This window comes from Natator depressus, chromosome 9 (assembly GCF_965152275.1).
Source record: "Natator depressus isolate rNatDep1 chromosome 9, rNatDep2.hap1, whole genome shotgun sequence".
NCBI lineage: Eukaryota > Metazoa > Chordata > Testudines > Cheloniidae > Natator > Natator depressus.
Genome location: NC_134242.1, coordinates 84,625,202 through 84,769,380, shown reverse-complemented (window position 1 = coordinate 84,769,380; position 144,179 = coordinate 84,625,202). Strand labels below are relative to the sequence as shown.

The following is a 144,179-nucleotide window of genomic DNA, read 5'->3' as shown; positions in this document are numbered from 1 at the left end:
ATTATAATGCAAAGCCAGAAAAGATACTTTAAAGAAAATCAATGCTTTTAAGATAAAGCATCGAGGTAATTCAAACAGCCTGAGTCAACTGTCTATAGTAAATTAAGTTTACAATTTTAACAAACTGTCATGTAAAACTGGCGGTGTCTGACAAATTGAATTACCATAGTAATACATCACACACAAAAGTATTATTGATAGTGACAGGAAGATATTGAATTTAAATTATTCATTTTTATTGATTAAACAACACATCTTTACCATGAACTCGGAAAAACATCTGACAAACATTTTAGACTCAGATTTTAGCTCCTGGAATAACCAGTAGTCAACCCACCCATGCTGTGCTTGTGCATATTCTTATATGGTAGATCCAGTAACCATTATGCTTCATACATAGGATCCATTCAGCCCAACTTGATGGAGGAGTTCTGTGTTGCAGTTGATGTCTTTCACTGCAAAAAGGCCTTTTAAAGATTACTTAGAGCTTAGTATATTTTAGCAGTATCTACTGGTGAACGGATAGCTTTTGCAATCTTCTTAAAAAAAAGAAACCAACACAGCCTACACCCCCCATCTAAGGTTAACCCATCAACCATTGGCTAACAAAAGCAGTGGGACACTTTTGCATGTTTTGGTCCCCTTGATTCACTACCTGTTTGACAGGGGTTCTCAAACTTCATTGCACCGTGACCCCCTTCTGACAACAAAGTTACTACATGATCTCAGGAGGGGGCCTCAACCTGAGTGTTGCTGCCCCGGGTGGGGAGAGAAGGGGACCGCAGCCCAAGCCCCACCACCCTGGGTGGGGGTGGAACTCGGGCTTCAGGTTCAGCCCTGGGTCCCGGCAAGTCTAATGCTGGCCCTGGTGACCTCATTAAAATAAGGTTGCGACCCACTTTGGGGTCCTGACACTGAGTTTGAGAACCGCCGCTGTAGGCAGACTGCAGTTGAAGGATACATCTGCAAGTCCTGTAGGTGCCAAATGCAATAAAAGGAGTCATTGGTTTCTTCATGGACTCATTTCTTCATTCTTCCCACAGAGGGAAAGTCTCTTATGGGATTTGTAAGGAGTAGGTAAAGCCTCACATGTACGTAGCCGCCTCTCTTGGGAACTGGCTTGGGTTTTCTTACAATTTACTTATCCCCATTTCCTATTGTCAACATTTTCAAATGGGCCAATCCCTCAACAGCTCCCAAAAAATTCACCCCAGGCATATTGAACATTTCCATTTCATTAGGAAATTGTGCCATATGATGTATGTTCCAAAAAGAAGAACAAAAATCAGAAAACAGAAAGCCAGGCAAGTCTTAACAAGCACATATATTTTTTGACTTTCTGACACAGATATGTTCACTTCCTATGAAAAGAGTTTGGGGTTGGTTTTTGATTTTAGTTCCCTACAGGTTTCTTACTCATCTCCTATCTTTTGAAGAAGTCTTCACCATTACAGCATTGGACACCATGTGACAGGAGGGGAATATACTTCAGCAAAGAAGGGGAATTTTTGTTGCAAAACAAAACTCAACAAAAGCATCCAGATCAAATCAAGAGAGTCTGTTGCTAGCCCAAGGTACACTGATTCTTCTGCTGGGATTTGGGAATTGTGGGGTTTTTTCTTTCATTGAAACTGCATTTGTATAGCTGACTGCCTTTCTGTATAATATTCATCAGAGACTTTCAGTCATGGTCGTTGTTACATGCTCGCAGGACACCAAGCATTAATGTGCTGCAGGAGAAAGATACCAGGCTGTGGTTTAGAATATTTTTGTATTGGTAAGAATTTTCAACAACCGAGTATAGCTAGGTGATCAAAACAATGGTGGTAGAAAGGAAGAAATAAACCATGCAACATTTGTTGTATAGGCAGTCTTCTTCATATGTGATGCAAGACTGCAGTGTAGCTCTGGGACAAGATTGTTAATTTCTCATCTGTGTAACAGAGCTACCATTGCTTTGTATTTCAGATTCAAGCATGAAGACTGAAGCCATATTGTCACATAAGTGTACTGGGTGCTTGAAACGGTACAGAGTCCGTGTACGGAACATGTGTCTACTGAATATGTTTGTGCGTGTGTGATAAAATGTCCGATAGCTTTTGCAAATTATCATAAGTTGATTTTAAATGATTAATGTGAAACTTAGTTGCTTTAATAAAATGTTTTGAATAAGAACTGATGAACTTGTATAATATGCCTAGATAACTATGCAACGATGCCCATGGGATGCACCATGAAGCTCGAGGACCCCTATTGCCTACACACATAGCTACCAATCAAAATTATCCAACCCTTTCAAAAAGATCTAGCATAGTTTTGAATTCATCAACTCCAGTGCAGAAATAAATATGAATAAAAAATAATAATAATTTGCACTTTTAGGGAGACAGGGTCTCAAATCACTCTACAAATCCTAGTTCAACTTTACAATACTCAGGTGAGGTGGGTTCTGCTCTCCCCATTCTACAGATGGAGGAATCCAAGGCAGGAGCAGTTAATTAACTTGCCCTAGGTCCTGCAGCAATCCTGTGACAAAGCCAATAATAGAACCCAATTATGTACTTTTACCACTAAACTGTACTTCCTCCTGTGGTTAATTTCATCCAGAGTAAAGAAGAATTTTTTCCTTTACAGCACTGCCAAGTGGGAAAGAAAAGGTAATCCCACTGTTATGAGGTCAATGAAATAGTATTATTGCAGTGTTAATAAAGGGGTATCGTCCTTTTATTCCCTCCCAGCATTTGCAGAACAACAAGATGAAAGTAATATGTCTATATTACAGTAAGGATCTACAAAGGTAAAAATCAAACTTGTTTGGCTACTAGGCCGAAGTACATTTTTCCAGGGGGGAAAAAAAAAATCTCTTCACCTGCCTCCAGTTGACATTTATATTTCTTTTATATTAAGAAAAAGTGCCTTTGTTACAAGAAAGTTCAGACTGCTACCCAGATTATCTCTGTCTACTTGAAATAAAAAGGAATTTGTTTTATGTACTTGACCTTTGATAGGCTACTATACAATAAATCCTTTTCATTTCCTTCTCCCTCCTGCGAGTATCTCTTCAGGCTGGCCTAATATAGCACCAATCATCAGCTCTAAGTAACTTCAGCAAAAGCAGCCATGGACAATTAGTTTCTTTCCAGTATTGCGCTGGCCTTGTTTAAAAGCCCTCTGTGATGCACCAGAAAAATACTTAAAATAAGGAAAATTCAATGTTTGAATGATTCACAGCCACTCTAGCATGAAGCTGTATATTCAAAACATTTTCAAAACCCCTTAACACAACAGGGCTACTTTTGCACCATAAATCTAGCTTCATTGCCTGTTCTTTACAAGTTCTCATTCCGAGTGCATCCCAGCCACCCAGTGCAGGGATTCTGAAGCACAAATCAGCAGAAGGTTCTTGACCCCAGCCTCACACCCATAGGCCATCCCTTAATGCTCCTGGCTTTCCAAAGTAACTTACGAAGTTTATGCTATAAGTCCCTATCAGAGGATGTATAGGCCTCCAGGGATGTGATGGGAGAAAATTTTAATAACCTCAGGCAGGGTTTCCAGTTAACCCATGAAAACCTAGTGGCTAATTTCTCCTTTTTATTTTTCACAAAGATGAAATCCTGCTCCCACCGAAATCTATGGAAGTTTTGCCATTCACTTAAGTGTAGCAGGATTTCACCCCAGGTTTCTTGATACCTGTTTTGAACTCCCTAAATACCCCGAACTCCCAAATATGTCAACAGGGACTCAATGCATGGAGGGAGACCCAAATAGCCTTGAAGAGAACTATCACATGTTGGTCAGGTCATGGGATTTGTCCTTGGGCAACTGAGCAGAAGCGCCAGGTAACACAAGCTCCTCCCAGTTAGACAACAGACTGTGGCTGACAGCCATTAATATCAGTAGGATTGAGTAAGAGACCTGGAGTTTGGAGAAAAGCAAACCAATATTCAATTTTGTTTCTTGCTCCTCTCGCTGTTCTTTCAAAACTTTCTTTTTATTTCCATTGCACTGAATTTTCAACCTCTCTTGACTTTGCCTGGATTTCAACAGATGAGCTAGCAGAGACAAACTCCGTATCCCATTACTAATCCCCCTCTCATCAGCCACAATGTTAGCAAGAATTCCTTCGGCCAGCCCATGAACAGATCCTGAGCAAAATGTTTCTTGCAATCGTATAATAAAAGCCAGATAATCCTCCACCCACAGTAAGAGTTTACTTGCTTCTATGGCTGGCCAAAAATTACTGATTTTTTGATTTCTTAATGAAAACCTTCATCAGCATTTTGAATTTCAGTGGAAAAAAAATGAAGCAAAGTTATGACAATTTGAGAGATTTTTTCCTCCTATTTTGCAGCCAGCCCTACTTACTACTGTTTAGTTTCATTTTTGTTTTCTTTTTCTGCACATCTACACTGTAATCCATCCAAAAATTCAGTGTCCACAAATCCCTGCAAGATAGGTAAGTGTTATTCTGTTCAGACAACCAACTTTAAAGAGCTTTAAAGGTGCAATGCCAAAGTCGAGAAATGCCAAATTAAAGGTCACGTTCCATTGTAACTCTACCCCTTTAAGTGTCTGCATTAGGATACAGTCTTCAATTACATGATCACACACTGTTTTTTTTAAAGGATCCTGTTTTATTTCAAGTGCAAATTAGACAGTGTCCAGTGAATAAGGCAGTTTGAGATTTATTCTTATCATTGCTGTTCAATGTGCGCCTCTGCTTTATTCACTACACACTATCCAATTCCCATAATAAATGGGTCACACACTTCTACCTCATTCACAATCCAAACTACACAGTGAATGATGAAGGGGTCCTGCAGAAAAAAAATAGAATCTGATCATTTAATTAAAGAAATGCATGTGTGCAAAGGGACTGAGTTAAGATTGTGACATTTTTTTCTTTTTTTTAGTGCTTCATATTGCAACCCTGAAGTTTCTTTCACAGAGTTTTTGTATGGAATTTCCTACATTTAAAATAAATATTTTAAAAAAAAGATGCACTTCTATGGAAGTATTTTCTAGACAGCAATAGAATGCTCTCTCTTGTATTTTGGGTACTCAGTGAAGTCACTGGGAGCTGGGGACACTAAACACCAATCACGACTTTTTCCTTCACTGCCAAAAAAGGTGAATTTTTACCATGGTGATTTCTAACAGGCATTAGCTATCTCCCTGTAAAATCCTAGTGGAGACAAGGCACTGTAGATTTACTAGGAGGTAAACGAGGTGAAGTCATCCATGGGCTGGGGAATAAGGTTGACCTCAGCTAGCTACCTCACAGTAAAACTATAGTGTCTTGTCTCCACTTGGATTTTACAGCAGAAGATCTAACACATGTCATCCCACCGGGGAAAAAACAACACCACTCACTCTTTTTTCAGTGAAGATATAGCCCATGCTATTTTGATTGAGGAGCCTAAATATTGATTTAAGCATCTACCTTTATACACCCAGGTTTGAAAGCATCAACATTAATGATTACCAGAGCTCACATGGTGGGTCTGTGGCAAAGTTGGAAACAGAACACAGAAGACCTGTCTCCCAGTTCCAGACTTTAACAACCAGACAATGCAGAACTAGTCGCTTATGGTTAATATACTCTGTTTGTATTCAGACAATGCACCCACCATCTTTGTGACCTGAGCTGCAGATAAACTAGGGTGACATTTAAATTGCACTAATTAGCCTGAAGAGATATTTACTTTGCACTATGCAGCCTGCTGTATAAATTTTGCATTAAAAAAAATCCACTCTCTCTTTTCCAGAAGAGTACAAGTATTTTGGCAGAAGGAGATAACGTAATCCATAACCTCAAGCTAACTAGTTTAAAATAATAATATACTTTAAAAGACGACCACAATTTTCTATTCTTAGACCATACCTTTAAACAGTACAATAGAGCATTTGGGCTCCTGTTCCCTGCTGAGATTGGAACAGCACCACCTAGTCACATTATATTTGCATTTACAACTCTGGATGAAATCTTGCATGATAACAATGGAAAAGCCTTGTCATTTACAAAATGAGAAAGTGACTTCATCTGAGTACAAACAAAGCTTGATATTCTTTAATGTACCTGCCACCTATTGAGTATTGACACTTATTAGCTGGAAAATTGCAGTTGATTGTTTAAGATAAAAGGACAGAACTTCCAGAGAGCCATACTTTTCTTAAAAAAGAAAAAACAGAAACACGGTGTCTTAAAATGCTCCTGATTTCACACAGCACTAAGGATGAGGTGATGATATGCAATACTAATGGCAGCTCATTTTATTATAACAAATTCTTGTTGCTGGTGAAGATTTCTATACATTAGGGGGAGAGCTTTTTGCAAGTAATGTATTTCTGAGGCTGGAGTAGTCACTGTCATTTTTCTTAATTATTCCTGATGTTTTCCATATAATTTAGGACCTCCCTCTATCACTGTGCAACCAATTCTGAGTCTACTTTAAGGGGGGATAAAGGGGGGAATAACACACAGAGACCTGGGACTAATGCAGAGATAGCAAGGGCATCCCAACAGAGACATTGCTCTCCAGCCACCTCTTCTGGATAACTAAAAGAGTGGCGTTGATGGGCTTTGGAAAAATCTTGTTTCACTTTGGCAGAGAAAATGTCCAATCTAGCATGGGCTTTTACAGGTCAGAGGGGTCAGTAAAAGGGAGAAAAAATAAACTAAACCCCAAAGGATCTTCAGAAACAAAAGGAAAAGTACACCTGTGGTGGGGGGTGTTGGAAGTTCCAGCTGTACCCAAACTGAGAAGAAAATGCGTCTTCTCATTTGTCTTTCCTCCATGCATTCCACCACATCCTTTAGAACAGCTGTAATGTGCTATTTTTGTCCCATGCACAGAATTCTCTTAACATGATTTGTAGCATCAGACAACACCATCCATACTCTGCTTTAGAAAGTTAATGAAATCTGCCCAACAGAAAGGCTGAGGAATTGGTGTCTTTCAAGCGTGTCATATTTACTCTTAAGAGAGGTTTCCTTTTCAGAGTAATATGTGGGCAGGAATGTATTTCCCTCCTCTTCATGACATAGCCAGCTGGAAACTAAGGTCTATGGGCCACATTTACAAAGGCATGTACATACCTCAAGTTGAAGATATGTGTTTTTGTAAATCTGACTAGGCACCTAAGTGGGTTAGGCACCTAACTCCCATTGACTTTCAACAGGAGTTAGGCACCTAATATGCTTAAGCATTTCAGAAAATCCCACTAGTCACCTATCTGCCTCATAGGTGCCTAAATACTTTATAAATCTGTCCCCATGGGGCGGTCTAGCCTGGATACCAATATCTCTCACGACTGGTGATGAAAGAACACTTCATAAATAATCTTTTTCCAAAGACATGGTTACACTCCTGAGCTACAAGTGGCTTAGCAGTTTCCTCTAAGGGTACTGTGATATGTGGAAGCATAAATAGGGCTGGTCGAACCCTCCAGAAATATCATCCATTAATGGTCATTTGACTTATGAATGGCTGTTCATGCAAAAAGTCTAGCACACCTGAGCCATTCTTTTCAGGTGACAAATCTGAGGAACAGTCCCAGATTGAGGGGTCACTAGCGGAAGTTTTGGAGCAAACTGATAAATTCAACAGTAATAAGTCACCAGAAAATATTCACTCAAGAGTTCTGAAGGAACTCAAATGTGAAATTGCAGAACTGCTAACTGTCGTATGTAACCTATCACTTAAATCAGCTTCTGTACCAGATGACTAGAGGACAGCTAATGTGACACGAATTTTTGAAAAAGACTGCAGCAGTGATCCTAGCAATTACAGGCTGATAAGCCTAACTTCAGTACTAGGAAAATTCATGGAAACTATAGTAAAGAACAGAAGGATCAGACACCTAGATGAACACGATTTGTTGGGGAAGAGTCAACATGGATTTTGTAAAGGGAAATTGTGCCTCACCAATCTACTAGAATTCTTTGAGGGTGTCAAACAGACATGTGGACAAGAGTGATCCAGTGGATATAGTGTACTTGGAATTTCAGAAACCCTTTGACAAAGGTCCTCACCAAAGACTCTTATGCAAACTAAGTAGTCATAGGATAAGAAGGAAGGGCCTCTCATGGATCAGCAACTAGTTAAAAGACAGGAAACAAAGGGTAGGACTAAATGGTCAGTTTTCACAATGGAGAGAGGTAAATAGCAGCATCCCCAGGGGTCTGTACTGGGATCAGGGCTGTTCATAAATTCACGAATTTATGAGCTGGAAAAAGGGGTAAACAGTGAGGTGGCAAATTTGCAGACGACACAAAATTACTCAAGATAAGTTCAAAGCAGACTGAGAAAAGTTACAAAGGGATCTCACAAAGCTCGGTGACTGGGCAACAAAATGGCAAGTGAAAGTCAATGTTGATAAATGCAAAGTAAAGCATATTGGAAAATATAATCCCCAACTATATATACAAAATAATGGGGTCTAAATTATCTGTTACCACTCAAGATAGATCTTGGAATCATAACGGATAGTTCTCTGGAAACATCTGATCAGTGTGCAGCAGCAGTCAAAAAAGCTAACAATGTTAGGAACCACTCGGAAAGGGATAGACAATAAAACAGAAAATACTATAATGTCACTATATAAATCCACGGTACTCCCACACCTTGAATGCTGCATGTAGATCTGGTTGCCTCATCTCAAAAAAGAGATATTGTGAAAAAGGCGCAGAGAAGGGCAACAAAAATTATCAGGAGCATGGAATAGCTTCCGTATGAGGAGAGATTTTAAAAACTGGAACTGTTCAGCCTGGAAGAGAAAGGAGTTGGGGGCGGGGGGAGGATAGAGGTCTGTAAAATCATGAGTGGTGTGGAGAAAATGAATAAGAAAATGTTATTTACCTTTCACATAACACAAGAACCAGGGGTCACCCAATGAAATTAATAGGCAGCAGGTTTTAAAAAACCAGAAGAAAGTATTTCTTCATGCAACACATAAGCAACCCATGGGACTTGTTGCCAGGGGGTGTTGTGAAGGCCATAACTTTAACTGGATACAAAAAAGCAGTTGATAAGCTCATGGAGAATAGGCCCATCAATGGCTATGAGCCAAGACAGTCAGGGACACCACCCTATTCTCAGCGTTTCCCTAAGCCTCTGACTGCCAGATGCTGGAAGTGGATGAAAGGGCTGGATCACTTGATGATTGCCCTGTTCAGTTTATTCCCTTTGAAATGTCTGGCATTGGCCACTGTTGGAAGACAGAACACTGTCTAGATAGACCATTGGTCTGCCCCAGTATGGCCATTCTTATCTTCAGCTTAACTATGTTCACCTCTCCTTTTTTTGCTGTTTGCAAAGATTTGTACAAAGTGATTTTTGTTCACTCCTGTGTTTGGGAAATGATTGTTCTTCATGCAAATTTGAAGGAGAATAAGGCTGTGTTGCACACAAATAAAACTATTTGCTAGTTAACATTTGCTAGTCTCAGCAAATATTTATATTTTAGTAGATACTAGAGGCCCCATTGTGCTAGGTACTGTACGCACACACAACAACAAAAAATGACCCTTGCCCAAAGAGTTTATAGTCTAAGTATGTGACAATCTCAAAGCACTTTGCAAACATTAATTTTCACAGTACACCTGGCAGGTAGGTAGGTCCCCATTTTGCAGATGGGAAAACGGGAGTAGAGAGGCTCCAGAATGCAGGCTATGATTTGGTTTTATTTGTTTTTGATACTTCTACTTACTATTATTTGAATCTCTACATTTTGTTAAATAAACAGACTAGATTTTACTATAAACATACCTAAGTGCTGTGTGGTAAGTGGAGCAATGGTCTGGAGTAGAACTGTTAAGCTGGGGTGTACCATGCATCTGCAAATACTCTGAGTGCCCAGCAGACCAGGGGCTAGACACTTCAGGGAGATGCGCAGAGGACTCAAGGGTTGGGGTGCCAATTGCTAACCTGTAGAGTAACAGCACGGCCTGCAAGGCCTAGAGGGGAATTCTTGTGTTGCCCATGGCTAGAGAAGCTGGGGAGCTGACCACAGCAGGTACAGACAAGGCTTCTTCAGACTAAGGCCAGGGTGTAGCAAGGTATCTCACAACCCTGGATACCCCCAGGAAGTGTCACACACCGCTCAGTTTCCATTCAGGTCATCCTCTCTGCTCCCGTTTCCCCATTTGCAAAATGGAGACCTCCCTCCGTCCCTCCTAGGTCTACTGTGAAAATTAATGTTTTCAAAATGCTTTGAGATCTTTGAAGAACAGGCACTATAGATCTGCCCAGCCTCATCTCAAAAAATAAGTGCTAACAACAGCTGAGAGTTTAGCAGCATGGAATGGGTCCCCAGCTGCAAATAGAAACGCTGCTTCAATTCATTGGTATAACTGTCAGCGCTGAAACCAAGCAAACCAAAAAATGAGACACCTTTCAGACAAACTTAATAGGAATACAAATGGGCTGAAAAAGAATTACAGTCAGATCTACACTGAAACTTCTAGCTGCTCCACTCTATGCTTAGAGAAAATGACTTATCGTGATAACACAATAAGCATGAGATGAGCCAATAAGTCACTGCAGAAGTTACCATTTAGGAGATAATTTTAAAATATACAGCTCTGCAGTTGTCTGAAAGTACATAATGGATTTTTTTAATGCAGCTGACACCTAGTACTTCATGTAAGCGGAGTGAGATTTCACATTTATTTCGAACTCATTATCCTAAATCAATCATAACCTTTCATGCTGCTTAGTTATCCAAGGAGTAGGATCAGACTATGCATATAAAATCAAAGAGCCAGTCCAGCCTTCCAACAAACCAACCATTTTTTCTCCTTATTTTGATTAGAAGTTTGCACCTGGATTACATAAATCCTGCCTGAAATTTTTCTGAGAATCGGAGCAACATTCTCTTCCCCGGCAGAAGGCTGGATTGTGCCTTTCAGCGCAGCCTAAGCAGGGGTTGGCTCGCAAGCTGCTTCAAGCCAAGAGCAGCCCTGGAAGTCTGCATGACGCAGACACAGTCTTGCCAAACCCAAGCATTTAAAAATCACGAATCCAGCCCCATTAAATCATAAGAGTGGCTTAAAAAACAACAATATTACATTTGGGTTTCTTGTATTTGCCTCCTGGCATCAGAGCCATTAGGGGTCGTGCTTTCCAGCTTTTCTTTTCAACCATGAGGGCTAGAATCTTAATTTTTTTAAATGCCAGCTGAGATTCTCCTGTACTGCTCTGGGGTATTTGCTCTGTTCATGTACCAGTTGCTTTCGCTGCCGCCACAAGCTGTCACACTAAACAATACAGCAGTTTTGCTTGTTTGTTTGGGGTTTTTTTAAACATCGATCCAACAAATATCTATCTGGTCCTTTTCGCCATCTGCTGCAACTGTCAGTCATGGAAAGCACTCGGGGCACCTGGGGAGAGCAATGTTGAAATGCCTTTTAGCGTATGTCTTCACGACACAGCTAACCTGAGTTATCTACTAGATCTGTGAGGAGAAAGATTTCCTTGTCACGGAGAATTTCAATATTTCAAAATTTGGTTTTATTCCAATTTGGAATGAAAACCAACATTTTCAAAATTCTCCATGAAAGTGAATGGAGCCCCAGTTCTGGGGCAATCCACCTGGCTGGCTGCTCTACCCCCACGGGCCCCCATACCACAGGGCTCCCAAATCCAAGGCAGAGATACTTCGAGGAGCCGGTGGGTGAGCTGGCAGGAAACCAGTTGAGGAATTCGATGTTTGAAAACTGCCTGCCAGAGCTCCATCAGAACAGAGTCAAAATCGAACCATCTTCACAAAACATTTCAATTTTTCACAACTTGGCATATTCCAATGAAAAAATTCAATCAAAACATTTTTCTGACTGGCTCCATCTTCACTTGAGTTACACCTCTTGACTTAGGCTAACTCAAATTAGAGCAGCCATGCTACGAAATAGCTCTCAAGCTGCTGTGTTCACACTGGCACTGCATTCACTCGGTGTGGTGTTGAGACTTCTGGGGACACATCCCAGGATTCTTAGCATTGCATTTAGCTGGTTTGCCTTAGGAATTCCCTCACAGTGAATTGTGGGAGAACTTGTCTGTCCTTTCTGGCCAAACGGGGAGAACTGTGTGGAGCCACTGGAGGACTAAGAGCACTTAGGTCATGCTAGCTTGCATCCACTCTACAGAGTGGTTGTGTTAGCAGCTGGTGAGCTCTGCTCACTCAAGCTTTAGCCTGTACTCTCTCTCGCATAGCAGCCAACTCGAGTTAAAAGCACCACCACACTTCAGCTAGGAGTATTTATGTGTGGACAGGAGGCAGGTTAGGTGCAACACTCAAGTTATAACTTGAGTTAACTTTGCAGTGAAGACAAGTCTTACAGGGGAAAGACACGCTCTAGTGTCACAAGACCATGAAAACAAACTGCCTGCATTGCCTAGAGGCTCAGACAAATAGTGAGAAGGATCAGACACTTGTGTTTCCACATCCTGGCAGAGCATCAAATTGCTTTCCAAAAACCCAGAGAGAAACACTGAAGTGTTCAGAATGCAAATAGCTAATCCAAATCCATCAGAAGGTTAAACATGCAAAACATCTGCAGAAGCAATCATCCGTAAACCAGTTCAGACCCCTGCAGAGCTCATCTCTGTACTTGATGCATCTAGTTTACAGAAAACCATGAAGGCGTTGCACAGCTTTATTAATCTATGCACAGAAGGAGCTAGTGAAGCCCAAATTAACAGCACCTGCTCCAAAACCAGCGCTAGGCACATGCATTTCTAAACCCAGGGCACAGCCATGCTCTCATTTCAGAGCTCTGATATGCTCACACCCCCATTCTGAAGTACACTTAAACCCATGGATATCATAGCACATGGATACCATGGGGCTGTTCTCATCAGTTCAGAGTCTGAAGGACTATTCAGGCAAACTCAGTATGTATTAGTGAAACGTGTTTCCATGACAACAGGTGTACAGGTGTCAGGGTAAATCTGTTACTGAATTGAGAAGTGAGAGGGCGGCTGTGGCAAACTCTGAAAGAATGTGCATTACCTTCCTACCGGAGTTGCAATGCAGGTTGCTTGAAAAAGGGGCTGTCGGAAAGAGGCAGCAGCAGAAAGATAAACAGGCTAGCGTCTGATCGATGTAGATTCTGATTTCAGTTAAATAGCTGTAAAGTCATTCCCAGACATCAGCAGAGGTACTCCAGATTTAGACTGGGGTGACTGACATCAGATTTTGACCCCAAAAGCCAAGCCATCTTGGACAACACACTGGCTACTTAACTGGGGCACTCCAGAGCTAAAAGCATAAGCTAAAGAGCCTAGACTCCCTGGTTTAGGCAGTAACAGATTCATCTCCTCTGTGGGTTGGACATAGAAGGGACCTGTCACACACACTCACCAGGGGGTTACATAACACAAGCAACACAGACAAAGGGAGGTTGAGGATATAGGGAAGAGTTCTTGTTATCGTCCATCAACCCCTTTTCCTTCTTAGTGGGTGGAGGTGAGAGGGAGTCTCGTTCCCCCTCTGGAACATGAGCTATTTCAGATGGCTACCCCACCTAGTCAGGATTCAGAGCTGCAGGCAGCTAAATGAATCAGGTCTAGTAATGCATGGTATGCCAAAACATGGGCTTTTGTACCATGGTGGTACTCACATGACGTACATGAGATACCCCAAAGGCTACCTCTACAATATGAGCTAAGGGTGTGATTCTTCCGCCCATATTCACATATCGGCGCTAGCTCTCTTCAAGCTAGCTCCAGTATAAATAGCAGCGTAGCTGGGGTAGCACAACAGACTTTAGATACTACCATAGATACGTACATTTGCACTCACTTGACGAGAGCTAGTGCAAATAAGCCTACACAAAGAAGAATCACACCCCAGCTCATAGTGTAGATGTAGCAAAACAGGAATGGTACGTAACAATGTTCTGTAGACGTAGGAGAACCTGAGTTATGAACACCTTGGCAATGGAGGTGGTTCATAAATCTGACGAGTTTGTAACTGAACAAAACGTTATGGTTGTTCTGTCAAAACTTTACAACTGAACTGAACATTGACTTAATACAGCTTTGAAACTTTACTATGCAGAAGAAAAACGCTGTTTTCAACCATCTTCATTTAAATGAAACAAGCATCGAAACAGTTTCCTTACCTTGTCAAATCTTTTTTTAATCTTTCCCTTTTTTTTTTTTTTGAGGAGTTTACATTTCATAGAATCATAGAATATCAGGGTTGGAAGGGACCTCAGGAGGTCATCTAGTCGAACCCCTGCTCAAAGCAGGACCAATCCCCAATTTTTGCCCCAGATCCCTAAATGGCCCCCTCAAGGATTGAACTCACAACCCTGGGTTTAGCAGACCCATGCTCAAACCACTGAGCTATCCCTCCCCGCCCCCACCAATTTAACATACATTTAACATATACTGTACAGTACAATATTTTGGTTTAATTTATTTATTTATTTTTGCATCTGCTGGCTGATTGCGTACTTCCAGTTCCAAATGAGGTATGTGGTTGACCAGTCACTTCGTAACTCTCAGGTCCTACTGTAATTCTTTCTCTAGCTTTCTCTGTATTTGCCACATGAAACAGCAGTATTATTTATCCATAAATTCATCCCTGCCCCTATTTCTTGGTTTTTCTTACAGGGCCAAATCCTGCAGCTCTTATTCAATCAAAACTCAATGTGACAACAGTGCATTGTCCAAAGGTTGGTGGGATGAGATTAACCCTCTCCATGGGGCTACAGGAAGGTTCAAAGTTGCCTTCCCTGAGTGGAGATATTTGCAGGGTAGCAAACCTGGGTGAGATGCTGGGGAATAAAATTAATTCCCCAGCATTTTTTAAGAAGGATGTGCTGTGGAGAGTCACGGTCTGAGGTTGCAGCGAGAATCATAGTTAGAACTGATGAAAAATCATTTTTTTGGAAAATTGCTGAACAGTACATTCCATTTCTGTACAACTGAAATTTTCATGAGAGAATTTTGATTTTGATGACATTTTTCCATTTCCTGTTGCTAAAACCAAAAAAATCAAATATTTCGTTTCAGGTTGATTTGACCCAAATTGAAGCATTTCAGTATGTTAAACTGACCCTGAAGCATATTTTTTCAAGTCAGTTCAACCTTAAATGGCATCTCCCTATGCTGCCATATTGTCTCAAAGGAGCTGTAGCTTGAGTGCCTGATGCTTCCATTTTCTCCTGTGAGCTGGGCTCCCTGGCTGGACTACATCTTCCATGATGCAACATGATCTCCTCTCTAACTCCTCTTCTAGGTGCATCATGGGAGCTGTAGTCCAGCCAGGGAGATTGGCTAGCAGGGGAGAATGGGAGCATCAGGTACCAACTACAACTACATGTGCTGCTGCGGCACCTCAGGGAAATGCAGTTTTATTATATATTTTGGGTCAGTGCAACAAACCAAATACTTCCATTCAGGAATAGTGTAATGTTTTGTTTCACAGTTTCCAAATTAAAATTTTTTGAATGTTTAATTCTGTGGCATATTAAATATTATAATTTTTCATTCCAATTTGGGATGAAAACAAATGTTGAAATATAGGCATTTCCCAGAGGAAGAAATTCTGATTTGCATTTGGCTCTAGTTATGAGCTATAGGAAGAAGGGTTTGAAAAGTGAAGCGAAGAGTTTTCCTTTTCTTTTTCCTTTCTGGAAGTGGGCTGAAGTACACCCAACACTTTTAGACTCTTGATTCGGATCTGGCTGAAGTCAGCCATCTCTTATACTGCACCTTTGATTTGGCAGAAGAAAGCCCAGTGGTATGTGAGTTTGGCCCTTAAAGAAGACCTACACATTTATTCACAACAACAACACACCACAAAATGGGTTTTAGTTCCCGTGTGTGTGTGTGGACTACCCTGCTCTGACAGGCCTGTCCAACTCCCACTCATGTCAATGAGAATTTTAACTTGATGAAGACTGGAGAAGTTTGCCCACAACAACATGGAATATGGGCTCACTCCAGCTCCCACTTAAATCAGCGGAAATGTCTCAAATTGGATAGGTCTTTAAAATGTGTACCCAACAGTTCTCTCTAATCAGATTGAAAGTAACATAATAATGGTTGGTTTCAGAGTAACAGCCGTGTTAGTCTGTATTCGCAAAAAGAAAAGGAGTACTTGTGGCACCTTAGAGACTAACCAATTTATTTGAGTATAAGCTTTCGTGAGCTACAGCTCACTTCATCGGATGCATACAATGAGGTGAGCTGTAGCTCACGAAAGCTTATGCTCAAATAAATTGGTTAGTCTCTAAGGTGCCACAAGTACTCCTTTTCTTTTTGCATAATAATGGTTCAAATGCAAATGGGTGGCACAAACAACAGAACAATGTAATAAATATTAGAGAGAGAAATAACTAGAGCAAAATAAAGACAGATGAAAGGGGATCCAAGACAAGGCCCAGACTTTTAAATCATAGAGGTAAAAAATCCACCAGCTGTGCAGAACAAAAGCATATGCTTTAGTTTTGTATTCTGTTTGCTGAATGAACTCTGAAATTGCCACTTCCGCTAAATAATAATGCAGAAACTCTTATCTCCAAGCACAAAGGGAATAATAAAATAGTGAAATACCAAAGTTACAACACAACTAAGATAAAAGTTGATGATGGTGGGAGTTCCAACCCCTTTTCATTTGGCAGCATTTCAACAAGGTATAAGGATATCAAAAATAATGAACACATAACTAAAGCAATGTCAGAAGAAATCAGAGGAAAACCTTTATTTTGTTACCAACTATAATTTCCTGCCCCTTGCTAATTTCTGTAGATTTGTGCTCCATAATGGACAAGAGGAGCAGGGGAGGGAACACTTTCATTTCAATGTTCATTTTAATACAGTGTGGCTTCACTCTGACACACATCTCTCAGGACACGAGGCACTACACTGTGTCAGGAAGGTATTAAATTTCTAGTCTTGCCTTCTATACAAGAAAGAAGGGGGGGGTGAAAACACTACTCCGAGCCAATGGATGCATTAGTTATTGTTAGTGTTTTCAGGTTTGAGTAATAATGATGGAATGTAAGTGCAGGATGCAGTCAAACCAAACGCCATTGGAGAGCGGATTAAGAGCAAGGTGCAGCAATGACTTTGTCTGATCAGGAAGGTTGGTAATGGGTTTGCAAGAGGCTGGGCCTAATGAGGTTATCAGAAAACTGTGTACAGAGAGAAATTCCAGACCAGTCCCTTTCTGAATAGTCTCTTTCTATTCAATATATAAAGTAAATCTTTCTCCTGCACATAATGTCTGATTATGGTATTTTTTTACTCAAGCCAAGACCATACATATTCCTGTGGAAACTTAGATGGAGTAAGCAGCTGTAGCTGGACAGTGGTCCCACAGGAGTGTTTGCTGTAATAAATTACAGTACAGATTGCTCCCTGCTGGGGTCCAACATGTCACCTGGAGCTTCATCTCTTTAGGAACCAGCTTTGATCCTAAAAATCTGATGTGAGGTGCAATATGGCAATTAGTAGCAAGGCAGATAAAAAGGGCCTCCACAGACTTGCTGTCCCACCAAACTTCATTCATGAGTCTTTTCTGCTAGGATTGTTGTCCTGCAATGCAATCGGTCTTCCAAAAGTGAGCCTGCCTATTAGGCTGCTTAGCTTAGGAGAGATCATATGAATTTTCACCTGTTTCACTGTACTCTGCTCTCAACTGTTCTAATATTAGTTAGATAAGTAAATTCAGATTGCAGAGCCTTGCTTTGTTTCAATTAGCAATGCATTTGTTTCTTAACAAATTAGAGCATACATTTAGTTTGCTACATACTTTTCCTGGGCCCTCTGGCAAACAGCTGTTGAAGTTCTGTCTCACCATTTGATTAGAGTGAACCAGTGTGTGTGGGTGGTGAAAGAGAGAGAGAGAGAGAGAGTGCAGAGGGGGGTCAGGAATCATCTAGTCTCCAAAACCTCATGAATAACCCCAACAGCTAACAAAACAACTTCAGAGCGTCTGTCCCACCAAATCTCATCAAGAAGAATGAACAAAGAGTGCTGAGGAAAACACCTTTGGATCTTGTCATCATTATTATGTCAGATCCATTTCCTCAGTAGCTTTTCATGTCAAAAGTTTCAGAAGAAAATGGTGGTGTGACATTTGACAGACCCTAGAATATCTTTGATATTCTGATCAAACTCGACAGCTACGACTGTTTTCTCCAGAGTAAGTGATCTTTGGAGCTCAGATACACATCACTGTATGAATGTATGCGTGTGCATATATATATATATATATATGGAAAGCTACGTGCATCACTGTAAGACTGTTTTTAGCTTTTTATATGTGTACAAACACACGCACACATATTCCTACAATGATGCATATCTGAACTCCAAAAGATAATATATATACACACACATATCATCCTACTCCAAAACCACCCATTGACATTTATAGGCGTTCACCGATACAAGCAGCATCTGGGCACCACTTTTATCTCAAGAGCAAATGTAATATCATTCCACTGTCATAGCCAGTTGCAAGCCTGGTTGAAAAAGGAGGAGGGTTGCCATCAGGCTGTCAGCTGGCCATAAAACTTTGCCAAAGGAATCCACGGAATGAGTCCTTTATACAACCTATAAGAACTAGGGCGTTCCCTGGAAGCAAAGCGTAGCACCCTCATCTGAATGCTACTGCAAGGGCTACTGCATTATTCTGGACCGAAACCACCCAAGACGAGAGTCCAGAAAATAAGAATGGTATCTTGGAATACAGGGACGTGAATTGGAAAAAGTGCAGAGTTGGCTCAGACATTGCCTAAGAAAGGAAAGGACAGTTAGCAAGGAGTTTAAAACAAAAAAGTGTTGGAGAAGATCTCTTTAGAAGAGCGAAGGAAAAAATTCAACTCACTGGTGGAATCATACTGCAAGCAAAATTCAAGAATGTGCAAAAAGCCTGCTTGGTGATTGCCCACTGAAAACTGAACTGAAACTACCAATGCATTTTATACAGGATCCAAAGCAGCATCCAGATGGCAACAAGGACTATGTCATGGATTCACATCAGTAAACTACAGATGAAATGCTCCATATAATGACAATCCTCAGAACCAGGCGCCTTCCCTTCCCCTACCAATCCCGCATCACTCACCACCCATGCGTTGTCTTAAGACCAGGAAAGGAATCTTTCTGGGGTTTACTGTCCAATAGTCTTAGATGTGGCAAACTCATCTCATCATCTTGCTTACATTACAAAACAAATTACAGACCTTCAAGCAGAGTGTGTTAATCCCATAATTATCATTGCAATAACAGGTTGTTTAATGAGCTTGATAATTCTCTATTCAACAAGACTGCATTTGAAAAACATTTTATGCTGTTCAAATCAGACCTTCTCTGTAAGTGAGAATTACAACCGTGTGCATCAGTCCTAGTTCTCCAAACTGATGCTTTACATTTGCTGCACACCTACCCTCGGGCTATTTTTAAATGGGACAATAACCAGTAACTAGTCTGCTATATATTAATTCAGGTAAGACTGGCAGGGGGAGTCAGAGGCAAAATAAAACACCTGAGGCCTGAAAATTTTGCTTACTGAGTAGCTAAGTGGCTTAAAATCATCAGCTGAAAGGTTGACTAAAAGTCTGTGCCCAGTCAATTCCATTCTCTGCTCATGCTATTCTGCTTGCACAGAAATCACGATCAGTCTTCAGCTGGAACACACACCACCACAGCAGAAACCACACACATGTTCTTAGGGGCTTTCTAAATTCTAAAGATGACTCAACCAGAACCAGACAAAGGCATCAGCACAATAGGTCCATACATCGGACCCCAGCCCCTTCCGTGATGTGATTGTGTCAGAATCTCACCCTTGATTAGTAAAATGCGTTTAGGCCATATGGATGCAAAGAAACACTTGGTTCAAATTTTCAAGGTTAACGGGTGCGATGATGTCTGCCTGAGTCTTCGAGCAGCCTGAACAACAGCGCTGAGGTGTGACCTGCAGTATGCATCTGAGGGTAGATCTACAGCAGACATACCCTCAGTGGGGTAATAGCTTCAAGACCCAGCATTCCCCAGCAGAGTGTGTGACTGGAGGATGAGAGTGCAGCATGCCTGGTCCACTCACCCCAATGCTTACATCCCCGGTACTGCCACCCCTCTCTCCCTGGGAGGAGCGAGAACCCCCGCTTCTGACCCTGCAGCTTCTAAGGGGAGGGGGCTCCAGCTGCCATCACTGGAAGCACAAAGTGTCCCCTTGTTGCTGCCCTTGCCTCTCTCGGGTGGAAGTGGGGGTGGGACTGCAGGGGCAGAGCATGGGGTGCCCAGGGCTCCTGATTGCCTTCATCTGGCCCTACACTCACCACATTGCATTTCATAGATTCATAGGCCAGAAGGGACTCTTGTCTGACCTATGTGACACAGGCCACAGAACTTCCCTGTCCTCTGCATGGTACTGTGCTGCATTTCACTGCACTCTTCACGCCTGTAGTGCACCTGATGGGTGCCCAGCACTCCTTTACCACTGCTCCCCATTGTACAGCAACATGTGCAACAATTAAAAACCCCGGGATCAGGTCCTCATCTGGTGTAAATCAGCATAGCTCCACTGAAGTCAATGGACCTATGCCGATTTACACCAGCTGAAGATCTGGCCTGATGTCCAAATAAACACTGCTAAGCCACATAGGTAGGTAGCCTCCTAGTATACTTAAGAGGTTAAAACGTACATGCTAGCACAGAACAGGCAAAAGATATGGTTCCCACATGCTGTGAATAAATGTTCATCCCAATTACACCCAGAGACTATTTCTAGCGTACTTAAGATGCTACAGAAGTGACAAACAGTAACACCAAGGAAATAATCATTACTACTTCTGGAAGTGTTTTCAGTGTGATAAATAGGAACGTTATCGATAGCATTCCATTGTTCAGTCTGTTGTGTCCGACACCGGCTGGTCTGGACACTAGTGCGGACTGAGTAGCAGACTCCCCACTTTCAGTCTGTGCAGGCAAGATTCAAACCTTCATCAGCTCTCCGTCAAGTCAAGCAGCAACCTCCTTGTGGCTGAGCAGGATGGAGAAGAGCTAGGCTTGCCTCAGCTGAAAACTGCTCTTTGTAGCTCCTAAGAGGTATTGAGGAGCTGACGGGAAGAGAACATACAAGAATGAATGCATCCGATGAAGTGAGCTGTAGCTCACAAAAGCTTATGCTCAAATAAATTTGTTAGTCTCTAAGGTGCCACAAGTCCCCCTTTTCTTTTTGCGAATACAGACTAACACGGCTGCTACTCTGAAACCATACAAGAATAGAATGTGGAGAGGTTTCTTTTTTCATTATGTTGGGCCTGATTTTGCTCTCAGTTACACCAACCTAAATCAGGAGTCTGACCCATCTAAGTCCATGGAATTACACTGGGAAAAATCCTGTGTAAATGAGATCAAAATCAGGCCCATATACTCTGTAAGGAGATAGCCAAAACCTACCAACACAGTAAGACTGAACTCATTTCCTTCAGACCATCAGCAGCGTTTGTATTCTAGCCTCATACATACTGTTGTTCAATATGGGCCTGAGCCAAAGTCTGTTGGAGTCAATGGATAGATGTCAAGTGATTTCCAACTGGCTTTGGAACAGACTCCCCTGAGCCCTTCATAGTGAGATGTGTAGGTGTGCAGAGCAACTAATTTAGACAATTTACATACAGTAGCCACTTGAAAGTCATATGTAGTACCTCAAATATTGTTGTAGGTTAGGTTAAACCTTAGTGAAACTGGTAGATGTGACAGCCAACCTTCATTTACGAGAGCCATAAGAAACATTTAAGCTCCTTCGTAGCAGCTACTATCTACAACAGAGACAGAGGCAAGTAAACCTAGGAATTATGATTATGTGACCGAGGGCTTCACTGGGTATTATTTTGGGTAAAGGTTTGTGGAGGCAAGAAAAGCAGGCAGAAATACACAGAGAAAGAAGCTCCAGACACAGCCTGGACAAGCCCAGTGTGTGGCACTGGGAAAACCCAGAGGGAGGTTTTGGGTTGGGTGCTGGTTAAAAGAGGGTGCGGGCTGGGAGGAAAGATACTGTTTCCTACTGCTTGATCTCTCGTGTGCTGAGGAGAATCATCAGGACTTCATTCATTCTTTGTAAATAAACAGGATCAAAGATACCATCATCAGTTTCTCCTCCTAACTGGAACCATCTAAAAGAGCCTGAATTTTTGGCTACTCACTCAAGTCAAGAAGGGTAGCACTATATATTGATTTATAGCCACCTGCCTCACAGCAAAGAAAGGGCTGGTGTAGGGGCAAGGTTGCGGAAGATTGGCGAGGAGCTAAGTGGTAGACTGAGTATGTGACTGGATGTAAGCGGAGGATGCAGGCAGTTTCAATTAACTTTGTCCGACAGACCCTGCCAAAAGATATCGTAGCATAGCTCAGCATATTTTTAACTGTAAACAAATCAGTTTATGTAATAAGCATAAATTGTACATATAAGAATGTAGCCAGCTGTGACCCCACGTAACCCCGAGATAAGCGCGGAGAATATAGCGCCGCAGAGGACTCCCCTCCAGCGGAGTCCTGCCTGGTCAGCTGTCCTGAACGGCCAGAGTCCCCTGCAGCCCCTCCGCACGTCCTAGGGGCTCCCCACGCGGAATGGAGCGCAAGTTCTTCCTTCCTTCAATAAGCGTAGTTTACTATTCTTAGGCCTGAGTGTCCTCCTTTCACTGGTTTCAGAGTAGTAGCCGTGTTAGTCTGCATTTGCAAAAAGAAAAGGAGTACTTGTGGCACCTTAGAGACTAACCAATTTATCCCCCCCAGCCCTTGCAGGCATAGCTGGAGACACTGAGGGGACACATTGTCTTTTTAACAAGTTTACGAGAAGGATTGCCTGAACACAAGCTGCCATTTCTCAACGCCACAGACCGGGTGTCACATTATAAATAAAATCGTTATTTGTTTACCATCAGGCCTGCCTAATTAAAAGCTTCTTGATTTAAAGAAAAAAGAATAGCCTCAGCAATTCTAAAATGAAGACGTGGTGTTCTTGGCTGGAGCAGAGTGCCAGATGGATTGTTACCAGTGTCATATAATCATCAACAGAGAGAGGTTGAATATTTAGCCTACACCTACATGCAAGACAAAACTAACATACCTACTCATATGTGGTGCAAGACCAAAGTGAGACACTTCTGGCAAACCACTAATTACTATGTGATTAAACTGAACCCCCTATCCATCAATTGGGCTTCTTTTAACGGTAGTTATTGGTAATGAGGTGTCAGTACAAATTTTCAAAAGACAGATTGAAATCATAATCAGTATTTATTCTGCAGACCGTCCGGCAGGCCCTATAATCTAGTCCATAACTCTTTACAATAAATCACTTGGCTTCTCCATGTGCTGCACTGAACTTGATACCAGTAGCACAGATCAGAATACACAGCTGTGTTGACGAGAAAGAGAAACCAATAAATGAAAAATTACTAGTGGAAATTGAATCTGCTAGACGAATGCTCAGCAATAGATTAACATATGCTGCATTTGCAAAAAAAATAATAATACTTTAACCCAAGCCTATATTAAATACTGAAATTGCTGAGTTTTCCTCAGTGTTCTTCCTCTCCTGATGTATTGTAAGTGTGCATATTTCATTAACTGCATATATCCATGTCTCTCTAATACCTTTCAAATTCCTGGAGTCCTGTCATTTGGATTTATATTTGAAGAGGCACTTGAGGCCTAAAAAAGCAAAGAAAAAAACCTCAAAAAACAATACTAAAAGCAATGCACTTTCACTGCCTTTGTCAGTGGAAACTTTCCTTTCAGATAATCCAAAACATAATACACTGTTTATCACATATAACTGCAAACTTCCCATCCAATTTTAATCATTTTGTTACCTTTTAAACAAGCTCGGTCTCAATTTTTGAGGGCAGAAATAAGGAAAAACATTTGCATTTCCAAAGAAGATTCATTACTCAGGATAACGGAGAATAAATTGGAACTTCAGCAGAAAACACCATCCTGCTTTAAGCAGCTGCCCTTTTCAGAGATAAGATACAAGCCAATGAACCATCACAATATAGTTGTACTTAGTTTTTAAAAGGCAAAAACTAACCCTTAAACTCCTCTGCCATGTTAAATTCCTTCAAAATACAAAAATAAAATAAAGCAAAGTTGTATGTAAAAGAAAAAAAAAGCCACCCCACTTTAAATTACAGAGAAAGGTGCTAAATTGCACATTCAAGAGATTTACACATTTAAAAACAAAACAAACAAACAAAAAAACATAAGAGCTGGTCAAAAAGATTCAAATTTCAAAAAATTTTGACAAACAAAAAGAGAATGTTTCTGCGAAAAATATTCCCATTACCCAACCAGCTCTAAAAAACATTCATAGTCCACCCATTTAACAATAAATCCAAAGGAAGTTCCAAGCTTAGGTTGCATAAGCAATTCTAACACTAACTTTAAACTAATTCACACATACAGACCACTGAACAGAAAAATTCTTAATGGTCAGTAACCTGAGATAACGCAAATCTAGGGACAGAGTTAAGGTTACTATTTAAAGGCCCACTCAAACATTCACTGAAGTCAACATTAATCACTATTATGTATAATTTGCATTGGTAGCACCAAACCCAGGCTCCCATTGTGATAGGGACCATCTTTTTGTTCTTTTGTGTGGCACCTATCTCCAAGAGTTTACAATTTAAGCCCATGGTTCTCAACTGTGGTCCACCGCTTGTTCAGGGAAGGGCCAGTTTTTTACCTGCCGCATCCGCAGGTTCAGCCGATCGTGACTCCCACTGGCTGCGGTTCGCCACTCCAGGCCAATGGGAGCTGCAGAAAGCGGAGCGGGCCGAGGGATGTGCTGGCCGCCGCTTCCAGCAGCCCCCATTGGCCTGGAGCGGTGAACCGCGGCCAGTGGGAGCTGCGATCAGCCAAACCTGCGGACGCGGCAGGTAAACAAACCGGCCCGGCGCGCCAGGGGCTTTCCCTGAACAAGCGGTGGACCACAGTTGAGAACCACTGACCTAAGCATAAGATTATAGACACCAGGGCACAAGGGAACAGTGAGATGATATTTACTGGTCAGCATGAAAAGCTGTGGTCACAGCACATCAGGTGGCTAACCACTGTTGAGATTTTTGTAGGCATCAGAGCAGCAAAGAGTTTTAAGAGGAATTTGAAGGAGGATAATGAGGTGGCTTTGATGAAAAACGAGTCAACATCCTTTCACATTCCAATGCATTCATTGCACTGGTGCACCATACTGCAACTCATGCACTGGATCAACTGTCATTTTCAGATGTTCAGTTTTATGACTTTCGATTTTATGAATTCCTCTGTCCTCAAGTAAATAGGGGGTCTGCTATAATTGTTCTGTGGTATCAAGTTTGATAGCTTACAATATAACAAGACCAGCGTTTTGAAGGTGAGGGTATAGTTTAATGGATTTGGTGAAAGGGTTATGTTCAATCTGTATTCATACATAAGCATGGTCTCCAATGATATTTGTCTATGCATCTGACGAAGTGGGCATTCACCCACGAAAGCTTATGCTCCAATACGTCTGTTAGCCTACAAGGTGCCAGAGGACTCTTTGCCGCTTTTACAGATCCAGACTAACAAAGCTACCCCGCTGATACTTGTCTAATTAAGGTTGCATGGAATTATTTTGCTCAGTAGGAATGTGGAATTTCCCTGAAAAAATTACTTTGGCCTAAAATGAGCACCTAAGGGCCAGATCCTGCAAACACTTACACACAGCAGACTCAAATCAGTTAACTATCAATATTCATATCCTGTGATCCATAATGAAAGAGTATGGTATATTGGATTATTGCTCAGATCTCTCATTAATATCGTATTACGGGGGAAAGGCTCCAATAAAAGAAGTTTATGGAGGAGATGGTATGATGGAATAACATGATTTTGGCAATTAATTGATCTTTAAAAATATTCATGGTAAATAGGTCCAATGGCCTGTGATGGGATGCTAGCTGGGGTGGGATCTGAGTTACTACAGAGAATTCTTTCCTGGGTATCTGGCTGGTGAATCTTGCCCATATGCTCAGGGTTTAGCTGATTGCCATATTTGGGGTCGGGAAGGAATTTTCCTCCAGGGCAGATTGGACGAGGCCCTGGAGGTTTTTCGCCTTCCTCTGTAGCATGGGGCACGGGTCACTTGCTGGAGGATTCTCTGCACCTTGAAGTCTTTAAAGCACGATTTGAGGACTTCAATAGCTCAGACATAGGTGAGAGGTTTTTCGCAGGAGTGGGTGGGTGAGATTCTGTGGCCTGCCTTGTGCAGGAGGTCGGACTGGATGATCATAATGGTCCCTTCTGACCTCAGTATATATCTATGCTTAATTTACTTTTGAATAGCCTCGCTGAGCCAATGGGACTACTCACATACTTTCAGCTAAGCACACACTTAAACTCCTGTGCTCGATCAGGGCTGGAGTGCTCAGCATGTTGCAGGATCTAAACCTACGTCAGCTACCCAAGGCACCTATAAAGTCTGAGCCTTAACTACAAAATCAACCATAAACCACTTTCACTAAAATTCTTCAGTGCTGTTTTGGTGCATTATTTCTTGTAATAACATGGCCCAGCATAACTCAGTCCAACTTTATCAAAGTCAGACTACTTTGTTTGTCAGAGAATCATTAGCCATAGCTCATGCAGTGTTTGTCCTTGCAAAGTATCTGCTATAGCAAGGCGTGCAATGCATTTTTTAGAAGATCACTTTGTTAAAGTAATATCTGCTAACTACAACACATGCATTATACAGTGTAACAGCTATACAGATTTAATAAGACTATACTATTTAATGATCCATAGTGTTAAATGAAAACGACAGGTTTTCAAAATGCAAACCTTATGGCTCAAGGCACCTATTATTTACTCTCACATTTAGCAGCATCCTGCCAAGAAGTACCAACATTCTCATTAGATTGTTTTATATTTATTTCTCTGCATCTGCAACTTCACTGAAGTAAAATTGCCTGGTTCTCCTAAGACTTTCATTACCTCAAAGAGAGAAAGAAGGAGAAAGATCAGCCCAGGCTGCAAAGTCTGGATCCAATCCGAACTTCCCCTAAAGTTCAGGGGTGGTTGAAAGACAGACCAGGAGATGAAAAAGGGCTATAAAATTGCAGTGTAGACATTCAGGGTGGGGCTGAAGCCCAGGCTCTGGGACCCTCCCACTTTGCACGGGTCTCAGAGCCCAGTCTCCAGCCCAAGTCTAATGTCTACACTGCAATTTTATAGCCCCGCATCCTGAGTGCTGCGAGTCAAAGTCAGCTGACAGGGGCCAAAAGAAGTTCCCCATAGAGTTGCTAACTTTCTAATCGCACAAAAATGAACACCCTTGCCCTGTCCCCTGCTCTGAGGCCCTTCCTCTGCCCCACCCCTTCTCTGAGGCCCTGCCCCCCTCACTCCAGCCCCCCTCCCTCTATCGCTCGTTCTCCCCCACCCTCACTCACTTTCACTGGGTTGGGGAAGAGGTTTGGGGTGCGGGAGGGGGTGCGGGCTTCAGCTGAGGTTGCAGGCTCTGGGGTAGGGCCAGGGATGAGGGGTTTCAGGTACAGGAGGGGGCTCCAGGCTGGGGCCGAGGGGTTTGGAGTGCGGGAGGAGGCTCAAGGCTGGGGCAGGGGGTTGGGGTGAGGGCTCTGGGAGGGAATTAAGGTGCTGGAGGGGGTTCCAACCTGGGGCAGGGGGTTGGGGTGTGGAAGGGGGTTCAGGGTGTGGGCTCTCGCTGGTCAGCTATTACCTCAGGTGGCTCCCAAAAGTGGCCAGCATATCCGGCTCCTAGGCAGCGGAGCCAAGGGGCTCTGGGCGCTGCCTGTACCCACAGGCACCGCCCCCACAGTTCCCATTGATCATGGTTCCCCAGCCAATGGGAGCTGCAGAGCTGGTGCTCGGGGCCGTGGCAGCTCCTGTGGCTGCCCCTGCATCTAGGAGCTGGACATGCTGGCCGCTTCTGGGAGTTCTGCTGTGCCGCCAACCGGACTTTTAGTGGCAGTGCTGAGTAGAGCCACCAGCGTCCCTTTTCGACCAGGTGTTCCGATCGAAAACTGGATGCCTGACAACCCTAATTTCCCAATAGGCATTTAATCCAGTTGACTAGTTGCTTGACACAGCTGGAGCAGGGCAAATAAGCGAGAGCAGGGACCAGTATCTGGCCCATATAATTTTTGTCTCCAACATAAGATAGTTGCAAACATTTCTCTTGCTCCAACCGTCTGAACTTGGAAGTAGTGAGAGAGGATAGTAATTCCGACCGCAGCTGGATAAACCCTCCCTGTCACAGCTGTAACCAGACATACACGAAGGAATAACATTGATCAAAGTGGAATAATATTTAGACCAGAATGTCAGTTTCAGGCACAAATAGACGCAGTGTGGAAGCATCTGCTCCATCAGTTAGAATTTTCCAATAAACTATTATGAAGACTGACACCTTGGAAGTAATTAAGTATTAGATATTTGTAAGTAATTACCACAGCAGCAACATAAAACGTGCTCATTTTCAGAATGAGGAACTATCAGTAGCTCCTGTTGTTGTGTAAGGTTTAATGATTCATAACAGTTCTGACACCAATGATTATTTTGATTACTCCAGGTTTGCAACTTTCCAAACAAACTAATAGAGGCAAAAAAATTGTTTACAGTCTAGAGTAAATTCCATCATTTTAACTTTTCTCAAGTCACGTGGAACATCCTAGAGAGAGAGCGAAGTGGAGAAACACACTGATGATACAAGAGACTCAGATGAACAAGCATATTTCAGCAAAAGTCTATTCTAAATGCGCATTAAAGTGCAATTAGGCTCCGAACAAGTAGCTATGTAAAAATGTCACCTTTTTAAACAGACCTTTCCCTGTGTGTGTTAGGAGCCCTATCTGCTGACTTTACAGGGGAAAACAAGCTTTTATTCCAGTTAACCTCAGAGACTGATCTGAATTTGGTTCCACCCCTCTCACCACATAAACGTCCAAACTGTGATCCAAGATTAGATTACAGAATCTTTTTGATTAAGTAAAGGATGTGCAGCTTGACGTTCACATCCCAGGGGGAGTTTGCAAGGCAAGCAGCTAGAAGTGGCAGGTGTAATTCCGTTCTCACTTACACGGCTGTCAATCAGGAATAGCCCCATTCAAGCCTTCGGAATGCCAGTGCCGTAAAATGAATGTGAGGTGATAATCTGGCCCATACTCCTTTGCACAAAAACAGGAAATGTTATCTGGAAGTCACCAAGAGAGAAACAATTGGACCCAGCAGTGTCATTTTTACAGGTGTCCTTTTTATTTTGTTGTATAATTGTCCTGCTAAGCGACTATAGATAATTTATGAGGTGGTTGCAGGACATCACAAACACATGGATTCTTCGGATTATGATTATACTCTGACAAAGGGGTTTGCACAAAAAGCACGTCTGTGCCGGTGCCATTTGTGAGATGAATGGCCACACAGAATTGCAGCATTGCTGCACACTGTGACTATTCCAGAATTCAGAGCAGCAGCAGAGACCAAACTCAGATCTTCCGTCTCCAAAAAGCACAGGCTTCTGCCACAGGAGCTAAGGAGGACCTCCATCATGTCTAGCAGTATTAGCATTAAAGCAATTCTGATCCCATCTAGTCAAGGATACCGGTGTGCGCACTGGTATATTACTGCACCTGGGGGGAAAATCCCCTCCTGCACCAAACTAGTAGAAGGGAGAACATTAAGTTTAAAGAATCCTCTTGAATGACAGTGCAAAGGAATTAGTGGCTGTGCCCATGGGCATGAGCATGGCTTCATAACTAGAGCTGGGCAGGAAACATTTTACCCATTCAGCTCGAAATTTTAAGAGTTCAACAAATTTTTCCAGCCCTGAATTGGGAGGGCCAGGGGAGGAATGTCTAAATCTCAGAAATGTTCACAAACCAAAAAAGTCAGAAAACACTTCAGATTGGGTCACCTGAAAACTTTCCAGTTCAATAATTTCAAAATATGTTGATTTGGACTTTTTCATTTTAATTTTTACATGTTATTATTAATTAAATTAGAACATGAAAAGTCATTTTGAACGGACAAATGGAACTTTTTCATTTCACTTAAAATTGTCAAAACAGGACAATTTCGAAATTTTCTCCAAAAGGAGAAATGTGTTGAATCTGACCCTTTCCCGCAAACAGTTTTGGTTTCAACAAATGGGAGTTTTCCAAAGGAAAAATGTTTTGTCAAAAAATTCCTGACCAGCTCCACTCAGAATGGCACATTCCCGAGGATACACGGAGAATCTTAACCACATGTCAGTGGATCTCAGCGCATACTTTTCAATACCTGCCCCTTTAAGTAATTAAGTAATGTGCAATTTGATGCCTGTTTTGTGTTTTGCTGGCAGGTAATCATCATGAGATCTGAGCACGTCTTCCAAACTAGTATCATCATTCTTTTTCTCCCCCTTCCAAGTAATAGAGAGGAACATCCAGCCCCTATATAGCATCCTTCCATCCCCATTAGCAGACAATTACTATAGGCATCAAATGAGAGAATAATGATTTGTCATTTATTTTAACATACTTCCTGGTAGTAGTTGGGTTTTTTTTTTAAACTTACCATCTGTGCTTATGCCATGATAACAAGGCTGGTGTTCACAAAACACCGCTGCTTCTTTAAAGGCCCAGAACTGATTTAAAATCTAAGTTTATCTAAATTCATTCCCATAGCTGAGAATATCACCTCCAGCTACTGGTAAACATTCCTTGGGAGCTAGCCCTACAGCAGGTGCTAGTGAGTTGGACTGCAATCTCTAAACCTGGAAAAGACAATCTCTCCAAGATTGCTGGCTGCATGAATGCTTTCTGCAGAAGATTGTGTAAAATGCACCAGTAATACTGAGCTCCTTTTACAATTAAGACATAATGAGGCCCAAGGAGATTTTAGTATCAATGGATTAAAAGTAATGGCTGGATTCGAGACACACTCTCAGGGAGAGTGCTCGTGTTTGTTTTAACCTTCTTTTTAAAATCTCCTGACTCTAATAATGGTGCATTTTTCCTTAGCTACTTTTTTATTTGCATTTACTCATGAAATGTGTTAGCATCTGCAATACAAGGCAAAAAATGATTAGAAAATGGATGAAAGTTTGGGATTAGGGTGGGAGTGAATTCTCTCTCGATAAACATTTGAAACCTGCAGCTAAACTCATTCTTTGGAGGGAAATTCAAAGTTTTTATTAAAGATCTGTTTGGTGCTCTTTGTCAGCACATACTCTAGGCAGAAGTCTGAGATTACCATCATGCTGAAATAAGCAGTCTAGTCATTTAAAAGGGACCAGATGCCTCTCTTCAGAGAGAAACGCTAAGGACGTTTCCCAAATATATTTTCAGCAGAAACAAACCCAGATTACACTAGCAGGGGGTGGATTAATTTAGTCTTCTTCAAATGGAATCACCATTAAAGATAATGACTTTTAAAAATACAAACAAAACTCAATGACATTTTCTTGGTTAGCGATAGCTCTCTGTGCTCAGAAATAAGGAGGTTTTTTCTGATTCTGGAGTAGGCAGGGACTTGCATGCTAACTTTAAAAGTCATCATTCTTCAAGGACATGACAAACTAGGGCCTAATTTCCTACTTCTATCTCTGACTGATGAGGAGTTTCATTAATTAAACCCTTTGTGACCCCAAATGGAAAGGTTGAGTTATCACATGAGAGAGAGAAATAATAATAAGTGACCAAGTAGTGAATAAGAAACTCTGAATGAAATTTATTTTTTTTTATTAATTATGTGTTTGAAGTTTCATTCCATCCTAAAGTCAAACAGAAAACATGAATCTACCAAAATGTGGAAATAAGCTTGAATTATGTTTCAAACGGTTTTGTTCATATGCAGTGCAGTGTTCCCAAATTTCTTATTAAGCCACTGAGGCATTGTTCCATTTGTTAGATTATTTTAAATTACTCAGAATTATTACATTTCTGGTGGAGTTATTTGGACTTGAAAAGGCACCTTTATTTACCTCATTTATCATGTACAGGAGCATTCTGCTGAAGTGTGGAGGTAAACAACTTTAAATAGCTTGTCTTTGCAGCTTGGAATGCAGTCATCTTGTCTATCTTGACCACAAGTTTTGGGGGAAAAAGCAGATTTAAATGGTACCAATTACAGGTTTATCTGTATTTCAATCTGAATTAATAATTTACCATTAAGATCAGCAATAAAGAAATAGGGGGAAGATCATAAATATTCATTCATCTTCAGTGGCTTGCAGGTTTTTAGCAAAAACATTAATAGAGACCATAAAAACAGAAAACAAAAATATAAATGATCCAGTCATCAGGAATGAAAAAAGCTGCTTTCCAAGTACATCTGACAATACTGTACCCTCATTAGTCTGGTGTATTTACAGAAATTCTTACTGTGGAGAAAAATAATTTTTCTGGTGTTAAACAATAAATTTATGGCAGTGCCTTGCAGAACCAATAGTGTTTGCATGCTGCAGTATTTTTTTAAAAAGTCCTGGTCACATTCCCTCACTTTGCTACTCCAGTTTTAGGCTGGGGTAATTCCATTGATTTCAGTATGTAGCTTTTCCTTAAAATTCAGTCTGAATGAAATTTCACTTCCATGCAGGCGGCAAACACAAGGCCTATGTGTAATTCACTGTTCGGGCACTCAGACACTAGGGTGATGGGTGATTGGTGGTCATATAAAATCCTTAGGATACTACCACGCTAGTATTTGAGTGTCTAATACAGTGAGTGTTGCTGGTTCCCTTCTGTACAGAGCCAGGGCCTTTAGCTCAAGCTGTAGAAACTCATGCTTCTAACTCCCAAGGTCCTTGGTTTCAACTCTCATCACTAAAGCTGGGTAGGAGGAACCAGATTTTCCACTGTGCAGGAAATTGTGCGATTTAGAAAAAAAAAAAAATCTATTCCAAAACAGAACAAAAACATTTGACATTTCTCACAGAATTAAATTCTGAAAAAGTTTCATTTTGAATCAACTGAAACATTTCATTAAAATCGAGACGTTTCATTCCAATTTCTACTTTTTTTTAAACTTTCACGTGTTTTATACAAAACAATGAATTTCATTTAGAAAGTCATTTTGAAAGAAAGACATGGAATTGTTCCATTCTGAAAATATCAAACTGAGGTGTTACATTATTGCAATGCTGCACCTGGAGGCGTGTTCAAAATGAAACTGTCCAAATCAAGATGGGTTTTAAATATTTCAATTCCAACAAAAATGACATTTTTCATCAAAAAATTGTGTAATCAAGACATTTCCAACCAGCTCTAATGGTCACAACCTTCATCATGGCCTCTATGGTACAGCCCCACTGCAATTTTATAGCCCCACCACCAGAGCCTCGTGAGCCTGAGTCTGCTGACCTGGGCCAGTCCTGGGTCTTTTACTGCAGCCTACACATACCCTAAGTCCTCTCCTCTGTTATCCAAGCACTGCCTTGTGCCATTTCTCTGTACAGGACTGAATTTCACCCTCTTTGCTGCAATGTACAAGGTGCTGCTAGAAGACACAGCTTTTTAAAACAAAAAACAAATTTTCCGCCAAATAATCCGTTAAACTGCATTATTACTGTTTGTGAGAAAATGTGTGTTCATGTAAGAGAAGGGCTAACTGGGACTAACGCTGCTATGAGTTGGGCACAGGGCTGGCTCACCCCCTCCCCCCCACCCCCCGACCACCAACATTTCTGCAATACTCCTCAATCCCTCCTAGTCCAGGTCTAGCCCTCCACACACTCAACCAGCAGCGTTCCCTGCTCTCCCAGTCCTGTCCCTCAAAAGTTGCCAAGGCAGCAAGTCTTCAGTTCTGGACCTCTCCTTAGCAGAAACTAAATCAAGCAATAGGGCTGCTATCACTTCCTTTGAGGAGTCTAGTTGATCTCACCATTAATAGTTCTTTCCTGATATTCAGCCGCTTCCTCACTTCCTTAAGTTTTATCCCATTAGTCATCATTATAACCTCTTGCACCACTCTAGACAATTCCTCACCCAGTTGCCTTTCTGTATTCCTGTTGCTTTTTGATACCCCATTTCTACTCTCCAGGTTGCCCTCCCCCACCTTCACTTTTGTTTTTTTTTTCCCCGTACATGTTCTGGACCTGATCCTGGTCCTGTGAACAAGGGATTCAGTGCAGTATAGCTAGTTCTGGTTTTGGTCCCGAGAAGACACATGCTTCAGATTCTCATCTGAAAGATAAAAGAAAAGGAGTACTTGTGGCACCTTAGAGACTAACCAGTTTATTTGAGCATGAGCTTTCGTGAGCTACATCTCTCATGCTCAAATAAACTGGTTAGTCTCTAAGGTGCCACAAGTACTCCTTTTCTTTTTACGAATACAGACTAACACGGCTGTTACTCTGAAACCTGTCATCTGAAAGATGGCGTGTTTCTCTAAGGCAGTGTTTCTCAACCAGTGGTTCATGTACCCTGCGGGTATGAAGAGGTCTTCCAGGGGGTACAGCAACTCATCTAGACATTTGTCTAGTTTTACAACAGGCTACATAAAATGCACTAGCAAAGTAAGTACAAAATAAAATTTCATACAGAAAACTTGTTTATACTGCTCTATATACTATACACTGAAATGTAAATATAATATTTATATTCCAATTGATTTATTTTATAACTATATGGTAAAAATGAGAACATAAGCAATTTTTCAGTAATAGTGTGCTGTGACACTTCTGTATTTTTATGTCTGATTTTGTAAGCAAGTAGTTTCTAAGTGAGGTGAAACTTGGGGGTATGTAAGACAAATCAGATTCCTGAAAGGGGTACAGTGGTCCAGAAAGGTTGAGAGCCACTGATCTAAGGTACTTATATGGCCCCTGTTATTGTAATGTTAGAGCATGACATAATCTTGAATGGATTTATCCTCAGAACATCCCTGTGAGGTAGGGAAGTGCTATTATCACCATTTCACAGATGGAGAACTGAGGCATGGAGCAGGAAGTGACTTGCCTGAAGTCACTCAGGAAATCTGTGGCAAAGTGGAGAACTGAACCTAGATCTCCAGAATCCCAGCACAGTGCCCTTAACTGGACCATCCTTCATTGGCCAGATCCCTCCAGACTTTTGGAAAATGCAGATCTAAAGTTCAGCTTGTACTCATATCTAATAATGTCCCTTTGCTGGGACTGAAATAAGGCAACAATACTGGAATGATTTAACCTGTGAGGAGAAACTGCTTTCCTGCTTCTGCACAAACTGCATTCTGCCCTCTGCACTGTAACAGTCCATCAGAGTTGACTGTCAGCCTTTAGATTATCATAGAAGATTAGGGCTGGAAGAGACTTCAGGAGGTCATCTAGTCCATCCCCTGCTCAAAGCAGGACCAACACCAACTAAATCATCCCAGCCAGGGCTTTGTCAAGCCGGGCCTTAAAAACTGCCAAGGATGGAGATTCCACCACCTCCCTAGGTGTAACCCATTCCAGTGCTTCACCACCCTCCTAGTGAAATAGTGTTTCCCAATACCCAACCTAGACCTCCCCCACTGCAACTTGAGACCATTGCTCCTTGTTCCGTCATCTGCCACCACTGAGAACAGCCGAGCTCCATCCTCTTTGGAACCCCCCTTCAGGTAGTTGAAGGTTGCTATCAAATACCCCCTCACTCTTCTCTTCTGCAGATTAAACATGTAGCTCACTGTACTGGAGTTTCTACATTACACAGGACTATCGGAACTTAGCCTGCCTATTCAGTCAAATAATCATTACAACTTCCCTTCTGTACAACATGAGGCCAGCCAGCTCCATTCCAGTCCTCACCCTAATAGAAATACACTCATCACCAGACAGAAATTCCAGAGCAATCACAAACCTTCTAGCAGACCTTTGCTCCACACACCTACTGCAGCAAGCTCATCTTAGGGTACACAACCTACAGATCAACATACCATCGATCTAGAGTCTTTAAAGATTTCAGTCTTTGCTAATATCTTTAGACTGAACATAGATTCTTTACTTAAAGAGCAAGGATTATGAAAAAAGTATTTTTTGCTAAACAATCTCTAGCACCATATTATTTTGGAGATTATATTATATGTTATACAAGATATTCCATTCTGCATCAGGGAATGCTTATTAATTTAGAAAAACTAGTGACTTTGCTAAATATACTGCCAAACAACATATTCTAGCCCAGAACACTACCATATACCAATAAAAGCAATCTGTTGCCAGGATAAGAAGCATCTACACCAGGGGTCTCCAAACTACGGCCCACAGCTTCAATTTGTCTGGCCCCGCAACCAATATCGCATCGGGCGGCGGGACCCTGGAACAATGGAGTGTGGACTATTTCATTATCGATCAGGTAGTAAAGCATTGTATTTAATATGTAACGAAACTATCACAGTGCTAAAAGAATAAAACATTCGTAGACATTATGAAACCAAGCACTTGTCGAACTACTCTCAATTTACGGGAAAGCTACGTTCAGATAAATTAGAATCCATGAAACGTGGCTTATCGTCACAACAGTTTATATTTAAGAAGAAGAAAACCGAGAATGAAGCTGCAACAAGAGCCAGCTTCCGAGTGGCACACCTATTAGCAAAACGAGGAAAACCATTTACTGATAGCGAGCTAGTTAAAATATGTATGATTCAAGCAGCTGAAGAAATATGCCCAGGAAAAGTAGATTTATGTAAGACAATTAGTCTTTTGGCGAACACAGTTGCTCACAGAATCGAGGACATTGGCAGTAATATAATTTTCCAGCTGAATGAAAAGGCTAAGAAGTTTGAGTGGTTTTCCCTCGCACTTGATGAGTCAACTGATGTTTCCGATACTTCACAGCTGCTGCTGTTTATTCGCGGGGTCGGCAGTAATTTTGAAGTTCCGGAAGAACTAGCTTCTGTGCATAGTATGCATCGAACAACCACAGGTGAAGAGATTTTCAAAGAAGTTGAAAAGTCACTTTCTCAGTACAACCTGCAATGGAAACAACTGAAGTGCATTACAACCGATGGAGGTAGAAACATGTGCAGTTCAAAAAAAAAAAAAAAAAAAAGGGTTGGTTGGACAAATCTACAAAGCTTGTGAAAGTGCGGGCTGTCCCAAGCCTATGATTCTTCATTGCATTCTTCATCAGCAATCATCGTGCGGGAAATATTTGGATTTGTCGTGTGTTATGGAACCCGTAGTTTCAACAGTGAATTTCATTCGCTTGCATGTACTTAACCATCGTCAGTTCCAAGCATTTCTGGTGGAAATAGAATCAGATTTGCCCTACCACACTTCAGTTCAATGGCTTAGCTGTGGAAAGGTTTTGTCGCAATTTTTCGAGCTTAGAACTGAAATTGAAATGTTCTTAAATAAAAAAACTTGACCTCTACCTTTACTCACAAACAGTGAATGGCTTTGGAAATTGGCTTTTTTCGTAGACTTGACCAAGCACCTGAATGACTTCAATCAGACTACAAAGGGAAAATGGGCTTATCTGTGACATGTACACCCAGGTGAAAGCATTCAGGCAAAAACTAGTTATTTTTGAGTCCCAACTGATGAGGGACTGCTTTGCTCATTTTACATGTTGTGAAAAGTTCAACCAAGAAACTGAATCACGATTCCCAACTAGGTTTGCACAAGAAATCATTTCTGATCCGAAACTACAGTTCCAGGAGCGTTTCTCTGACCTTGATGCGAATGCAGGAGAAATACGGATCTTCCAAAACCCATTTGATTGCTATCTCCAAAAACTGCCACCTGAACTTCAAATGGAAGTGACTGACCTGCAGTCCAATGACTTGTTGAAGGACAATATAAGGAAGGAAATCTGGTAGAGTTCTATAAATGCCTGCAAAGTGATCAATATGCTCATGTAAAAAACTTTGTCCGTGGATTAATGTCAGTGTTTGGCACTACTTATGTGTGTGAAAAAACATTTTCAGTGATGAAATATGTGAAATCCAATTGCAGATCGACCATGTCTGATGAACATGTACAATCAATTCTGATGATAGGGAACACTAACTTTGAACCACAGCGAAATGCAATTTTGTCAGAAAAACATCAGTACCATATTCTCACTAATCCTAAAATAATTTCTTTTTTTAACGATTTTGCATATATTTAATTTTTTCACAGTCACTTCGGCCTGCAAAGCCCCTTAAAAAAAAATCTAATATGGCCCTCATCTCATAAAGTTTGGAGACCCCTCGGTCCACACTAAGAGGGTTTGCCAATATAGCTCTACCAGCAAACCCTGTACAGCACAGACAAGGCCTGAGTCTTCAGGAGAGACTTGAATGCAGAAAGAACAAGAAAGAGGGGCAGACTGCAGAGAGCTACAAAAGGATCTCTCAAAACTGGGTGACTGGGCAACAAAATGGCAGATGAAATTCAATGTTGATAAATGCAAAGTAATGCACATTGGAAAACATAATCCCAACTATACATATAAAATGATGGGGTCTAAATTAGCTGTTACCACTCAAGAAAGAGATCTTGGAGTCATTGTGGATAGTTCTCTGAAAACATCCACTCAATGTCTAGCAGCAGTCAAAAAAGCAAACAGAATATTGGGAATCATTAAGAAAGGGATAGATAATAAGACAGAAAATATATTGCCTCTATATAAATCCATGGTACGCCCACATCTTGAATACCGCGTGCAGGTGGGGTCACCCCTTCTCAAAAAAGATCTATTGGCTTTGGAAAAAGTTCAGAATAGGGCAACAAAAATGATTAGGGGTATGGAATGGCTGCCATATGAGGAGAGATTAATAAGACTGGAACTTTTCAGCTTGGAAAAGAGATGACTAAGGTGGGGGATATGATAGAGGTCTATAAAATCATGAGTGGTGTGGAGAAAGTAAATAAGAAAGTGTTATTTACTCCTTCTCATAACACAAGAACTAGGGGCCGCCAAATGAAATCAATAGGCAGCAGGTTTAAAACAAACAAAAGGAAGTATTTTTTCACACAACGCACAGTCAACCTGTGGAACTCCTTGCCAGAGGATGTTGTGAAGGCCAAGACTATAACAGAGTTTGAAAAAGATAAATTTTTTAGATAAATTCATGGAGGATAGGTCTATCAATGGCTATTAGCCAGGATGGGCAGCGATGGTGTCCCTTGCCTCTGTTTGCCAGAAGCTGGGAGTGAGCAACAGGAGATGGATCACTTAATGATTACCTGTTCTGTTCATTCCCTCTGGGGCACCTGACATTGGCCACTGTCAGAAGACAGGCTACCAGGCTAGATGGACATTTGGTCTGACCCAGTATGGCCGTTCTTATGAATTCATCACAGTTGCCCTCAGTTGCAGTTTTTACTCACACTCACTCACAGAGACATCCATCCTGCGCTAGCTGGTCTATCCCAGCAGTACTGCTTCCTTCTTCACACAGATTAGATGTAGCTCATATCAGTCATCCCAGCTACTAGGGGTGGACAGCAACCAATCATGCCTGCTTGTTAAAGCGGATCTGTACTAGTAGATGGTGGTGTTTATAGTAAGAGTTTGCAATTATTTCTGCAAGAAATAATAGCTGTCTCTGGAAAGAAACTCAGCGGATCTTTACTGAAAGAGCTTATTATAAAGGCAACTTGTGTGGATGAGTAGGGAGAAAGGAAAAGACACCAGCTACTCTGGACCACAGCTGAAAATCAAAAGATTTTCAATCAGAAAGTTGGGATAAATGAAAAATAACCTCCACTTCACCCGGGTAAAATTTTAATAACTCCCCCCAAAAGGTCAGTGTTTACATCACATATGTTCATTTCTTTAACAGGGACCACCATCAGCACTGCATTATAATGGCTATCAAGCACAGCAGACACTAAACTGAAGCTCAGACTTATTGCATTACAGTGGATTTTAAGTACCGCTGCTTTTCAAGGGCAGAGACGTAGGGTCAAGAACATAAAACCCACTCAACAGAAGTCTAATTCCTGAGCTGGAAAAGGCACAGATCTCTCTCCCCATCCCCAAAATAGATTCAGAAATTGAAATTAATCCCCTATTACAGCTCAGCTTCAGTCAAAGTGGAAACTCTGTCAGTTTTATTACCACCATATCAAGTGACTTCATGGTAAAAACAAAACATATATATTCCTCTAAAATCCATTTATCCAGCTAGGATTCAATAGTTATATGGAGTATGTTCATTTAATTGAAACTTGTTTCCAGCATATGATTCTAGGACTGTCTACTAATCTGGTATATTCACAGCACCACACTGAAGTGTGTGTCCTTTTATTAACACTGTCTACCTCCCACATTCACAGTCCCCGCTTCAGCTAATGTTCAGGCACTTTCCTTTACACTTTTACAAGCTCAGGAAATTACTTTTCTATTTGGGTTTGCTTCAATTTTAAACTTTATTTTTTTAGGAAATGATTCTCATCTGATGACATGTATACCTCTAGTTATGTGTCTCTGCTTCTGAATATGCTATTTAGGCCTTTTCTGTATTAGGAAAAAAATGTCATGCTAACCAATAGTTTGTAAAATCCTAGCATAGACCAGGCAAGTTGTGGTTGTATCCTGGGTTCACCTCAATCAGATACACTGTGGTCAAACTACAGCTTGCCCTGTCTACACAAGGATTTTATAATGTGTTAGCAATCACACTGTAAAAACACACCTTTCGCCCTAGTGCAGACACACTCTTGGATACATTGCACCAACAGTATTTTGTTGCACCTTCCATCTGAGGATCTCAAAACACTTCACCAATATCAATTAGCTGATTAAAGAAGACACTCAGAGACCTTCTGAGAGATGTTAGTAAACTCATCGAGAAGAGTAAACAAATATTCCATCAAATTCTTTGAGTTACACTGGTGTAAATCTGGACCAACTCATCTGATCTTTGAGACCTGTTCGGGTTTCTTTGTGATGGTGACACAGCTTTATCCCAGACCCCATTCTCTGGTGTGGGTTGGCTGGAGGTAAAAATAAAGGCGTCGGAGCCAGAAGATAACATGCTCCACCACTCCTCAGCTGATGGAAGAGAAGGGAAAATGGTCTAGTGGACAGGACACTGAACTGGGACTCAAAAGATGTGGATTCAAGTCCCCACTCAGGCACAGACTCCCTGTATGACTGTGAACAACTCATTAGATCTTCCCTCTGCCTCAGTTTTCTATCTGTAATATGGGTATAGTACTTCCCTATCTCAAAGGGTTTTGTGAGGCTAAATCCATTAGTGAGTGTGAGGTGCTCAGATAGTATTGTGACAAGGGACACTAAGTAAGTACCCCTAGAGATAGAACAATGCCTAGGGAACCAGCCAAACCAGCGCAAGTTACAGCAGCTTTGACTTGCACTGACCACCTTTGCCCCCCCCCCCCCCCATCCCTCACAATGCCAAGAATCCAGCTAGGGATTTTGCCCACTGAGTAACTGAAAGAGTTTAACATGACTTGCTCAAGATCATGTAGTGACTGAGTCAGGGGCAGAACTGAGAACAGAACGCAGCTGCTGTGACTTTCAAATCACCTGTTCTAACCACATCTACCTCCTCTATCCTTGTCATTTTTAACATCAAAATCTGCAAGGCAACATCCTTTCTTGTTTCAGATTTGTGACAGGAACATATTTATTGCATGCAAACAACATGCACTAATTAGAGATTCTAAAAATCACACAAGTTAAAAAAGATCCTAAGGTAAATAAAATGAGGTTTTTACTAAAACCAAATTGCAAATGGAGTCACTGATGCTTGTGCAAATCACTGAGCTGCTTTCCAGGTAACACTAGCCTCCAAAACATCTAGGGTACACATTTCACTTCTGAAAGCTAAGAAGCTTTTACTTTAGTGTGTCGTTTCCACAATATATTATTAGTGTAAAGGATCTGATGTTTCATGCGTGTGTCTTTGTCCACTTTCAATAGCAGTGCCAAGTGCATTTATTTGAAGGACATTATTTTAATGAAGTCATTTATGCCCTTAAAATTAATATGTCAGAGCAGTTAAAGTCTAGTGACTGTAACCAAACCAAATAATGTATAATGGAGAAATGTAATGAGATAGAAAAAAATACAGCCAGAAGTCAAGGTTAAATAGCTAACTTAAAAAAAAGAGAGAAAGCGCAAAGACAACTTCAGTTATATGTCCCCTTGACATAACATACAAGGAAACTACTATACTGTCATCATTATCCTATATACCACAGCCAGTTAGGATTTATAGCTGTCACTATACTGCACGCTGGAGGCATCCAGGAGTCACAATGATATAGGTGTAGATAAAACTTTGGCTGTTTAGTTCCAGAAGCGCAGTCCCCTAACGCTTGATCTGTAAGAGCATCCCCTTTAACAGTGACAATAGTAGGGCTTACATCACTGACTCTTGCCTAAGTCTGACATTCCATCCAGTAACTAGATAGGGAACTCATCTAAATTCAACATGGTGCAAAGCTCATGCTTAACAGTGAGTTGTGAAGGAGTACATTTTACATACAAAGGTTTCAGAGTAACAGCCGTGTTAGTCTGTATTCGCAAAAAGAAAAGGAGTACTTGTGGCACCTTAGAGACTAACCAATTTATTTGAGCATGAGCTTTCGTGAGCTACAGCTCACTTCATCGGATGCATTCGATGAAGTGAGCTGTAGCTCACGAAAGCTTATGCTCAAATAAATTGGTTAGTCTCTAAGGTGCCACAAGTACTCCTTTTCATTTTACATACAAAGTTTATCAAGGTAAAAAATGCATTAATACTGCAGAAGTGTTCACTCTTTAGCCAATTCTCTCAGCCAATTAGAGAAGGAACAGCCCTTAATACAGCGAGTGGAAGAAAAATGTTTCATTCATCACAAAAGGAAATTAATTTTTGTTATAAGTCAGTGAAGACTACTACGGCTTCATTTTCTTAAGCTAGGAGAGTTCTGCTTGAGCCAGTGTTTCCCAGCTTCTAATAATGGAGTGCTTCTTTCCCTCCCCCCTCAGAAAAAACTAAATCAGTCATGCCCCCTCCAGCCCTAAGTGGCACCAAAGTGAGTAACCAAAGTACATTGTGCAGATATTCATTGTGCTGTCCTCCCTTTTGCTTTGATAGCGGTGAAATAGTTAACCATGTTGACATTCAAATCAACAGCACCTGAGTTAATTCCTAGTAAAATGAATGAAGTATTTCATGCTTCAAAGCTAGTGTTTCAGGCACTCTGCAAACTCAGGTCATGCTCTGAAGGGCTTCTTTGCTACTGTAACAGCTAAAGACTAACAACAAAAAGAAAGCTGGGACCCTGGAGAACAACTGAAAACTATTCGTGCCCCCTATTCCTGCTCCAGCAAACCATGCAGTCAGACTCCTCCTTTAATGCGTATAATAATATAATATGTTACTGAGCCACTAGCTGTCTCTGTGTGCTATACAGAGCTCTAAGCTGGGCATGGACCCTGGTAAATAAAAGAGACAATGCTGGGACTAAAGCTTTGTAGAAACCTGTTCTGGTCTGTAGTTGTATTTGTTTGGCTTTTAATAAATGCCTGCCTGTTTAAGAAAGCTTGATTCCACCTATCATGCCATGACAGACTCCCACTATACTCTATGATGTTCTGTATATGTACATGATCTGTTATCTATGCAAAGCATGTTATAGGATTAGGACCTATTCATCTGTTTGTGCAACTTATTTCCCTCTGTTTCTTAGACGATTTCTTCACCATTAACACAGGACCATGTTCATTTCATAAGCACTTCAAATAAAGATACAGGTAGGGCTGTTTGCATTTGCTGAACTGAAGGCCTGACAGATTTTCACATGGTCTGTTCCTTGGAACGTAGAGTTCACTAGTGTGATCAACCTCATCTCCAATCCAATGTTACTGACACTCTCAGAGGTCTCTCTTCAAACTGGGGTAATGGCCTCCTGAGCATTCATGAAGCAAGGAAATGTAATTTAATTTGTGATTGCATAACCCAGTCACGGAAGCCAGCAAGTAGCCTGAGTTTTCATTTCTTTCATAGTAGACATTTAATTATATGATAATTACTTACAGCTTGCTGTTCAGCTTCTATTTTTATGAAATATAAATTGCACTTCACTCAAAAGTGCAAGATGAGCATTTAAAAGACTTCATTAAGTAAGTTTTAAGATTTTTCTTATGACTTTCTCTAAACTATAGAATAGAAAGTAGATGTACCTGTAAACAGAAACTTGTTTCACAGAACAACAAAGCAGAATTCCTAATGAAACACAGACACGTGAGCTTTACAAGAAAAAAAAATTAACTTTTAACATACACTTGCTTAACAAAGTATTGCTGTCCATACTGGTTTATGGAAAGGATAATAAGCAGGGAAGCCAATGATGCTAACTCACAATTTTATTACCAGGCTCAATATATTTGTGATTTTTCTTGAAGTCCCAGCTCCTGGAATCATGTGATTAAATTAGAATACACTTTCATTTTACAAAACCAAATCTCACTCACGGTTGCATAGAAAAGTTTGAAAATGTGAACTCAAAAGACTCAAAAACAAGAAGGCAAATAGGAAGAACTCAATGTGTTTAGGATTTTATTTTTTTGAAAAAAAACCTCTCCTTTTTTTTGTGCTTGCCTTGTGATTTTTGCACGTTTGGGGTTGGCAGTGGTGGTACGGATTCCCTGTCAGATCTCTCCAGCTATCTAGGATTAGGCCAGGTTATCAGTGTGTGGCTCTGCAACCTCCAAGGAGGGAGCTCCAAAGTGCTGCAGAAAGTCACCTTGCTGATTAGTGTAGGCGACACTCTTCCCTCTTGAGCTGGTACTAATCCAATACCCCGATAGGATGCTATGGGGGGCACTGTGTTGTCACAGGAGCTGGGACAGATTGACAATCAAGCCATAAATATATCCAGAACCCCCTTTTACTGAAGTGTTTCTGTACTTGCCATCCCAGGCAGAACTGAAAAGTCCAGAGATGTGCCAAATGAATTTATAATGTGGGAAATCTATCTACAATATTCTGAAGATCAAACAGGGAGGATTTTTTTTAAAATTATATTTATTGCAAACTACTGCTGCATTCACTAAACATGAAAATACAATAAGATAATAAAACTAATGCTCACAAGCTGCATGCAAAGTTCTTAGGGATTCTGTTCCTTGGGAAAAGAAGATACGCAAATTTGCAGTGTCTTCCTTTAATTGCATCAAGCTGCCATACAAAAGGCAATTAAGCCATCGTTCTAGAGTGCCCTGTTATTTCTGAAGGTTTATGACAAACAATTTGTAAGTACACTGACGTTTAAGCCACACTTGGAGAGAAAGGCAACAAACAACAATGGGAAGTGGGAGCACTAGCTCGTTTCAAGAGTCTGCAAAACGTATTAGTGAAAACCCTGCCCAGCAAGGGCCAGATTCTAGTCCACTATAGTAACAGGAGGTGAAATGACCTGGATTCATATCAGTGTGATCAGATCAGAATCTGTTCCATGGTGTCTGTTGAGGGGCACATCTACACGGCAAAGTGAGGGTGTGATCGGAGCGTGAGCAGGGTAGACCCATGCAAGCTTTTGTCTAGCTAGTGTGAGTAACCATAGCAGTGGCACAGAATTCAGCAGGGGGTAGTCGCCCAAGTTCATCCCCAGCAGGCTTGCACTGTGGCAGCTAGCCCACGCTGATGCCTGTGTCACTATGTCTTCACTGCTATTGTTACCCACACTAGCTAGATTACAGCTAGCATGGGGATGCCTACCAGCATGACCATCACACCTTCACTTGCACTGTAGATGTACCCTTAGTCCAAGCACCTTGCGATAAGGAGCAGTATTCATCCATCAGCTAATACTGTCTTTCCATCTTGAACTGTCTCCATCAGCTAAAACAGATTGCAGGGGCAAACTGAGTCTCTTATTTAGCTGAAGAGAATCACTTTCTCACATTAAATATCACTCATTAGCACCGGTTAATGGCATTAGGTCCAGGCACAGAAATTTGCATAGAAATTGTTATATGGCACAGCCACTCCCAATGATCATATTGATTTCCCAGTGCTTTTGCAGCAAATGCTGCTGCCTCTAAATTGATTCCTTTGGAGGTGGCTATCGATAACACAACTGTTCAACTGTGACACCAGAATATACACAGATTGAGATTCCATTGGCTCGGTTGGCTTGGGAGATCTATAAATACACACAGTCTTTCATGGTAGCAAAGTATGATAAGCAGTGCTGATATTTTAAGCTTAATATTTCATACGTTCTCAAAGTCAAAGTAGCTTTTCACTTTTCTATGTTCTACAGCCCAGTCTGAATAATTGCTTAAAATACGTCATCCAACTTTTTCATCTAGCCAGTGCACTTGAAGGTCAAATTAAAATGAAGGTCAAACACCACTAATTTATTGCAAGAATTGTGGCTCAGCCATTATCTGCCACCTCCCTTTGAATCTTCTGGCCTTATGTTACAATGGAGAAGAGAGACAGCATCTATGAAATGGCAGACCATTCATAAAACCGCCATAGATGCAGGGTTTGTGATGTGCACTCTGCAGACAAGTGTGCCCCATTCATAAAATTAATCTGCAGCTATTATAGAGATAGATTTTTTTTGTCCTTCATCCCACTGCCTGTACTGGCAGCAACAAGCAGACGTTTCTGGAGATCACACAACTGTAACTTCTGAGGCATGCCCATCATTTCAGTCCCTGAGATCTGTAGCTATCTTCAGACAGTAAGTGAATTCCATTTAGTTTTTCACCATGACAGATTGTGGAGATACATTTTTCAAGAAGTTCCTAGCCAGTGGAGTGGCTGACTTAAGCAAAACCACTCAGGTTAATATCTGGGTACAGCACAAGCACAATGCTTCCCATTTACCGCCATTTGAGGTCAACAATCAATCAAATCAGAAAAACAACAGCAGTGGGTGAGAGTACATGTGATGAAATGACATTCCTGCTGCTGGAATGGGCAGGAAAGTTCATCTTTATTTTATCAAGTGCACGAAGGGCATCTTGCACAGTGGCTGTGGAATAGAGCTGGAACTCCTGCCACCTCTAGAGGGTGAGGAGCCCCGGTGGGCTAGCCTATACGCCACCCTGGTCCCGAGGCCCGCCAGGGATATCAGCTGGCAGCTCCTTCATGGGGCCGTGAGCACGGGCATGTACTTGGCACGGTTTACCCCTGTCCCGGATACCTGCCCCTTCTGCGATGTGAGGGAGACTCTGGCGCATGTTTACTTAGAGTGTGCCAGGTTGCAGCCCCTATTCAGCTCCTCACGAATATTCTGTTAAGTTTTTGGCTGCACTTTTCCCCTCACCTCCTTCTCTATGCATTCCGTATCCGTGGCCCCACAAAGTCACGGAGCCTCCTGGTCAACCTCCTCCTGGCCCTGGCTAAAACGGCCATCTATAAAACCAGGGAGAGGAGGTTGGCAGATGGAAACTCCTGTGACTGTGGGGCCTGTTTCTGATCCTCTGTCCGTTCACGTATTTGGGCAGAGTTCCTCTGGGCAGCATCCACTGGCTCCCTTGATGCCTTTGAGGAGCAGTGGGCACTGTCCGGGGTTCTCTGCTCGGTGTCCCCTTTTTTTAGAAGGCTCCCTTCTTTTAACCCTTTGACCACACTCCTGTCCCTGTTATTTCATTAGTTGTCCCCCAGAATCATTTGGTTTCCAGGTCCTGTGGATCCTCCCCTTAGGCTGGGGGCGGGGGGGTCCTATAGCAGTGGGCGGGCTTCCGCCTGCCCACTTCCCAGAACCCAATAGGTACAGGCTGCAACACAGAGCCCTTAACACAGTTACATAACAGCAAAGGAGGAAATTAAGAGAAGGGAGAGCAATTATATTTTCAGTTGAGATTTGAAATTAATTGGGAGGAAGCAGAAGGCTGTTCTGGATGGCAGTGTTAGAGGAGCAGGCAGAAGAGTGAAGCAATTGAGGGCCTGATCCTGAAAATCCTTAGCCATGTGTATATATTCTATGGGGCCACATTCTGATACCTTTACTTATGTTGATCAGTACCTTGCTCCATCTGGGGTCCCGCTGAAATCAGCCTAATACAGGAACTACAGTTCCCAGTTAGCTACAAGCTTTTATTGTAAATGAGAAATTTCTGCAGTTTAGGTTTTGTTATAGAACAGTCAGCTCTTGAAACTTTGTCTCCTCATCGCCCCAAAACATTTAAACAATCCAGAAAGCAATAAACTGCAGTTACCTGGACAAATAATATCCACTAGAAATCCTAAAAGTGCCCTGATCCAGGCTCTGGGAAGCAGAAAGTGAGAATATCTGAAAGCCAATGGGACTGGTCAACATTCTTCAAATTGGCAACATACATTTTTGGTGATATCTTGCATTTTGACCACCAAAAAAAAAAAAGAAGGAAAAATGGTAAGACTATTTCTGTGATTATTTCTTCCTGCTTTTCACCCACATAGAGGGCTAGTTGAAATTTTGGGAATTCTGATCAAAATGGTCATCAAAATTCTAAATTTCAATCAAAAAATGGGGGGGAATTAAAATTTTCACAAAGTTCTCCACCCTCCCATTTTCCATCACCTCTGAAGGCCACCTGGAAGTCCCCACAGAAAGTGAGATAGCTAGATGGATAATCATGATGCCAGAAGAGTTTTTAAAACTTGACCATTGTGTTGTAGCAGGAAGGCATACAGATACAGATGACCACCGTGATCAGGACATTCTGTTATCTGAGTTCTAGACACCTGCGTGTTACTTCCTTGAGTATGACATTTGGTATAACTTTATCTTTGCTGCATATAATCATGAGCCATTACTTCTCATTATTAACCCCAGAAGACTCTTTTGTTGAATTGTTTTTCAAGCTAAGAATGTATCCATGACCTGCAACCTATTAATTACTAATCACTATTTTTCTACTCTGCCAATGATTTCTGTACCTTCTGAAATAATTTGTGTACTAACAGCTACACCATGCCATTCATAACAGTGATCGGACACTGAACCCATATGGAAGGGTAAACATAACAGGAGTAAGAATACTCACTGGCTGGGAAGACAGAGATGCTGGTAGCAGCAACCACTTGCAAAATGGCCACTTTAGGGCTGCAGCTGCTTTGGTCTTCCAAATGTAATCCCATTGGGGTTTAGAAAGCATGGCCCCCTTTAAATCTTTTTCCTGAGGGGGCAAGTGTGGATTGTTCCAAAAGGAGGAAGTGCTGTTGGGAGGGGGGGGAGCAGAGAGAGGATGGAGGGGTGTGGGGGTGTCTGGAGCTCCAGGCAGAAGGGTTGCAGGAAGCAGGCCCTCACAGAGTGAAGCAGCCAAGAACCTGCCAGAAGCCTGGGAGGGACAGAGCGGCCGATTGGGGACACCCCAGGATAGGAGACAGGAAGAGCACGGTGCCAGTGAGGAATCACCTGGGAAGGACAAACCGGAGCTGGACCCAGTAGCACTGCTGCTCAGAGCTGTATGGGCTTGGGGCCGTGAATACTGGGGCTGGTGACTTTGCACTGGGAATAAGGAGGGAGGCTGTTAGCTGGTTAAGCGGGGAGGTTGTCGCTCTGTTTGGCTTTGTAGAGAGTGGCAGAAGAGGGCACCGGAGAGGTTCGCTGGGGAAAATTTACTGCTGCCAAAGATGACCAGGAGCACCCAAGACTCATCACTGGACTAGAACTTTGTCCAGGACCCCTGAACTCTGTGTGCAGACACATTGCTCAGTGTCTGCCCTTTCAGAATGTGGTGCACTCGGCCTGTGGAGCCTTGTGTTTAATGCAACCTTGTTTTACCGCACCCCCATCTTTCCCCCCCCCTCTTGTTTTTCTCCTTTCATCCCTCTGTAAATAAATATTTCCCTTCCTTATATTCATTGTACTCATCCAGCAGGGGTGTATGGTCACAGTGCAGGGTTTGGAACAGGTGCCCCTGGGGTGGAAGGAACTTTCCTTGCTGTGTTCCTGAGCGCACCTTCTCTTAGCCAGAGCAGAGTCCATCTTGGCCACAAGGGCGCTAAAGTTACACAAACTTAAAGGCTCAGTACCAATAAAGGCATGCTGAAAAAATGTCCCCATAAGAGAGGAACCATGCAGTGGTACAATTAGTGCAGACCAAGCAGTCACTAAGGAAGGTCCTCATTGAGAGAAGGGAGGGCTGCATTGTATACGTACATGCCATACCATCCCACCATATCAGTAATACATACATTTTTAATTTCTCCTGGGAAATGCTCATTGTTATGGAATTTTTTAAAGAAAAGAAAGAGAAACTAGTGGGTCCTGTCTTCTTCTTTATCTGTGGTGAAGATAGAGAACAAAACTCTGTAAACAGAGGTTTTGGGTCAGTGGTCTCCTCAAACCACCTTTCCATAAAGTTGGACACCATGAGAAATAAGCCTTATTTTTCAAGGACCAAACATTAATGGTTAAAGCTGGCTATCTACAGTACTTATATGGCTCCCATCCCCCCAGTATCTGATTGCCTAAAAATCTTTAATGTTTTTATCCCCAAAACACCTCTGAGAGGTAGGGATGTCCCATCATCCCCATTTTACAGATAGGAACTGAGGCACAGAGGCTAAGTGACTTGCCCAAGGTCATGCAAGAAGTCTGTGGCAGAACAGGGAATGGAACCCAGACTACCCAACTCCCAGGCTAGCTCCCTAACCATTGGATAATACTTCCTTTCTAAAAATGGGGGAATTTTTCATCACCATTTCTGTGAAAAATTCATCCCTCTCCCCCCTCAAAATTTTGACCAAAAAAAGATGGTCAAATAGTCAGAATTTAGAAAAATTTCAACCAGCTCTCGGTTGAAGGGCCTGGCCCTGTAAACACTTTCACATGAGTAATTCTACTCAGTGACATCTCTAGGAATGTTTATATGGTTAAAAACTAAGGTCCTTAGTTGAAACTGATCCTTCAAACCCTTATGTATGTGCTTAACTTGAGGTACATGAGTAATCCCATTCAATCACTGGCACCATTCATAAGCTTAAAGTTAAGCATATATCCAAGTGAAACCTTGGCAAATGCAGCTACTTATTATTATAGCAGTGTCTAAGGGCCCATCTGTACAAAACATATAGTAAGAGACAGTCCCTGACCCAAGAAGTTTATTGTCCAATAGATAAAAGCTGAGAAGGGAAACTGCAGCATAGAGCAATAAAGCCCCTCACTTAAGTTCACACAGTAGCTCTCTGACAGCGGCGCGAATAGAACCAAGATCAGTGTGTTAGCCACTCAATTACAGTGCCTTTCACCCAATGGATTATCCCCACAGCTCTCACCTTCCACACTCATTCCTCCAGGATGGTCCCCTGGTTTAGAGAATACAAAGGCAGAGCACATATTTTGGTGATAACTGCAAGATTTTGCAGTCTTTTCTTTTTTTCTCTCTAGCATACTGCTTCTTGAAGACTAGTCCATGAATGACAGTGTTCTGTGGAGCCTGTCCTGGTGGTGTGAGAAATGAAACACTTTGAGAACCAAGTAGTGAGGATGTTCAAATAGAGTGAAAATCTTGCAACATGCATAAAAAGGCTGGAGAGCTGTTGCTTTAATGACACCTGATGCTGCAGTTCTATTGAATTCAGCTGGTGTTCTGTGTCCAGAACAACAGCCCAATCAGGACCGTAGAGGATATGCTGTAATTTAAATCTGTAATTAAAATAAAACTCCTAAACTGCAAACTTTTATACCTCTCAATCTGTGCTTCTACCTTTTTGTCAGGCTGAGGCATTTTTAAAGCCCAGTGCAAGACATAGCACTGCTCTCCTCCCAGGAAGTTAAGTGATAAGACCTCTGATAACATCTGTGATCAGACAGGTGTACTTTGTGCTCCACTGAAGAATGTCCCATTTTTCATAGTAGGATACTGCTTGGGAACCTCATTAGAAACCAAATTACAACCTGCATCAGATTTACACTAATGTATTGACATCTACAGCACTTGTTAAATGAACCGTAAATCCAATACTCTAAAGTCATTTTCAACTGAATCAAATCAGGTTCCAGTCAAAAGAATTGAAATTGTGATATACTTAATGCCTGGCACTTTTATGGTGGCTCTAGCTAGAACACTTCAGACAGAGAGAAAAATTTAAACCCAGGAACAGTGCAAACTAAATTGGACACGCTGCATGCATACTAAAGATGGTACCAGGAGTCTAAGGACAATAATTGACTCTAATTGACTAGTTGGTAAAGCAATCCAAGCATCCACAGTTCTCTATAGTAATCTGCTTTCAATATACTTTATTTCCTTCTCTCTTAGTTAATTTATACCTTCTTATTGTAAATAGCATTTGTTTTCATTTCCTAGAATCCATGCTTTTAGCCCTTTAACTCTCTATCCCCTCACAGAAGTAATAAATCATAGAATATCAAGGTTGGAAGGGACCTCAGGAGGTCATCTAGTCCAATCCCCTGCTCAAAGCAGCACCAATCCCCAATTAAATCATCCCAGCCAGGGCTTTGTCAAGCCTGACCTTAAAAACTTCAAATTGTGTAACAAATGCAGGTCTAGTTGTGTGACTAAAATGAGAGGGTGGGAGTCATCACTGTGTAGGGCTTGTTTGCATGGGGAGTTATTCCAGAATAGTTAGTCCTGATTAACTCCATGTGTGGATGCTCTTATTCCAAAATGAAAATGCCTTATTCCAAATTATCTTAATCCACTTGAATTAACCTAATTCAGAATAAGGCACTCTTATTCTGGAATAAGAGCATCCATACCTGGAGTTAATCAGGAATAATTAATCCACTTTAAATTCATACCCTACCTTATTATTCTGGATTAATTTTCATGTATAGACAAGCCCATAGAGTGCTCCTTGTTATTTGCTTAGGTACGGATAGGCATTAGAACATTTTCTGTGCCTCGAAAACATAATTGTGCTTGAATTTTGTTGTTTTTTCCCATTTAACTTCTTTTCAGCTTGGTCTACAAAACCCTGAGCATGCCTGTGAGTGAAGGCAGCATGCTGTGCTGCTTTCTCTTTCCCTCAGAGGGCAAATGATTTCCCAAGAAATCTATCATAAAAGTTGTGTCCCAGATTCTTGGCTGTGCCCAAGGAGTTGTATTAATTTTGATCGAATAAATGTGCCCCAAAAGTTAATGGTGTTAACATGACCCTGTCACTGTCCACCATTAATCAGCTTTAAACAAGGTTTGGGGTTTCAGAGAGACCTCAGCTTGCTTAGTACCAGGGCAAACACAGAATTAAAACCTTTTATTAAAGATCCGGAAAAGAAGGGCTGGGGGGGATTTGTTGAGGTGGGCTGGAGCGGTTGCTGCCATTGTTCCGCTCTCCGAAGGCCCTATGTATTTTTACTAAAAAATACAGGAAAATGGAAATTTAATTGGAAATCTACATGGCTCAGATCCTCAGAAGGCATAAATTGGCCAATTTTCACTGGCTTGAGTGGAGCTACACTGCTTTACAGCCACTGAGGATCTGGAGTCTTGATCATGATTTCAAAGATAATAGTTCTGGGTCTGGTAAATAAATTGAAAGATCTTTCTCAAGTGTCTAGCTTTCTAAATCCTGGGCAGATTATCCATGTTGACACTCCTCCTCCTGGCTTTGAGCTGTGCTGTCTGTCACCATGGCATTTGCTCTCCTAAAGAGGTGTTCATTGCAAAGGTGGATGTAAAAAGGAATAAAAGGCCATGTTAAATTTATGCAGCCTGCAAAGCAGTGATGCTGATCAGTCTGAAATCAATTGGTGAGCTTCTATTAGGTGTAGAAATATCTCAGCAAAGATGGGGGAACTATCCACTGCCATCTCTTTACAGGGGCCACATTGTCTGAAGTGCTGAGGTATGCTGTTGGGCTGTGCTCTCTCACTTTAGTGGTCATTTCCCACTTGTGTTTGCTACTTTTCACATTGTAATATTGCTCTCTGACTGTCCATTGTTCCATTCCCCAAAGGCCCTAACAGGAGGTCACTCAGACGGTAGGTTTCAATATATTTTTCAGCCTGCTGACAGTTACCTGAGCTAAGGATCTACCCCAGAATGTTCTTCAATGAGTGTAGAATATTCCACACACTATGGAGCACATGCCCGGTACAGGTGGGATCAGGTGCTCGACTAGACTGAAGATTAATGATAATTACATTCACCTTGTTTTTCAACTGCATTTTCCTGATACCCTCTGAACCCTTCCCCTTCGTCTTTCTCTGTCCCACTCACTTTCAGCACAGCCAGTGCCCTTGCTCTGGGCTGTTATCAGTTGTTCTCTCCCCTTCAAACCATCATGCCAAACTGTTTTAAGTCTTATTTCAGTTACGTCCGTTTTACACTTGGGTACCTACTTTGACTTCAGTGGAGTTATTCCTGATTACACTCCTGATGGAAGCAAGATCGGAATGAGGTACTAGAAGTTCACCACTGTGCTGCCTGCAGAGAGTAATTCTCTGCAGTGAGCCTATCCGATGGGGTATACGGTGGTTTTCAACCTGGGTCTGTGGATCCCTGCGGATACCCGAAGATTTCCAAAGGGGTCCTGCACCTCCATTTGAGGGGTCCACAAATGAAAAAAGGTTGAAAACCACTGGGGCAGTATATGGGAAGATGGTACTGCCTAAATTACAGTGGATACATTAAGGACTTCACTCACTAGTTTTAAACATTTTACCAGCATTAAATTCACTTGGAAAAAATGTTTAAGGGAAAGAAATTGGGCCTGATGCTCTGTTGCCTGGCATCTCGTGGTAGCCAATTACACCACAGCAAAGTGGTCATTCTACAGCCAAGTCAGCATGACAGCCACAATCTTGGCTGGCACACCACGGACTGAACTGGGGACCTTCTTAACTAAACCTATAAACTGCTACAGCTTGAGCTAAAGAGTCAGTAGCTAGGCTATAACAGACTCCTCTGTGGATTGGGGATAGAGGAGACCTGTCACACACATGTACCAGGGGGTTACAGTAATATATTACACCCACTTAGCATTCACTTTGCACAGCATAAAGGACCAAGAAGGTGAAAGGCCGTGGCATTCCAGGAAAGCTTGTTCCATAGCATAGAGGGAAAATAGCTAGAGATTCCGCTCAGCTGTGGAGAGAGAGATACAAAAGTTATAGAGTAGTTCTGAGCCAGATGCAAAAGAGTTAAGAACGGTTGGGGTGCAGCTATGCAAGCATTCAAAAGCCAGCAGCAGATCCAAAAACAATGCCAATCTTAAACTGTACAAGAAGGAAACACATAAAATATATAACAATGAAACAGGAAGGTTGTTTCAGTACAGAACTCTCCCAAAATAACAGCAGCGAACAGGCTAGTAGAAAAATGTTCTCATGGAACAGAATGTGAATAGAATCATGGTAACAGTATCTGTGCCCAGTTAAAGAACAAACCAAGCAAAAAGCCCAGGCAGTGCTAATGTATATAGCCATTTAATCGATGCATGAGGTCATGACCCCATCTCCAAATACTTTTGAGGGAATCTTCTGCCTTTTGAATTGAAGGCTGTGCTTCAATCTATCATTTCTCCTAACAGCCTTTGGTCTTCACCCAACCTAATTATGCCCAAATCCATTGTGAGGGTGGATTTGACATTGATTAAGAAAAGTTCAACAGTGTCCACCAATGATAAACAGGTTCCAGTGCATGCAGATAATTCCCTCCACTATCTCCTTCCTGCACATTGACATAGGTATTTATTTTATTATTTTAATGCACCCACCATCGTGGACTCTGGGCATGTGACAAAATAGCACAAAGATACAAGCCGCTCCCAGTTCCTATACTGCCCCCAAACACCATAAGATAACCCTCCTCCGCAATGATCCACTGTCAAACAAATATTTGATTTAAAAGATATTGGATCTCAAGATCAGTAAACTAGGGCTCTGTCCATGAGAGCAGGTTCTGCAGCCAAGAACACTCTACTGAATAGGATGACCAGATAGATCGTAATTCAATAAAGACAAGTGCAAATTACTAAACTTAGGAAGAAAAAAAATCAAATGCACATCTACAAAATGGGGAATCCCTGGCAAAGTGATAATAGTGCTGAAATTGGGAGTTATAAGGGATCACGAATTGATATGAGTCAACAATGTGATACAGTTGTGAAAAAGGCTAGTATTTCGGGGTGTAAAGCAATGCCCTTGATAACATACGGGAGGTATTTGTCCCTCTCCCCTCAGCACTGGTGAGGCCTCAGTTGGAGTTCTGTGTCCAATTCTGGGTGCCACACTTTACAAAAGCTGTGGACAAACTGGAGCGACTCTAAAATGATAAAGTATCAGCGGGATAGCTATGCTAGTCTGGATCTGTAAAAGCGGCAAAGAGTCCTGTGGCACCTTATTGACTAACAGACGTATTGGCGCATAAGCTTTCATGGGTGAATACCCACTGCATGCATCCGACGAAGCGGGCATTCACCCACAAAAGCTTATGCTCCAATATGTCTGTTAGTCTATCAGGTGCCACAGGACTCTTTGCTGTTTAAAATGATAAAAAGGTTTAAAAACTTGGCCTAAGAAGAAAGATTAAAAAAAACTTTGGATGTTTAGCCTTGAGAAAAGACCGAGGGGGAGCTAATCACAGCCATCAAATATGTTAAAGGCTGTTACAAAAAGGACAATGATCAATTGTTCTCCATGTCCACTGGAGGTAGAACAAGAAGTAATTGGCTTAATCTGCAGCAAGAGAGATTTAGGTTAGATATTAGGAAAAAACTTTCTAAGTGTAAGGATAGTTAAGCACAGGAATAGGCTTCCAAGGGAGGTTGTGGAATCCCCGTCACTGGAAAATGTTTAAGAACAGGTTGGACATACACCTGCCCGGGGCTGAGGAGATGACTTCTCAAGTTCTCTTCCAGCCCTATGATTCTATCATTTTTAGGACCTTACCACTGTAGAACCAGATGTGTATCTGATATAATAAATTGATGTGGCTCCATCGACTTTAAAGGAGCTTTGGCAATTTACACCAGCTGAGAATCTGACTCTTAATGCTGAATATCAGTCTTCTGCTGTTTTGCAGACACTACTCGAATCAGCCCATTGTCTCTGTTTTTCTGAACTCTTCCCGGACTGAATACTGAATTGTGAACCAGAGATGAGCAGACCTTATAACGGTAAGGATTACTGATGAGGTTTACTAGATTCGTGAGTTAATGTGTTTGTATAGTGTCTTGAGACTGTAAAGTTAGCCTGCCTGTTTACAAGGGGGCAGGTCTTTGAGGGAATTCCAGGTCCTATAGAGTCAGAGAGAATCCCTGCTTTCTATCTCTCAGACATTATATTTGTTATTTCTTTTTTTGTTTTCCTTCATTTAACTTAAAGTTACCTAGGCTGACAGTACATGTTTGGATCTTTGCATATGGAAAACGTAATTGTGTGAGTGCAAAGAATTATTCTTACTATCATTTGAAATGATGGGTGCAAAAAAAAAAAAACATTCTCAAACATTCCTTCTACATTTGAAGATTGTGTTTGCTTATGAGACAGAACATTAGTCTCAGTGGAAGATTAATTTGCTCTTTGTTGAAAGAAAGTACTCTTCAGGAAGAAAGTAAATGTTCTGGAGACAGAGCTCAAGGGAAGTGGTAATGAAATATTGTATAGTGCATTTCACCTCTAGGTCACTGGTTCAAATCCAGCTCAGGTTGGTAGTAACTGAAAACTGTTAACACCTAATGGCTGTTCAATGGTCTGTGGAATATGAGTTTCTGTTGCGTCTACATTGCAACAGGCAACCTTTTTGAGCCTCTTAGCTGTTAGGCCAAGGACTGAATAAGTAATGTGAGTGATGAATCTTCTCCATTTTAGAGAGATTCTTTTCAGGATAGCATTGAGGCACGTTGGCAGGTGGGGAAACTTCCCCTTCTGCTGGCAGTATTGTACCTGATCCGTGGTTAAACAGATGATTTCAGGCTTCAGAGTTTGTTAACTCAGCATTTCTCACCAGCATTAAATCCCTTTTAAAATGAATGTTCAAGTAGGCAGCTACCACCCAAGAACACCTGCCAGAAACAAAGCCTGATTCACTGCCAACCAGTCTTTTCCATCTCAAATTACTATAACACTTATATCTATAAATAACTGCGTCGTTTTAAAGAAATATGTATTGTAGACTGCAGACAAGTCTGGTCACTTTCCACATGAGCTAGAAAAGACAAATGCTACCTGAAAGGGTCAGCTACAGGTAGAAACCAGAAAACAAAAACAAACAAAAAAACCCTTATGTTTTTGCTTAGCATATTCCTGCAACTAACAATGATGCTGCATTAACATCTGATTCTGCATCCCATTTCACATATTGAGTCACATTTACTCACATAAGTAATCCCATTTACTTCAATATTTAGTATATTTATTGTCTGAGGTTTCCCAATTTGAGCTGGAAACCATTTTTGAGGACAGAATTCACAGTTGTCCTAGCGACCCTAGGGGAAAATAGTTGCTCTTTGCCTGGGTCCCAGCGAGGTTCAGCAACAGCCCAAAGCAGATAAAAACACCGGAGCCAAATTCTCAGGCACAGCTATATGAAACCAAGTGCAGCTAGGAGGGGGCAGAAAAGGAGAGAGATTGGTATCACTAAGATAACTAAAATCTATCTTTGTGGCTCCCTAATTCTTGGGCCACCAGATGCCAGTCTGGTCCTGAGAACTAAGTAAGAGCAGTTCAAGGCTACTCTAATTTTTCCCTGCTGTAAGGGGGCATTCAAGCAGCTAGGGTGCCTTATGCCCTAGACCCTAGCAACACCCCTTTTCACTATGTAGAGGGACTGGGAAAGGGGGGTGGAGAGCCAACTTTGCATCAGAACAGAAAGAAAAGGAGTACTTGTGGCACCTTAGAGACTAACCAATTTATTTGAGCATAAGCTTTCGTGAGCTACAGCTCACTTCATCAGATGCATACTATGGAAAATACAGCAGATATTTGAAGCGAATACTCACCAGCAGCCACATACCACACAACAGAACCACTAACCCAGGAACCTATCCTTGCAACAAAGCCCGTTGCCAACTGTGCCCACATATCTATTCAGGGGACACCATCACAGGGCCTAATAACATCAGCCACACTATCAGAGGCTCCCTCACCTGCACATCTACCAATGTGATATATGCCATCATGTGCCACCAATGCCCCTCTGCCATGTACATTGGTCAAACTGGACAGTCTCTACGTAAAAGAATAAATGGACACAAATCAGATGTCAAGAATTATAACATTCATAAACCAGTCGGAGAACACTTCAATCTCTCTGGTTACGCAATTACAGACATGAAAGTTGTGATATTACAACAGAAAAACTTCAAATCCAGACTCCAGCGAGAGACTGCTGAATTGGAATTCATTTGCAAATTGGATACAATTAACTTAGGCTTGAATAGAGACTGGGAGTGGCTAAGTCATTATGCAAGGTAACCTATTTCCCCTTGTTTTCCTACCCCCGGCCCCGACGTTCTTGTTAAACCCTGGATTTGTGTTGGAAATGGCCCACCTTGATTGTAAGGAGAGTGATCACTTTAGATAAGCTATTACCAACAGGAGAGTGGGTTTGTGGGGGGGGGGGGGAAGAGGGGAGGGGGAGAAAACCTGGATTTGTGCTGGAAACGGCCCACCTTGATTATCATACACATTGTAAGGAGAGTGATCACTTTACATAAGCTATTACCAGCAGGAGAGTGGGGTGGGAGGAGAGAAAACCTTTTGTAGTGGTAAACACCCATTTTTTCATGATTTGTGTGTATAAAAACAAACATCTGCTGTATTTTCCACAGTATGCATCTGATGAAGTGAGCTATAGCTCACGAAAGCTTATGCTCAAATGAATTGCTTAGTCTCTAAGGTGCCACAAGTACTCCTTTTCTTTTTGTGAATACAGACTAACACGGCTATTACTCTGAAACCTGTCATCAGAACAGAGTAAAGCAGCCATAGCTGAGGGGAAAGGTGGGGCTGGATCTAGCCCTATGTGTTTTGATGACTTGTAAACAAACTGTGTGTGGTGGATTCTGCCCCAGTGTTTTATAAAACAGACACACAGAAGTAACCAGTTGGGGAACTGATTCTGTTCTGCACTATGGTCCCATAGCAATTTGTGGGATTTTATTTGGGAGCATTAACCTATACACACAAAATATGTCCGTTCTTATTCTCTGTAAACTTGTCAGGTATGGGTGAAAATATGCCCAGTAAAACTACAGAGACTGATATACTGCAGCAGTAAACAGGTCATTAAATAGAAACAATAAACTCTACCCTGTAAAAATTACACCAGAGCAACACAGCCACTAGCATTTAGCAATTCGCATCCAGAGCAAACCAGTGCTTGCTGCCAAAACAATGTCTGAGCTAGAAGACACTGAGACGATGGGCAGGGGAATGGTTAAACTACAGTTAGAGAATACACCTGGGATGGGAGAGGGAAAAGTTATTATTTTTACTATATTATTAAGATGGAAGGCTGTGCTTAAAAGTACTCTTCCTGGTGCAAGTGGTCTAGTTGGAGTGGACACAGAGACAGTGCTGCCAGCTTAGATGGGGATGAATGTATATGGGCCAGATTCTACAGCAGCAGCATAAAGCAGCCCTGGGTGCAGCAGTAAGGATTCCCCTTACACCAGTGCAGAGTATTTACATTAGAGTTTGCACTATTGTAGTGTAGTTATACTGGTACAAATAACCAGAGCATAGTTAGGCCAATAGATCTACTCGTGTATCTCAGATCCACGTGCATAGGGACACCAAAGTATCAGAGTCTATCTGCCAGGTGGAAATGAGAGGGGTTTTTCATTTTAAGATTGAGCCTTTGCATCTCCTGGGAACAGAGCGGGCTTGGCCCCCTGCAGGAGGCAGTCAGCACCACACAGGATCTGGTCCTTGGTTTGTAGGACAATTTTGCTAACATCACAGCAAAACCAGATACTGCATCCAGATAAGTAAACCCCTGCACCAATGTGGATGCAGTTACAGGAATGGGGCATAAGTCTTTTTTTCTTCCCAAATTGCACAAAGTTCCTGTCTCACATGGGTATTTTAGGTTCAAAACCAGCCACAACTTATAGAAACTTCCACCACTGCCTAGGACAGCAGCCACATGCTTCTTTACCAGACTACAAAAGGTGATCTACTACCCTGATTGTGTTAGCCTATACGGAATAAAGTAACTTTTAATAAAGTGCACCGATGGCAAAGAAAAATTGATATGATCACAGAGCTGGTATAATAGGATTTAATTCTGCTTCAGATGTGCTAGTTTTAATAAAAAAGGATTGAGCAACTCTAAAATAAATTACACTGAAAGATCAGGCTTATTGCTTGTACAGTTATGTTAACTCTTCCACAGACATTTTTAGAGACTGTATTTATGAGACCTTATGATTTTTGGAAGAAAGGTATAAAATACATCTGCAATTTTTTCCATTATTTGCAACCTTGTTACATTTTCGAGTGTCAGTTCTCAGCACTTAAATACAGTGCTCTCTAACAGAAGTAATCTAAAATGATGAGTTGTTTATGGAGTGATTTGGTTAAGTAAATTAGTGAAACAATCTTTCCTTCCCTTTGAAAAGCTATAAAATCCAACAAAGGGCTTTTTTTCACATGGAATGAGGATTCATGTGTGTCTTTTTGTGACATTCACTAATTCTTCATTTGGATTCTAATTCACTAATAATTCTACTGACACGTCATCTATTCAACAGGAAAAACTGTTAATTGCCCCCCTTGGGATTAGTATCTCAGATCCCAATCCGGCAAATTGTTCAGTGCCAGGTCTGCCTGCAGATAAGATTATTATATTATTAATATTCCAGTACAGCCTAGAGGCCCCCAATTAGATACGGGTCCCATTGTACAAGGCACAGTACAAACACATAGTGAGACTTAGTCTCCGCCCCAAGGAACACTGTAAACGAACAGGCAAGGGAGTTGAAGAGAAAAGAGAGGAACAAACAGAGGAAGTAATTTATCAAGGTCATCCAGCAGCTCAGTTGCAGAGCTGGGAATATAACCCAGCTCCCTGATTGCCAGTGCAGCGGCCTGTACACTAGAACATGCTGCCATTGGGCCCCACATGGGCATGAGGGTGGTAAAAGCAGCTTGCAGAATCAGAGCATAAGTAAAAACCGAGGGCCAAATCCTGCCATGCCATCACTAGGTGCAGCGCCACGGATTTCATTCATATAGTTCCTCACCTTTGCCAGGGCTGTGAGATTTTCCGTAACTACCCCCACAGCCAGTTGCAACAAAACCCATTTCCTGTGCATCACCGAGGATACAGTGCCAATCTTGCACATCTGCAGCCCTATGTTCTTGGCTGCTTCCATGTGGTTTTATTCAACTCAGGTGCACATGGGCCCTGGCGCTAAGATGATGGATTAACATGTAAAGTTTTTATTTGAAGTCAAGCCTGACAATTGTATCATTTAGAGGTGGGCCCAAGACACAAAGGGCCTAATTCTCCACTTCAATTACACCAGTTTTACTACAGTGGCACTCCACTGAACTCAGGCATAAAGCTAACACAACAGAGCAGGAAATCAGGCTCACACTTGAGATCTTTAGCTGTATCTGCACTTTCAGGGGAGGTTGACTCCAAGGTTTTGGCTCAGGCCATCAGAAATGGGTCCAGCTGCAAAGTCTGGATTCACATGCTATATCATGCCATCAGATTTTAATCAAAATACACTACTGACTTCACTGAGAAGTTCTGCTTAAAATCTCATGGTATGACGATGCTCCAGGTTTGTATCCAATTCCAAATTTTCTCAAAATAGAGATGTGTTAGGAGCTGGGGTTTTACTTGGCTCCATCTCGGTTATAATTGTCTTAACCTCATATGCCACTAGATTTGATAATGTACCTGTAGCAGTTGACCATTGAAGATATTGGGCCCAGCTCTCTGGTATGTCAAGTCTGCTATGTGCTGCTCCAGAAGCGCAAGCTTACTTAGCCAGGTCTGATAAGGGGCTCCAGGATGTTAAACAGCTACCATAGTGGAACCTATGCCATCTCCTGTGCAGGGCACATGGCCAGGATATGGCTGGGGCATCCCGCACATCTCCAGTTGTCCCTATAATCTCTTGTGATCATTGGCAGCTGGAACAATTTACAGGAGCCTGGAGACTTCTCTAAGTTTCACTGGGAACTGGACCCGCCCATAAACAGCTCCTGGACTGGTACACGGAAAAGAGGTTAAACTCCACTTTTGCACACACCCCTCCTGAGTTGCACCAATCACTCCTTAGCTGAGGCACAGGATCCAGGCCTTAACTTATTCTGAGCCTCCTGGACTCTCCCCCTTAGCATTTATTATTATGTCTGCAACTTGCACATCTGCCTCTTCCACAGCATGAAGAGCGCTGAAGCCTCTTAAAATCCAGAAACGCAGCTCTGATTTTATTTCGATACAATCCACTGCAACATAAAACTATCTCCAGCTTTCATTATGAAGCAGGCAGAGGAATGAGCTTCCTTGCATGGTGCTGCAATACAGTGAGGGTGCAAGGAAAAGCTGCACATGAACCAGCCAACATAGAATCAAGATACGGAAGTGTATATTATACAGCTCCAAGGCAGTAGCATGATCATATGTACCAAGAGTAATGGGGCAGTCCTGGATTTTTCTGTTATGTCCTATCGTTCCAGGAACTTCATTTGAGACACCTGACATCACAGGTTTTCATTTTTGTCAATCATCATGTTTGCCTTTTATAACTTAATATTTTTTTTTGTTTGAAATGGATTGCTGCACTGATTCAAATGCACTGTTTACCAGGTGGAAACAGACAGTGGAACAAGAGTTCGGTATGAAAAGTGATTGCAACAAAGAAAAAAATTAAGCATGATTACAATAATGCCTAGGAACCAGCCAAGATTGGGGCCCTATGCTGGGAGGCACTGTGCAAACAGAGCAGCACACAGTCTCTGCCCCAAAGAGCTTACAATCCCAAAGCGGAATGGGTTCAGACACTATCAAAGCTGTTCTTTTGCACAAAGTGGAAGCTAACCCCAATACTAGTGCAGTGTTTCATGACAGTACTGCCAACAAGTTTAAGTTCCTGGAGGAGTTCTGTCACTGAGAAATGTGCCCATGTTGCCACAGAATCAGAACCTGGCAGCAACACCATCAACACCCTTGTCTTTTGTATGACTATTGTGTGACCCTAAGAGGTGTCACCACAAACTGTCCCAGTTTTTCTATGTTGAAAATATGGTCACCTTCACACTGAGCCATGTTTCGCAATTCCCATTGACCTGAATATTTTCATACTCCATTGGCTGGTTCACATACACTTTTCCCTTCGATACCATTGAATCTCTGACACACATCATGAGAGCTATCTATCTAGATCAGAGATTTAGTTACAAACAGACATAGCGAGCAGCCCTTTGTGTAGGACCTGCTATTTATAACCTGCCCAGACTGCTGCTGTGATTGATGTGGAATCCTCTGATCTTCCGCAAGAACACGGTCCCCATCTGACAAAACTGACTCTTGTGCTTTGTCTTTTATTTTGATAGGTTTCCTGCCAGCTGGGCTCTCTCTCTATTTGATCAAGGGCAATACATCTTCAATCAATTAGTCTCCTTATTTTGTTTTATTTTTAAGAGCACTGAGCCAGGCCAATGAAAGCGGTAAAAATACTGTAATTTCTCAACTTTTCCATTGGCATAATAAATCCACCTCCATGAGAGGCAGTAGCTATGTCAGTGGGAGAGGCCCTCCTGCCGACATAGCACTGTCCACACTGGCACTTAGGTTGGTGTAACTTACATCGCTTAAGGGGGTGGCTTTCTTCATGCTCCTGAGCAACGTACGTTATACTGAAGTAAGTGGTCATGCAGACCTGGCCTAAGTCGCCTTTACGCTGCTCTGGAACCTTCTCTTTGTTATGCCTCTTACACTGGTCTAAATGAGTGACCCTGCTAAGAGAGCTACTCTAGCATAAAACAGGCATAAGAACCAGATCCATTATCTTCATATTGCTGTCTTAGAGCTAGAAAGCCAGACTAACTGGTATGCTGTAGCTATGTTGTGCTGCTCCGGTGATGCGAAGCAGCCATAGACCTGGCTCCTCTGGCAGAGTGAGCTGGGCTTTACATCTGCTTTAGGTAACCACAGGGGTGCAAAGCAACTGGAACACATTGTTGAATGTGGCTCTGATTCCCCACTGCCCTGCATTTCCACCTGAGCACAGTGGATACCAAATGCTACCAAATCAGAATGCTATTACACACCTGTGCAAACAACAGGACCAAATCACTAGGTTTGAATCACTGGCATGGCCAGAGCATGGCCCAGGCTTGAGGCCACTTTACACTGGTGTAAATGCCTAGCTGCGGTGCAACGTGGAGCTAGTCACAACATTTTGCAGTGAAAAAAGGGGACTTTTTCACTAAAATGTTCCCATTTTTCACCCAGTTGTCGTGCAAGACAATGTAGAATCTGGTCCCGTGTCCATATTCAGCCTTCTAGGCCCCCTAGATTATTTTTCTAGGAGAGGTTCTAAACTTACAGGCATGCCAATGAGCAATCTAGGAAATCTTGCTTTCTAAGAAAATCTTATTACTGTACCAGAGGTAAAGCAGCTAACTTTGGCCTTGTGTTTATATTTCTACCTTTCAGGTTTATGAGCAAATAACTTGCCCTGAATAGGCTTTGTGATACGTTTTTATGCTATTAAAAAAAAACAGTCAGGAAAGACTAATTTTTTTCATTTTTTGCCTTGTGCAACCCAAATCAATAATTACACCTTATTGATCCAGGACATAAATTCAGAACACTAATTTACATTGAGTTCCTTAACCTAATAAAAAGGCAACAACTGTATTTGCTGAAATTGATTTCCCTTTTGTTTTCAAGAGAAAATCTGCAGACCCGTGGAATAATGCATCAATAAGTCTTAGTGCAAAAAAAAGCACTTAATTATCAGCAAATATCACAAAAACTAAAAAACCTCTGAATATGAAAATAAACTATAGTCTGACCAAGTTCAATGGGGTTTTTTAACACCAGAATTTCTTGTACCTCTACTAGATGTGCATTTCTGCAATGTGAATCATAGTAAGGTGAATTTAAGAGTCCAGTAAAATCGCTTTGTAAGGGAAACACAGGTAAAACTTTCATAATGACCAGGTTTCAGAGTAGCAGCCGTTAGTCTGTATCCGTAAAAAGAAAAGGAGTACTTGTGGCACCTTAGAGGTTAACAAATTTATTAGAGCATAAGCTTTCGTGAGCTACAGCTCACTTCATCGGATGCATACGATGAGGTGAGCTGTAGCTCACGAAAGCTTATGCTCTAATAAATGTGTTAGTCTCTAAGGTACCATAAGTACTCCTTTTCTTTTTACAGGTAAAACTATTTCAGTGATAGTTGTTTATATGGGCTGCAAAGGGTTGCTGAAATATTTTGTTTTGAAAGGGTAACCTTTTTATTTATTCACACTTTTGCAGGATTCAGAGGACATAATTACAAAAATAAGTCTTAAAAACCCAAAATTCTATAGGGGCCAACATGTTCCGGTGATGTTTGTATCAGCCTCTGCTGTTGTCAAGGTTCCTTCCCCACTCTGAACTCTAGGGTACAGCTGTGGGGACCTGCATGAAAAACCCCCTAAGCTTATTTTTACCAGCTTAGGTTAAAACTGCCCCAAGGTACAAACTATTTTACCTTTTGCCCCTGGACTTTATTGCTGCCACCACCAAGCGTCTAACAAATATATAACAGGGAAAGAGCCCGCTTGGAAACGTCTTTCCCCCCAAAATCCCCCCAAGCCCTACACCCCCTTTCCTGGGGAAGGCTTGATAAAAATCCTCACCAATTTGCATAGGTGAACACAGACCCAAACCCTTGGATCTTAAGAACAATGAAAAAGCAATCAGGATCTTAAAAGAAGAATTTTAATTGAAGAAAAAGTAAAAGAATGACCTCTGTAAAATCAGGATGATAAATACCTTACAGGGTAATCAGATTCAAAACATAGAGAATCCCTCTAGGCAAAACCTTAAGTTACAAAAAGACACAAAAACAGGAATATACATTCCATTCAGCACAACTTATTTCATCAGCCATTTAAAAACAGAACAGAATCTAATGCATATCTAACTAGATTGCTCACTGATTTTTTACAGGAGTTCTGACCTGCATTCCTGCTCTGGTCCCGGAAAAAGACACACAGAGACAGAGAAAACCCTTTGTTTTGCCCCCGCTCCAGCTTTGAAAATATCTTGTCTCCTCATTGGTCATTTTGGTCAGGTGCCAGCAAGGTTATCTTTAGCTTCTTAACCCTTTACAGGTGAAAGGGTTTTTCCTCCAGCCAGGAGGAATTTAAAGGTGGTTAGCCTTCCCTGTATATTTATGACAGCTGTACACACAGAATCTTACCGTCAAGTGTCAATTGAGCTGACATGAATATAGAGTGAGAGAAATCACTAGAGGCTGGCTGTGGAGAAGTTTGGAGCATTTTAGAGAGGCGCCACATCAGCTAATAACTTGAAATTGAAACTATGCACAGATCTTTGTAACAAATGAAATGCGATTCAGATTTTTGGTACAACTGCCTAGAAGAGTCGGATTCACTCCTTATGTCACATCAATCTATTTTAGGGTTTTGTATGAGCTCTGGTAAGTAGACACTGGAAGTTAGCATTCCTTAGTGAAAGCGACTTGCAGATTTTGAGGAGAAATCTGCATTGTGGTATATAGTTGCCTAGACAGAGGAATCTAGGCAAATACACAGATTATTTTAGCATTGTTGTGATGTGGGTGTTGAACATATTCCCTATGCCCAAATCCAGCAATGTCATGAAAACCAGCCACACCCTCAGGCCTGCACTGGTAAAAGAGAAACTATAGCAGTTTACCCAAAAAAGCAAAAATGTTTTTAATTGTCTAAACAAACCACCCTGATCTGGAAGTTTAAGGGCTAAATTCTGCCTTAAGATACGAATGGGCGCATCTCTCAGCGTCTTCAACAGTAGCTGCACTTATCTGAAGCGAAGTACGGAAAACTGAAGTACTTTAAATTTCAGTTGAATTTAGTGCTCTTTAAAAATACACAGAGCGAACTCCTCAATCCACAGCCCAACTAGAGCATAGACAGTCACACAGCAAGTTTCCCCACATGTGCCCCAGCCCCGGCCTGGGGGTGAGTAATTGTTTCACAGTTTCAATCTTTTGCCTTTCTGCTCAAAATGTCAACAAAGGTACCACTTGTGCTGGCTTCTGTGTAATGAACAGGACCTGCACTGAGACCAACCCATTATTTCAGATAGGCCTCCTGCTCCTTTTGTACTTAGTATTTAAAAACAAAAGAAAAGTTGGCATTTAGGGTCTGCTCTACAGCCTATTAAAGTAAATGGAGAAATTCCCATAGACTTTAATAGGCTAGATTGGGGTGCGCAAACTTTTGTGGCTTGAGGGCCACATCAGGATATGGAAATTGTATGGTGGGCCATGAATGCTCACGAAATTGGGGGTAGGGGTGCAGGTTCCGGCTGGGGGTACAGGCTCTGGGGTGGGGCCAGAAATGAGGAGTTCAGGGTGCGGTAGGGGGCTCCGGGTTGGCGTGCAGGGGGGCGGGGGGGAGGGCTCTGGGGTACAGGAGGGGGCTCCAGGCTGGGATCGAGGGGTTCAAAGGGTGGGAGAGGGATCAGGGATGGGGCACGCTGTTGGGGCACGGGGAGGGGGGGGGGGAAGGGGCTTAGGATACAAGAGGGGGCTCTGGGCTGAGATTGAGGCGTTCGGAGGGGGATCAGGGCTGTAGCAGGTGATCGGGGTGCAGGTTCTGGGTGGCACTTACTGCAAGCAGCTCCCGGAAGCATGTCCCCCCTCTGGCTCCGAGGCATGGCCAGGCGGCTCTGCAAGCTGCCCCATCCGCAGGCGCCACCCCTGCCACTCCCATTGGCCAGGAACCATGGCCAATGGGAGCTGCAGGGGCGGTGCCTGCAGACAGGGCAGCATGCAGAGCCGCCTGGCCACACCTCATGTACTACGGCTGCTTCCTGGGAGCTGCGCAGAGCAGATCAAGCCTCTAACCCAGCTCCCTGGCTGGAGCGCAGCAACCCCCCGACCTCGCTCCCCTGCAGGAGCTGAGGGACATATGTGGCCCACGGCCCGTAGTTTGCCCACCCGTGCACTAGATCATGCCCTAGGGACATAAATTTTCAAACCTGGGAGCATAAAGCCAATTTTAGCACTTGAAAAACTGGTCTGTTTTCACAGATGCATTTTGATAGCTTCCATGCAAGTGAAGAATAGTTAAGGGGGCTCTAAGTGTTCAACACCTCTGAAAATCTGGTCATCTGTTTATCAAAATATGGATTTAGGTGCCTAAACTTAAATACCCCACTTTGGCCTTGTGAAGGGTGCTAATCAGTAGCCCCAGTCACTAAGTATTCTCCTAATTTAACAAAAGAATATAGGGTAATACCAGCTAAATTGTCAAATTTTATACACAGTGCCTAGTGGAACTACCTATTGAAATACAGATAAATATATACAGAAAGCATATGGTTTACCAATACTATCATTTACTATGTTGACGATTTTACTATAAAATGAGAATGCTTTATAACCAGTCCCTCACTTTGACTGACACCTAATTAAAAATTTACTAGATTAAACTTCTTCAAGGACCCCAAATTATGTTAGAGTCAGTGCTTCAGCAAGAGAGACTAAATGTTATGATTATTTAAAACCACAGATTGATCATTTATTAAAGACATGGAAATACCTTTGGAAATTGCAAAAGCTGCATGAAATCTGATGGCCATCTGTATGTGTCATATTTTGCCTCATCTGGATATGTGAACTCGACAGCTGACAACTTTGGCTGTGAGGATTTAAGGCCTAAACTTTAGGCAAAACTCCCATTGCTGTAAAGACTGAAAGGCCAGCCCCTATATAAAAAAATAGTGTGATATTCTTAGGATTACTTTAATGAATTAAAATAGCCACTGATTCAAAATAAATAAGGGTATTTACAATTTATGTAGGGGAAACATTTCCAATAGCTGGAAGTAGCAAAAATAAAAATATATTTGTAAATCCAAAAAGGCACCATGTACTGTGTCATCTTCTAAAACCTGAGTCCTTCCTTTGATTCAATGAGCTTTGGGATCAGTCCTTGAATGAGTACGATTTGCTTTCTCCTGAAAAGGTATTACTGGAGGCTAAACATGGTGTATATAGTGGAACTTCGGATTTCATATAAACAAAAAATATAAGATACCATAAACATTTTAGAAGACAAACCTGAATTGGAACTACTCTGTACATAGAGATATATTTGTGTCAATATTGCAGCATACTCCTCCTATTAATTCTAATATGAAAGTCTGGACATTACACGTGTACTGAAAGAATATGGTGCACATCAGAACGTATAAACTGAGTTCAGCATAAGGGCTTGTCTACATAGTGCAGCAGTGCACACCACAAGGGCGTCAACTGTAGAGCACTCCTAAGTTCTGCGCTCTGACTGCCTCATGTAGACCCTGATGCACTCTAAAGGTCCTAGCTGCATGTTAACATAGCACTGGACTACATCCAACTTGCACTAGGTGCCTTTTAACATGTCAGCAGGGTCCAAAAGGGACAATTAGAGAGTAACACTTTACAGCGCTCTAAAATTTACACCCTTCTGGTGAGCATTACCACACCATGGAGACAAGCCTTCTGTCTTTCATCAGGAATGAGTCCCTTCTTTAGAGTTTGACTCTGCAAAACACTGGACACTCTGGCCCCAATCTGGCAAAACACTTATGTACATGCTTACCTTTAAGCATGAGTAAATTCATTAATGTCATTGTGACTATTCACATGCTTCAGTGTTTTCCTGGATGGGGACCAGAGTGCTCAGCTCCTAGCAGGAGCAAGCCCATAGTCTGTGGAAAACCAGGACCAATGTCTGTACCAATATGTATCTGTGATTTTGCGTTCTGCAGAATCCACTGCAGGCTGCAAAATTTCAGATGCCTTATCAGCATGTAAGGTCCATGGCTTTTCTATAGCTTTAGGATTATTTAGTGATCACTGAATTTACTTAAACCTTTCATTGCACTTGGACAAGCAGCAGATATCTGCAGAAAGAGCCTTTGTACAATAGACACTGTCCATCTTGACAAAGCACTGCGGGAAATGAAAAATTGCCACAGCATGTTGCCCAAAGGTTACTTCCATCATGGCACTGAAGGGGTTCTGATTAATTTGCTTATACTGTACCCACTCACTCCACATTTCAAAGAGAACTGGATTCTTATTTGTCCCTCTATGTAGCATTAACACCAAATCAGACAAGCAATGCTAATTCATCACAAGAGAAACTTCCTAGCTGATAGGTACATATACTAATGCAAATTGGGATAGCAGGAATTCACAATACTATAAAATAATTTCAGTACAGAAGGATTACTATATTTTCTCTTTGTTTTGTAGTAGTACAAAAGCTTGAATTTTCACATGATGTATTTATTGGTTGGGTGACATTTTTGTTGTTGAAATCCCTAACCTAAGACCAAAATCAAAACAAATTCAAGGATTCAGTATACTCAGTTTAAAACATTAGGTCTGTTCTTTTTCCTTCCAGATATAAGTGCTGGACCTTTCCCTGTGCTCCACTCTCCATGTCACATGCATAACCTGAGCTCTAGAATGTGCTAAACAATTGCAGCATTTATATTCCTTTTCCAAAGGAACACACACACACACACACACACACACTCTCTCCAGATGCCTGCTGAGTGGGAGACCTGAAGTCATTCCTGAAACTCCTCATATGGCACTGCATCATTTCTCTATTACACCACTTATTTAATTTTATCTTAGGGCTCAGAATTTTCTAATGCGCCTCGTTAGAGCTGGATGTAATACAAGCTATTCACATTCAGAATTTTTTTTCCTAAGAAAATACTAGTTAAAAGTAGGAAGATTCCTTTAATTCAGTCCATCTACATTAGAGTCCTTGCAGCACATCATTTAGATATTACTAGGTGCATACTGTGTACATCTCTACAACTACAACAAAAGAAGAAAAAAAAAGGATCCATTTTACTTTAATCCTGACCAGCAGCTGTTAGCAATTTTCTTCAGTTATCACTGTAGGACATGATGGATGGGGAGACTCAATTTGCTGAGGAACTAGTTTATAATATACAAGTGTTCTCAAGGACTGTGGTTCAACAGCACATTTAGTCTAACCAGGAACTACAAAATACAATAGATAACAAAGGTCCTTCCTTGGAGCAACTATCATTCTTCAGAGAAACTGTGCTGTCTGATCAGGAAGATCATCTCTAGAACAACTGCACGATCTTGTGCCATTCAGCTGGTACACCACATCAGTCCAAAAAAAAAAAAAAAAGAGCATATCTTCATGTGGCAAGTGATGTCAAGACCACCATAAAGGAGCAGGAAGAGTTTCAGATATTGGTATTATCTCAAGTGCCTGACAGTTTGCCAACCAATGATGCACCATGAAGTTGGCCATGCACAAATATATAAATGAAACAAAGCAGATCTGCAGTAAACTGAAGAAAGATATACTTTTCTCATTGCAAAACTAAAAAACACTAACGATTTCCCTGATTCTGCAACGTAGAAGCTATGGAATATGGGTTCAGATTTAGCCACTTAATTCACCAAAAATTTAATTGATTCTTCAGATCATTTCCCTCCCCTCCACAACTCCCCCCCCCACTTGTTTTTATAGCTTCAGGCAATAAAGTTGTGACATGGGAGCTGGAGAGCTAATGTAAATGAGGTGTCTTGCTCCCTAAGACTGTTGATAGTGATGCCTCAAGATTATTTGTATGCTGTTACATAACCATCTTCAAGCCAACCTTGTTCATCCCTGGCCTGGGGGAAAAAGTAGGATGTCAGTTGCTCTAGCACAGAGGTGGGCAAACTATGGCCCATTGGCCATATCCCCTCCCCGGCTGTCCCACCTCCCCCACAGCCAAGCAGGGAGCACAGCTGGCTCTGGCCAGGCGACACAGCTGCCTGTCCTGACGCTCTGAGCAGCATGGTAAGGGGGCGGGGAGCGGGGGCACTGGATAAGGGGTAGGGGTCCCGGGGGGCAGTCAGGGGACAGGGAGCGGTTGGATGGGACAGAGGTTCTGGGGGGCGGGAGCAGTCAGGGGATGGGGAGGTTGGATAGGCGTGGGAGTCCCAGGGGGCCTGTCAGGGGACAAGGGTGTGGATAGGGGTTGGGGCAGTCAGGGGACAGGGAGCAGGGTCCGGGGGGAGCGTGGTTAGGGGCAGTGAGGTCCCAGGAGGGGGCTGTCAGGGGACAAGAAGCAGGGGGGGTTGGATGGGTTGAGGGTTCTGAGGTGGGCAGTCAGGGGGCAGGAAGTGGGAGGGGGTTGATTGGGGGCAGGGGCCAGGCTGTTTGGGGAGGCACAGCCTTCCCTCTCTGGCCCTCCATGCAGTTTTGCAACCCCGATGTGGCCCTCGGGCCAAAAAGTTTGACCACCCCTGCTCTAGCATAAAAAGGTTATTTGAAAAGCTATTCTCATCTTAGAGCACTCCTCTTTTGGGGCCCATTTGGGTTACATTAGAAATATAGATTGACAACCATCGCAAAGCTGTCTTTGTTATTAACTTCTCATCATAATAGTGAGGTGATGATCTGGGCATTTTAACATCAATAAATAGATTTAAAAAATGCAAATCTTACAACATACAAGACTCAGTAATTGACTCATGTCCTGCTCCCAAACATGAATCAAACCAATAAACTTCCAAAAGCTTAACCAAAAATAACACATTTGATCCTGAATCATCTCAAACTCAGGTTGTGGTGGAGAGAGGTGCTGTGCCTTTGCTGACAAGGCCTTGTCATCAGCCTTGGAGAGATGAACTGACAGGAAGGGCAACCCAGTTGATGGTAACTCCCACAAAGGCATATGGGTGGAGAATCAATATCTTCACACAACTGTGTCCTGTATCACAGAACTTTACAAACCCTGAATTTGTCCCGTAACCAAAAACAGGCAGTGCAGAGCCCAGAGCAGAAGTCTTTCAGCTCCACCCACTCAAGAGAGAAGCTGCTGCATTCTACACTAGCGATTACTTAGCCCTGGTCTACACTAGGACTTTAGGTCGAATTTAGCAGCGTTAAATCGATGTAAACCTGCACCCGTCCACACGATGAAGCCCTTTTTTTCGACTTAAAGGGCTCTTAAAATCGATTTCCTTACTCCACCCCTGACAAATGGATTAGCGCTTAAATCGGCCTTGCCGGGTCGAATTTGGGGTACTGTGGACACAATTCGACAGTATTGGCCTCCGGGAGCTATCCCAGAGTGCTCTATTGTGACCGCTCTGGACAGCACTCTCAACTCAGATGCACTGGCCAGGTAGACAGGAAAAGAACTGCGAACTTTTGAATCTCATTTCCGGAGACTGCGGGAACTGTGGGATAGCTACCCACAGTGCAACACTCCAGAAGTCGACACTTGCCTCGGTACTGTGGAAGCACTCCGCCGAGTTAATGCACTTAATGCACTTAGAGATTTTCTGTGGGGGGACACACACTCGAATATATAAAACCGATTTCTAAAAAACCGACTTCTATAAATTCGACCTAATTTCGTAGCGTAGACATACCCTTAGTAGTCCTCTTCTAAAGTAGAGCTGAGTAAAGTACATTGCCTTAATCTAGACTTAGTTATAAGGGCAGGCCTCACTACAGCGTGGTCCATATTAGAAACCAAACAGTGACAGCCTTTGGGAAATTAAAGAAAGGCAGTAGGCCCAGATCCTCAAAGATCTTTGGGTGCCTAACTTCCATTGCTCTCTGCTAATCTAGGAATGGCAAAGGAATCCAATATGACCAGAGACTGTGAGCCATCTTGAAAAAGGCCAGGCATATACCCCACAGAAAGTGTGTTCAGGACTCTTGCCCATTCATCCAAATGGAAATGCTGAAAAGGAGCTTAACCACTATTGTTTCCTAGTGCCTGATGTGTTGAACTAGGGTAGAGGGTGCAAGCAACTGTTTTATCATAAACAGGGTTTTTCAGCTTGATTCTGCAGCTGGACAGTGAACCAGCCCACCAACATGCAGCTGAATTACTTCATTCCTGAACAAGTCTAATGTAGTAACCAGTACAGCTGAGTAGAAAAGAATTACTGCAATAGACTCTGATCCAGCAAAGCACATAAGCATGCTTGTAGTCCCACAGGAATCTGTGGGATTACTCACATGCTTAAAGTTATGCATGCTCTTAAGTACCTTGCTGAATCAGGGCCCGAGCACACAGAAAAATATTTTTCCACATATTTTTCTGCGATGTCTTCCCTCCTAAATATTTCAGACAATTTAAATGTAATGTTGACAGCAAGCATAGATGCTAGTTTTTATCATTTTTCCTGCTCTTGATCCTATCCTAATACTTTAGAAACAAGTATCTGGCTGACAAGTATCATCTGTTATTATGCTAATGTTCACAAACTACAGAGCAGCTAGAGCGGATACACAACGCAAAACAAAAAAAAAGGGTAAGAGTATATTTCTCCTCAAATCACTTTAATTCAATTTATTTTCCCACAGCCATATAAATTTAAAGTATGAAACAACAATACAGCTATAGAATCTAAGTTTTCTTTTAAAGCAGCAGCATATAAAACATATAAAAGCTAAAACCTCAGCACGAGCTTCAAAGAACAAGGACTGAGTGAATTTTGCTGAAGACATGTAATTCACAAAATACGATACACTAAAGCAGTGGTTTTCAACCTTTTTTCATTTGAGGACCCCTAAAAAATTTCGAATGGAGGTGTGGACCCCTTTGGAAATCTTAGACATAGTCTGCGTACCCCCCCGAGGTCCGTGGACCACAGGTTGAAAACCACTGTTCTATGGTAACGACAACCTTTAAAGGACCCCTTAGTCTGGAGACCCCAAGGGGCCGCAGCCCACAGATTGAAAACCACAGCACTAACGTACTGGAATGCATAAAATATAAAGCTACACATTATTTAAGTGAAGAAAGGCATTGTGTAATATACAAAATTTGCAAAAATTAAACCATGAGATTTTTCTGAGAGTACCATGAACACACAGAAGCTGGCAATTAACATTTGTAGATAGAAAGAAAAAGTGGCAGTTTTATATTTAGCATTCAGTTTCTCCACTTTACGACTTCACTTTCTTAGCATCCTTCTTCCCAGAACTCTCTGTTGCTGAATCTGCTTTTCTTTTCTGTGACTAAAGAAATAAAAACAAACAGCTTATTGTTTTTCAAATGTTGAAAAATATGAGCACATATGGTCAAATGTACTGTGAATATATTAAAATCTAGAATGACATGCCTATTCAGTCCGAAGATAGAGGCTCCAATTTACTATGCAACATATATTTCAACCATTCATATTCATAGTGCACAATAGAGGGCAAAAGAGAACCCCCCCGAAAAAGTTAAAGTTAAAATAAGCACAAAGGGCCACACTTTTTCATGATGAGCAGTACTCCACAAAGAGTTTTATTGGTTCAGTATTACACATCATGAATAAGGGTAGCAGGATTAGGCCCCTGGTTTGTGTATGTGGCTTTGCTTCTTCTATTTAATTCATCTGAAGAACTATTTAATTCATTAAATATCTCCCTCCAGTAATTAGTATTTTAGAGACTGGATAACAATGTGATATTAAAGTTTATGTAACACTATCCATTTACATCTTGTTGGGGTGTCTGGAGGGGGAATATTTTCCTCAAGGAATGCATCACACTCAGAAGACAGGTATCTCTATGCTACCTATATGGAAACCCTTTAAAGGGAATCAAAGACTTGAAGTTCTGATCTTCAGGAGTTATTACCCACACTTCCAGGGAGAGACAGATGAACACCTATGGTATCCACATAACCTCTTTCTCAGCAAACTAACCGTTTTGTTTTGGAGAAATCTGAGGTTACAGTTACCTTATTTTGCACTTCATTTCAACTAGACAAATCAATAAATGTTGAATCATGCCCCATTAAGAGGTAAGTAAATGCTGATAAATTTACCGCTGGAACTTTTGTTCCCTTTTTCTTCTTTTCAGCTCTCTCTTTTTCCTCAATTTCCATATTTTCTTTTTCTATCAATGATATGAGAGTATTGCAGCGTCTTTGGAATTCCTAAGAAGGGTAATAATCAAACATTAAATTCTGCAGCAGAGACTGCATCACTATATACACTGAAAGTCACTAAGGATTTCAAAACATCCTGAGACATTTTCAAAGGTGCTTGATTCCAACAATATGAACCAGATTATCCAAAGTGCTCAGGTCCCATCAAGAATTATGGGAGTTGCAGGGTCCTGAGCATTCTTGAATATCTGGCCACTTCATTTAAGTGCCTAAATGGGAGTAAGCAATTTTGATAACCTGGCCCTTTATTGTTTATTTAAAAGCATCTTGATACAGCAAAACGTGCCAGTCATGGCTGTGATTTGCACAGAATTTCTATAGATACCAAAGAAGTAATGTCTCCCTATGCGTCTCACATACATGAATTTGGCCGTTTCTTGCGATGTGTTCCCACATCAGCAGTATGATGCTCTGTAAGCATTAGCACAAGGGGTTATGAAATGAAAAAAATTTACTGACTTAAGCCAGTGGTAGAATATCTGAGCATGAGTACTAATTGATTATTAAAAAGTTTATGTAATGCCATAAATATATATGATACTGTGCCCCCTGCTCTAAAGGACTTACAGTTTAAAACAGAGGAGGTAAATAGGAGACAAGAAAAAGGACTTCATTTATAACAGCAAAGAGATTTCTGGTAAGAAGAGAAAGGAATGAAGGGTTCACGACAGAAATGGTTCCAAGGAGGGATATGAAGGAAGATTTGATGGGGCGCTTCCAAGATAGGAAGCGAGAGACTGTTCCAAACTGATGAAAAACATGACATGAGCTGAAAGATGCAGGAATGAGGAAATTATGTTTGTAGGTTTTTGGAAGTGAGGTGATATGGTAAGAGACAGGAAGCCAGCTAGTTAAGTGAAGTAAGGAAGGGGCTGTTGTGGCAAGAGATTACAGTCTAAATAGCCAAAGCATAGTATTACTATCCCCATTTTACAGATCAAAGTGTTTATTTCTTTTTGGCCCCTTGTCCTGCGCAGGCATCTGGTTCATGGGGGTTCCCCATACAAAAGATACTGGGGTTAAAAGGTCAAATTGCGATCTGTTAGTGAAACTTCCTTGAGGAAGTGAGGAGGACTCACACCAGAGATTTTCTGACATTCCAGGAAATGGAAAGCTAGGTTCTCCTGCAGAGCCAAGTTTTGGTTTCAGTGTGAAAATGGAGAGAAAAAGCAAAGATTCACTAAGCTAGGACCAATGTACAAAATTTAGCAAAAGGAGCAATTAAGCCAAATAGCTAAAGGATTTATCTGATTTAATCTCCTGTATGTCAAAGAACATTCTGATTGTTACTGCAAATTTTCTAAAGCTTTCTGTAGACAATGCACATAGCCTTCTCCAGTACTGAAGTGAGCTCCCAGATGGACAAGTTCCAGATAGATCTACAGCACTCATGTGAAGATTTATGAGAAGCTGCAACAGTAAACCCAGAGAGCACACACTGAGACTCAATCTGGGCTTTCATCAGAGATTTGGATTTTACTAGCCAATTATCTAAATATAACAGATCATGAACCCCTTGAATCCTTATGGATGGTAGCTGCTACTTTGGTTAGAATCTTTAAATTCGCAGAGCTGTGGCCAGACTGAAAGGATGGTCTGTGTGCAAAAATGGATTGGCTGTTGATCAGAACTATCAAACACAAAAAAAGATATGAGGCACGGTATATGGAGATGTGTCTAGAAGACCTATGGATGCTAAAAAAAGCTCCCTTTTTTATAGCTGCTACTCAGACTCAAACTATTCTAAATGGAATTGTTTGTTCTTCTAAAAGCAGTTTAGCCATTTGAGATGTAAGATTGCCCTGAAGCCTCTTGAATGCTTTGGCACTAAAAATAGACAAGAAATACCTGTCTACACTTTCTCGGAGGAGCTGGATGCTCTTGTTTATTGCATTTGTGGGGGACGGGGAAGAATCTGACAGATAAAGTGAAAACATTTCTTAAGCTTCACAGAGGAGAGAGAAATTCTATACTAAAGATAGCAATAATCTATTTGCCTGATGTCTCGATTTGATGACTCAAAAAAAAAAAAAAATAAAGGTGGGGTGAGGGAGGTCATTCTGTCCCCAATGAATAAGTGGGGTAAGGGCCAATCAGAGGTTTGCATGTGCTGGAATACAGGCCTCCCAAAGATCTTCCCAGCCCAATTAGTAATTATTGTAATACATAGACCCACAAAACTTAGATTTAAAAAATTATATATGATCTTCTGACACAGCCTAAAAGTCTTCCAGGTCGGGAGTCTTGCTTGACTTTGCTTTTAGTTTTAATATTTACTGTTGGGTTTTTTTCATCTCATCACCAGGAAGTCTGCCTCCCTGATTGGGAGCCTGATAACCCAACGTTCAGAACAGAGTTCCTGAAGGCAGCAACTCCGTGGAAAGGGAGAAGGAAGCCCGTCAAGTTTCTTAACATAAGAACAGGGCATTTCCCATGGTGAATAACAGTGTTTTTTGTCCTTCCAGTGTCTACAGGGGAACCGACTTCTGTGGTTAGGCCGAGTAGAAGGGGGCTGAGGCAAATAGCAACTGCAAAGGAAATTGCTTCACTGAAGATCTTGTTGAGGTAGCTTGCCAACTCCAGATGCAAAGCAACAAGGGATACTGTCAGATGGCAGAAGAGAGGCCAACAACATTTGAGCATATCTGTGGTAACACTGAGGGTTTTACCTTTTTCCTGTGGATACTGTCAGAAGTTTGTGGGAAGCTGCTGATTTATGAAAAAGGGAGGGGAAACCCCCATTTTAGCCTCAGCAGCAGAGTCCTGGCTCCCAGCACTTTCCAAGGCATTCTGTATCCAATAGATGGCCATTTCAGACAGAGCAATTTGTAACAACCCTCCTATTTTTCTGGTGGAGGAAGGTTCTCTGTACTTGGTGGTATCTTCTGAAGCAAAAAGATTCTCCTAAGAAGAGTGCTGCTGGTCAGCTTTCATTCCTCACAGAGGAGCAGTGACTGGATCCTGTGTGCACCAAAAGTAATTACTGCTTGTGACCAGAGAGTATTTTCTTCTTATTCATCTGTTTATCAATAATTTGGTGGAGTAGGGGAGAGCAATCTCATTACCTCCTGCAGAAACTAGTACTTTCTCCAAGTCCTCATATACAGCAATGCCAAATTACCTCCAGTGGCTTATACACTTGAAAAGAAGCAGAAGATTATTGTGCTAACTATTCTAAACATAGGAAAACAATCCAGCGCTCAAGGGACACAAGGGTGGGAGGATACTACTATCATACAATTCCCAACTACAGATAATGTCAATTTCCCTATGATCCATATAGCCTCCACTGATTCACACTCTTGGAGACTACAGAACTAAAAAGATGTCTTTATAAAAAGGACTTTTTGGCTTTATATCTGACTAAAGCCTGAATCTATAATATGAATGAAAAAATGCACCACCACCAATGACATTATGAAACCCAGTAAAAGATAATTTTAAAGTGGGAAATGATCACAAAACATTTTATCATTAAAATAATACAAAAATACTTTCTAAATAACTTAGACTGAATAAAATAGATAACATGGCAATACTCAATACCACATACAGATAAAAAGTATTAAGAAAAAGCAAAGGAGCTACAGGGCACTGTACATTAGTCCACTAACCGTTCAAATCTGAGGACCTGGATTCAAGTCTGTACTTAGATCAAGAGTGAAAGTTTATGAGTCATATCTCTGGATGTTCACATCACTAAACCACTAGATTTTACATGACTGGCACAGGAGTAGAATTGCAATGCTATGGTATATCTGTGGAGTGGGAATATTAGCTATGGGTAATTATGCACAGTCCTGCCCATTCTATGCCTGCCTCAAACCAGCATGATGAATCCCTCATTTTGAGGGCATTAAGTTCATTCACAATTTTTAAATAATACAAAGTAAGAAAAATGGGAAAAGAACTGGATCCTCATCTTAGAAATAATGTAAACAAAACAGATCTACCAATCTGGGAATCTTTCTGCCATGCAGTATCTATGTAGGTATTTTGAGTTATTTGTAAAAGTATGCCAGGATATTACATTGCTTTACTGCTCTCATATGGCAGAACTAACTGGACTACCTGCAGACCTGTTCACATGGCTTTTATTAAACAAACTCCATCATCAAGTAGGAAATACATGAAGATGAGCGTTTGGGAAGGGGCTTGGACCACTAGTACTTTTTGTTTCACAGCCTCTTTTGCAGTTTCTTCAGTCTACCTAGAAAAGGCAGCTAAATAATCTTTTAACATGTACAGACAATAGGAAACTTAAAAAGACTGACACCTTCAGTGCATGCCACTATGCTTCGACTGAGTACTATTTATTGAACTGATGTTTCTAGTAGATGGGTGACTACTAATATACCCCCCTTTCTATATCTATCAGTCGTCATAAAGCTTCAATACAACAAGCACAGAAAATATCAGTAAACTTGGGAGACTTATTCAGAGATTAAAGACTCCACATTACATTTCCTGTGCACTGAAAATCCTAGACACTAAGACTGCCTAAGTCTGAGTGACAGAAGGTCTGAATAACTTCTCTATGAAAGTCAGGGTCAGGTGAATGACAACAGGCAAAGGAATTGCCTACCACATTTGTGTGCCTGAACCTGACTTTAACAGACGGTACAACCTCAACGTCAGACACTGAATCAAGCTCCTGCTAAGAACTGCACTGAAGTGGGATACTTCAAAGCAATGTTCATAATCCCAAGGGGAAACCACTTCATTTGGACTACTACCCTCTTTGATACTACAGTGAAAAGAGTGACATTCTATGGAGCTGCCAACATTAAATTGTTACCATTTAATCACTTCTACTTTGTGGGTATCTTAAACACAAACATTTACTTAATATAAACTGTTCGTCTACAAGGGGGGAAATTAAATATCTGACTAGAAAGATATGTCAAAAAACCAGCAGAATTCATGCAATCAGAAGAAAAATCTTCTGACCACCTGTTCTTTGTTATGTGCTATCTTTGGGCTACCCAACAGGCCCTGTGGAGGCATCTCTGTGGGAAGGACAGAATGGAGGGTATAAGTTGCTGCCCTCTCAGCTACTGAAGGCAGGTGGCCAAGTTGGGGCACAGGAACACATGGGGATGGGGGCAGGAGGGTGGCTGAGTGGGGGCACAGACCCACATGAAGACAGGGTGGTGCAGGGACACATGGGGACAGGGGCAGATGTGCCTGACTGAATGGGAGATGCTAGGGGTCAGGCAGGATCTGCATGGGGGAGGCTCCCTAACAACCCCATCTCCTCCCCCCCCCGCCCCACACACTCAAAAAACCATACCAAAAAACCCGTTCCATACCTTTCCCACCCAACAACCCTCCAAGTTCACATCCAGTCTCCTTCCCAGCAATTACTTCCCTCTCCCTCAGCTCCTCCATTACCCGAGTCCCCCAAGCCTTTGCACTGCTTCTGAGGGGTGCGGGAAATAAGTTTCTGTACTGTAGTTTAAATGAATTATTACTTAAACTTCTGTATTAAGATGTAAGGAATCTGTCAAAACACATTTCCTGAATCTTTTTTGTTGTCTGTGTTGTTACAGACCTACTTGCTGACAGGGTATTTTGAAATAAAATTACCAAAATAATTGAAACTGGTGTGATTATATTGTGTTATTTTGACAAATAAAATATGCAGAATTTTAAAAGTTTTTGGCACAGAATTCCCCCAAAAGTAATACACTGACCTGTGAAAGCCACAGGTTCTGTATGTGTATGTAAAATGTACATAAGAGTTTTCCCCTTGTTAAGTTCTGTTCTCTTCATTTAAGTTTTTAAACTGCAGAGATTTCTCTTTTCACTCATTTTGTTACTGAATAAAATTCTATTATTTGGAAAATAATTCATCTTTATGAATTCACAACATATGCTACAGGATGCCTAGCAGTTTTGAAAGCACCCATTGACTCCTTAATATATAGCGTGACAACTCATAGGATCAGTGACATTGTAATAATCATAAGTGTGTAGCAAACACACAAAATTAATAGGTGCATTGACAGTGTTATATTCATACATAGCACCACACAAATTCCTAACAGGCCCCAAAATAACTGAGCCAGGTAGAGCACAGTCCATCAGAATACATTACTGTGGCTCACTGTTAAAGTGCTCTTTCAAAGCCTACCTGAAACAGATAGCTCTGTGTTAGTGCTTCTAATAGCCCTTGTGTCTGGCTTTTCAAACTCAGTAGACAGCCACTCCATCTCCATCCAGCAGCAGCTTTTCCCTCTTTGCTTCCGGGATATTTTAACAGGCAGCTACAACTATTGGGATTTTTTCCCCCCACTGAGATCTAATCTTGTGAATAAACACCACCAGCATCCCTTCAATCTACCAAAAAGCACATTTAACTGTGATTCTGCCTCTGGTGAGAGGGTAGCTGAATCTTTCCTTGGTGCTGTTTAGGTGTCTGGTGTACAGCTTCATGAGCCGGGGAGCAAGGGGTCCCCCAGGTTCACTTCAACATCACCAATATTAATTCATCAGTCATGAAAGAAAGTCTCTGCTTGTAGCTTACTGAACATTTCTCTGTTCTTAAAGATGAGAGTGTCCCTGACCAGCCAACACCGATATTGGTGAAGTGTCCCCAGTGTTCCAACGCCTGCATAACCATAGAAAAGTAGCCCTTTCTGTTGATGCACTACATGGCAAGGTCGTCTGATGCCAAAATAGGGATATGTATGCCATCTATTGCTCCACCACAATTCAGGATCCCCACTACTGCAAATCCATCCACTATGTCCTGCACATTGCTGAGTCACAGTCCTGCACAGCAGGAGACACACTTGCATGGCAATGGTCCCAGCAGTGGAATATCCAACTCCAAACTGATTTCCCACTGACCGGTGGCAATCTGGTGTTGCAAGTTTCCACTGTGCAATCGTCACTGGCTTCTCCATTGTCAGTCCAGCTCTCATCTTGGTGTCGCTGCACTGGACGGATGTGGTGAGCTCAGACAGATAGATCCAGAAATGTAGCCTTCCACATCTGAAAGTTCTGCAGACACTGCTCATCATCCCAAGCCTACATCACAATACGATTCCACCAGTCAGCGCTCCTTTCTCAGGCCCAGAAGCAGCACTCCATCTGCAGCTGCTCAGTGAATTCCACCAACCAACCTTGAACTGACTCTCACTGTGTCCCACAGTAATCTGTCCTCCAAGAAAGCCTCATGTTCCCCACTGATTCACTTCTTCTTATGCCTTTTCAAATACTGGAGGATCGTGCGTCCTGTGTTTGCAATGCTTATGACAATAGTGCCAAGCTGTGCAGGCTCCATGTTTCTGACAGCGAAGAAGGCCATTCGGAATTTTTTTTTAAAGGCATGAAAATTATGGGATATAGATGACATTATGGGATGGACACAGTTGCACTCGTGGAAGTTAACCCCTTGCTCCCAGTTACCCCCTGTGTGACTCATTTCTCCCCCACCATATGTTGCCAAAACTTCGCAAAAGACAGTGTGCTGGAGGATGGTGCGTTAAATACTGGGATACTTACTCACGGTGCACTGCACTGTGCATCAATATAGCACTCCTGGTGAGTATAGGCAGTGCCAACACTAGGAGTCAAGTATGCAGGTGCAAAAGAGTTATACTAACTGCAACAGCTTTACGCCGATGTAACTTGCATTGACCAAAGTTTGTAGTGTAGATGTGGCCTTAGAAATTGCCGATGGGAGAATCTGATTGGTCCATGCAAATAAGCTTCTGCCAGGATATTAGATGCTTCTACTAGAAACTAGAATATCCATCATGAATTTTGTCTTCAACCTCAAGCGCTCTAATATGGAATAATCCATATATTTTTCTTACAGGGAGTCAAGTCTTGAGGGAAAGGCTCTACTGCCCGTTGCTCATTTCTTTCAAGGTCGTTTGATACTTCTTGTCCAGGTTGGAAAGAGGAAAGAATTTTGTTCGTTCTTGTCATAGCTACAAAAACTAGGATTGCAACAGAGAAAGGAGGAGCACTGAACCATCACTGTTTGCACCACTGAAGATAGAGAATCTATCATGAGAGTAAAAGGGCATAGTCAAGCCAGAAAGTGTGTGGATAAGTCTGGACTATCGCCAATATTTACAGAAAACAGGCGCTCTGTCAGTCCAAAGGTCTTGGACTGGCAGAGAGCTCTTCCTCTGGAGAAATGCAGAAAAAGAGATTCAGAGAACAGGCACAAATTATGGCTTGGTGAGAATAACTATGATTCAGTAGGTCAGGGTATTGTCCATTCCTGAAGCACGAACACAAATAAAATAAAGAGGAAGATAATAATTACTAATCCTGTACACTTAAATAAGTCTTTGTGCAGTTAAGAAAAACTATTGTTTTACAGAAGCTCTCACTCTGTGATCTTAACCTGGGTAGGCCATCTGCTTTGGGAATAAAGAAATGCAGCAGAATTTATATTTGTTTTCTGAAGGAAATGAATAGGAAAGAGAAGATGGAGGAAAATTAGGCTATTTATATGGAATTCAAGAGACATCTAGTGGCTGGTAAGATACAGTGAAGTTTTTCTTGGACTGATATATAACAAGTCCTTTACAGAATTAAACTGCCTTGTCTACCCTATTTTACACAAGTTTGGCTATAAAATGCAAAATAAAAACAAACAACAACAACACTTCAACAAAAATCAGGATATTCATATGCAAACAGAAACTACATCACTAATGAAAGCCTAAGCATATCATCATGAGTCTGACAGAGTTTTGAGAGATTAAGAAAAATGAAAGTAATAAACATTAGAAATAATAATTACCTCTTAAAAGGTTTAGTTTAAAAATATTAGAAATTATGAATTGTCTGTAACTGGAAGGGGGCTTGCAGCCCAAACATTATCTCTGATTTTCATCTGTGTTCACAATGTATTGTTACTACTCCTTTATAGCCTGTAAGTATTATAATAGTAGAATAATCAGTTTAATAAATAAACTAATTTTAATAGACTAAGTTTGAAAAAGACTACTTAAACCAAAATATTCACTACATTTTGGGTCCCTCAATTTCTAACCCATTTCCACCCCCTTGTGTGGCTACTTACTCCTATCCCCTTGAGGAGGAGAACAACAACTATAATAATAAAACCTGTGAAGTTCTGGCCTCATGCTTTACCCTCATAAAATTTACCCACAAGAGATTAACAGGCACTTAGAAATAACTTAGCTGAATAAATTAGATACCATAGATGTGACCCTGTATGTTTATAGTTTTAAAATCCAACACTACCTGAAAAGGAAATTTAAGTTAGTAAAAATGGTATCTTCTACTAGTTAATAAGGGCAGATTTGGAAGGTAATCAAGGGGCAAGGGGGATGGTTGAGGGGATGGGGAATACATGGATAGGAAATGTGCTGGTAGTTGATATGTCAACCAGACCATCTTTGCTGTGTAATTATAAGCAGCTGTGGGAGTAGTCAGGAGGCATTTATGGCCTTTTTCCTACTGAAATGTGCTGTTCATTTTTGGGGGGCCATGTTCAAAGTCTTGGATGGGTATTTTATAAATAAATAAACCCTGATGGTGCTGCATGAACAAGGGAGGCTGGGTCTGCAATCACTAAAACAGGCAAAAAAAGAAATATCCAAGTTTGTGTATGGAATAGTACCTACCTCTTCTGGCCATCTTGTAGCATCTAGTCACTGACCTGCTTTGGACAACAGTGTATGATGGCCAGGCATGTGGGGGGGCGGGGAGAAAGAGGTTGTTCAATTCAAAGGGACACAGAAGAGCCTTTGTGGGGGGACAGACACCAGTGATCCCTTACTTCTCCCTCCCTCCAACCAACCAACTACACTAGTGCCAAGGACAATATGGCCTGTTACAAAGGAACTGTTGTGTCCAAACTTCCCAAGCTCTTTTTGCAAACAACTAAGATGAGATGAAAATTATGTTAAAAGTTGTGACCTCATCTTTGTAACAAACACTTTTTCACTAAAATAATTTTATGTATTTTCTTTATACTGGGTGCTGTCCTGCAATGTTTACTCAGGTAAACCTCTCACTGAAGTCATTGCCAGTTGTGCCCAAGTGAAGACTGCAGGACTGAGACTACAGATGCACAAAAAGATTATACTGTCCTACTCTGAGGTTGATAGATATTTTATTATTTGTACTCAGCAAGTCTTCCCCTAGCATTGCTACTAGTTAGTCAGTGGATAAATTCAATTAGAATGGCTATATTACCCAGACTGAAGAAAGAATGCAGCTGAAATGCAGGGTATTAATTTGACCGATATCTTAGTCAAATTGGTACTGTGTTTTATTTATGATCCAACTGTTCACAAACTAGTCTACTGTAATATGATCTAGGTAAAGTGTCATGACTTTTTAAAAATGACTACATTATACAGGAGAATTCTTCTTTAATTTTAAGTTTTACCTACTATAACATACACTAAGTCACCTGCCACAATAACTGTTTTTTTGTAGAAACACTCAGCTACTAGACTTCTCATTTTAGTCCTGAAATACAAATACAAGAGAAAGTATTATTAACAAAAAAATAAAATGTTATTTTATGTGTAAATCAAATCATCTTCATCTTTTGATAGCCTGTCAGCTAAATCTGAAAAGTGATTCAATTTAAGACCAGTTACAGACACACAGTTTGGATTATTTATTTTTAGTGTGGAGTGAGCAAACAACAGATTTGTAAGGGCAGTCTATCTTTGCATTAAGCTCTTTGGCTGACATGAGACTCAGACTTGCCAGGTTTTGTAATAATCTGTTTGTTTCAATTTCATTGTAAAGCACTGTTTAGCTGTGCTGAGAAAAAGGCCACCACATCTTATGCTAGGAACTGGTGATGAGAACATAGACCAAAATGACCATTCTCATACCTAATTGTTTCCTACACTCCAGTGTTCTGGTACAGATCCAAATTCCACATAATTCTGCTTAAAGAAACATAAAAAACATTATCTACAAAATCTAAGCTTCATGTAATTGATGCTTGTACATACCATAGCAGTTCTAGATTTGATAAACCAGTCAAATCTGAACTGGGGAGCATTGCGCACACACTGCCTTAGTTCTTCATAGACATTTTCTTTGTCAAAGCCCATCTTGTGTAACATGCATATCAAGAATCTATCTTCTTCTTCTGTGTAGTTTTTGCCTTTGTTTGTTCCATACTGAATACGCAGCTGATGAAAAGGGGCTTTATACCTTGCAATCTGAATGCAAAACAAAAATAAGACTTATTGGTGGATGTACAACACTAAATTAAGGCTTTACCACTTCATTGTTACAAGCAGTATGAGTTGTTTATGACAAACAATATTTTATATTTTCATTCTGCTTTTCAACCAAAAGCGTTTATAAACTTTAACCACTATTCAAACTATACACAGGGATCACTTCCTCTCCCACTGAAAACTAGCCAACTTTGATGTGGAAAATACCACCGCTACCCAAGTGTTTTCTTTCTAAAGGGAATTGAAAGACACTTCATCCAACGTTAACGCCAGGCAGAACTTAGTACTAGAAAATTAATGGTAAGACTAATTAAAAGAACAAAAATTGCAACAAAAATTGTTACTTTGGCATCCAGAGCTTTCTTGATACTGATCCTTCGTTGGATTCTTGCCTCTCCTCGTTCAATCTGAGCCATAATCCTCTCAATGTCCTGCAGTTCATTGCAACGTTCCCAAAAAACGGCTAAAGGAACAAAATATTCAATCTGTAAAATAATCTTGTCATTATGTCTTTGTTTGGATGAAGAATTCTGTAGCAAAACAGTGCAATATTAAACAATGCAGATTTTCTGTTCCGTGATATTTGAAGATTTACCAAACACTATTTCACTAGGCTATGTGAAAAACAAATTCAGACACATTCATGTTTATCAGTATCTTTAGAGGTGAGCTACAAATAACTCAAATTATACTGACTTCAGTTTATTTACTTTAATGAGGTCTGTATGGATAAAATCCTGCACAACTTTGTATATGTAAGGGAGTACATATTACATCAATAATAGTGGAGACAAGTCAAGGCTGGTAGTCTAGTGTCAGTGCAACAGTCCGCCATGTGAAGGAACCAATTTTTGGTCTTTCACTTGTCCTCTGTCTTAGGTCAGCAGGGTCATATGAACTCATTCTTGGAATCCTCTAAGTCAGTGCTTCTCAAGCTATCTGATGTGGGGGACTGGCAATTTTTTTTCCCAATGTACGCGCAGACCGACAGCCGATGGTCCGCGGACCACCACTTTGAGTAGCACTGAACTAAGTGACATTCGCCGACCCCAAAAAATTTAAATAAGCTCTGGAGAGACTTGAGTCCAGCCTTCTTTGACTACAGGAAGAACACTCAAATGTAAGAGGTTAGGAGAGGTTGCCTGGTGAAATCGAATGGAGGGAAGCGCAAGGAAATAAAGTCAAAAACTATTGTGTACTTCGCCACAAGCTGAGGGCCTGATTTCGTACATCAATTTATGTGATATTGACATTTTGAGGAAAAATTTCACAGAGCTGTTGACCTGCATTTTCCTCAAAGCGCTCAGTTTACTTATTTCTACTGCATATTCACTCACGTTCTGATGTTAATACCACAAATATTTATTGTTATTAATGGCTACTATATACAAGTCCAGAAAGCTACTCCAAGTTACGGCCCCAATCCTGCAAAGAATTGTGCATGTGCTTAACTTTACACAAAATAAAGCATGTTTCTTCACAGGATCAGGATGTAAAACCAGCAAAAATCCCAGAATAGAATAAAAAAGAAATCACATCCATCTGTATTAGTATTGGACTGGACTGAGATGTGAAACTGTGTGTGTTAAATTCATCCCTGGTGTAACCCAGTGACTTCAAAAGACTTACATGAGGGATGGATCTGGCCCTCAGATTATTTTGAGGTTTCATATTATGGGTGTTTTTGCTCTTTAAATATTTGCATGATAGTTTGGTTTTATTCGTGTGTATTGTATGGGTTGAATATTAAATAATCTGTTCTTTTTGGTTTGTTTCATCCAGTTCTGACATGTGCACCAACTTTGCTTACATCAGTGTTGAAAATGTCCTGTGGGCCAAATTCAACCTTGAAGTAAATGGGCACAATTTAATTTGCTTCAACAGAACAGCCTTTGTTTACAGCCTTTGTATTTGGCTGTCTATTATGTGCATATACCAACAGTAGGCAATGTCAGCTCTGTAATCACTACCAAGAAAGCGGGAGTCCCGCATTGAAAAATAAACAAGTCAGCCCCTTGTACAATGACACTGTCAAATTTAGATGAAGCAAGTCATGATCTAAAAATCAGCTAGTGCAGAATAAGAATACATAAAGGTGCTTTCACAGCATAATCCGCCCCAGGACTTCACGTTTTCTAAGAGGGAACACATTCTTTTAACCTTTCACATTCTTCCAAGCTCCAAACCTTGTAATTCCAAAAGTCATATGACAAAACAGAATTGTTATATAGATATGACTGAAAAGATATACTTGAATTTAACAAACCTGAATACTCTATGACTTCCTCTGGTGACTTTCCTTCTACCTCACGGGCAATATTATCTATATCATCACGTCCATATTTCTCATTAGCTTTAATAAACTGATTAAAGTCTCTTTTGTTCCAGTTTGTAAAACCCTGCAAGCAGAGAGATAAAGACGTCACTCTCAGGTACAGGTGGAAATATTTTGCTAGAACTTTTCTCTTAGAATGTACCATTTGCTCCAATTGTTAATGCTTCAGTACAGTGCCACATAATTACAGTGGTTAATGGTCTTTCAGGATTTCCATAAACTTCTATTATCCAGAGTTTATTACTCAGTCAAAGATCTCTAGTGAGTTTTTGTGCATAACCCCTCATGCATCAGTAAGAACAATTTTTTTCTTACCCGAAAATGGTATTTCTCCAAAGAAACAAGCTCAATCCACATCCTAATGGATTTTCATTTAGCTCACACTTCAACAGGCACGAGCAACAAATAAAATGATAGGAGTTTGGGGAGCACCAGTCCTGGTGCCCTTGAAAGTCACCTAACCAACCAAACCCCAAATGCAATAGCACTTATTTAGAATACTTACAAACTTTAAATAAGACACATCTGGATGGAAGCAGAACTGTACCAAGAAAAGATCTCTGTTCTGACACGATGCAATCAAATGACAGTGTTATTGACAGTTTCCAAACAGCAAGCCAGTTATGCATTCTAGAAATGGAACCAAAACTACAAAAACAGCTAAATGAGATACAGTGCACAAGATCATCAAAGATGATGCACTGGTTTTAGGACAGGGGCAACAAAAAGAACCAAGAATAAGCAAAAAAACCCACAAGTCTGAAGGGTGGTTTGTACTGCACTGCACTTGTTTAACCAGAGAAATACCATTCAGAAGAAAAAATAAAAATAAATAAATTGTGGATTCTCCAAGTGAACAGGCTCAGCCTACAACTTAATGGATCTGTATAAAAACAATCCTATGATCACAATACAGGATTCTTTTTTAATCAGTGAAGCTAGTACTGATGGCTACATCAGCAGAGGCATAAGTTTTTACCCTGCTGTACCTGATGAAGTTGTGAGTAGTAGACAAAAAACTGTAGCCTTGCAAATCTTTTCTAAAAAAGGTAAAAGATAAATAATAAAAGATATTACCTTTCCCACCTTGTCTCTCTAATATCCTGGGACCACACATCTACACACTGCAAACAACTAAAGCAGCATTGTTTCTCTGTCCATTAGACTGCAGCACCTTTGGTACAATATGTCCATTTCTCTACAGAGGAAAGGTTTCTAGATTATAAAACTACTACTCTTTCAGTCAAGCTCTCCTCCTCAATAATTTATTGTTAATATGCCAAATCATCAAGACCAGCATTCAGATATTAGGGAATTGGTCTCATCCAATGACAGTGTCAGGTACCTGCAGAAGCCTAACCTATCCACTGACATTTGGTCAAGATGAATGAGATTTTAGAACATGTCTTATTCTGGCCACGTGATAACATTTGCCTGTCCTGTGTGACTTTTTAAAAAATATCTTTGGTAAGAGTGGGTAGGGTAGAAACATACTGGAAACCCGCAGGACTGGGAATGCATCCGCTATATAAGTTGTGGTACCACTTGCAGATATTTAAGAGAATGGCAGTTGGATAGGAGAATCCATTGAGACCTGAGGACCCAAAAAACTTGGGGAAATATACCTCACAGTTTGTGGGATTGGGATCAAAGATCAGAGTGCAGTATTTTCAGAGATGGTATATATCATAGTATCTGTATAACAGCATGGTTCAAATATGTTAATAACTAATCTTGGTCTATTATATACTTTTTAAAAGAATGTTACACTTCCTACCTTAAATGTAATGAAAAAAAATATATTGTAAAATAAATAAAAATAATAAAAACAAAAACTGAAGAGAGTAACATAAGTTATTCTCTATGGGCCAAATCCAGCTTCTTTTACTCACACAAACAGTTCCACTGATTTCATCAACAGCACTGACGTGAATCAGGCAACCAGGATGGCCTTAATTTAATACATAAGGTATCACAGGCAAATTAAATTTGAGAATGGAATAACCATGGGAGACGACAGCTAGAGCCTCTAACTCAAACACAGCCCCTCCACACACATTTGACATTGTAAGTAGTAAATACATAACGGGGGAAACAGAAATTTGATCAACAGCTCTTCAATCTAGCAGACAAAGGTATAACAAGATTCAATGCCTAAACAAATGCAGACTAGAAATAAAGTGCAATTTTTTTATTTTTATTTTATTTTATATTTTATATATATTTTTTAATAGTGAGGGTAATTAACCATTGGAACAACTTCCAAGGGTTGTGGTGGATTCTCCATCACTGAACATTTTAAAATCAAGATTGGATGCTTTACTATAAAATATGCTCTAATTCAAGCTCAGCTACTGGGCTTTAAACAGTAATTAATTCATGGAAGTCCTATAGCTTGTGTTATGTACGAAGTCAACTAGATCACCAGAATGGTCCCTTCTGACCTTAATATAGGACTACATCAAGAAATCTTAGGGAAGAGAACCAAGGGCCATCTTTTCCAAAACACAGGCATCTCCCTGATTCTAAGAGAGGTCACATAAAAATCCCATGGTATTTAGTCCTGTGCAGAAATTAGAAAGTATCTAAAGACATTGTAGATTGTGCTGCAACTCAGATATTAACTCATGGCATCACTACTGCATACATACACCAAACAGATTAAAAGCTAGAAACCTGTGCATTGAATTCCTGAAGCACTTTCCTGGTATTTAATCAAGCAAAACTAAACACATTTTAATGACACCTTTGCTTCAGTAAGGGCCAAAGAGGCACTGAGTAAGGCAGATTTGGCCCCTGATAGGGACACAAAAGCTGATGTATGGTAAAGCTACAATATCAAAGGATTCTGATTTTATTTATACCATCAGAAACCCAAGTTGGAATTACAGATATACATTACACACACTTTGGAAGTGTATTACTTGTTTAAAAGAAATATAAAACGTGCTAAAAATGTCATTACATTGCTTAATTGGATGATCAGTTTGGACTCTTTCTCCTCACTCTTTACCCTGTTTCTCCTAGCCTCTCTCTCCTTCTCTATTCTGTGGATTTGGTTTTCTTTCTTGAGTCTTTAGTCTCCTTTCCCTCTCCCACACTTGATGAATTTCTAGTCAAATACAACTGCCAAGATGGCTGGATAAAGCAAAGCACCATTTAAATGTCTTTAGTTTAAAGCATCGCTGCATTTAGACTGGAGGGGTATTTTTCACTACACCTAAACATTTTGTGCATGTGTTATTGTTTTTTTAATTTCATAACCTTTTAATAGTTTTGTTTTACTGTATACAATACTGAATGAAAAATGTGAACTGCCATTTTTATAAACACACTGCAGTCTTCCATGTATATTTTAATAGTCATCTTTTGATGAAACGCTATGCACTAAATACTTCAGCTACTTTTATCATTTTACTTGTGTGAGCAGCTTTTCTTTTTCTTCACTTTCTTCTGGAGTATGAGGTGCAGAGTCATCAATCTTCTTTTGTTCTTCTTTTTGTACCTGAGCTGCATTTGGGAGGTCAGGATTCCTAGGGACCTAAGATCAGCAATAAAAGGATGAGCAAGGAGTAAAAGAACAGTGCTATTAAGGGTACTGTACATACTCATATCAATCTCACTTTACAATTTACTCTATAAACACAAGTTAAGTTTGACAGGATTGATGCAGTCCTCACCACTGAGCATTTGTTACAAAAGGAAATGTTTCTGACACCTTGATATACTGGTAGAAAAAAAATTTAAAACATGCCACATAGCTACTGGAACATTTTTTTTTTTTCAGCTGGATTTACAGTTTACAGAAATGTCGAGGTTGAAAATATTATCCTTTCAGGCAAGGTGTATATATCAAACCATAAGTCATTCATCGACATTTGCTTTTTCTTGGCTTCCAGACTCTTGTTTCATTGAAGTGTAATATTAAACCTCACTGGTAAGCAACCAAAGGATCTCAGTTAATTAAGTTCCTTAAGGGTGAAGCAATTCCTCTCTATGATAAGTGCTGTTAGATCCCATAAAAATGATAAAGATATATTTCTCCAGTGATTAGGAACTAAAGCAGACAATGACTTTTATAACTATTATCTTTCCACTGTGAATAGAAAAATTTAAACCTTATTTTTTCCCCTATTGTTGCCTAAGAGACAAGTGTTTTAAAAAAATGTTATTGCTCATCCCTCTCACACAAGAGGGCCTAATCCTGGAAAATATTAGGTCTGCTTTGCACAGTGCCAGGTCCTGTGCCAAGCATATCTTGGGCATGAACTACAAACAAGGAAAGGCACAGCTCTTAGCTGGTGTAAACTGTCACACTTCCATTCAAGTCAGTGGAACTATGACAACGTTAACCAGCTGCGTGTCTGCCCCACTGTGTAGAACAGAGGTATACGCAATATAAATGTATACTGCACCCTATTTACAGAAAGAAGGTTTGCTGATTTAAAGATAGAAGATTACAGCATTAGGTAGAGCAAGGCAGGTATCTTTTTATGTCCCTGCCCAGACTGCAGCAAGTTTCGTATTTTGTGACCTCTGATGTGCTTCAGAATGTAATACACAGTACAGATTTGAAATCTGATTTGAATGTGAGTGTTGAACATGCAAGCAAGAGTTTCTTCCCTTCATACTCATCACCATCAAAAAGGAGTTACACATGCATGCAGGTGAAGTTCTTAAAACATGCCTATGTGGTGGACCAGCATCTACTACCCTGCCTACCTATTAAAAAGTTCCCACCTATTGGATCCACACATGTGGACTCAGGGGCTTGTTCCCTTCTCACTGCAACACTCCAGTGTGCCCCAGTGCATCTGAAGCCAGCACAAAATCTCCTTCCTGACACAAGGAAGATTTTCACATCTCCTCTGCAGCCACTCTACCCGTGTCTTTCCTGCACAGGGTACTGCTGGAGATCTAGGGCACAGAGAACTTTGTTCTGGGCCCTTCCCTCACTGCTAAATTCCAACTGTAAAGAACAGTGCCCAGTAGTGATCTTGCATACCACATATTCTGTGATGGCAAGACACAAAGGGATAAATAAAGAATTAAATTTAAGCCTTAGCTAAGAATTTTCTCTTTTGTTTTTTTTAAGTTGAACCATAACTGCTACAGTTTGTTGTGACTGAATATGAACTTTTCTCTGATCTAACATCTAGGCAGAAGGTTGTGGCATATGAGCAATTATGCCATCTCTATGTCACCAAAAGGGCACCCCTCAATGACGATCAAGTGGTCAGCTAAGGCAAGTACTGCCTCATATTAAGCCTGCCAAACACTTCCATTATAAGACCCTATTTTCTGTTGCTTATAACTTTGCCAAACTTAACCATTCATGTTCAAATCCTCCATGCCAGGGGGCTGCCCTGGGCTACATTTTGGGGGGAAAACTTCAAACAAAACTGCTGTTTTTCAGAACAAGACTAACAAAAAAAAAAAACCCCAAACCACCCACATTTTAGCTGTGTGAAATTCTGGTGACCTTGTCTTTGAAAAGCTCTAGTATCCACATACTCTGGACCAGGGACTTGAAGTTTGTCAGGTGGGCTTTGTGTCAAGAATGTGCTTTTTTGCTGTCCCCATGAAAACCTGGCCAAAATTATAAGGCTTTGAAAAACTGCAATTTGCACATGCTCATTTGTAGATTTTAGTAGCTGAATTCCCCAAAGATTCCATTTACCCTGGGCATGCCCCAGCTCATGGCTAAGCAGGGCTTTCCCTACAATTGCAGCTCTGGGCTGTGACACGTTTGGTTGTAGAAGATGGAGGGTGTGTAGTGGCAGAGAGAGAATATCACAGGGAGAGAAAGGACAGTCTCATGGCTAAAGAAATTGAATGCTGCCCTGGAGAACTGGATTCTATCCCTGCTTTTACCACAGAGTTCCTATGTGATGCGAGGCAAGGTGTCACAGAGGTAAAATGCTTGACTATCCGTGAAGCACTCAAACACTGTAGTACTGAGCATCACAGAAAAGCCCATAGGAAATTAATAATTCTGACCACTGAATTCCCACATCAGAGTTTATTATATCAAAAGAACAAAGGAATAAGAAATTGAAAGAAAACTTAAGAGGAGATATGATAAAGATGTCTTAAATTAAGAATGGCATTCTAAGCAAATGGGTCACTCCTTTCTGACCTCTCCTATAATTCAGAGTAGAACTATGAAATTAAAGGCAATCAAGTTGAATGGACCAAGGCAAAATGTTTTTTTTTTAATTACACGAAATACATAAATATGTAAAAGCCACTTCTATAGGACATTATTCAACTATAGCATTGTAAGAGTCAAAATGTGATTGCACTTACATATAACAGAAACAGTTGCACAAGCTATGACAAAATTACAAACTGTATCATCCTCATACTTCTGGGCATATGGTAAGATAATAACCAGCTGAAGTCAGCAAGACATTTCTTGCTGTGGCATATTACAGTATTGCACAAATGGCAAATTGAAGTGCATGCTGGTAGTTTTCTCACCTCACTCTAAAGAGTCCAACATAGGTTGCTAAATCTGAACACAGGATAAAGGACTAAACCTATCTTCGCTGACCTGTTCCAGTAAGGTCTATTATTAAATAGAGAAAGCTGACAATGCGTTTCCCTCCCATTCAAGCAACCAACACTATAGTTATACCATTATGCTCCAGGTGGTTAGTGTCTCTCAAACTGTGAGGTCCACTAATCTTGAGAGACATCAATCAGGCTTAGTAAACTGAAAAGATACACTGATATTTACCTATAATGCAACTGAAGCCGAATATATAATGAGCACATGGTTAGGAAGTTTCTAATTTGTGAAAATTGCTAGGCTCATTTTAGCTAAGAACTCCGCAAACTGCTCTCTGTCAATAGTAAATAAAAATACTTTAATTATTGCTATTTATTTTACACTGTGTGTAACTGTGGTAGGTACTTCACAACAACGAGATGACATGGTCGCTGCTCTAAAAAGAGTTTACAATCTATGCCACCTAATGTATTTTTAATTTTATTTAAACTCTAGAGGAGACTCGCATCGTATCCCCTTTTTTAAATCATATACTCAGGGGAGATACAATATTATAGGCCCTCTTTACCTCGTAAGTGGAATGTTAGGGCAAATTTTAGTACGTTACCAGTGTTAAGGTTAATATACACAACTCCTTTAAGTCTTTGTATTTTGCTGGAGCGTCATTTTTCTTGAATAACTGTTACTACATTTGCCTTTCGCCTGTTCTCCATGAGTTCTCAAAAATGATTGCCAATGGCTGTGGTATCACCTCCTTCCTTTAGGAACTCAGATGAATTTAATCTAGTGCTACTGATTTAAATATATTTAAGTTACCTATGTGTTCTTTTACCTGCCTCTAGTTGATATTCTAGTTCTAGTTTATATGTATATCACCAAGCCTCATGCTTCTTTCATTCTTTTTGCTGAAAGTGTTAAGCACATGCATTGGGAAATTACCTTTTCCTCTTCTAATTGTGCTCACTCCTTATTGAACAGTAGTCCTACATTTTCCTCCATACTTTTTGCTCCTAAGTAGCTTCCCCTCTCCCTTCAAACATTTTTTTAATTAAAACCAAGTTTTGGCAATACTACATCATTTTGCCTTTGTCATGTCAACATCATATTTGTTGCTATGTAATCCCATCTTCTGACTTCTCCTGCATTACATTTTTTAGATCACTTCATAATTTCATGTTCCAACTATCTTTTTCTGGACAAATCTCTTTCCTGTGTGTCTCATTTTGTCACAACTGGCCTGATTTCTGCACTAAGTTAAACCTGTGTAAATAAAAGAGTAACTCCACTGAAGTCAACGGAGTCACATCAGTATAAACTAGTTAGTGCAAGTGTAAGAGAGAAGAGAATTCAGCAGCTGAATAGGGGAGGTGAAAGTCCTGCATTAGGCATGAATCCAGTTGTTAGGGCTCAATTAGGGGAATCAACATTGTTGGTGTCTGTTTTAGTCTTTTCTTAGTATTAATGAAGTGGGATGGGGTTGTTTTTTTTTGTTGTAAAACATGAGACTGTTCTCTTGGTTACATTTCCTGGATCTTGTTAACTCCACATCACAAGAGTAATCAAACCTACAGCAAGTCAACACAAATACAAGATTGCTAGAAAGCCTCTAAATTACCTATTAACATGACTTTAGTACTTTCATTTGCCTTAAAAATTTAGCAATTCTCACTATTACAACAAATCTGGATACACTGATACTAATATATTTAATTCATTTGAAATAAAAGAAAAGTCATTATTACCTTATAGCCTATAGTCTTGCGATAATAAAGAATTTCTTTTTCCAGAAGCTCAAACAATCGTGGTGGAAAAAACTGGAAATCTTGAATATTTGGCTGTTTGGGGGGTCGTGGAGCCTTTAAAAATACATATATATTACCGTTACGCAATTTTCTATTACTTTCAGTTTCCATTGTCCAGACAGTAGCAACGTTTTACACTGTAAAACACATATTGATTTTACTACAAGTTGAAAAGAGTGGTACAGATTAAAAATCGATATTCTTTTACCTTGGGAACTTTTGGTTCACTAACACGCAGGGCTTCTCTAAAATATGCATCCACTGCATAGTTTGCTTTGCGCTCTCGTTTTGGAGGCTCTATCCATTCCATCATACTCAGCTACACACAAACAAACAAAACAAAACAGTTTAAATAACTCCAAATATCTTCCTGAAATCACAAAAAAGCAATTAGTCAGTTTGGGTTGAACTAATTAAGATAGTGTCCACCGATAGATGAAAAGTATTTCTATTGTGAGCATTAGTTAAAGCTTATGGTTCAACAGAATTCATGCTACTACAAGGTTCATCACTAAGAGACAAATTCTGATGAAAGCATTTTAAACAAACATACAAAGAGGATTTCACAGGGAAATGGAGGTGGGGAAGAATAGGTAAGTAGCCATGTGGAGAAGACAAGGGATGTGGCCCTTCATTCCACCACTGCCTCTGCCAAGACATGCTAAAAAATCTACATGGAGGGCTGTACCTATGCTCTACTTCTGGGCCTACTCTTACCTCTGGCAGCATTACTCATGCACATGCTATAATCTAAGCAGTAGTAGCTATTGAATGGAAATTTGCCAGAAACACCACAGATATCCAGCGGATAATGCCATATACTAAGGCTACAGCTGAACTCCACCCACTATTGTCCGATACACCACAGAACATAGAGAAGAGAGGTGACAATGTTGTGCTGGCTTTGCTCCCCTCCCTGTGAGTTTTAAGGGACTTTCCAGCAGACATTGTTATTTATCCCCACTGCATATGCAACTGAGAGCATGACAGAACCTTTTATTAGCAAGGTGCATTTTTCTACCATATTTTCAAAAAGTTGTCAACACGGCTTCAAAGAGATCTGAAACATTAATTACCATTTTAGGCTCTGAACCTTCAATGACATCTGCCTGGACAGACTCCTGCACTTTTACAAAGCTCCACCAACGTCAGTGAAGCTCTGTGAGAAGGCAAGATTCTACCCATACCGACATCTTTGCAGTACCAGAGCCTCAGGCTGCATTCAAGAATTTGTTAGTGTATATCTCCAAATATCTATCATGGCCAAGCTCTTCAGTAATCACCAGTTTTGGCAACAAATGTGTTTGACAATGGTGAATTAACCGTAATCATACAAACAGGTTCTACAAGATCAATACCACAGTTGGTACTGGTTGAGCTGCCTTGTTCCAATTCAGAATAGAAGATACTATCAGGAGTAAAATATAATGCTGAAAAGATTTCCAAAATGGTTTCCCCCACCCCCACTGTTTGGATTTGAAGGTAAGCAAGGAAGCTTAAAGGTGAGAATAAATATATGACATTATTCAACCATGGGAAGAAACTGCCTTGCTATAAAAATATATTTCCTTTGGAGCATAATTTAAATAAGTCAAGGGCCCTTATTTTTGGTTCCTGCTAAGGAGCACTCAACAAAATTCGGTAAGGGGGCACAAAGGTGGCACAAAGCCACCTCAGTCTCATACCCAACCTGCACCGGATGCCTAAGAGGCTGTTAACAACAGATGGGGTTTGTGGAGGTGCAGGGAAAACTTTGGTCACCAGCCACAAGGAGGGAAGTGGCATCAGAGCTGCTACGGCAGCTCCACACACCACTGGACAATACCCTTATCCTGGGGTGATCATCTTGTAGCCAGCTAAGCAGTTGCCGGAAACCTATACACCACTGGAGTGGTGCAAAACCACCCTAATGCCAGGGAGAATCTGGCCCATGTTCTTTTGAAGTCAATTGGTGTAATTTTTATCTCAGTTACACAGGAATAAAACCAATGTAACTCCAAAGACTTCCAAGAAGAATGAGGCATAATAGAAGTTTTGCCTTAGACAGATCTACAAGATTTGGGCAATAGCAGCTTTCATCTTCTGCAATGGATGTTTGTAAAGAGTAAGTTTTTTGATAGATGAACCTGATCAATTTTTTTTATTTTTAATAGTACCATAGATAAAGCAAAATTTTAGAAGAGCAAAGTAAAAATTTTTAAGTGAATTCCTAGCCTCTTATTTACAGCTATGGCACTCCTAATGAAATGTTTTTATGCTTGTGAAATCTGATTCACTCATCACAATTGTAATTAAAGTAAACACATTGCTACATGTACAAGAAAACAAAGTCACCTTTTGTTTTTCTCTATAATCTTCACCTTCAAAGTTGTATAAACTCATCTCTGTGTCCATAGTGAAGTTCCTTAAAGAGCTCTCTCCCATTTTTTGCAAACGTTCATTCATTTCAGCTGTCTAAAATAAGGCACAGAGATAAAGTTACCTTTATCAACACGTCTGAGATACTCTAAATTCTGTGTTAAGTTTCTAAAAAAAAAAAAAAAATCAGCATCACTCAGTTAAGTTTTCTCCCTTCTTTTTTACTTTCATGCATATTAGTACTCATCTTTCATGAGTAGAAGTACCCATCTCCTTCATTAGGATCTGAAGCACACCTTTTATTCCAGTCCTTTGCTCTCGTGCACTGAGACTTCCTATTAAGCTAAGTTTAGTATGCTGTTATGATGTGCCCCAACATCTCCTATACTTTATGCTGGTACCAAATAATTTCAACAAAATTTATGTACAACTCTTCTGAGCTGAAAAGGTTGTTCATTAGTCCACTAAGCTACCTACTGCCATATATAGTTTCAAAAAGCTCTTACATCTATGAAAAACCTGTCATAGGATTTCTGACCAAAAGTTTAACAATACTCACTTCTAAAAGCTTATTTAATGAAACAACAGCACTAAAACTAACATTTTATTAATTTTTTTGGACCTGAAAAAAATAACTGCTGCTTTTGGGAGACCTTAAAAAAAAAAACTTATGAAATATTAGATTGTAACATATTCAGGTAACTTACTGAGAAGCAGGAAATGAGAGCACAACTAAACAGACCTATCGCTTTTTCCCTTCCAAGATGTTTCCTATTATATAGGAGAAGCGGCACATAGCTGCTAGCGGCACATAGCTGAATCAATAAATTCAAATTTTGTCAGATTTTTTTTTTTTGTGGATGAGCAACAAAACAAAATTTACAATTTAAACAGGTTTGGTGATTCCTAACTCTTTTCTTTTACAATTATGTTCCAAATTCCAAATGAAACTATGCTCTCACCTTCTTTTCACCTCTTTCTAAAATAGTGGTAATATCTTCCTCTGTCAGTTCACTGTCCTTGGAAGCAAAAACATGTGTGGCTCCATGCCGGATCATCTGCAGCATTTCATCTTTTGCTAGTTTGTTAGACTGCTGATCTATGAGTCTTCCTAGCATTAGAAATACATTGAATGCTTTAAACCAAAAAGGTTAACCTTTCCCATGCCAAGCCCAACCTGCAACACCCTTTCCATCTAGTGAGGATCAGCTTCCTATTTAGCAACACAGGAAGGACAGGGGAGTCGCACACGGAGCTTCAACTCAAATTGCAACGCAATTTTACAGTTCAATATATTACAGAAATGTAAATAAATACAGTACCTACTGAACTGTAACTGTCATGGAACGCATCTTTTTTTTATAGCATGCATATTCAGAGAAGCACCATTCAATAGCTACTTTGCTTTTACTAATTCAGTTTCTTAGGAGTAGGTGCTCTGTCCTGCACTCTTTACTCAGGCAAAACTCCCATTAATGTCAAAGAAAGCTCCATCTGAGTAAGAAGTGAAGAATCAGGCCTTTAAATGAATGCTTGCTATTTTAGGTTCAATTAATATTCCACTATTACAGACATACAGGCCTGATTCTTCAGTGCCTTGCATTTTGTATGGTGAACTCTGTGCAAAGTGAAAGAACCAAATTCTGTCCTCAGATGTGTATACAGTATTTGATACCTTGCTGTATAACTATAGAGTCCAGTCTCAGTTTTATCTCAGCTCTTTCTACGATCCTGTCTTCAACAGTATTGTCAGTGATAAGTCGGAATACACGAACTGGCTTCTTTTGACCAATACGGTGCGCACGATCCTAAACAAAAAATAAAATAAAAAACCCCTTAGGTAACAGGAACATAGCAGCAATTTGGCTGAAATATCTTAGCACAAACACCAGAAGAAACTGTCTAACTTCAAATTATTCTAGATTATTTTCTTGGCTTCCTACTTACTACTGAATAAGTATTATGTTTACACAACTGATTTTTTTCTTAAAAGCACTATTACTGTAATATTTCTACATACTGGGAAAGATTCTGACTGATCTCAGAAACATCAGTGTAAATCTAGAGCAAATGAACGTAAATCCAGAGTAATTCTGATTTCAATCAGTGTAACTGAGTATTATATTGTATCTAATCTAGCAAATATTGTGGTGATTCAATAGAGAAAATTTACACATCACAAACAAATATGACAAGAAAACAAATATGAAGGAATTTGTTCTTCTGTTCGATTTTAAAAAAATCTGCTTTCTAATGGTCCATAAGTCATTGGTACAAGAATTCTGGATTGTGTTACACTAAATCCCTGATACTGAGAGCTGTTCAATATTTTTTTATTTTTTCCCCAAATGCAGAAAAGGGTTGTAATAAATAATAAATTAGAGCATCATACAATACAATAGAAAAATGGCAAATCCCAACTCCCAATGCCAGAGAGATTTAGACATGATTTTTCTACTTGTGGTTAAATAGTAGAGTGATTAGAGAACTTACAAATACCTACGATAGACTAACATAATAATTCTTTGTTCCACTGTAATATTTTACATTTGATTCCTTTTAATGCCTCCATCTCCAGCTCTTATGCTGTCCTGCATAATACTAATATAGCAGCCTTCTTCCTAAAAAAAAAAATCTCAGAATACCTCACAAACGATGCACACGTTGCACCACAGAAATTTAGCCTACATCTGCAGCACAATGTAGTAGTCAACATGCTTCACAACAACATGGTGAAAAAGATATTTTCATTAAGGACATCAAAACAAAATCATAGACAGCGCTATATGATCTTTAACTTCCATGTGAAACAAACTAGAGGCCTTGGTTGTAATATATCACCCAAAAGAGGATAACTTTTTTTAAGATCAGGCTTGATCTTTTTTCCACTGATAAGATTATTCCTGGATCTCTTTGTGTCCCTATACAGGGGTGGGGCACAACCCAACTGGGTAACAGTGGAACTACCCTAGCCTAGTGCACCTATAGTACTATGTTCCCAGGAAGGGCAAAAAGAGGCCGTGCTGTCCTAGAACAGAGGTAAATGCTTCACTGCACCCTGTAAAAAGGTGGCGGAGATGTTGGTCCAGCACGTGATTTTCCTGGAACACAAGTCAGAATTCTGGCTAAGCCTCTTCTGATGTGGCTCGAAGCCAATCTGCCCCTAAAATTGTATATGCATTTCATCCTTTATGGAGAAGTGTTTTTACAGTCATCAAATTTTGCATTTACTGGAATGACTATTGTCAGTCTTTGTGTGGCAAAACAATACTGCTGTACTATGGTGAGGAAAGTAATTTATGAAATACAATTTCAGTATTTTTTCTTAGATGGGTATTTTTGGAGGGCAAGGAATTTGCCATTTCTTCCATAATTCAGGTTACAACAACATTTTCATCAAACGGCACACTTTTTGGAATTATCTATAAATACTAAAGCGGAAAACTCTGCAAATAGCCATTTTTACAGGAGAAGATTATTTTTCCAAAACTGCACTTTCGAACCAGAATGAGGATTTAAGGGTTCCCCCTCCCTTTTGTTAATAGGTACTTGAAAATGGCATAACTCAACATGGAACTTGCTTTTCTTCCCCCCCAACCCCGCCTTTAATCCACTTTAACAAATCTGTAACCCTGGAAAAGTACTACCACTATATTCCTTCATAAGCCTTTGAGTTCTATCATATGTATTATTTTATATGGATAACTGGGCGGGGACCTTGAGATGCATTAAAAGATTACTCACCATAGCCTGCAGATCCACTTGTGGATTCCAGTCTGAATCATAGAGAATAACCACATCAGCAGTTGCCAGATTAATCCCCAGACCTCCTGCCCTGGTACTGAGCATAAAAATGAATTTGCTACTGTTGGGAGCATTAAAGGTGTCTATTGCTTCCTAAAAGAAAATAGAAACTCATTAAGATAGCAGAATCTTCAAATAAATGATTTTTATTAGTGACTTTCTTTGGTGTCTATATACTATACCAACAACTTTAAAAGGCCAGGTTTGCATAGGCAAGCCAAATAATTTCTCAGTCAATATAATGAAATGTTTCATCATCATAAAAAAGTAAAGCCCCACAAGTCCTACACTGTGGCCCTGACCTTGCAATTTACAATAGACAAGCACACCACTACACACAGATGGAGCCTGAAAAGTCAGCAGGGCTCTGCACAGCCACAATAGCCTACTGCATACTGTAAAATTATAGGATTTTGACCTACATTCCCAGCCAATTATTGCAAGTATGTACATCAGGTTACCTATTCATTTTCAGCCCACTTTTCTAAAAGTTAAACATATTCAGAGTATATTAATATTTCCTCAGATTTTCCAAAAAAAAAAAAAAAAAAAGAGTTAATAGTACTCTAGCAGACCTTACGTTTGTCCTTACACAAATCTAGAGACTTTACTTTCAAATTGCATGCAGGTATCCAATGACAGGGTTTGCCCAACTCTAAATAACTAGCTTAAATAATGAAGCAGTCCTTGCTAACACATCTCACCTCTCTTTCTTCATGAGGCGTCTGTCCATCTAGTCGGCAGTACTCATAACCACGCCACATGCAATAATCCTCCAAAATATCCAGTAAGCGGGTCATCTGACTAAAAATGAGAACTCTGGAGCCTGACAGATTGGTACAGAAAACAAAGTAATTTTAATATAAATCTTATCACAGAACCAAACAGGAATAGGTTAAGTGCACAGAAAGAATTAATGTGAAATACAGTACCAGGTTTACATAATATTCCTCCCTAACTGATGATCAGTTTATTCAAACGGTTCTATTTTTTTTTTTTTTGGTAAGTTTATTGTTCAGTAATTGATTTTAAACTCCTATTATGCAATTTTTTCAATAAGGGTCATTTTTACAACAGTATCCGGATAGCAACTGAAGAAATAAAAGAACATTCTTAAAGACTGTAACAGAAACACTAGATCCCCCATACAAGAACCATTTTTCAAAAAAAAGATGGAGATCACTAGTCCCCCCCCTTCCCGTCCCCGCCCCCATGTATGCACTGTGGTGAATTTAAGGTTTGTTTGGGGTTTTTTAAATAGGGCTTCTACCAAAAACTTAAAATCCATTAAATTCTACATTCTCTGCCCCACATATTGTACCGACATTCCATCAGTTAAGTGATTTTTTTAATCAGAAAAATATCAGGCGGCAAAAACATACAGCACAACAGCACACAAAATTCCATTGTCAATATATGTAAAAGCAGTGGTGGAAGAGACCCATTATGTTTGGAGCTTGAACAAAATCTAATACACAGAAGTTTATTCAAGCCTACTACGACTCCAGCCAGTCTATGCAACCACAAACACCAGCACTCTGAACAGGACCTGGCTCTCCAATTCTTGTCAACTCCCATGGAAGCCTATTGGCCTAAAGCCATATCAAACATTAACCTGACAGGTGGTCAGAAAGTCTGGTCTCTCCTGACATATCCCCTTCTCATCTCCCAAACTTCCCGGCTCTTCATGGCTTCCTATTCCACTCTTATTTTTCTTATCTATTTTCATTTCTTTCCCTCCCATCTTACCCCTCTTCATCATTTCCTAACTGTGAAGTTCTCCCTTCCTCTATGCCTTGCCTGCCACTTAGAAACTCCACAAAACCCTTTTAGTTTGTAACAAATACGACTTTGTAAGTGGGAATGATTTTTAAACTGAGCCATTTTATTTGTTACTAATACTATTCATACAGCTATTGTCCTATAGCTTCCACTCACCCTGTTCTTTGAGTTTTGCCAGCAGTTTATCCAGAGCTACCATTTTACCACTGTTATTGACAAGATGCATGTCAGTAGTATAAGGAGGTCCAGGTTCAGCACCATCAAATAGGTATGGATGGTTGCAGCACTTTCGCAACTGCATCAAAATATTCAACAGCCGCATCTTATCCATTTTCCCAGCGGAATTTAGAATGTCAATATCTTTCATCAGGATCCTTGTATACCTGAAGTTTTACAGGCAATAAATAAGAAGTTTACAGCCTCTAGTTTGTGCACATTTAAAACACAAGTAAATCTCTAAAAAGTCCTGGGGTTGCTACGCTTTTTTGTTTTTGTTTGTTTTTTAAGCTGGATAATGACAACATCCACTGTTACATTACGTAGGATTTGACAAAAATTAGAAGGGACATAAATTCTTATGCTCCAGTATGTAAGTCAACATCTGACTAAAAAAAGTTCCCCATACAAACAGGTTATTCCATAATTATTAGCCATGAGGTTTCTTGCATTTCTTCTGAGGCACCCAGTTAAGGCCACTGTCTGTCAGCTTTTGGATTAGATGGACAATTGGGTCTGATCTTGAGAAATTCCTGTTTTCCCATCACTATGTTTGAAAGCTACATAAAAAGAAATGGATGAAAAACTTCTTTTAAAAAAAAAAAAATAACCAAAACCCTTTCTCCATTTCACACCTCTGCACAATTGCATCATGCTTCTATTTTAGATCTAGTTCTACTCCTGTTACTGTAAATACACTTTTGGCAGGTACTGGGGAAAAACATTAATGTAAGCTGCCCCATAAAAGAAGGACAGGAGAATCAAGTCAGCATGTTAGCACATAATTAAGATAAGCCCACTGTGCATCAACAAAAGAGTGAAACTGACTAGACACACTTTATTAAATGCACAAGTTTTGTTGTTTTTTTTTTTAAAAACCTTGACAAAAATAGAGAAAAACACAATTTTTCTCTAGTTCCTTTTAGTTTCAGTAATATTGTGGTTTTTTTTTTTTTTTTTTTTTAACTAGCAGATACAAATATTTCTGGTGGAAATGTGCTTTTCTAATTAACCCAGTCCCTTTATATGCTGACCATACCTGTGGTAGAGACATGGCTACAAAAAATAAAAGAAAAATATACTGAGTCTGATATATAGTTATAATTTAGAGCAATTTTACATTAACATAAATAACTCACCATTCTCTCTGCATTTTACTGAGCCCAAGGTAAATCTTTACTTCCTTTTTCGGAGGCAAGCTCTTTTCTACTTCAGCTTTTATACGACGTAACAAAAAAGGCTTCAAAACCTACAAAATAAGATGTCTGTGCAAACTATTTATAAATACAAGACTGCTTCAAATGGGAGATTAATTGGCTTGATCCTGCAGCATTTGCTCAGCTCAAATTCTGAGCAACTCACATTGCTCCCACAGTGACCCCATCAGACCGGCTCTGATGCAGCCTCTGTCTGAGTAAAAAAATTAAGCTGTCCACTGGGTTCCAACAGCTAGCTAAGTTCATGCAGGGAGTGGGAAGGACTTTAGAAAGGGTGCTGTAGAGTTTCCCAGAGGTATTTATTCAGAAAGCTGCCACCTACATGCTCCCTATGACATTTAGGCCAGCTAATGTGGGGCAGATGACTGTCCTATCTCTCCACAGAGCAGCAAAGTGGGAACCATCCCTCCTATATCTTCAGAGATAACTTAATCACCACAAAAAGTATAGAAGCAGAGGTGCTAACTGTCTTAAGAAATGCTGTTGAGCAGAAGAGAGAGCTACACCAAAGTCATTTCTATAGGCCTCTCTGGATCAAGTTGTTAGGCCTGGTCTACACTACGAGTTTATGTCTGATTGAGCAGCGTTAAATCAAATTAACCCTGCACCCGTCCACACAATGAAGCCATTTTTTTCAACATAAAAGACTCTTAAAACCGATTTCAGTACCCCTCCCCAACGAGGGGATTAGCGCTGAAATCGACATCGCCGTTTCGAATTAGGGTTAACGTGGATGTAATTCGAAGGTATTGGCCTCCGGGAGCTATCCCACAGTGCACGTGACCACTTTGGACAGCACTCTGAACTCGGATGCACTGGCCAGGTGTACAGGAAAAGCACCGGGAACTTCTGAATCTCATTTCCTGTTTGGCCAGGCGAGCTCATCAGCACAGGTGACCATGCAGTCCCAGAATCAAAAAGAGCTCCAGCATGGACCGAACGGGAGGTACTGGATCTGATCGCTGTATGGGGAGAGGAATCCGTGCTATCAGAACTACATTCCAAAAGATGAAATGCCAAAACATTTCAAAAAAATCTCCAAGACCATGAGGTACAGAGACTACAGCAGGGACGCAACACAGTGCCACGTGAAACTTAAGGAGCTCAGACAAGCGTACCAGAAAACCAAGAATCAAAACGGATGCTCCAGGACAGAGCCCCAGACATGCTGCTTCTATGCTGAGCTGCATGCAATCCTATGGGGGGCCGCCACCACTACCCCTCCCCTGTCTGTGGACTCCGATGATGGGGTACTCTCCACCATGCCTAAGGATTTTGTGGACAGGAAAGATGAGGAGGAGGACAAGCTTGAGGAGAGCACACAGCACACCTTTCTCCCCGACAGCCAGGATGTTTTTAATCACCCTGACTGAAATACCCTCCCAACCCAACGAAGCCGGAGAAGGGACCTCTGGTGAGTGTACCTTTTTAAATATAATACATGTTATAAAAGCAAGCGTTTTTTAATTATTAAGTAGCCCTGAGGACTTGGGATGCATTCGTGGCCAGTACAGATACTGGAAAAGTCTGTTAACGTGTCATAGAATATCAGGGTTGGAAGGGACCTCAGGAGGTCATCTAGTCCAACCCCCTGCTCAAAGCAGGACCGCTCCCCAATTAAATCATCCCAGCCAGGGCTTTGTCAAGTCTGACCTTAAAAACTGCTCAGGAAGGAGATTCCACCACCTCCCTAGGTAACGCATTCCAGTGTTTCACCACCCTCCTAGTGAAAAAGTTTTTGCTAATATCCAACCTAAATCTCCCCCACTGCAACTTGAGACCATTACTCCTTGTTCTGTCATCTGCTACCACTGAGAACAGTCTAGAGCCATCCTCTTTGGAACCCCCTTTCAGGTAGTTGAAAGCAGCTATCAAAATCCCCCCTCATTCTTCTCTTCCGCAGACTAAACAATCCCAGTTCCCTCAGCCTCTCCTCATAAGTCATGTGTTCCAGTCCCCTAATCATTTTTGTTGCCCTCCGCTGGACTCTTTCCAATTTTTCCACATCCTTCTTGTAGTGTGGGGCCCAAAACTGGACACAGTACTCCAGATGAGGCCTCATCAGTGTTGAAGAGAGGGAAACGATCACGTCCCTCGATCTGCTGGCAATGCCCCTACTTATACATCCCAAAATGCCATTGGCCTTCTTGGCAACAAGGGCACACTGTTGACTCATATCCAACTTCTCGTCCACTGTAACCCCTAGGTCCTTTTCTGCAGAACTGCTTCCGAGCCATTCGGTCCCTAGTCTGTAGCGGTGCATGGGATTCTTCCGTCCTAAGTGCAGGACTCTGCACTTGTCCTTGTTGAACCTCAGATTTCTTTTGGCCCAATCCTCCAATTTGTCTAGGTCCCTCTGTATCCTATCCCTACCCTCCAGCGTATCTACCTCTCCTCCCAGTTTAGTGTCATCTGCAAACTCGCTGAGGGTGCAATCCACACCATCCTCCAGATCGTTTATGAAGATATTGAACAAAACCGGCCCCAGGACCGCCCCTTGCGGCACTCCACTTGATACCGGCTGCCAACTAGACATGGGAATGGAGCGGAAATCCTGTAGGGACATCTCCATGAAGCTCTCCTGGAGGTACTCTAAAAGCCTTTGCAGAAGGTTTCTGGGAAGAGCAGCCTTATTCTGTCCTCCATGGTAGGACACTTTACCACGCCATGCTAGTAGCAAGTAATCTGGTATCACTGCATGACAAAGCCTGGCAGTGTACGGTCCTGGTGTTTGCTGGCATTCAAGCAACATCCATTCTTTATCTCTCTGTGTTATCCTCAGGAGAGTGATATCGTTCATGGTAACCTGATTGAATTAGGGGAATTTAATTAAGGGGACATTCAGAGGTGGCCATTCCTACTGGGCTGTTTGTCTGTGGCTGAAAAGAAATCCTCCCCGCAGTTAGCCACGGGGGGGGAGGGGGGGGAGCGGAGGGATTGGCACTGAGCTGTTCGTGTTTGGCTAGCAGGGAGGGGTAAAGCAATCATCCGAGAGAATTGCGGGGCGGGGGGGGGGGTTAGTTTGGTTTCTGCTGCTGCACGTTAACAGGAAACCCGCAGCACTAAATGGCCAACTCAACGTGCTTTGCTTAGTATGGGAGAGGAGGGCACTGCTGTTATGAAGGTTGCAGAAGCCGAAAGACTATGGCTTATCATGGCCGCCTACAAGCCGAATTCTGTTGCCCGGCACTGCGTGTGTGATCTCTAACACCAAAGCCGCAGGCATTTAATGTAAGATGCAAAATGCGACCTTGTAACAAAATCACATGTGCTATGTAATATGAATAGTGCTGTTCACCATGAAGGAGTATAGCCATTGTTCTGTAAAATGTATCTTTTTAAATACTTCACTCCCTTTTTTTTCCCCTCCAGCAGCTGCAAATGTTTCAAGCCTCCGTCCCAAAGGCTATCTCAGATAAGGCAGCGAAAAAACCGCACGCGCACTGAAATGTTCTCTGAGCTCATGCAGTCGTCCGGCACTGACAGAGCTCAGCAGAATGCGTGGAGGGACACAATAGCAGAGTACAGGAAAGTGGCCGATGAACATGAGGAGAGGTGGCGGCAGGAAGATCAGAGGAGGCATGAGGCAACGCTGGGGCTATTGTGGGATCAAACGGACATGCTCCAGCGTCTGGTGGAGGTTCATGAATGGCAGCAGGATCACAGACTGCCGCTGCAGCCCCTGTTTAACTGCCCTCCGTCCTCCCCAAGTTCCATAGCGTCCTCATCAGACGCCCAAGAACGCGGGGAGGGAGGCTCTGGGCACCAACCACTCCACCCTAGTGGACAGCCCAAGCAACAGAAGGCTGTCATTCAAGAAGTTTTGAAGTGGCCTTTTCCTTCCCTCTTCCCCTCCTCCCACACCCCACCTGGGCTACCTTGAGAATTATCTCCCTATTTTTATAATCAATTAATAAAGAATACACTTTTTTAAAAGATAGGTGACTTTATTTCCTTTGCAAGCAAGCTGTGATCTAAGGGGGGAGGACAGGTGGCTTACAGGGAATTTAGAGGCAACCAAGGGGGTGGGTTTTCCTCAAGGAGAAACAAACAGAACTGTCACACAGTACCCTGGCCAGTCATGAAACAGGTTTTCAAAGCTTCTCCGATGTGCAGCGCTTCCTGCTGTGCTCTTCTAACCGCCATGGTGTCTGGCTGCGTGTAATCAGCGGCCAGGCGATTTGCATCAACCTCCCACCCCGCCATAAACGTCTCCCCTTTACTCTCACAGAGATTGTGGAGCACACAGCAAGCAGCAATAACAATGGGAATATTGGTTTCGCTGAGGTCTAAGCGAGTCAGTAAACTGTGCCAGCGACCCTTTAAACGTCCAAATGCACACTCTACCACCATTCTGCACTTGCTCAGCCTATAGTTGAACAGCTCCTTACTACTGTCCACAGAGCCTGTGTACGGCTTCACGAGCCAGGGCATTAAGGGGTAGGCTGGGTCCCCAAGGAAAACTATAGGCATTTCAACTTCCCCAACAGTCATTTTCTGGTCTGGGAAGTAAATCCCTTCCTGCAGCCATTTAAACAGACCAGAGTTCCTGAAGACGCGAGCGTCATGAACCTTTCCTGGCCATCCCACATTGATGCTGGCGAAATGTCCCTTGTGATCCACCAGTGTTTGCAGCACCATTGAAAAGTACCCCTTGCAACTTATGTACTGGCTGCCCTGGTGGTCCGGTCCCAAGATATGGATATGCGTTCCGTCTATAGCCCCACCACAGTTAGGGAATCCCATTGCAGCAAAGCCATCTAGTATGACCGGCACATTTCCCAGAGTCACTACCTTTGATAGCAGCAGCTCAGTGATTGCACTGGCTACTTGCATCACAGCAACCCCCACAGTAGATTTGCCCACTCCAAACTGATTACCGACTGACCGGTAGCTGTCTGGCGTTGCAAGCTTCCACAGGGCTATTGCCGCTCGCTTGTGAACTGTGAGGGCTGCTCTCATCTTGGTATTCTTGCGCTTCAGGGCAGGGGAAAGCAAGTCAAAGTTCCATGAAAGTGCCCTTACGCATGCGAAAGTTTCGGAGCCACTGGGAATCATCCCAAACCTGCAACACTATGTGGTCCCACCACTCTGTGCTTGTTTCCCGGGCCCACAAATCAGCATTCCACGGCATGAGCCTGCCCCAGTAACACCATGATCTCCAAATTGCTGGGGACCGCAGTTTTAGAGAAATCTGTGTTCATGTCCTCATCACCGCGCTTCCGTCGCCTCCTTGCCTGGTTTTTCAGGTGCTGGTTCTGCATAAACTGCACGATAATGCGCGAGGGGTTTACAATGGTCATAACTGCTGCGGTGAGCTGAACGGGCTCCATGCTTGCTGTGCTATGGCGTCTGCTTGGGCAGTCCAGGGAAAAGGGCGCAAAATGATTGTCTGCTGTTGCTTTCACAGAGGGAGGGAGGGAGGGTTGACTGACGACATTTACCCATAACCACCCGCGACAAATTTTTGGCCCTATCAGGCACTGGGAGCTCAGCCTAGAATTCCAATGGGCAGTGGGGACTGCGGGAACTGTGGGATAGCTACCTACAGTGCACCACTCAAAATGTTGACGCTTGCCACGGTACTGTGGACGCACACCGCCGAATTAATGTGCTTCGTGTGGACGCATGCACTTTACTTCATAAAATCTGTTCCCAAAAATCGACTTCCATAAAATCGGAGTACTTTCGTAGTGTAGATATGGCCTCAGTGAGATAGTTCCTCTTTACTCCCACAGCCACAGATGGAATCTGGCCCCACATCCATCCATGTAGCCACAGGCAGGAGAAAGAATAGCAGCAATTTAAGTAGCCTTTTCTCATGGCTTAGTCAATGAGAGGGACAGGGCCAAGGGTGGACTGCCCCACAGTGATCACTCCAACATTCACAGACATGCTGATGTGACTAATTTATTCTGCTGGTTCACTTCACTAGTGCTGACTGGTGAGGCTCTACTTTATTCAGAATTATGTATCTAAGGAGTGCATAAAATGTAACGAGGGGCCTCTCTTTTCAGCTAAATAGGCACATCCAAAAATACATTATTCTAAATCAGAAATACACAAGTTACTACAGCCCAGGCATTGCACTGGAACTTATGCTTCCTACCGTATCAGTTCAGATCATCCCCTCAGATCAACACTGCAGATGCTGCCTCTCTCTGGATTCAAGGTCTACATTTAGAGACAGAGTGGGAACTGGACAGGTCAGGGAGAAGAGTGGATAGGATGAGGACAAGGACAGAGATGAGGGAAGATGAACACGGTCCTCCTCATTTTGGCTCCCAAGAGAGCCCTCAGGTTATATTATTTCCCCCTCCTCCAGAGCCTCCCCTACAGACATTTGTGTCAACTGCAATCAGGGTGAGTCTTTGGGAACTCAGCTCCAACATCAGAGTGGGGAGAAGAGGGAGGGGCACCAAGGCCCTGAGCCAGTGAAGAAGCATAAGGCCTTTGAGCGGATGACCCTTCTTTCAATGATCTGAGCCATGGGTTTTTAAACATCTAGTTACTCAGATCTAATCAAATAAAAATACCATTGTAACTGTATTAGAGCTGAACAGCAAGATTTCTTATGATAGAATTTCAACAATAGAAGTGTTGTGAACAGGGCTTTGGAGCTGTGCTCCATACTCCAGCTCTGGGCTCCGCTCCAAAGCCCTGGTTGTGAACTCTTCCTTTTTTTTTATATCCTCTATTAATACACTAAAGAAAATTATTAAAATCTTGATTCTAAATGAACCACAATATTCACAGATAAAACTGAAATTCTGTCTTGATTTCACCCCAGTGTCAATGCAGCACATCAGTACTTCAACATGATTAATAGTTTCAAAACTCCTTGCAATTCTTAGTTTATTTATGAATTAATAAGCTTTGATGTTTCTATTGCAAACAGTAATGTTATAAAAGATAAAACTTTGGAAAAACTAACAGAAATGCTGATAGATATTTGACATAGAAATTATGGCAGATACTACTGTAAAAACAATATAAATATATGCTAATTCTAAAATTAATGAGAATACAAATATTTATATACATTTACCACAATGCATTTTATCATAATTTGAGGAGAAATAAGAGACAAGAATTATACTTTTGTTTTAAAGTTATTTTGTAGCAATAATATATTACCATCGCTGCTATTACTTACTGCATGAAGTCTTTCTACAAGTTTTTGATCACCAAGACAATTTTTAGTATCAAACCATGAGTCAAAGTCCTGCAGGAAAAACAAATTATTGTTAGCATGTACAGTTTCATCTTTACTTTCAATAACAGACACACATGCGAACATAAGAACAGCCATACTCGGTCAGACCAATAGTCCATATAGACCAGTATCCTCTCTCTGACAGTGGCAAGATGCTTGAGACTGAGCAGAATAAGGACAATTTCAGCAATCCATCTCCAGTCGTCTACTCCTAGCTCCTAGCACTTGAAGGTTTTGGGATACCCAGAGTCTGGGGTTGCATCCCTGACCAGCTTAGCTAATAGTCATTGATGGACCTATCGTCCATGAACTTATCCAATTCTTTTTTTAACCCAGTTAGGTTTTTGGCTTTCACAACATCCCATGGCCACAAGTTCCACAGATTGACTATGTGTTGTGTGAAGAAGTACTTCCTTACGTTCACTTTAAACCTGCTGCCTATTAATTTCATTGGGTGACACCTGGTTCTTGAGTTACATGAAGGGCCAAACAACACACTTCCCTATTTATTTTCTCCATGTCATTCATGATTTTATAGACCTCTACTATACCCTCCCCCCCAGTCTCTTTTTAAGCAAATCTCCTTACATGGAAGCTGTTCCATGCCCCTAATAATTTTTGTTGCCCTTCTCTGCACCTTTTCCAATTTTAGTATCTTTTATGAGATAAGTCCATTAGAACTGCATGCAGTATTCAAGGTGTGGACATACCATGAATTTATATAGTGGTATTATATTTTCTGTTTTATTATCTATCCCTTTCTCAAAGGTTCCTAACGTTGTTAGCTTTTTTGACTGCGGCTATACATTGAACAGATATTTTCAGGGAAGTATCCATGAAGACTCCAAGATCTGTCTTGAGTGGTAACAGCTAATTTGGACCTCATCATTTTGTACATATAGTCGGGAATATGGTTTTCCAATGTGCATTATTTTGCATTATTCAATATTGAATATCGTCTGCCATTTTCTTGCCCAGTCACCCAGTTTTGTAATATCCCTTTGTAACTCTTCTCAGTCAGCTTTGGACTTAACTATCCCGAGTAATTTTATATCATCCACAAGTTTGGCCACATCACAGTTCACCCCTTTTTCCAGATCATTTTATGAATATGTTGAACAGCACTGGTCCTACTACAGATCCCTGGGAGACCTTGCTATTTACCTCTTTCCCTTGTGAAAGCTGACCGTTTAGTCCTATCCCTTCTCCCCCCCCCTTTTAACCAATTACAAATCTATGACAGAACTTTCCCTCTTATTCCATGACTACTTACTTCGATTAAGATCTTTTGGTGAGGGACCTTGTCAAAGGCTTTCTGAAAGTCCAAGTAAACTACTTCACTGGATCGTCTTTGTCTAGATGCTTGTTGACTACTTCAAAGAATTCTAATACATTGATAAGGCATGATTTTCCTTTACAAAAAGCTGTGTTGACTCTTCCCCAATATATCAATTTCATCCACGTGTCCGAAAATTCAGTTCTTTAGTATTGTTTCAACCAGTTTGTCAGGTACTGAAGTTAGGCTTACTGGCCTGTAATTGCCAGGATCACCTCTGGAGACTTTTTTTAAATTGGCATAACACTAGCTACCCTCCAGTTATATGTTACAGAGGCAGATTTAAGTAGTAGATTAAATAACACAGTTAGTAGTTCTGCAATTTCATATTTGAGTTCCTTCAGAACTTTTGAGTGGATATCATCCAGTACTGGTGACATATCACTGTTACATTTATCAATTTGTTCCAAGACTGCCTCTATTGACACCTCAATCTGGGACAGTTCCTCAGATTTGTAACCTTAAAAGAATGGCTCAGGTGTGGGGATCTCCCCTCACATCCTTTGCAGCAAAGACTGATGCGAGAATTCATTTAGCTTCTCCGTAACAGCCTTGTCTTTCTTGAGTGCTCCTTTAGCATCTCAATCGTCCAGTGGCCCCACTGACTGTTTGGCAAGCTTCCTGCTGATAATGTACTTAAAACGAAATTTGCTGTTAGTTTGTGTCTTTTGCTAGTTGCTCTTCCAATTCTGTTTTGGCCTGCCTAATTATACTTTTACACTTGCTTTCCCGAGTTTATGCTCCTTTCTATTTTCCGCATTAGGATTTGACTTCCAATTTTTAAAAATGCATTTTTGCCGCTCATCACCTGTTTTACTCTGCTGTTTAGCCATGGCGGCATTTTTTGGGTCCTCTTACTGTTTTTTTATTTGGGGTATATGTTTAAATTTGAGCCTTTATTATAGTGTTCTTAAATAGTCTCCTCACAGTTTGCAGACATTTCGCCCTTGTGACGGTCTTTTAAATTTCTGTTTAACCAGCTTCCCCTTTTTGAAGTTCTACGGGAGGGTGTTCCCTTTAGCATTTTTCCCCTACAAGGGTGTTAAATCTCATTACATTATTGTTGACATTCTCTCACTGTCATGTAAAAATGAAGTCAATAGAGTTACACCAGTGAGAGAAGACACAGGCCATTGCTCTCGGCAAGTTTAACAGCATCCATAAACTTTCAAGCCAATTGAATAACTTCACTGGTAAAACATAGAACCTCTTTTTAACAGAAGAGCCTACTCTGTTCCCTCCTGGGTTTTATACCAGGCCTACCACTGTAACATCTGAGTGCCTATCATAGTGCATCAAGTCAGGTTGCATAATGAAAAGCAGGGGGAGAGACAAGGAAATTGGACCATAAAAAGTGAGATCAGATAGAGACATGAAGCAAGAAGAATGGAAGTAACTGAATCAAAGCAACAAGATGAGTAGAGTGACAGAAAAAAAGCGAAGGGAAGAGGTGGTGAAAGGAAAAAGTGTAAATTCTAAGTGAAAAAGCATAAAGTTTACTGTGCGAATTATATGTTCAGCGTAGACTCACAACTTGGTTTAACTCACATTTATAAGTAACAGTGATATAAGTAAGGATTAAATCAGTTTAAGTTTATCCACTTTAATTTAGCAGCATTTTACACCCACTTTGCACGGTGTAAGTGTAGCACAAGAAGCAAAATCTTAGGAAAACAGGCCCTAAAGCCTTGTCCAGACTAGGATTTAAAGGTGTTAGCTAACACATGCTACCTGAAATGTCTTAAAAGTCTAGTGTAGACAAGACAGTTTTAAAATGTGCTGGTTCACATGTGTTAACCAACATCACACCTTTAAATCCTAGTCTAGCCAAAGGCTGAGCATTTGCAGAATTGGGCCCTCAGTTTGCAAATAAACTACCAAAATGTGGATTTTGACAGTATTAAGCTGGCAGGAAAAATTCAGTCTGTTCCCTCTAAGAATAAAGAGAGAACTGTATTTTACCATATGAAACCTTTCTGCAAGGAAGAATTTCAACTGGCTCTACCCATAATTAAAATGATAGGTAGTAGAGACACACTGTATCCATGATTTTTAAAAATATTTCTCTCATATTTATATGGCACCCACTACCATAGTGTCTGAGCACCTCGTAACCTTTAATGTATTTATCTTCTCAACACCACTGGGAATAAGGGAACTGAGGCACAAAAAGACTGAGGGCTTCTCTACACTACTGCTCAGGGTTGATCTAAGATACGCAACTTCAGCTACGTGAATAGCGTAGCTGAAGTCCATGTACCTAAATCTAGTGACAGCAGACACTCTCCCATCAACTCCACTTGCGCTTCTCATGCTGGTGGAGTACCGGACTCGACAGGAGAGCTCTCAGTGATCAATTTATTGCATCAATACTAGACGTGATAAATTGACCCCCCACTGGATCGATCGCTGCCCGCTGATCCAGCAGGTAGTGTAGACAAGCCCTAAGATTTGCCCATGGTTACACAGGAAGCCTGTGATAAAATGAAGGGATTGAATCTGCGTATCTCAAGTCCAAGGCCACTCTAACCACCGGGTAATCCATCCTCTCTGCAGGATATATCATCAGAATTACGCTAGCGAAATATATATCAGGCCCCAGCTTACATCTGCAGAATTGAAGACATCAGGTAAAAGAAAGTTGAGTAATGCCCACAGTTCATGGAGGTTGTTCTGTAAAGGAGTTCCTGTCAGCAGCAACCTATTTGTTGTCTTGAACTCACGTACAATCTCAGAGAGCTAGGAAAAATAACAAACAGCATTTTTTATCTGTGGCTTAAACACAAAGGGACAGATTTTCAAAAATCCTGAGCACCCATCACTTCAACTCAAGTCATTGAGAGCGCCATGTGCTCAGTACCTCTGAAATTCAAGCCCCAAAAGATCAAACTATTATTTTCAAAAAATGACCTTCAGGAAGGATTTGAATAGGACTAAAATATAATCTAACATTTAAAATCTAAAAATATTTTGTTACAAAATGCTCAAGCAAAGGTTACGAAAATACTGAAATTGAAGTTTACCTTAGATTTTTCATTCTTTATTCTGTGGGCTTCATCTATCACCAAATATCTCCAGTTAAACTTTTTGAAAACAGATTTCTCCTTAATTACCATTTCATATGAGGTAACGCAAACATCCCACTCTCCAGGCATCATAACATCACGGATAAAAGCAGCCTAATGTAAAATAATATTAATAGATATTAAGTAACAACAGCGGGCATAACTTATCTGGAGCTCTCTGCCCCTTATGTCTGCCAATATTATTGAAACAAAAGGTTAACGAGTAAAAAAAATAAAAGATTAAGCACATATGAAAAAGAATACCTGGAGTTACACTAATTCAAGTCAAACAACAAAGGCTTCCAATCTTTATGTTTCAGGGCATAAACTGATCAGCAGCTGGAGTTAAGATGAAAGGCATAAATCGTCCCCATTCACCTCAGTGGGTGTTTATTCTTAAGCATAACTATGTATTTTTAAAATAAATATTTCCTGTTAAGTGATCAGCAGTGAAATAGTTAAATAAGACATCCCCTTCAGTGACACGTGAAGGAGTGTTTTCAACAATGCTGTATATTAAATGCCCAAATATTGGGCTAATGTAGAGCTAAGGTTGCCCAGTAATGTCTTGTGCATTTCTAGAATGTGGATGCTAAACTTAAACCCCTGAAAACCAGGGAATAAAAAGAGGTAAAGCAACACAAATGTAAACCAGGACACACACCGTTAAGATACATGACATCCTGCAATGCAACTTTAGCTACCTGCAGCTTTAACTGTACCCCCTGCCCCCATACACACACTTGAGAGCTGGCAATAGCCACGGTTCCATTATAGCGGTGCAAAGATTAACAAATTGCCAAGCGAAATGGAGATTCTCTCTCTCGCAATCTTCAGATCAAGACTGGATGCCTTTCTGGAAGATCTGCTTTAATCAAACAAGTTATTAGACTCAATACAGAAAGAGCTGGATGAAATTCTATGGCCTGTGTTAATAAGGTCAGACTAGAAGACCTAATGGTCCCCTGTATCCTTAAAATCTGTAATACATAGACATTAGGAAGGACTAAACATGTGCTGTGTTTGTGTTATGTTCTAGAGATCTGAATTACGACACTGTCTGCACACACTCCACCTGCATTCGCTGTAGCTGCATTTAGTGGTGGAGCGATTGGTTGGAGCTAGTATGCAAAGCTGTGACTGGTTCATGACAAGAGACGCATGTGTACCTTAAGACACCAAGCATGCCCCATTGAATTTTGGAGGTTATGTCTGCAGAGGTACACAGGGTCTTCTTGTCATGGGGACTGCCAGCAGTCTGGTAGCGTACAGGGTCTCCAGGGCTTAGCCAGAGTTAAGTGAAGGCAAGGCAAAATGAATATACTGTCTCAAAAGCAATCTGCAGGACAAGAGCAAAATGGTAGTAATATTGTACAAGCATGGAGTAGTTTGTGTGGGGTAGGCTCAGTACTGGAGTATAGGCAGCTTCTGTCTAATGTCAAGCATAGCAAACTTTGTCCTGCAGTGCTCATGTGCTCTATTCCCAAGGTTTTCCGTGACATTTGTAAAGGTAGGAGTGCTAGCATGTGTGTTAGTGGCATGTTGGGGCACTGCACAAAGAAGTTGCACTGCAGGGATGTACCTTATCTTTGTATTTCCAGGCTTTCAGAGAATTAAGTTTAATCACACTCCGTATTCTGGAGGGGCACCAGGCACCACTGGGCAACCTTAACACTGCATTAGTGAACCTTTGGAACATTTAATTTCTCAGCAGCCCCTGCCCACCCATAATTCTCCCCTCTCTACTGTCTTTGGCTCCTTGGCCACCATGAATCCTGCCACAGAATGCACTGGCTGCATGATAGTTCCTTCATTGCCCCTGCATCATCTCATCTTTCTACCTCTCCAGCATAGCTCAGTTCTTCCTTCTCAGCCCTCTTCCCCTCAGAGTCAGATGTCCACATGGGATCTGCTGGTTAAAGAGCTAGGGAAAGGATGCAGGTACAGTGCAGGGACACTAGCATGAATCCATGGGACTTTTTTTTTTTTTTGAAAGGAGGGATACCTATGGGAGGGCACACATGCAGCCGGGCCCCCCCCATCACTGATGAACTCAGACCCCCTCCTTCCCACCCCGCTCTACCTTGTGCTGCTACAACACTCCCCCAACCATCACACACGCTGTACTACGACTCTCCACGTCCCCCCAACTTCTCAGATTCTCCTAGCACTACTCGGATGCTGCTCCATCTTATCCATTGCTCTGACCATCCCCACACCTCCTGCTGATCTGAGCACCCCTATTCCAAGACCCCCCCATACCTAAACACACAAATGCTCTGCCCTCCTGATCACCATTCTAGGTCCCTGGCAAGCTTGGAGGGGTGATGGGGAGGTGGTATGGTAGTGAGGCTGTGAAGAGTGCCTGCAGCAGATGGAGGCAGGAAGGAGCCCAAAAGTGAAGATGCAGAGTCCCTACCCCAAATCTGGGCCTAATGTGTGGGGAAGGGGCTGTCCACATGCATCTGCAGCACAGGAGGCAGAGAGATATATGCAACAGTCCTTCCAGTCAGTGAAACATTCTCAGCCGAATAAGAACTTCCCATAGAAGTGAATACAACCTGCAACAATAGTTTTAGAGGTATGAATTGCTCCAATGAGTGGGTATTCTCATCCCCCTTCCCACAGTTTCAGCACTTGTGGGCCTGTGCCCTGCACCGAGTTTGCCTATTCTCAGCTCCCGAGTCCTGACTCTGGTCTTAGCAGTGTGTGCTTGGAGCATGTTCAAGCATGCCTGTTCTCAGCCCCCCATTCCATCTCAGTACTGATCACATGCCATGCACTCAACATGCTTATTCTCAGCTCCCCATTCCAGTCTAATCACTGTGGGTCACATTTTGAAGTGGGGGACAGAAATAGGTGATATAAATGTGTGAAGGGTTGGGAGATACCCCATACCCAGATCTAAACTCTTCTCTTTTCTGCACAGCTCTGGCCTCTCCTTTTTCTCTAGAGACAATGGGATCAGGGGAAGGGTGAAGCTGATGCCCCTTCTCCACTGCTGGACACAGCATAAAGAAAATGATGATTTCTGGGTTAATTTGCCAGTAGGGATGCAGTGGAGGAAAGGGGAGCCGTAGAGGAGGAACTGTGGCTCCACTTCCCTTCCCCTTAAGTACGTCACTATGGGAGAAAGTGCTTAAGTTCCCCCGTTATGGATCTACTTTGTCACTGCTTCTGAGCTGTCAGAGATCAAGGGTCCTTTTTTGAGGACAATCCTCTATTTATCGAGGGACCTTAAAAAAAAACCACACACACAAAATCTCCTTTTTTAGGAATCCGATTCTTTATCAAAGCTCTGTCATAAGCACAATGGTTGTGAAGGGTCTTTGTCTGGTGATGTCCTGGATCCTCAGTAGCTGTGCCAGAGCACAACCCTAAGGACCAAGGGTCGGCAATGATGTAAAGCCTCCACTCTGTAGGCTGCCAAACCCCACATCCCCTGCACCACCGCAAACAGCACCTCCACAGCTTCAACTCCCCATATTCCTCAGGCTCTGAACGAAAAAAACTTACAAGACTATGGAAGTATCATGAACAGCTCGTTAGGGGGCTGTGTATCAGGATGTCTCTGGAACAAGTGACCCAGGACTTACTTTACTCTGAGAGACAAGGTGGGTGAGGTAATAGCTTTTAATGGACCCACCTCTGTTGATGGAAAAGAAGCTTTAGAGATGCACAGAGCTTTTTCCACCAGCAGAAACTGATCCATTAAAAGCTATTACCTCACCCACCTTGTGTCTCTCATACCCTGGGACCAGTATAGCTACAACACTGCAAGCAACTTGTTTTTCTTGGATCTCGCTCAGAATGATTACATTATCCCAATTACTTCCCCGTCTTTCATTTTCACTCTGGTTAACTAATGTTAGTTTCTTTGAAAATACTTCTAAAGTAAAATCAGAGTCTGTGTGTAGATTTTAGAGCACTTTAAAATATTGCCCTTCTCCAGTACATGTGGGCGAGTGGGCAACACCAACTGTCACTTGCACACATCCTGAGGATGGACAGAGGGAGTTCAAAAATCAAGAGTGACCAAACACACAATATTATCTTTTTTATAATTTCATGATATTTCATGGTTCACTCTCCATTACAAACCCAGGAGGCTCTCTGAGAGTGCTCGCAGATCAGAGCTCAAAAGAGAATGGGCTGATCCGAGCTGCTGCAGTTTGCAAAGGGGGGTCGGGGGGAAACGGACTTCCCTTTTCAAGAGAGTGGACTGAAGATTGTTCGGACAGAGAGGACTAAAAGTGGTCACATGGAATTGTGAGATACTTCCAGATGACTCAGGACCCGAACCAAGCAGGGCTGTGCCTATATACAAAGCAAACAGAGGCTCAAACCCTGGGTCCCTGCTTAACTGAAGCCCAGACCTCTAGCCCTTCAGGTTCCTGGGATCCTGGGTCAAAGCCCTAGGTTAGTGCAATTGCAGTGTAGACACAAGGGGAGTTAGGCTTCAGCCAGGCTCCAGCACAGGGTTACAATGAAGTGCAGACATACCTGTAGTCACTGTGGTGACAGACTGCCTGGAAACCCATAGCTTGAGCCCCAGGTATCTATCTGTGCACAAATTAGAAGAACCAGACAATTTTTAAAAATGGTAGTTTTTAAGAGTGATTCTATCTTGGGAACCCCTTGCTCAAATGTCCCCAAATTTGGAGCATTAACTAAGCCACGCCCCATGAAGCACAGTGAATTTCAAGACAGCACGTGGATTTTAGAGCACTTGTCTTTTAAACGGTAAGCAAACTCTTAATCTTAACTACAGCAGAGCTGCTGCTGTTATAATTCACCCAATTCACTCTGTCCAGTATAGTTTTAAATTACACAAATAATGGCTCTTCCACCAGTTCCCTTCAGAGATTCTACAATCTAAATGTTTCTATTGTGCCCATCACCATGTGTTGGGTACCAGTCAAACAGAAATAAGACATCTTTCCATCTTTATTAGCCAAAGTTTTCCTCTTATCATCATCCCATTACAATTAGGATCAAGGAATAATGGAAGCCCAGAAAAGGTGGGGAGAGCAACCACTAGAGAAAGGAGACAAAGGGAAGGTGACAACAAGGCTGAGAAGTAAAGAATATAATCAGCTGAAGGGAAAAGGGGAATACAGAAGTTCAGTAGTCACCAGAAAAAGGTGAAATCAACAGAGGAAGGAGTTTGGCAAGTGGGATACATTGTTCATCAATTTCTTTACAGTTAAATCCCTGTCTGTTATTCTACTTTAGCATTTCCTATAACACCTATTGGCATAGCGTCTAAACACCTCCCCACAATAAGATGGTTAAAAGCTACAGTATTTTTTCACCAGCCAAAGAAACTACTTCAAACAATTGTATTTCCTGGAACACCAGTTTCTGACATGCGAAGCATAATACCTTTCAGTTGTTCACTTACTCTGGCATCCTTGTCTCCAATAAGACAAACCGCACGTAAAGATGGAACCCAGCGTTTAAATTCATTCATCCAATTGTGTAAAGTTGATTTTGGAACCAGGACCATGTGTGGTCCAGGAATGTTTCGGTAATGCTTCAGATAGCCTAGCAATGCTATTGTTTGCAAAGTTTTACCAAGACCCTACATTAGCAAAGAAAAAAATTAAAATGAAGTGTCATCATAACATTAAGGACATCAAAACTATTTTCCAGCTATTTAATGCTGCTGCTGAAACTGCTTATAGTGAAATGCATACAGTGCAAGTCTACAATTGAGACGAATTAAAACCCATGTTGCTTCAATGTATTACAATATCCCAATTACAATTCTGAATACACCCATTTTGTGCAAAGAACAAAATAGTTTTACTATAAGAGAGTTCCACTGTATATAAAATGAATTATAGGGACTTCAATGTTAAATTACAGGATGGCTCAGAGCAAAGTTTAATAAAAAATTAAAGTCCCTATAGTATTATGCATCTCTTGTTTGAATTACACAAAAACTTATTTCACCGTTAATGAAACTGCATCTATTATGATCTTTTTACTTACACAAAAAGGGTGCATTAACCACATAAAGGATGGAAAGAGTAAAAAGTGACCTCTTTTGCTGAAGCTAGAGCATAACATATCCTCTCTGCTATGGCCCAGTACAATTGCCATTTAAGTCAATAGAAAGACTTTAATGGGAGTCAGATCAGCACCAGAGAAATCTATTCTTTCTTCTATCCACATGTGTAACGCTAACTTTAGTAACTTATGCACTTGTTAATGGGAAAGCAGATCACTGGGACAGATGGCAAACTCCAAGAGGACCTATCCAGGAAAACTGTTTGCCTCTGTAGTCAATATCCAGAATGAAGCAAGAACCAAAACAGGCATATTACGGCCCAGATCCTGTTTGCCCTAATCACAGGAGAAACTCAGTTAATAGGGACATTCATGTGATTAAAGTGAGTTGGATTTGGCCCTATATTATACATAGACTTTTGCGGTATTAAACGTTTTCCTAGAAATTGACAACTTCAATGAGGACTTGTTTTTTTAAAGATATAGTATAAAAAAGTTAATTCCATTTCACAAAATAAAATATATCAAGCGCAACAATTTTTCAATACTGAAATAGAGCATCAGAAATGTCAAATGCAGAGAAAAAAAAAAGATTTATTTATTTAGCAGCAACAGCAGAATCCTAAGTTAGCTAACAAATCCTGTATGGCATTTTCTTTCTGGAAAGCATCATGAGAGAATAATTCACATTTTCATTTTTTAAGACATATTAACTGTATATAGAATAAGAACCAGTGACAACTATGCATGTGTTATGCTCCAAAATAGGCATCAGCATATAACTATGTATGCAATAACTAGTCAAAAGGGTACAAAGCGATATCCTGCTTCAATAAGTTTATTATTCCATGTATTTCTTCCTGTTAGAGGAAATTGTGCACAGAGCATGCAATTTAAACCCATGAAGAAAGTCCTTGGGCTGACGAAGGTCACATATGTACACAAAAAAGATCAAAATAGAATGATTACTCTACATAAATTCCAAAATCTTGCTGCTTACCATTTCATCTGCCAGAATTCCATTAACACCATTCTCATACAAGGAGATCATCCAGTTCAACCCTCTAACCTGGTAATCTCTTAGCGTTCCTCCTTTCACATCTGCAAATGTAAGATTCCTCTAACTAGAAATTTTTTAATTTTATTGTGATCTACTTATGAGATCTTACTTAAACCAATCAAAACAAAGAGAAAACTTCCAACATGGATACTCACATGAGGGCGACTCCTCAAATCGAACACACACATTAGATGTTTTTCGACTCTCAGACAGCAGCTCTTCATCTTCCTCTTGCTCGGTGCGTCTGTGACGATAACTGAAGAAGGAAGAAAGTTTGCACGTGAGTTTGGATTCTAAAGCTTTTCAACAGAGCTAATGGAATATACCCTGGCTACATTTTTGAGAAAACAGTAAATTAGGATAGAAATCACTGTTGATCCAGCAAATCTATATTCTATCACCTGCTCTTCCACAGAACCAGTTTACCATTAAGTAATTATTCCCAGATATCCATTCCAGCTCTGACTTATTTAGGCTAAAATCCAGCCCTTTCCTCCTCAGCCATGGTTGTACTGTGCAAGGAGAAAGCAAAAATTCTGCAGGTGGCTGTGCAGGGAGTGGGGCAGAGGGGCATAAGGTACACACGGACTATGGCCACACAATCTGCCACTTGATCAGTATACCATTCAGTATACCATTGATCAGTATACCATTCAGAAGGATAAGTGAAAAGTTTCAGTTGAAAGTTCAATTCCAGAAATATTTGCTAGGATGACTTCTAAAAATTATTCCAATTTAAAAAAAAATAACTTCCAAAAATAATATTTAAGTGCCTCATATAAAAAAAACCCCAAATCAGGGGGAAAAGTCTCTCTCTCACACACACACTTTCACCTGTTTAGTACTACAACTTTACTTTTTCAAGGAGTTCTGGCATACTTAAGCCATAATTTTTCAACTGCAATTTAAAAGATAGATAATAAAAATATATAATTTGTTTGAAAAAATAACTTTGAACTTTGACATAAGAATAGAGATACGAAAACATACTCCCCAGCTGAAAGTAAACTCTGTTTTTCATCTTTCTTTATCCGTGGTCGTCCCAATTTGACTTTCAATGGTGATGTTGGAGATTTCTGTGCTGCAGGCTGAATAAAATGTGCAAAAAGTTCCGTCTGCTTCAGGAGAAATTCAAATCTTTTTGCCCGATCTGTTTTCTAAGTTACAAAACAAAAGAAGAAATGTGCATCTTTTCCCCACCAACAATAATTTTATTTTTGTTAAAACAAGCAACTTACATACCTCAGTACTGATCTTGCAGAGCAATCTGAGCAAGCGAACTTTGCAGGAGAACTCCATACAAATGTTACATACATGAGTGACAAAAAATTACCTTTTTTTTTTATTTACACTGAGGGATGAAATCCTGGCTCCCCCTCAAGTCAATGGCAAAACTCCCCATTTAAGTTATTGTGGTCAAGATTCCACCTGAGAAGTGTTTGCATTGACTAGTAATATGTTGCTGTTTCAAAAACTAAAGCAACTAATACACAATCCTGCTCCCACTGAAGTGAATGAATTTTTCTGTCGGACTTCAGTTGGAGCAGCTCAGGCTCCAAATGTTTCTTAAGTCCATGAGTCACACCTGCTACACTGTATTTAATAGACTATAAATAACAGCTATAACAGTTTTTAAAGAAGACAGCAACTAACACCATGCTATTTTCCTGTCAGTTCTTAAACAGTGTTTACAAAATCTTATGCATTATGTAACTTAAAACAGTTTCGTTGTGAAATCCTTTAACCTCTCAATATGTGTTTGTTTCAAATACTAAAGTAAAAACAAAAATTAGTATCATAACTTTCTTAAGCAATACGTAAACTACAGAAGATTCCTCTAAAGAAGAGCTGGGTAGCTGTTAGATGCAAACAGCAGCAGTCTATCGGTGGCAAGATAGCAATATTCACAAATGAAGCTGAAAAGATGCTGATACATCCTTTTTGCCACAGGAGGGCAATATAAGTTTCACACAAACTCTTCAAATCTTGATGGCAAGCACAGTTTAACAATCACATAAGAACAAGTCTTTCTAAAAAACTCAATACAGATACCACTAGAGTCAGTTATTATTCCCCCTTGAATTTATAGCTACTGAATTGTTTTTGTATAAAGGTCTTCATTATTGCCGGCCTATACAATTTTAGCAGTTTTCATATACATATGGTTTACTCCATTTATTTTTTTTTTTTTAAAAGAGGTTATATATAAAAACACATACAATATTATTCTGCACTGCATGAACTATGTGCAAATAGCTAGAACGCCACTTTATAACTATCCACAAGTATTCGTTCCCAACAAATAAAATCATCAAATTCAGGTTTTTAGATGTTTGTTCCTACAGTTTCTCTTACTCACTTTATGATTTCTTTCTGAAGAGGTATGTTCCATAAACAGTATATGACAAACAAAAGGCATATAAATGTACTGACCCCAAACGTATGCTTCCATTCTCCTCTCCCCAGTTCAATGAAACATCACATTTGTGGGAGGCTGGACAACTCAATGGATGAGAAATGGGATACAGAGTATTTGCTGCTTCAAATCCAGCACAGGTCAGCAGTGATATTAGCTTGGACATTTGGGATATGCCTACACAGCCTGGGGCAACAAGCCTCCCAGCAAGGGTCAACAGACTGGGTTTGTGGGGCTCACAAGAGCGCTCTAAAAATAGCCGTGCAGTTACTGAAGTCGTGGCTTGGGGCGAAGCTCAGGCTTCAAGACCGAAATCCTGCCTAGGCTTCAGGGCCCGAGCTCCAGCCCAAGCCACAACTTCAACGTGCAGTCAAAGTGGTTCACCCTCATCTCAGCTGTTTTTAGACCAATAGCAAGAGCCCCACTAACCCAATGGATCCAGGCTGGGAGGCTTGCTACTGTGGGCTGCATGGACGTACCCTTGGTGGTTTTGGAAAAATGAGCTGGTGTCAAGGTTCCTTCCCCACTCTGAACTCTAGGGTACAGATGTGGGGACCTGCATGAAAGACCCCCTAAGCTTATTTTACCAGCTTAGGTTAAAAGCTGCCACCACAAAAATGTTACACAAAGAACAGGGGAAGTACCCACTTGGAAATGTCTGCCCCCCAAAATATCCCCCTAAGCCCTACACCCCCTTTCCTGGAGAAAGCTTGATAAAAATCCTCACCAATTTGCATAGGTGAACACAGACCCAAACCCTTGGATCTTAGGAACAATGAAAAAGCAATCAGGTTCTTAAAAGAAGAATTTTAATTAAAGAAAAGGTAAGAGAATCACCTCTGTAAAATCAGGATGATAAATACCTTACAGGGTAATCAGATTCAAAACAGAGAATCCCTCTAGGCAAAACCTTAACTTACAAAAAGAGACAAAAACAGGAATATACATTCCATTCAGCACAGCTTATTTACCAGCCATTTAAACAAGAGGAAATCTAACGCATTTCTAGCTAGATTGCTTACTAACTTTTTACAGGAGTTCTGAAGAGCATTCCTGATCTGCTCCCAGGAAAAGCATCACACAGACAGCCAGACCCTTTGTTCCCGCCCCCACTCCAGCTTTGAAAGTAACTTCCCTCCTCATTGGTCATTTTGGTCAGGTGCCAGTGAGGTTATCTTAGCTTCTTAACCCTTTACAGGTGAAAGGGTTTTGCCTCTGGCCAGGAGGGACTTTATAGTTCTGTATACAGAAAGATGGTTACCCTTCCCTTTATATTTATGACAGCTGGTAACAAAAGGGATCAGCTGCCTTTTATAACTGTAACAACTCTTGGCCTCCTTGTTGACAGTCTCAGAGAACAGGGCAGCACAACACAACTGCAGAGCAGATGGCAGAAGAGAGGAGCAGGGCAGCGGGGCTGAGGGGCAACAGCATCCTCTGTGCATGCTGCCAATGAGACAGTGCAAGTGAGACACTGACAGCACTCACAGTGCAAGTGAGACACTGACAGCGGGCGTGGCCAGCAGCAGCAGGGCAGCAAAATAACCCAAAATACCGCAACTCACAGCTGCAAAAATAACCTGAAACTGTCAGTTAGAAAAAGCCCAACTGGGCTGGGAAACTACATACCCGGCAACCGGAGCAAGCTAAAAACTGTACAGAGATTATATTACCATCTCAACCTCTAGAGGTGGTCTCTCCAGAACAGGGTTGGGGGACTCTGTGAGGATGATGTGCATAAACTTGTATTATTGTTGCCCATGCCTGTCCTGTGAGTAAATAGAGGTATAAACTTCTAACATGCCTGAAAACGTTGCCTAAGTAGAGATGAGAAAATATATTACTAAGGGCTAGATTCTGCCTGCCTCCTAGACGGGGAGGACGACACAAGGATACTCCTCCCCAGCTCGTGCAGCCTACATAAAAGCTGATCAGAATGCCTGCCTGGGTTCAGGGATCTGAGACTGCTTCCTCCCTATTGTCTTTGGGGGAGCTGTAACATGGTGCCCCACGGGGCGGGGAGACAGGAAACGAGACAGGGCCATGGCTATGCATGTTCAGCCTAACACTAACCGGAAGAGCTGGTCAGACAGGCAGAGGGAAGTAAGCTGCACCATACTACCACCTCCAGGGGAGTACCCTTGTCTGAGGGGCCAAATGAACCGCCAACGAACTCAGATAACACCGCCGACAGAGGAGAGGGAAATAAAGCAATTCAAGGTCAGGAGGTCTAAATCAGACTGACAGATGATGATACTGACTGGGAACAAAGCCAGCCACACCTGATTTATAGCCAACAATTTTACAGGTTAGAGGATATTAAGGGGTGAACCCTGGAAAATAATATCACACTTCCATTGCTTTATTGCCTGACTGCTGAAAATACAGGCTATTTGATGCATATACCCTCTCTGCTTCCAAGCAGCAGAAGGGTACTATTTCGGGAAGACTGGATCCAAAATACATATCCTTGCAAAACACAGGTGCTACTTTTTGGGATCAGTTATTTGTATTACCACAGCACATTGATTTTCTTTCTAACCATTGACCTGTGCTTAGCACTTAAAATGAAGTATTCACTCAGCCAAGCAATCACTTCCTTAAGCCTCTCTGGCAGTGGATCTCTGTCCCTGTTCCTATCTAATCAGGCATTTCCGTCAGATTCCACCACTCTCTAGAAGAGCACTAATGAAAATGTAGCAGGCCATTGGTCACTGGCATCCACCAAAATCTGACCCTGTGAGTGACATTCAAGATTGGGCCTTGTGTGTTCTGCTATGGGTTTCTCCCTTAATGTCCTGATTAGCTCTACTTTCCTGTCCAGCATTCTCTGTTCCTTAAGCCTGACCTGATGGATCATAATTTGCAGTGTTATGTTGTGGAGGGTGCCCAGATTTAGGATTCTGTGGCGTTTTCAGAGACGTTGTGTACAAACACCAGCTTCTTGTTTTTCTCCCATTTAAGAAGTGAAAACTCTCAATTTGTGTATAAAGAATGCAGAGCTATGAAGTTATTTCCTTTGCATTCTGAAATCTGTACAAAATTCTTGCATGGACTCAGGCCACACCAAAAAAAAAAAAAAAATTATATATGCTACTAATATCTTTTCTCTCTCTCCCAAACCTAACGCCCCTTTGTCATGTGCATTTTAGATTCTGGACCTAGTTTAAAAGTGTGCCAAGCATTTCATTTGTCCTGTCCATCCTCCAAGTGCCCTTGTTAGATTCTGGATGTTCATATCCTTGTGGGTGAGCTATGCCCATGTGTCTCCCTAGGTCACAACACACACTGGCTGCAATCTCATGTATCCCAGCTTTCTTTCAAAAAACCCTAAGGGCTGAATACATGTCCACGTACATAGGGGTAAACAAAGTATACAGAGAGGGCAATATCTTGGATGGATTTGTGGGAAGTTAAACCCCATCCACTTAGGCTTTCAAAGTGTATACCTCAACCCTCGGCAAACAAGTCAGTTTCATGATTCACTATCTCTCAGCTTTGAAAATTCCCCTGCACATAGAGATGTACTTCGAGATCAAGAATTGTATTTAATTAATATTGTTATTCTGATTCCATTTTCCTTCCCTCCCACTGACATCCTGTCTGCAATTTCTTGTTTCCTCCCATTGTCTCTACCTAGCTCAGTAAAACAAAAAGTTAGCCATCTGTTGTGCTATGAAACCACACTTACCATCTTCTCTTCATATTCTGGATCAATTTCTTTTTCAGGTCTAGATGCCTTGGGAGGAAGTTTGAGTTGAAATGGAGGATCATTTTTCTGAAATTCAAATTTTAAACATTTATTAATATCAATACAGTGAGCTACTGAAGCCAAATTGAAAAAAGTGTGCAAACTTCAAAAACAGTATCAGAATTCTTTGTTTAAAAAAAAAAAAAAAATCAGATCACCCACATACCAAACAAAATGGAAAATAAGCACTGAAAGAAAATGTACCATCTCACCCTAATCGGAGCTGAAATCCATGAAGAAATAGCCAATGAAGGGCAGATATGACCAAATAAAAACCTCAGATTAGCCTTATCACTTCCTATGTATCACCTCACAAATAATCCCTCAGTTCATCCTGGGAGTGGGAGGTTTGTTTACCCATAGGAAAGGCCATGGCTTACAAAATTGTCAGCCTGTTCCTAAATATAAAATTCCTAACTATTTACATTTTTGGCAGCTGGATCCTGATCTCCTCCTCTACCCACCCAAAAGAACAGTACAAGGTCTGAGATAAAGGCTTAACTTCTCTCCACCATACACATCAAGAAACACAGATTAAATTTCATAGATCCCCCTCCATGGGGCACACTCAGCCATATAAGGGAAAAAAGTCTGTAATTCAGGGCAAATCGTTTAAGACATGGTGATCGCAATGGCTCATTTTCATGCTTTACACAATTTGTAGATATTCACAAAAATACTGGACAATCTTTACATACACAAAACCTCTACTAACTTCAATGAGAGTTTTGCCTGAGTAAAGACTGCAGGTTTAGAAACTAGTATGGACTTTCAACCTATTATTCAAAAAGATACAAGAATTCTTATCTGGAAGGTTTTTTCCAATTGAATGTAATCGTTTTAAAAATACGTCTTTTGCTCCTGAAACGTAAGGCTCACCTGCAAAAAAAAGTTTAAGTACTAGCCTTTTTGATATCTTAAAATTAGAAAAGGTGCTTTTGAAAGGGCATGCATCATTTCAAATAATTGCTTTAAAAAAGGCTTTTAAAAAAGTTATCTAAGATATTCATACTTGATGCTATATGTCCTCCACGCACAGTGATCCCATTACCCACACGTTGTACAGCTCTTAGCACAATGGAGTCCTGACCTGATTGGCCTTAAAGCACTATTGCAATATAAATGTTAAAACAATCTATCTGAAGGTTTATTGACTTTTTTAAAAAGGCTGCCAAGGTGATCCCAGCAATTACAGACCAGTAAGCCTAACTTCAGTACCTGACAAATTGGTTGAAAAAATACTAAAGGACAGAATTATCAGATGCATGGATGAACACGATTTGTTGGGGAAGAGTCAACACAGCTTTTGTAAAAGGAAATCATGCCTCACCAATCTATTAGAGTTTTTGAGGGGGGTCAAAAACACGTGGACAAGGGTGATTCAGTGGCTTGGACTTTCAGAAAGCCTTGGACAAGGTCCCTTACCAAAGGCTCTTATGCAAAGTAAGCTGTCAAGGGGTAAGAGGAAAGGTCCTCTCATGGATTGGTAACTGGTTAAAACATAGGAAACAAAGGATAGGACTAAATGGTCAGTTTTCAGAAAGGAAAGAGGTAAACAATGATGTCCTCCAAGAAACTGTACTGGGACCAGTGCTGTTCAACTTATTCTTAAATGATCTGGAAAAAAGGATAAACAGTGAGGTGGCAAAATTTCTAGAGAATACAAAACTAATCACTATAGTTAAGTCCAAAGCTGTCTGCAAAGAGTTACAAAGGGATCTCACAAAACCGGGGTGACTGGGCAACAAAATGGCAAATGAAATTCAATGTTGATAAATACAGAGTAACGAATATTTGAAAACATAATCCCAACTATACAAACAATATGATGGGCTCTAAATTAGCTGTCCTAAATTATCCTATCCCGGAGCACCCTCCTGCACCCCAAACCCCTCATCCCCAGCCCTACCCCAGAGCCTGCACCCTCAGCCAGAGCCCTCCTCCACCTCCCCCCCTCACCGGCATGGAGCCCCCTCCCACACCCTAACCCACAATTTCATGAGCATTCATGGCCCACCATACAATTTCCATACCCAGATGTGGCCCTCAGGCCACAAAGTTTGCCCACCCCTGCTCTGTATAAATCCATGGTAAACCCACATCTTGAATACTGAGTGCATATCTGGTTGCCTTATCTCAAAAGATGATGTACTGGAATTGGGAAAGGTACAGAGAAGGGCAAGAAAAATGATTAGGGGTATAGAACAGCTTCTGTATGAAGAGAGATTTAAAAGACTGGGACTTTTCAGCTTGGAAAAGTGATGACTGAGGGGGATATATGATAGAGGTCTATAAAATCATGACTGGTGTGGAGAAAGTGAATAAGGAAATGTTATTTACTCCTTCATGTAACACAGGAACTAGGGGTCACCCAATTAAATTAATAGGTAGCAGCTTTAAAACAAACAAAAGGAAGTACTTCTTCATACAACACACAGCCAATCTGTGGAACTCTTTGCCAGGAGATGTTATGAAGGCCAAAACTGTAACAGGGCTCAAAAAAGAACTAGATAAGTTCATGGAGGATAGGTCCATTGCTATTAGCCAGGATGGGCAGGGATGCAACCCCATGCTCTTAGTGTCCCTAGCCTCCGTTTGCCAGAAGCTGGGAGTGGACAGCAGGGGATGGTTCATTTTCTCTGAAGCACCTGTCATTGGCCACTGTCGGAAGACAGGTTACTGGGCTAGATGGACCACTGGTCAGATCTTGTATAGCCATTCTTATAGGTTCAGGTACTAAAACTAGTCAAAACTATGCCAACATTTTAAAAAACCCTAAAACTTGTAAATGGAACTAATTTAATACTGAAATCTGAGAGATGAAACATTGAACTCAATGAGCCATTTTCACTTGCTTTTGAGGTAGCTTGGTAATTTATTCAGCTCTTGAAAAAGCTTAGCTAGCTAAACATGCCCACCTGTTTTTAGGGACACAAATCCGAGAATCATAATATTTATGCTAGAGGATGTCTTTTTCAGTTTGGGCATGAATGTAGGACTGACTGCTCTGTCTTGCTTCATTATACTTGAGTTCAGTATCTCAGCTACAGTACTTAGGAGGGTATATTATTGTTTTACTAAATTTACAAAAAATCCCATGAATGCAGAATGCCATAAGTATGTGTAGAGTGTGGCTAAGGAAGAGTTTAAATGCTGCTTCATAAACTACTAACACTTGACTTCTGCGCTGCAGGGCCCAGATAAACGTGTTACAGAGAAGTAGCCTTAAATACTTATCTACCATAAAAGACCTAAGGTTTTTTTCAATCTCGTAGATCAGTGGTTCTCAACCAGGGGTCTGGGGCCCTCTGGGAGGCTATGAGCAGGTTTCAGGGGGGCCACCAAGCAGGGCCAGCATTGGATTCGCTGGGGCCCAGGGTAGAAAGCCAAAGCCCCACCACAAGGGGCTGAAGCCCAGGGCCCTGAGCCCCGCCATGCGGGGCTGAAGGTGCAGCCTGAGCAATGTGGCTTTGCAGGAGCCCATGTGGCATGGGGCCTCAAGCAACTGCTGTGCTTGCTACCCCCAAACGTGGGCCCTGGCTTTTATATGCAGAAAACCAGTTTTTGTCGCACAGGTGGCCTGTGGAGTTTTTATAGCATGTTGGGGGGGGCCTCAGAAAGAAAAAGATAACTCAGTAGATAACTCAGTTGAACATCATGACAGCTCACTTAAGGAAAAGGAAATTAAAATAGAAATTATTATTATTAAAACACAAAGTGTAAATACATTACTTAACTCTACTTTGGTGAGAAGACCACTGTCAACACTAATATTGGACACAATCTTCTTGTTACAGAAGACGAGAAGACCACTGTCAACACTAATATTGGACACAATCTTCTTGTTACAGAAGACGAGAAGACCACTGTCAACACTAATATTGGACACAATCTTCTTGTTACAGAAGACGAGTACTCCTTCTAACAGACAAAAGCGAAAATGACAGCATCAAATGTCAGATGCTTCCTGCAATTCTTCTAGGAACACATGAAATGGGTAAATACAAGTGACTTGTCTATCTACCTGCAGTGAGTAGGACACTTCTCCTGGAAAGGGAAGAATTCTGAAGAACTCAAGATCTTTGTTAGAAATAGCTTGTAGCCTTTATGGCTATAAAAGAGAACCCCACAAATGAAAACTAATGCAATATTGCCTTCCCAAATCTGAAGACAGATGGCTACAGTACCTGCCTCTGCTGCTTCTCATAACTTTTCGACCAGGAGAGTGAAATTTGCCAAACTCACTTCATTGTCCCTTTGGATCCTTATGAGCAACAGCGAAAGTAGGCTTCAAAACAAGAGCAAATTGTTGCAAATGTCACAGACAAGAAATAATGGGGAGAACATATAAGGAGTGTAATTTGGGAAACAAGTGCACAGCACATTATGCCTTCTAGAAGCTGATATGGAAGATAGAGAACCCAAGCAGACTCATGGGACAAGTACCTGCTAACATTCCAACACCCTTTCCCTCCCTGGAAGCTTAAAAGGGGACAGAGAGTGCTGTACCTCTCATAAGGACATTGCTCCCTGTTTGTGGAGGCCAATGGAGAGTGGAGGTGAGAATCACATTTTTACTTACCTCTGGGTAACATTAAGAGCTATACAAGTTTGTATTTTGCTATTTTACTGGAATAGAAGTAAAAATACTTCCTCTTATACCACCAAGCAAAAGCACATACCCTAATCAGTCACTTAAACACATAAGCTTATATTCTTAAGTATAGAATGTATTCTTACAGGTCTTCACAGAAACTTTTGTTGCGACAGTAATGTAGATTACAGGTTTGATTTATTTAAAAAAAAAAAACCCACATACATTTCTATACCAGCAGAAGTCCTAATGTAGACATAATTATATGAGCAAACAAGTGCTGTTCATTCAGTGAACTGGTATAAGCTACAGCAGAAAAAGAATCCCAATACAAGCACCTTCTACACAGAGGGTTTGCTGTATAGCATAGCAGTAAGCTTTGTCTTGTAGACTAGCCTTAGAGCAGTGGTTCTCAACCACTTGCGGCCCAATCAGCACACAGCTGCGGCCCATGTGCCATCCTCAGGGACATTCAAGTAGTATATATATTGTGTGCATGCAGCCCACATAATACACAGAGAGCTGCATATGCAGGCTACAATGGTAAATAGGTTAAGAAACACTGCCTTAGAGAATATAGTCAAAGCCTGTGTAGTTTAAGCATCCCATAACATGGAGGATTATCAAAGTATGTAATAATTTTAACAGCATAGCTTGAGTAACCCCAGGGATCCAAAACATTTTCTCTGACAATCTCTGCTCACTAATTAAGCGAAGATGCTAACTTTAGGCTATGGGAAGGCATTCCAGCTAATGGGAAAGTGCAACAGTGCATCCTAAACTAAATCACTCACATGTCTGGCCACGCAATGGGTGGGAGTAAGAAGCACTGCTGCTTTTTTTGTTTTTTACTTAGTCTTTCCTATGTTGAGCTTTTGTATTTACATATGTAAAGAGCATCCATCTAGATAAAGAAAAAAAATCTATTCCAAGTAACTAATGAAAACTGTATCAAATTAATACAAGCATTTAACTGGCTGTTTACAACAAAGCACTAAAGTAACACAATGTGTAAACAGCATAATGACAAACTACAAAAACACAGCTTATCATTATCTAGGATTACCTGGGATTTCCAGACACTAACATGTACCTGTGCATTGTATAATATCGCTCGTGCATCTGAATTGCAATTCGACCCTGGGGGGCACGTTGCTAAAGTGAAATCTATATGAGATGTAGCTTTGAATTGCTCAGCTATTCATGATTCCAGCTGAACTAGTACTATTAAATAGCAGCAACCAGCTTTCCTTTTGTTAGAAATGTGTGACCTTCTGACATATATACAATGCTAATACAATATTTAATCCACTTACTGGCATATGTCAACTTATCCTGTTCTGTCTAGACACTGTGTCAGGTTTTTTTTGCCAGTTGACAGATGGAAAACCTTATAGCACAAATTGTACCCTGTAGGTAATTCTTGCTCACACTTCTAACTCCTTTACTGTTCCTTAGTCTTAATGTTACTACACATTGCACAGTTCACAGACAACTAAATACTACAACATCATGTTTTTTCACTTCTCTCCATCAGCCTAATTCTTTCACCCAATATATCCAGAGGTGAAATTTCATCATTTGGATCTAAATTCTGGTCACAATGAAATCAAAACAGCTACCATTCAGTGGAACAGAGATTTGGCCCTTCAGGGGTAATCCTAAAAGACTTTTGAAGGGATTCATACTTATGATTAAACCTTGTTTTCCAGTGACACCTGAAGATGTCACTTTTGACATTCCTAACGATCTCTCAAGAGTCCTGGCTTAGTATCTCTTCAGAAAACTGAAGGGAAGAGGAGAGAGACAGTCACACATGCTCTCTTGAGCATCTTGCTTTGGATCATGGAAACAATTTAAACTGCACGTGCAGAAGAGAGCAGCTCTGAGTGGAAGAAATAACGGAAAAACCTGAAAGCACCATGACACCAGCAAACAAACTCCCGCCAGTCAGATATTGTTATTATCACCCCTCCAAACAGCATTTAGCCATTGGCTATCCACCCCCTATCCCTAGCCAGATACATTAAGCAGTTAGTGGGGGTGGATTGAAGTATCATACACTTTTGAAGGGGAGTGGGAAGCATATCCCAACAGCTCAAATCTCCCCTCATCCCTAGCACCAACTGTTTACACAAGCTTAGCTAAATGGCTCTGCATACAGGTAACCTGCTCCCCACCAGGTGGGGCCAGCTACATCCCTTCTCCCTCACACCTTGGTGTATCACTATCATTGAGCACCTCCAATTAAACCCAAAGGTGCAGTTCACTCTCCCAACCACAACCCACCCACTCTCCAAATGTCCAGCTTTTGGTTATGCCACACAGCACCCTAACTACCTGCTACTGCTCCCCTCCCGCATGGGCAAACAGGCCCCCCCCCCCAACTGCAGCTCTTCGCCTGGCTTTAAAGCAAGGAGGGTAGTACACAAGGGACTGGTAGTACCCAAGGGGAAGGCTGACAGAGAGGGACTGTAAGGGTGCATGGATGGACTGTGCACAGGGGGAGATAGAAGGGACTGACGAGCTGTGTGCAGGGGTAACAGATGGGTTGGGTAGGAGGGTACAGAGGTGGGTGGCAGGGTGAGCAAATAGGCTGGAAGTATGGGTGGGCTGTAGGGGGTGGGTTATGGATAGGGCTGAAGGTACAGTGGGTGCAGATAGACTAGGGGTACAACCAGGGCTGGTAGTACAGTGGAGTATGGACAGGCTGGGGTGTAGATGCGGCTGCCAGGTTATAGATGGGCTGTGAACAGGGAGTCGATAGGGCTGGCAGTATTGGGGAGGTGGGTAGATGGGGGGTGGGGATATCTGGATGGAGCTGAGAACACAGACAGGCTGAGGGCACAGCCAGGGCTGCTGGCAGAAGGGGTGGGGGGGAACGGACAGATTGGTGTGTAGATGGGGCTGCCGGGTGGTAGATGGGCTGGGGACAGGCAATACTGGGGAGAAGGAGTGCAGATGGGTGGGGGATATTTGGATGGGGCTGAGGGATGCAGATGGGCTGGGGCACGGCTGGGGCTGGGGGCACAGGGGGGTATGGACAGGCAGTACCGGGAAGGAGGAGTGCAGACGGGTGGGGGATCTCTGGATGGGGCTGAGGGATGTAGATGGGCTGGGGCACGGCCGGGGCTGGGGGCACAGGGGGGCACGGACAGGCTGGTGTGTAGATGGGCTGGGGACAGGCAGTACCGGGAAGGAGGAGTGCAGACGGGTGGGGGATCTCTGGATGGGGCTGAGGGATGTAGATGGGCTGGGGCACGGCCGGGGCTGGGGGCACAGGGGGGCACGGACAGGCTGGTGTGTAGATGGGCTAGGGACAGGCAGTACCGGGAAGGAGGAGTGCAGACGGGTGGGGAATCTCTGCATGGGGCTGAGGGATGCAGATGGGCTGGGGCACGGCCGGGGCCGGGCACGGGCGGGGGAAGGCAGCTAGATCTGGAGATGGACTCGGGTTACAGGGAGGCTGGGGTGGGCAGAGGAGCAGGGGGCCAAGGGGTCTGTCGCCGGGCGGGTGGGGGAGAGAGGGGCCGGGGGCAGACAAGGCTGGGGACTGTAGCCGGGCGCGACAGGGGGCTGTAGCAGCCGGGCCGGGTATCGGGATGGAGTGGGGCTGGCAGCGGAGCAGGGCTCCGGCTCCGGCGCCCCCTCCCCGAGGACTCTGACGCCCGCGCCCCCAGCGGTACCTCCTCGGCGCCGGGCTCCCGCGAGGAGGCAGCGGATGTGGAGGGCTCCTCGCCGTCCGAGCTGGCGGGGCCGGGGTCCATCTTGCGCCGGAACCGGCTCGGGGTCGGGGGGGCCCCGCCGCCCCCAAAACACCGCACGGCCCCGCCCCCTTCTCCCGCTCCCAGCCGAGCTCGCGAGATTTCCGAGGTAGCGGCTCCGCGAGAGCGGCGCAGAGCCCGGGAAAGGGAATCCGGCTAATCAGCCCCTACTGGGCATGCGCGGCCACCCTCAGCGTGCGTCGTGACGCTCCCTCAACCCGCTGCCCTCACTTGCGGCGGGGAGCGGACGGGAGCAGAGGGGTCGAAATACAGCGAAGGGGGGAGGGGCACGAGGGGCAAAAGCCAGCGGAGAATGGGGCAGAACCGAGCCCGGGACTGGGCAGCGGGAGGAGCAGGTTCCGCTCGCCCGCCCTGGCCTTTCTGGAAAGGAGCGGGGGGGGAGCTGTTGTGTCCCAGCCAAAGAACAACTTCGCCCCAGCTTTGACGACACGCTCGAGCAGGGGCGTCCTTTCAAACCGGGCGCGGGGGGGCGTTCTGGTGTCTGGGACGTGCCGCCTCCTGGTGAGTCACGCGGTGTGGGGCCGGCGCTAACGCTCCGCCGCGATCTCGCCCCGCGCATGCGCCCTCCTCTCTCACCTCCGCTGGGGCGTGGCGTGCGGGCCGCCCTTCGCCGCGGCGTGACCCGAGCGGGCTCCTGCTTGGCGGCGCGCGAGCGGAGCCGCCTGCTGCGGGAAGCGGGGCGGGGACAGCGTCGGGGCAGAAGGGTCTGTAGCCCTCCGAGCACGTTCCACTGCCGAACCTGAAATAGAACCGGGGCGTCTCTGTCTCTCCCTTCACTTGCCAGGAGCGTGAGGGGGACCAGGCGTCTCGGTAAAATCAGGACTGTCCCGCTTTTCAGTTCTGCGTCCCGCGTCCCGACCGATGCACGGTCAGGACGCCCTGTGCCCCCATACTGCGGCTTTGGCCGCTCTTTCTTTCTTTGCTTCCCCCTTGCGTCCCGATATTTTGTCCGTTTCCTCTGGTCACCCTAATTAGCATAGATCTGGCAAAGAGGATCTCTCCTGCCCTTGTAGGGCCTGATCTGTTCCCAGTTACTCTGTTAGCTCAAGTGGTAGAGATCTAAAGAACTGAACCCTGTTGCTAACCCACGTTGGGTGTTTGTTCCACACCATGGAATTTCTGTGTGTCATTTATTTTGGAAATAACATTAAAAAACCTACACTAAAGGAATGTTAAGGCTGCAAAGTAAAGCACTCAGAAGTTAGGAACTGCTAGATTTAAGGTTGCCTATGCAACCTTAATACAGCTCTTTTGGATATGCATTAGGATACAGCCTTTAGTTATTAAATGATCACATACTATTTTTCCATAGGATCCCAGCCTTCTTAAGTGCACAGAATAAATAGTGCTCAAGGAATTAACTGCGGCTGTATAGTGAAAGAGGCTATCTGTTAAAAAAAAAAAAAAAAAAAGAGGAGTCCTTGTGGCACCTTAGAGACTAACACATTTATATGTGCATAAATGTGTCAGTCTCTAAGGTGCCACAAGGACTCCTCTTTTTTTTTTGCTGATACTAAATGGCTACCACTGAAACCTGTTATCTGTAAGACTCCTACCTTACCTGTTGCAGAAGCTGGAAGGTTGTAGTGAATGACACACGGGTTTCTGGAAGGAAAAAGGATGGTATTATGGTTGAGGCAGTTGGATGAGACCTTGGAGAACTGGATTCTCATCCTGTCTCTGCCACAGAGTATGTGATGCTGGGGAAGTTACCTAAACCAGAATGTTCACAGTTGGTCAGCAATTACCTGTGCTCACTTTCTGGGTGCCCAGTGGAAGACACCTGGAGCCAGATATGTGGAAGTGCTGAGTGCTTACAGCCACAACTGAAATTGATTGGAGCTGTATTTTTAATATAGAAAATGCAATAAAAATGCTAAGTATTCTGAAAAATTGTGCCATACATGTCTCAAGTTGGGCCCCCCAAATTAGTAGACAGGAAAGTTATCCTTTCCTGCTAATTTTAAAATATCTCCCTTTAATAGCTGATGTTTAACATCGTCCTGAGTGATTCTTGTAATGGAAGTTACTTCATCAGATATAAATACATCTTCTGGCTTTTTCCCCAAACAGAACAGAAATATTTATAGAACACTTTGTCCTATTATTGAAATTTTACCATTTCAGATACCTTCTAACAGTGGGGCAATACCATAGACAGGATTCCCTTTGTTACTGATATACTTAAAAATTCTTTCTTGTCCTTAATTCTGCTGGCCACAGATTTCTCCTTGTGTACTTTTATTTCAATTTTCTACAATTCCTAGTTTCTAATTTATACTCACAGCAATCAAATACCTCTTTTTTCCATTTATTTTGTGTGTCTGTCTGTCTTTTATTAGTTGCTTTCACTTCCCCTCTGAGTCAACTTATTAACTGGTGTATCCGTCTCTCTCAATTGTGAAATTGTGGCTTTTTAGGCATCCAGTGAAGTGTTCTTAAACAGTTCCCAATTATCATTCATGTTTTTCTTTTTAAAATGTTCATCTCTCTGTGGCTCAATTCCCCATCTGTAAAATGAGGATAATAATGCCACCTAATCTCACAATGTTGTTGTGTAGATAAGTTAATCAGAGAATCTTAAAAATGTAGGACTGGAAGAGACCTTGAGATGTCTCAGGAACCTATCCTTGCAACAAAGCCCATTGCCAACTCTGTCCACATATCTATTCAGGGGATACCATCATAGGGTCTAATCGCATCAGCCACACTATCAGAGGCTCGTTCACCTGCACATCTACCAATGTGATATGCC

At 41.5% G+C, this 144,179-nt stretch overlaps 1 protein-coding gene across 3 annotated transcripts; it reads right to left on the bottom strand.

Moving 5' to 3' along the window:
- Positions 1 to 75,315: 75,315 nt before the first annotated feature.
- On the bottom strand, positions 75,316 to 142,019 carry SMARCA1 (SNF2 related chromatin remodeling ATPase 1). 3 transcript variants are annotated; one of them, XM_074962517.1, is made up of 24 exons: positions 142,001 to 142,019; positions 132,986 to 133,072; positions 127,869 to 128,035; positions 127,034 to 127,134; positions 126,819 to 126,919; positions 125,208 to 125,387; positions 119,762 to 119,917; positions 119,346 to 119,477; positions 115,343 to 115,411; positions 108,109 to 108,218; positions 106,910 to 107,136; positions 105,676 to 105,797; positions 104,912 to 105,064; positions 102,843 to 102,975; positions 102,130 to 102,278; positions 101,144 to 101,263; positions 99,018 to 99,128; positions 98,750 to 98,863; positions 93,912 to 94,034; positions 90,425 to 90,557; positions 88,503 to 88,621; positions 87,925 to 88,137; positions 76,829 to 76,939; positions 75,316 to 76,029 (listed from the first exon to the last, which is right to left on the bottom strand). In XM_074962517.1, the coding sequence occupies exons 2-24, from the start codon at positions 132,986 to 132,988 to the stop codon at positions 75,958 to 75,960; spliced, it is 2,919 nt and encodes a 972-aa protein (XP_074818618.1). In that variant the 5' UTR covers positions 132,989 to 133,072; positions 142,001 to 142,019; the 3' UTR covers positions 75,316 to 75,957. The 3 variants fall into 3 exon arrangements, with proteins under 3 accessions (XP_074818618.1, XP_074818617.1, XP_074818619.1); XM_074962516.1 differs by lacking the exon at positions 142,001 to 142,019 and adding an exon at positions 141,326 to 141,494; XM_074962518.1 differs by lacking the exon at positions 142,001 to 142,019 and adding an exon at positions 137,233 to 137,251 and having other exon boundaries at positions 75,317 to 76,029.
- Positions 142,020 to 144,179: the final 2,160 nt, after the last annotated feature.

Bases quoted from the DNA above. Each gene is read 5' to 3' on its own strand.
- SMARCA1 (XM_074962516.1), bottom strand. From the start codon at position 141,406: ATGGACCCCGGCCCCGCCAGCTCGGACGGCGAGGAGCCCTCCACATCC. The intron at 102,279-102,842 runs GTATCAAATACT...TTCTAATGCTAG, and splicing joins CTCTATAGTTATACAGCAAG to GAAGACTCATAGATCAGCAG. The intron at 94,035-98,749 runs GTAATAATGACT...TGCTGATCTTAG, and splicing joins GCAAGACTATAGGCTATAAG to GTCCCTAGGAATCCTGACCT.